This window comes from Monodon monoceros, unplaced genomic scaffold (genome assembly GCF_005190385.1).
Source record: "Monodon monoceros isolate NGI ecotype Baffin Bay Population unplaced genomic scaffold, NGI_Narwhal_1 Super_Scaffold_19, whole genome shotgun sequence".
NCBI lineage: Eukaryota > Metazoa > Chordata > Mammalia > Artiodactyla > Monodontidae > Monodon > Monodon monoceros.
This window is the reverse complement of record NW_021703775.1, coordinates 24,149,980-24,294,158: the sequence shown is the minus strand read 5'-3', so window position 1 is coordinate 24,294,158 and position 144,179 is coordinate 24,149,980. Positions and strand designations below refer to the sequence as shown.

At 37.1% G+C, this 144,179-nt stretch overlaps 2 protein-coding genes and 1 non-coding gene across 4 annotated transcripts; 1 reads left to right on the top strand and 2 right to left on the bottom strand.

Annotated features, from left to right (window-relative positions):
• The first annotated feature begins 2,543 nt into the window (after positions 1-2,543).
• On the top strand, positions 2,544-14,896 carry MRPL19 (mitochondrial ribosomal protein L19). The gene is made up of 6 exons (XM_029232633.1): positions 2,544-2,667; positions 2,860-2,977; positions 5,614-5,732; positions 5,946-6,080; positions 9,176-9,357; positions 9,485-14,896. Exons 1-6 carry the CDS (start codon positions 2,565-2,567, stop codon positions 9,704-9,706), a joined length of 879 nt encoding a protein of 292 aa, XP_029088466.1. The 5' UTR covers positions 2,544-2,564; the 3' UTR covers positions 9,707-14,896.
• Positions 14,897-32,997: 18,101 nt separating this feature from the next.
• On the bottom strand, positions 32,998-104,424 carry GCFC2 (GC-rich sequence DNA-binding factor 2). 2 transcript variants are annotated; one of them, XM_029232111.1, is made up of 17 exons: positions 104,111-104,424; positions 99,666-99,791; positions 83,083-83,304; positions 82,074-82,174; positions 68,899-69,014; positions 59,883-60,069; positions 57,352-57,475; positions 56,274-56,355; positions 55,690-55,802; positions 54,727-54,926; positions 52,886-53,036; positions 46,969-47,093; positions 40,857-40,933; positions 39,314-39,380; positions 37,221-37,367; positions 34,028-34,152; positions 32,998-33,201 (listed from the first exon to the last, which is right to left on the bottom strand). In XM_029232111.1, exons 1-17 carry the CDS (start codon positions 104,403-104,405, stop codon positions 33,084-33,086), a joined length of 2,376 nt encoding a protein of 791 aa, XP_029087944.1. In that variant the 5' UTR covers positions 104,406-104,424; the 3' UTR covers positions 32,998-33,083. The 2 variants fall into 2 exon arrangements, with proteins under 2 accessions (XP_029087944.1, XP_029087945.1); XM_029232112.1 differs by having other exon boundaries at positions 104,129-104,424.
• On the bottom strand, positions 43,199-43,302 carry LOC114901181. Its single transcript, XR_003795062.1, has one exon. It is a non-coding gene; the product is annotated as a U6 spliceosomal RNA (small nuclear RNA).
• Positions 104,425-144,179: the final 39,755 nt, after the last annotated feature.

Here is a 144,179-nt window from a genome sequence, read left to right as displayed (position 1 = left end):
CAGGAAGTTGGCCCGCTGTTCTGGCAGTGACCCTTCCCTCTAATAAATTCTATCTTCTTTTCATTCTTCCTTGGGTCTAGAAATTCTTTTCCAACCTGCATTCGGACCACGACAACTCTGAGTGTGAAATCCTTCCAGTGGCACACCATTGCTGAGAGTACAAATTTAAAATTTCTTAACAAGACTTACAATTTACCTTTTTAGTTTTGCCACCGATTGGAAGCAGATAGGGTAGGGGGTCCCCAGAGAAAAAGAACCAGTTACAGCTTTTTGACATAAGAGAAGACATTTTGGGTTTAAGCCATTTTGTGATCTTGAAACTGAGCAGGACCCTGTGGGGCCCCCTTGGATACAAAAACCTTTCTGTGTCCCTTGTTTCTTGTTTTCAGGAAATAGGCTTCATTCAGCTTCCTTGACCTTCCGTGAGTTCCAAAGGGCAGATTCAAACCATTACTAATCAGGGAAGGGAGGGAATGCAGAAAGGAGGAGCAGTCAAGAAACAAAAATGCAGCCTTGGGGCAGGGTCCTGGTTCCTCCTCAAGTAGTATACATAACAATATCTTTGAGTTCTTCTGCAGAACTGGGGCCCCCAACCAAGTGGAGGATGGTAACTTCAGGCTGAGTCCAAGATTCCTGGAGCATCACCCTGTTACCTCACCACCAGCCAATCAGAAGAAAGTCACACACCCTGCAGCCCTCACCCCAAATTTTGCCTTCCTTTTCTGGGCCCAGTGATGACAATCCTGTTTGGCCCCTGTGTGTTTCAACTGCTTACAAGGTTTATCTCCTACAGGGTCCAACAGTTTCAGGATAAATTGTTGTTACTACAAGGGTGGAAGGCGGTTTCAGACATGGGATAACTTGATTTAGATCAGGTAGAGAGAGACTTCTACTCTACTAGGCAGGACTACAGCCACTCTCAGCAGGAAGTAGTTACAGAAGAAAGAAACCACTACCCCAATTCCCAAGAAGTATCTTGAGTATGAAGTCTCTCAGTGGGGAGTTGTTAGGGGAACCACTGACCAAAACTACCCACCCTGGCCAGGCACAATAGTAACCACTTGCATACGTTATCTTACAACAGGAGGTCCTGGTAAGGAATGTGGAACTAACAAGCTACCACCAACTGGAAGGATTTGGGAAAGGTCAAAAGGAGAGAGGAGACTCCAGTCCATATGTCCTGCCAACCTCCCAGAATCCTTCTCACTGAATCCATGTTGGCTGAATGATGCATGTGCCACCAAGAAGGACCCTGAGTTACACTGATTGGCCAGAGACAACCCAGAAATTAACCCCATTACCACAAAACCTGAGACTGCAAGACATGTGGCAAAGCACTCTCCTGGGTTCCCTTACTCTGCTGCTCTCTGCCCAGGTGCCCCTTCTCAATAAAGTTTCTTGCTTTGTCAGCACCTGTCTCCTGCACAATTCATTTCTGAGTGTTAGACAAGAGCCCTGGAAGGGGTCCCCCTTCCACAACAGAAGAATGCTCACAATGGAAGGGAGTGTTAGGGAGTGTTTCAAAGGAGGAAAAATACCAGGTGCACGATATAACACTAACTAATAAGTAATCATTTGTAAAAGCAATTAACTAGGAAAAGAAATCACTTGTGGGAGGCAAGTGAAAGAAAGTGAGTAGAGCATAAAATAATGGAGACTAAAACTGCTTTAGCTAGCTTTCAGCTGCAACATTCTATGCTGGATTCTCCTTTTCAAGCCCCTTCCTGAATATGCATATATGGCCCAACCCCTTCATGAATATGCATGTACCCTTAGCTTAAGATTTCTTCAAATTTGCTGTGCAGGGAGACACTGCTTTGGGAAAGATCCCAGGTGTTCCCCTTACTTGCTGTAAGTAATACATCCTTCCTTCTGATATTGGCTTGGTTGTGTCTCTTGTCTCAACACCCAACAAAAGGTGAACCCAGTTTTCAGCGTAATATAATCCCTACCTACAGTTGCTCAGCCCAAACTCAAGTTTAGCTCCTCAAGGGAGTAATGCTCTCTGTAGTCTCAGGGACTTTGCCACCCCTTCTGTCAGGAACCATTTTCTTTTCCTTTTTTTGCATTCAACAAAGAGTGAGGACCAGCTAGATGCTGAGAGAAAATGGTGAGCAAAAGACAAACTCCATGCTTACAGTATAATGGCGGAGTTAGACGCTAATCCAATAATTACACAAGTAATTAAAAATTAAGTTAAACTAAAAAATTAAAATTGCAGATGACATCAGAGCTGCTAATGGCAGAATGAGAGCCTATAATGAGAATTTTGACATACTTAAGTCTTGCCTGAGAAATTGAAGGTAGAGTTGATTCAAAGAGGGAGGAAATCTTTCTAGGCTGAGAGAACACTCCCGTAGAGTGATATAACTTGGCACATGAGGAGAACTAGAGAAATGCAGTGCACTTTCCCTAAGATATCCGGGCCCTTGTGGGGAGTGGGGGTGGGGTGGGTGGAGAAAGACTTGGCTATTTTGTCCCTTAGCAGGCGCCATCTGGCTCAGGTGACCGCGACCTTGTCGCACTGATTACTGGGAGTTGTAGTCTCGACTGAGGGAGCAAGCATGGCGGCCTCTATTGCCAGGGGCTGCCGGGCTGCAATGGCCCTGGGCTGGACCTTTCGATGCGCCTGGGCTCTGCGCCCTGCGCTGGCCTCTGTCGCCTGCCGTAAGTGCAGCGGGGCTTGCTAGCCGCGGACAGAAGGAGCTTAGGGTCAGGCTAGGGGGAGGCGATTCTGGAAGTCAGGGGCGACATGGGAGGAGGCCTCTCGTGGGACCGCGCATTGGGGGCGATTGCAAGGTTTCGCGGGAGCTCTGGGCTGGCGCGAGCAGTCTTGACCTCTGTGGTGCGCTTCTGCAGAGGCCCTCGCGGGGCCGAGCCGGCGGCAGATCACTGGACCTTCTGAGCCCGGCGCGTTCCAGCCACCGCCGAAACCGATTATCGTGGCCAAGCGCGGTCCCGAGCGCCGGGAAAGCAGGTGAGAGCCCCGACCTGGACGCGATTCGTGCCTTTTGGGTCTGTGCGCTCTAGAACCTGTAGTTGCTTCCGAGGTCTGAAACGGGTCTTATCCTGGGGTCTGGAACTCCCAGATAAGAGCTTGTGTGCAGGATTCATGAATGCGTGAAGCGCACCCAACTCAGGTTTGACTTCCTCGCTTCTCCCAAGCCGGCATTGAACTTTCTCTGCAGTCATATTAGATCAGAATTTCAAGTAGGGATTCCCCAGATTTGAAGCTCTTTGGCCCGTATCGAGAATTTTTCTGTGAAATACATTGTATTTTACCTGTTGACGTTAAGGAACGGATCTTTTCTCCCTAGGTGAAATGGATTGGCCAGAACTCACCCTGTTTTAGTTTCCTAACTAACTGTGTTTTAGTGTCCCTGTAAAAGCGATACGGTGGTAAAAATTTCTACCAATTTGTTTCTTAAATTTGCTCTTCAAAACAGTGTGCTTAAAAGCCTGGTTCACTTAAGCAGGCAGTGGTAACTTTGTAGGTACGTGTAAATTTAGATGATCTAGGATTTGCAGAAACTGTTTCTGTAGAATTGTATAACAACCTTATTAAAAAGCGAATTTTAGGGGGGAAAATTGGTGTGATTTAGGCTTTATGAAAGGGCTCTATATTGTCGATTCGATTATCTCTGCATATGTATTTGTGTTTAATATTTAAAATATCCTGTGGTTCTAAGTTGAAATAAACTTGAATTTATGGAACCTAGAGATTCAGAAAAGATTTCTCAGTACAACTTTTTTTTTTAAGGTGGAAAAGGAATATTTCTCTTAAATGGCAACACAATATAATTCAGTTAAATGGGAGTAACTACTTTGGGAAACAATTTGACAAAATTTAGTAAGTTTGAGGTTGTCTGTACCTTCCCACCCAGACAGTATACAACTTAAGGAAAGTAATATGTACAAGGAGACATGTACAAAAATGAACACAAAAGTAATGTTTGTAATAAAAGTTTAGAAGCAGCCTAGATATCCTTCAGTAGGTGAATGAGCAAATACATTCTCATAATGGACTATTATACAGCAGTGAAACATGAATGAACTAGAGTTAACATGGATGAACTTCAACTATGATGTGTGAAAAAAGCAACCTGCAGAAGAATTGACAAGTATGGTAGCATTTTTGTATTGCCCAGACATACATACATATGTAAAGTATAAAAAAATATACAGGGGAAATTCTCTACTTTCACAGAGCAATCAAACCTAGTTTTCCCAATAGCCGTTCAAGCTGACATTATGTGTCTCCTGATGTGATGGAATAAGAAGATCACATCATCACCTCTGTAATATTTTTACCAAAAATGTATATCCTTGGTCTAGGTATGTGGAAACAGTAAACAAATTCAGATCCAGGGATGGTTTATAAGATGATCAGCTTTGACTCTTCAAAAAAGTCAATGTTACAAAAATGCAGATATGGGGAAGAGTACTAGTTTAAGAGACTAACAACCAGATATAATATGTGAAGCTTGATTGTAGCTTGGATTGAGCAACAAACAGCTATAAAAGACCTTTTCCAGGACCAATTAGGTACGTTTAAATATGAACTGTATTAGATACTACTGAATTAATGCTGAAGTTCTTAGGTGCCATAAACGTATTGTGATAAATGCAAGAGAAAGTCCTTATTCTTAGCAGAAGCCTTCTAAAGTTTGAGGGATGAAATGGCTTGCTGTTTGACATTTTCAAATGGTTCTGGAAAAAAATTATATGTACATGTAAAGCAAATACGGCAAAATGTTGGCAGTAGGTGAAATTAGGTGAAGTATATATGGGTGTTCATTGTATTACTATTTCATCTTTTTGGTAGGTTTGAAACATTTTAAAGTAGGAAATTGAGGAAAAGGAAGAAATTCATAGGAATAATCATCACACAAAATTTAGTTAATTACCCCACAGTAATTAACTATGGGGGTAGGGAGGGGTGCACAGGGGCTTCAACTACATTGTTAATTTATTCCTTGAGATGGGTGACAGGGACATATATTTTCATTGTAATGTCATTTATACTTTTCTACAGATTAGATATTTCATAATGACTTTAAAATCAGTTGGCTAATAAGGAGATTATTTTTAAAGCTAGTTTACAATTGATGATTTATATGTTTATATCTTTTCCAACATAATTTACTATAACATGTACAACTCAGCGTGAGGCCTGTGGGTCACAGGCTTTGGAATCTGACAGACATGATAAGTTTATAGCTAATGTAGTAATAAGTCTGTTAATCTTGACTTGATAAGTTTATAGTTAATGTAGTAGTAGGTCTGTTGTTTACTGTCTCCAAGCTTCATTTTCTTCATCTGTAATAAGGAGATGATGACACCAAACTCACCTTGTTGTTGTAGGGATTAAGTTATGCTATAGATGTTTATAAAGCTTTTAACAGAATGCCGGGTGAGTACTCAGAAGTTGTTAGCTATTTTCATGAGAATTGACAACAATTTTAGAAATAAGATGGACTTTTCTTATTTAGAGAAGGAAGAATAAAACATGTCAGCATCCTAACCTTTCACTTTTTTTGGTAAAGCAGTGGTTTCTTTTTTAGTGGTCTTTTAAGTTTGCTTTTAATTTATTTTACTCTATATTTTTCACAGGTTCTTGAGTCCTGAATTCATTCCTCCAAGGGGAAGGACAAATCCTCTGAAATTTCAAATAGAAAGAAAAGATATGTTAGAAAGGAGAAAAATACTGCACATTCCAGAGTTCTATGTTGGTCAGTAAGAGCTGGATGCTTTATTATTAGTGGTTGGAGGGTTAGTTTTCTCGACAAAGAGAAAATTGTTTTTCACCTATCTGTGTTTTGCCCATATGAGGTACTTATTCCTAATATTATATTAAAATATTTAGGAAGTTTGAAGTTACCTGGAAATGCTATTGTTTGATTCTGCGTCTCATGTAAAAGTTCACTTTTCTTTTGAATTTGGAGGAAGCATTCTTCGTGTTACTACTGCTGACCCATATGCCAATGGAAAAACCAGCCAGTTTCTGGGAATTTGCATCCAGAGATCAGGAACAGGACTTGGAGCTACTTTTATCCTTAGGAATACTATTGAAGGACAAGGTAGGTTTCATTTCATTATTTTGATTTTCTGGAAAATGTTATCTTAGGAGTCTTTTTTATTTTCTGCATCCTGGGTGAAGACATCTGGAACTTGAAAGTGAAAGGGAGCTCGGAGGGATGACATGGAGCCTGTGGCCTAAGAATGGTATGAGAATTGAGGTTGCTGAGTAAATATAGTTGGTGCTTTGCTTTCTCCTGAAGGCTTCTTTTGTTACAGGGACAACAACCATTAGAAGTAGACTTTCCAAATCATGGCAACATCAAAGGAGGAGACAAGTGACTATAAAGCAGTATGGGGGCATTCATTTTAGGAGCAAATAACCCTTGAAAACATTAAGATAAGCATAATGATGTCCTTGCAAGTTAACTTTCTCCTAAAATGAATGGCCCCCATTTTGCTTTATATTACAACAGTCACCACAATTATTAGTTTTATAAGAATTGGAGGAATTTTTTAAAACGCAAAATTACATTTGCTATGTCAATAAGATAGGGGAACAAGTGGTAAAATTCTAGAAAAATTATGAATCAAAATGGCAGGAACATGGATGGACTTGGAGGGTATTATGCTAAGTGAAATAAGTCAGATGGAGAAAGACCAGTACTGTATGTTATCACTTCTATGTGGAACCTAAGAATACAACAAACTAGTGAATATAACAAAAAAGAAGCAGACTCACAGGTATAGAGAACAAACCAGTGGTTGCCAGTGGGGAGTGGGAAGAGGAGAGTGGTGATATAGGGATAGGGGATTAAGAGGTACAAACTGTTATGTATAAAATAAGCTACAAGGATATATTGTACAGCATGGGGAATATAGCCAATATTTTATAGTAACTATAAATGGAGTATAACTTTTAAAAACTGTGAATCACTGTATTATATACTGGTAACATATAATATTGTATAGCAACTATACTTCAATAAAATAAATAAAATAAACATGAATAAAACTAAAAAAAACTTTTTTTAAGAAATAAAGACAAAAAAATTGGCAGGAACAGTACATTTTTCATACTTAAAGTTGTGTGCTTCATGGTCCCCAACAGTGAAGTAGTATATTGAAAGAAATTGAACATGTGAGAATCATTGCTGTCTTCCTTATCCTATAATGACCTGTGGTGCTGTGCATGTAGGAACTCAGCAGAGCTTGATTACAGAAACTTGGGCCAACAATCAGGTTGTGTACTTGGAGAAATCTTATAATAGAAAGGCAGGAGCAAAGTTGTGATAGACCTGAGATGATTTTTTTTCTTTAAAATTGAGATAATAGTTTCTACCTCCCAGGGTTATGGTCAGTTTATTGTGATGTTCTATATGAAGTACTGGACACAGAATACTCAAAAGTATTAGTTCTCTCTTGCTATTTTCTACCATTAACATTTTGACTGTTTGTGACCTGCCTGTACCTTTCCCATTGATACTTCCTACTTTGATGATTCTTTCTAGTCCATTGGCTTTAAATACCATCCATGTGGTATTAACTTCCCAGATTTATGTGTCAAGGACTGACCCTTTCCTTGTTCCAAATTTGCACATACAACTACCTATTTGACATCTCCATTTGGGCATCTTATAAGCATAAAACAAGTTCAAAACAGAACTCTTTGTTTCCTTCACAATGTGTTCTTTTAACAGTTTTTTCTATTTCCATAAGCTGTACCACTCCACACCCATTTATTTAAACCCAAAACTTAGGAGCTATTTTTAGTTATTCTCTTTCACACATCCAGTCAATCAGCAAGTTTTCATGGCTTAATTTCCAAAACTTTTATCCCAGTTTTGCCCGTTTCTCCATCTCCATTGCTACCACTCTTGTCCATGCCACCATCATCTCCTGCCTGCAGCTGTGCAGTATCTCTGGCTTACTTTCCTGGCCCACCAAGTTACTATGCTCCAGCCAAATGGACCTTTTTCTAGTTTTTCCAACATGGCAGGTTTGTTAAGACCCCAGAGCCTCTGCACTTGCTGTTCTTTCTGACTGGAGCATTCTTGGCTCTTTATAGTATCAACTTAAATGTTATCTTTTCAGAGAGGCTTTCCCTGACTATACTATTTAAAGTTGCCCCTGGGAATTCCCTGGTGGTCCACTGGTTAGGACTCAGTGCTGTCACTGCCAGGGGCCCAAGTTCGATTCCTGGTCAGGGAACTAAGATCCCGCAAGCCATGCGGTGTGGCATGCATGCATACATACATACATACATAAATTTGCCCCCTCCCCAGTCACAGTGTCATCACCTTGTATTGTCTTCACTATATGAAAATACCTTGTTGGTTTATTTATCATTTGTCATCCACTAGAATGTAGGGTTTATGAGAAGAGAAGGATTTTACCTATTTTGATTTTGCTATAGGCACAGCTCCTAAATCAATGCCTATAACAGAATAGATTTACAGTGGATACTGGATTAAATCCTGATATTAAACACTTGATGTTAACGTTGATCATATGTTTTACTATTTATATTTCTCTTGGGATTATTCCAGGAAACCTCAGAATACACTCTTCCTTTTAAATGTTTGATGATACAGATGATATATATTAACCTTTTATGTCAGCATCTTGGAAACACTCAAAGCTGTTTCTCCTATGGAGGGCTCCAGAGTGTTAACAAACCTAGGCCATCTTAAGAGGACTTCTAAATCAAAGTTAGAATTTAAAAATGTACTTACTCTTTTTGCATCATTAATTCTGTTGCTCAAAATGTAGAAGATAAGAGTCAAAATGTAGAAGATAGAGTTTTATTTAAGTAATTGGGAAATAAACAAGAACATAGCAAAGTGAAGAATTGTTCAAACTTCCAACTAATTTAATACTATCAAAATCGAGGAGATAAATGGCTCAATATATTTATAGAAGACAGTTTTCTTTAGACTTTATCATTCTAATTCAGGTTTTCTCATGTTTTAATCTACATGGATTTGTTCATTTCTATTTCTTTCAATAATCTTCATTTTAAAGATTACAAATTTATATCACATTTCCTACATGCAAAACCCTGAGCTAATTCCTTCATGAAATAGCTTTTTTATAGTATGAGGTGTATGCAGGAATCTGAATTTAGATTATAAGAATATGTTTTCTTCTCTTTTAGGTGTTGAGATTTGCTTTGAACTTTATAATCCTCGAATCCAGGAGATCCAGGTAGTCAAATTACAGAAACGGCTGGATGATAGCTTGCTATACTTGCGAGACGCCCTTCCTGAATACAGCACTTTTGATATGAATATGCAGCCAATAGCACAAGAACCTAGCCAAGAAGTTCCTGTTAATCAGGTATAAGTTGTACATTTGGAACTGGAAGTTCAAGTATAAACTAAGAATCATCTTAAAGAAAACTTTTAGAAGAATTTTTGCTTGCAACTGTCAGCCTAATTTGTTCCTTTCCTTATATCTTCCTTAGCTGAAAGTAAAAATGAAGCCCAAGCCGTGGTCCAAACGCTGGGAACGTCCAAAATTTAATATTAAGGGGATCAGATTTGACCTTTGTTTAACTGAAGAGCAAATGAAGGAAGCCCAGAAGTGGAGTCAGCCATGGCTTGAGTTTGATATGATGAGGGAATATGACACTTCAAAAATTGAAGCTGCAATATGGGATGAAATTGAAGCATCGAAAAATTCATGATCTGAGAATGAGTTTGGTTACTTGCAGAGGATATACTGACTCTCAGAGGATTTATTTAGAAACCAATTTAATCTCATATATAAGGACATAGTCATTAAATCAACCAAACATTCATTATTTTATGAATATTATTTTAAAAATTAGCACACCAGTTTATTACTTTAAAAAGAAAAATGTACATGCCAGGTGGTCTGATGTCCATTCTCTTAATGGAGGCAAAGCTACAATAGAGTCAAACTGTTACCAGAATGGTCTTCATTGAGCTTGGAATCTGAGCAAGGAAGTGGATAGGATGATTTTTTAAATTTGTGAAGTAAATTATAAACTCAAAAAGTGTATGATTTAAAGAGTAATAATAAAATGAGCCTTCATATACCCACCATCAGGTTAAGAAGTGAAACATTTGTAATATCTAAGAAGGTCAAGAAATAGAGCATTTACTAGAATCTAAGAAGACTCTTGGGTGTTGTGATTGCATCCCTCCCCTCTTACAGATGTAGGCACTATCCTGACTTTGTGTTAATCATTCCTTTGCGTTTCTTTTATTTTGTTACATACACATACACTCTTAAACAATATATTTACTTCTGAAAAATCTGTTGGCAGGTATAAAAGGACAACATTGTCATTATTACATGAAAGCTTCAGGGAGAGCGTAACGAAGTCTTTGGGTCATAGTCTGGCTTCAGCTTCCATGAGAGTTTACAAAAGTCACTTTTGAGGAAGTTCATGGCTAAGGTCGTGAGTGAGCCCTGCTAAATAGAAGGCTCACCAGAGGGTATCTGGAAGGGCCTATAGTGTGGACTGCCTAATTGATGGTCTGACAAAAATGTGGTCAGAGGGAGTAGACTTCTTTGTATTTACTGGTTCTCAGTCCATGAGGAATTAAATTCTAGCTCAAAGGAGTAGGTCAAGACAGTACTTCCATAGGGTGATGTGAGTGTCTTTGCTGATCCTTGTAGCTGAGATGGAATGGAAAGCTGGCATGTAATCATACATGGTAAAGACCAACCTACAGATAATTAGGACCAGTTTCACCTGGGCATGCTGTTCCTCAAGTTTAAGAGTACAGTACTAGCACTGATCTTGATGAGTGTAACCATTAACCTGTCTCTTGAATCATTCTGCTTAAATCTATGTTCTTGTGCCTAAGCTTTTGGGATTTGCATTTACTCTTCTCCCGTGCTGATCTGTTTTCTGGATTTTTTATTTTCCATTTTATTGGCTTTATTGTTTTCCATTTTGGTGAAGCACACCCTTTGTTAGCTTCTAGAGAAAGTATCAATATATAGGTAAATTTTTTGACCTTGCATATCTATCATATTTGATTGATATTTTATAAAATTCTGGGTGGGAGATAATTTTCCTTCAGAATTTTGAAGGTATTGCTTCATTGTCTTATTTCCAGTTGTGTTGAGAAATCCAAAACCATTTTGATTTCTGCTCTTTGAATGTGACTTGAAAGCTTTGTAGAATACCTTGGTTCTCAGGGTAGTGCAATTTCGCAGCGATGTGCCTTGGTGTGGGTCTATTTTTATTCATTATCTTAGGTGTTTGATGAACTCTTTCCATGCGGTAGCTCATATCTTTCAGTTCTGGGAAACTTTCAGTGTTCATTGATTTCCTCTCCTCTGCTTCTCTCTTTCTGGAACTGATATTTTGATGTTGGATTGGATCTCTGTTTTCCTACCCTCTCTCCATCTCTTCTTTAGCTCTTTGATTCAGTCTTCCAACTCTTTGCTATATTTTTAGATCTCAAGATCCCTTTATGATTTCTGAAAGTTCCTTTTCTTATATAGTACTCAGTTCTTATTTTATATTCTTGTCTATGGATTTGTTCTGTTACCATTGAGGATGTTCGTGATAGTGTTTGTGTTTGTTTTTAATATTTATTTATCTTTATTTTTTTTGGCTGTGTTGGGTCTTAGCTGTAGCACACAGGATCTTCGTTGAGACATGCGGATCTTTCGTTGGCAGTGTGCGGGCTTCTCTCTAGTTGTGGCACAGGGTCCAGGGCCTGTGGACTCCGTAGTTGTGGTGCGTGGCCTCTGTAGTTTGTGGCACGTGGACTCTCTCATTAAGGCACACGAGCTCAGTAGTTGTGGAGCACGGGCTTAGTTGCCCCATGGCATGTGGGATCTTAGTTCCCTGAGCAGGGATTGAACCCACGTCCCCTGCATTGGAAGGTGGATTCTTTACCACTGGACCACCAGGGAAGTCCCTGTGTTCTTTCTTTTGAAATTGTTTTTCTGTAGAATCTGTTAACTCCAAATTTCTTCTCATGTATTTATTTCTTTTTCTATGTTTTAGGCTTTTCTAGGACATCTGGCAATCCTTGGCTGTCTACTTATGGTAGACATATAGTGGACTATAAAGCTGATTAGAAGCCTTGGACTTGTGGAAGGGGTTTGCTTTAGGGTTATCTGGGTGGGCTTTTTTGGGGTGGGCTCCTCCACATGAATATCTTGCTTTGGTCAGATTCTCCAGAGTAGAGGTTTCCAGTTTCCTTCCTGGAGGCTAAGGGTCTGTCTGCTAGTGTTCCAGTTGCCATATTGGAGAAGAACAGGATTTCTGGCACTCTACATTTTTATGGCCATCCTGTCCATCCCCTCCCACACATACACTTTTGGCTTAGTACCCAGTGCCTGCAGTCCAGAAAACTGCTTTAACTGCTCTAGAGAATAAACCTCTGGACTTTAGCTGGTGTGGGGGAGGGCCAGACAAGCAGTGGTGGGGAGTTGGGAAAGGGATATCAGGAATATAACCTCCAAATAGTTTTCATCAGGTCCTCATTATTTTAGCCACTGTCCAGTACGCCCTGAGGTACTGCATCTGCCGACTGGCAATTGTGAGAGGTGAATTGGGTTGATTTTCATCTTTCTCCACTGCTGGCTTGATTTGCCTTTCTTGAGTCTGCCAGTCCATGCGTATGCTTTTTCAGCTTTCAAAATTTTGTTCTGCTTGTTTCTTGTTCTGTTCTCTCTTGTGGTTTTATATCTCATCCATATGTTTCTCAACATTTTGTACTACTTGCATCTTGTCCTGTTTTCTCCTTCCTTGAGGGTTTGTCTTCTTCCCTGTGGTATATTCTAGTGGTTATTTGAATAATTCATCTGACAAATTAACCTATTTAGCCACTTTCCCCAGTAATAGATTTCTTTTGAGAGAAATATTCAGATATTAACGCTTGGGATTCTTAACATTCAGTGCTACCTTGCTCTTTCACTAAAAATTACGCAGCCATCTAACTATTTTCCAAAAGCAAGGAATATACCATCATACACTTATTTAGATTACTTTCTGAGATAGCCTCTCAAAGTAAAATTTTAGCAGCCTATATCCTATATTTTTCTTCTGTTTAACTTGTCAGAAGAGAATCATTAAAGCTTGTTCATTTCTTTACCTTGATAAACACTCTGCAGTCTTCTTGGTAGAAGGGCAGATGAATGGTACATTTCGAGATCTAAAGCTGCAAATGTATGATTGGCTCATAAGTACATGTGCTCATAACAACAAAGCAAGTCATGTTTTTACTCTGTAAGATTCTCTTTAAAATTCTTGTGAATTTTCCCTCAGAAAAAACAAATCTTAATACATTACATTTTTTATTGTGGTAATATATATGTATATTTTACCATAATAAAATTGTTATTAAAAATGTTTAAATAATATATATAACATAAAATTTATCGTTTTAACCATTTTTAAATGTACAGCTTCAGTGGCATTAATTACATTCATGTTGCGCAGCCATCACCATTATCTTCAAAACTTTTTCATCACTCCAGAGAGGAACTCTAACCGGTAAGTGATAACTCCCTATTCCTCTCTCCCCATCAGCTCCTGGTAAGCTCTCATCTACTCACTTTCTGTATGAATTTACCTATTCTGCTTCTTATAAGTGGAATCATACAATATTTGTTCTTTTGTGCCTGGCTTATTTTGTTAAAATATGTTTTCAGGATTCATCCATGTTATAGCATGTATCAGAATTTCATTCCTTTTTATGTCTAAATAATATTCTATTGTATATGTATGCCATATTTTTGTTATCCATTCATCTGTGGATGCACACTTGGGCTATTTCCACCTTTTGGTTATTATGAATATGCTGCAATAAACACTGATATACAAGTTTCTCTTTGAGTTGCTTTTTTAATATTTTGAAAATATATACTCCAGATATATACATACCTTGGAGTAGAATTGTTGGATCATATATTTTGAAATTTTCCTTATACTTTATTCTTTGACCTATTGGTTTTTAAAGAGTGTGTTGTTTAATTGCCACATTTAATATGCCACAAGTGAATTTTCCACTTTTCCTTTTGTTATTGATTTCTAGCTTCATTCCATTGTGGTCAGAGAAGATACTTAGTATGATTTCAGTCTTTTAAAATGTACTGAAAATTGTTTTGTGGCCTAACATATGGTCTATCCTGGAGAATGTGCCTTGCACCCTTGAGAAACATATATTTTATTGTTGTTGGGTGGAGTGTTTTATATATGTCCATGAGGTCTAGTTTGTTTATAGTGTTATTCAAGTCTTCTGTTTCCTCATTGATCTTCTGTCTAAAGGTTTTATCCATTTTTTGACAGTGAAATATTGAAGTTTCTAACAATTCTTATAGATCTATCCAGTTTTCTCTTTAATTCTGTAAATGTTTGCTTCATATATTTTGGGGGGGCTCTGTTGGTGCATAAATTATATCTTCTTGATGAAGTGACTTTTTTATCAATATGTAATATACATTTTTGTTTCTTAAAACAATTTTTGGCTTACAGTCTATTTTATCTAATACTAATCTAATACCCACTCCAATTCTCTTTTGCTTACTATTTGCACAGAATGTCTTTTTCTTTCCTTTTACTTTCAACATATCTGTGTCTTTGGAGCTAAAGTGAGTCTTTTATAGATAGCATATAGCTGGATCATTTATTTTTATTTCTCTTTTATCCATTTTGCCAATCTTTGCCTTCTGTTCAGAGAGTTTAATCCATCTACGTTTAAAGTAATTAGTATGGGACTTCCCTGGAAGTCCAGTGGTTAATAATTCACTTTCCAATGCAGAGGGTGTGGGTTCAATTCCTGGCTGGGGAGCTAGGATCCAACATGCCTTGTGGCCGAAAAACCAAAACATAAAACAGAAGCAATATTGTAACCAATTCAATAAAGACTTAAAAAAAAAATTGTCCACGTCAAAAAAAATCTTAAAAAAAATAATTAGTATAAGGAAGAACTTCTGCCATTTTATTTGTTGTCTTTATGTCTTATGCCTTTTTTGTTTCTCATTTTTTCCATTACTGTTTCCTTCTGTGTTGATTTTTTGTGGTGAACGATTATGATTCCCTTTCCATTTCCTTTTATGTGTAATTGTTAAATGTTCTCTTTGTGGTTACTGTGGGGATTATAGTCAACATTATACAGTCTAATTTGAATTGATACCAATTTGAATTCAATAGCATACAAAATTGCTACTCCTATAAAGTTTTGTTCTCCCTTTATTGATGTCACAAATTATATCTTCACATATTGTGTGCCTGACAATATAGATTTATAATTATTTTGTATGCATTATAGATTTATAATTGTTTTGTATGCATTTGTCTTTTAAGTCTTGTAGGAGATAAAAAGTAGAGTTACAAAACAAAATTACAACAATAATAGCTATATTTTCCCATGTATTTACCTTTACTGGAGGTCTTTATTTCATCACAAAATAGATGTAGATTCAAGTTACTTCCTAGAGTCCTTTCACTTCTGCCTGAAGGACTCCCTTTAGCATTTCTTGTAGGACAGTCTAATAGCAATGAACTGCCTCAGGTTTAGTTTATCTGGGAATGTCTTTATTCCTCCCTAATTTTTGAAGCCCAGTTTTGCTAATAGGGAATTCTTGGTTGACATTACTTTTCTTTCAGCAAGTTAAATATCTCATCCTGCTGCTTTCTGGCCTCCATGGTTTCTGAAGAGAATTGTCTGTTAAATTTTTTGAGAATCTTTTGATCATGAGGGGTTTCTCCTCCTTTGCTGCTTTCAGGATTCTCTCTGACCTTGTCTTTTGCCAGTTTGATTATAATATGTTTTGGTGTGCACCTCTGAGTTTATCCTGCTTGGACATTGAGATTCTTGGATTTTCAGATTCATGTCTTTCATCAAATTTTGCATGTGTTTGGCCATTCTTTCTTCAAATATTCTTTCTGCTCCTTTCTTTCTTCTTCTGGGACATTCATAATGCACATGTTGGTCTTTTGGATGGTGTCCCATCAGTTTTGTAGACAGTGTTCACTTTTCTTCATTCTTTTTTTCTTTTTGCTCCACAGGCATGATCATTGTAATTGTCTTGGTTTCAAGTTTGCTGATTCTTTTTTCTGCCTGCTTATACAGGTTGTTGAACTCCTCTAGTGCTTTCTTTTAATGTCAGTTATTGTACTTTTCATCCTCAGAATTTGTTTCCCTTTTATAATTTCTATGTCTTTATTGATATTCTCATTTTGTTCATATATCCCTTTTCAAATTTCCTTTTGTTCTTTGTCCATGTTTTCCTTTAGCTCTTTGAGTATGTTCAAGACAGTTATTTAAAGTCTTTGTTAATTCTGATGTTTCTACTTCTGCAGCAATTGTTTCTATTTAATTCGTTCCTTTGGATGGCCATGCATTTCTGTGTCTTTGAATGTATTGTGATTATTTTTGTTGAAAATTGGACATTTAAATATTCTAATATGATTCTGGAAGTCAGATTTGCCCTCCTTCCCTAGGGTTTTCTTCATTTTGATTATTGGACTGTAGTAGTCCATTTGGTTAATGATGTTTTCAAATTATTTTTGCAAAGAACATATTCCTGTGTGTGATCACTGAAATCTTACCTTGTCTTTAGATAGTGTTTTGATAGGTTTCCTTAAAATTCAGGAGCTAAAACAAACACCCCTCTCCCAGTTTTTGCAGGTTGTCACTTTTCTAGGGTACTCCCTCAACACTAAACCAGGCTTGCACTAAGCCTAACAGTTAGCCTGAATTGAAGGCTTAGGGTCTTTTGGGTCTTTTTAAAGCATGCTTCTTGCCCTGTACATTTGTGGCTTTCTAAATTTCCCTATATATGCTTTTGAATATCCTAATTGCCCAAAGTAACTCCCCACCCCCAGCTTTTTCTCCTAGTCCTTAGATGGTCTATCATGTATCTCAACTGTAATCTTTTGACCCAGGCATTTGTGGATTTTTGGTTTGCCTTACATTCTGGCCTGAGTTTCGAGTTAGGCAAAACAGAAATGAGTGCTTTGCTTCAGTCCTTAAGGAACCCCCAGAGAGGCTAGAATATAGACATATACAATAATTTGTGAATGAGGTCTGCTCTGCACCATCCAGAGACAGGGACTGAGGTTCAACACTGAGAATGAAGCTGTCATTTTCAAGACAGCTGCCACATGAAGGAGTGGTGGAGGAAGGGCAAGTAAAAATGTCACAAAGTTTTCCTAACATTTGTTTTTGTTAATTTTTTTTCTACTTTTATTGAGATATCATTGAGCACTGTGTAAGTTTAAGGTATATAGCTTAATGGTTTTAATTTCATATATTATGAAATGATCATCACAATAAATTTAGTTAATATCAATCATCTCATATTTATACAAAAAGAAAAAAATGCTTTTCCTTGTGATGAGAACTTAGAACTAGTCTCTTAACAACTTTATAGTATACTATACAGCAGTGTTAACTACAGTCATCGAGTTGTATATTTCATCCCCAGTACTTATTTATCTTATAACTGGAAGGTTGTACTTTTTGGTCACCTTCATCCAGTTCCTCTACCTCCTGCCCCCTGCCTATAGCAGCCATGAATCTGATCTTTTTTTGAGTGTTTGTTTCAGTTTTACATATAAGTGAGATCATACAGTATTTATCTTTCTCTGACTTATTTCACTTAGCATAATGCTCTTCAAATCCATTCTTGTTGTTGCGAATGGCAGGATTTCCTTCTTTTTTATGGCAGAATAATATACCATAACTTATCTATTTATCTGGCAATGGACACTTAGGTTGTTTCCATGCCTTGGCTATTGTAAATAATGCTAGTATGAACTTGAGGGTGTAGATAATTCTTTGACATAGTGTTCTCGTTTCTTTGGCTATATACCCAGGAGTAGAAGTTCTGGATCATATGGCAGTTATATTTTTAATTTTTTGAGAAATCTGCATACTATTTTCCATAGTGGCTGCACCAACTTATATTCCCACAAACACTGCACAAGTGTTCACTTTTCTCCACATCCTCCTCAGCATTTGTTACCACATGTCTTTTTGATGGTAGTCATTCTAGTAAGTGTGAGGTGATATCTCATTGTGATTTTGATTTGCATTTCCCTAATGATTAGTGATATTGAGCACATTTTCATGCACCTGTTGGCATATATCTCCTTTGGAAAAATGTCAGTTCAGGTGCTTTGCCCATTTTAAATTGGATTATTTGTTTTGCTGTTGCATTGTATGAGTTCTTTATATATTTTGGATATTAACCCCTTATCAGACTAGTGGTTTGCAAATATTCTTTCCCATTGCATAGACTTTTTTCATATGTTGATCACTTTTTTTGCTCTGTAGAATTTTTTTAGTTTGATGTCTCAGTTGTTTATTTTTTATTTTGTTGCTTGAGCTTTAGGTGTCATATCCAAAAATTCATCACCACAACTCATATAAAGGAGCATTTTTTCTGTTTTAAGGTTTCCAGTCTTACATTTAAGTCTTTAATCCATTTCATGTTAATTTTTGTGAGTGGTGAAATACAAGGGTCTAATTTCATTCTTTTACATGTGAATATCCAGTTTTCCCAGCACTATTTACTGAAGAGACTGTCTTTTCTCCGTTGAGTGTTCTTGGCTGCCTTGTCAAATATTAGTTGACATATATGCATGGATTTATTTCTGGGTTCTCAGTTCTGTTGCATTAGTCTTTGTGTTTGTTTTTATGCCAGGACCATATCATTTTGGTTACTAAGCTTTTTAATATAGCTTGAAATCAGGAAGTGTGATGCTTCCTGCTTCTCCTTTCTCAGGATTGCTTTCCCTCCTGTAAAAAATGCCATTGGAAGCTTAATATGTATTACATTGAATTGATAGGTGGCTTTGGGTAGTATGGGCATTTTAACAGTATTCATTCTTCCAATCCATGAACATGGGATACCTTTCCATTTACTTACGTCTTCTCCAGTTTCTTTCATCAGCATCTAAAGTGAGAGATCTTTTACCTCCTTAAGTTTATTCTAATAAACTTAAGATTTTCTAATTGTGTTTTTTTTTTTTTGCAGTATGTGGGCCTCTCACTGTTGTGGCCTCTCCCGTTGTGGAGCGCAGGCTCTGGACACGCAGGCTCAGCAGCCATGGCTCACGGGCCCAGCCGCTCTGCAGCACGTGGGATCTTCCTGGACCGGGGCACAAACCCATGTCCCCTGCATCAGCAGGCGGACTCCCAACCACTGCGCCACCAGGGAAGCCCTCTAATTGTTTTTGATGCTATTGTAAAGGGGATTGTTTTCTTTAGTTCTTTTTCAGATAATAGTTGTTAGTGTACAAAAACACCACAGATTTTTGTTTGTTAATTTTGTATCCTGCAACTTCACTAAATTTATTGATTAGATCTAATACATATTTTTTTGGGGGGAGGGCATCTTTAGGATTATAAAATCACGTCATCTGCAAATATAGTCAATTTTACTTCTTTCTTTCCAATTCTGATGCCTTTTATTTCTTTTGCTTGCCTGATTCCTCTGGCTAGGACTTTCGGTACTTTGTTGAAGAGGAATGATGAGAGTGGGCAACGTTGCCTTGTTCCTGGTCTTAGAGGAAAAGCTTTCCATCTTTCACCACTGAGTATGATGTTAGCTGTGGTCTTGTCCTATATGGCCTATATTATGTTGCTATTTGGTTCTTCTGTACTTAATTTCCTAAAAGTTTTTATCATCAACAAATGTTGAATTTTCTCAAATGCTTCTTCTGTGTCTCTTTAGATGATTTTTTTCCTTTAATTCTATTAATGTGATATATCACATTTATCCCTTTGTGGATGTTGAGCCATCCTTACAGGGATAAAGCCCACTTGATCATGGTGAATGATCCTTATAATGTGCTATTGAATTCAGTTTGCTAGTATTTTATTGAGAATTTTTGCATCCATATTCATCAGGGATATTGGCCTGTAGTTTACTTGCAGTGTCCTTTCCTGGCTTTGGTATCAGGGTAATGCTGGCCTCATAAAATAAGCTTGAGAGTATTGCCTCCTCTTCAATTTTGGGAAGAACTTGAGAAGGATTAGTATTAATTCCTGTTTAAATGCCTGGTAAAATTCATGAGGGAAGCCATCTGGTCCTGGGCTTTTCTTCTTTTGGAGATTTTTGATTATTAATTCAATCTCCTTACTAATAATTGGTCTGTTCAGATTTTCTATTTCTTCCCGATTCAGTCTTGTTAGGCTGCATGTTTCTAAGAATTTTTCCATTTCAAGGTTTTTCAGTTTGTTGGCATATAATTGTTCATAGTAGCTTCTTATGATCCTTTGTATTTCTGTTATATCAGTTTTAAATGTCTCCTTTTTCATTGATAATTTTGTTGTTTGAGTCCTCTCTCTTTTTTCCTTGGTTGGCTAGCTAAAGTTTTGTCAATTTTGTTTATCTTTTCAAAGAACCAACTCTTTTGTTAATATTTTCTGTTGTTTTTCTGTTCTCTATTTCATTTATTTCTGCTCTGATCTTATTATTTCATTCCTTCTGCTAATTTTGGGCTCAGTTTGTTCTTCCTTGTCTAGTTCCTTGAGGTGTAGAGTTAGGTTGTGTATTTGAGATCTTGTTTCTCAATGTAGGTGTTTTTTTCTATGAACTTCCCTCTTATAACTTCTTTTGTTGCATCCCATAACTTTTGGCATATTGTGTTTCCATTTTCATTTGTCCGAAGATAATTTTTTTATTTCTCCTTTAATTTCTTTGATCCATTGGTTGTTCAGGAGAGTGTTATTTAACTTCCCTGTATTTGTGAGTTTTCCAGTTTGCTCCTGTTATTTCTAGTTTCATACCACTGTGGTCAGAGAAGGTACTTGGTATGACTTCCATCTTCTTGAATTTGCTTAGACTTGTTTTGTGGCCTAATATATGGCCTATCCTAGAGAATGTTCCTGTGTGCTTGAGAAGAATATGTTGTTTTGGATAGAATGTTCTATATATGTCTGTTAGGTTCATTTGGTCTCTGTTGTTCAAATTCACTCTTTTCTCTTTGATTCTTTGTTTGGATGATCTATCTATTATTGAGTCAGGTATTAAAATTCCCAAATATTATTGTATTGCTGTTTACTTCTCCTTTTAGCTCTGTTAGTTTTTATTTTATATATTTAGTTGCTCTGATGTTAGGTGCATAAATATGTAGAATTGTTATATATCTTGATGGATTGACCTCTTTATAATTATATAAATGACCTTCTTTGTCTCTTTTACCATTTTTAGTTTAAAATCTATTTGGTCTGAAATAAGTATAGCAGCTACTGCCTTTTTTTTTTTTTTCTTATTATGTACTTGAAATATCCTTTTCCATCCCATCATACTCAATCCATGTGTATCTTGTAGGCGGCATATCAATGGGTCTTTTTGTTTATCCTTCCAGCCATTCATTGTCTTTTGACAGAAGAAGTAATCTATTTTTGTTTAAAGTAATTATTGAGACCACCTGGAGGGGTGGGATAGGGAGGGTGGGAGGGAGGGAGACGCAAGAGGGAAGAGATATGGGAACATATGTATATGTATAACTGATTCACTTTGTTATAAAGCAGAAACTAACACACCATTGTAAAGCAAATATACCCCAATAAAGATGTTAAAAAATAAAAAACACACTCAAGAAGAAATGGATAATCTAACAGTCCTGTATCTATTAAAGAATTTTTAAATAAAAAAGTCTTCCCATGGAAAAAAAAAAAGAAAAGTAATTATTGATAGGTGGGAATTACAATGGACTTTTCATTGTTTGTGTTCTGGCTGTCTGGCTGTTTTGTAGATACATTGTTCCTTGCTTCTTTTCCTGTTTTTTTTTTTGTTTTGTGTTGTTTGTTTGTTTTTCTTGTTTTGAGGTCTTTTGGTATCAGAGTATTTGACTTCTTTATCTTGTTCTTTTGTGTAATCATTACAGGTTTTCCCCCTTGTAGTTATCATGAGGCCTACATAAAAATCTTAAAATTATAACACCCTATTTTAAACTGATAACAACTTTGATAGTGTCCCTACAATTTACACTATGACTTTTCCCCCTCATAGTTTAGGTTATTGATGTTATAGTTTCTATATATTTTTTTATATTGAACAGCCAACAACAGGTTATTGTAGTTATGGTTATTTTCACTATGTTTATTTTTTAACTTTTAAACTAGAGCTGTAAGTGAATTACATACCGCCATACCATATTACAGAATCTAACTATATATCATCACCAGTGAGTTTTACACTACCTTGTTTTGTGTCCTTTTAGTTCTATTCAAAGTACTCCCTTTAGCTTCTCTTGTAAGGCAGGGTAATGCTGATGAAGTCCTTAAGCTTTTGTTTGAGAAAGTTATCTCTCCTTCATTTCTGAAGGACAGCTTTTCCAGGTGTAGCATTCCTGGTTGACAGTTTTTTTGTTTGATATTTTAAAAATATTATCTCATTCTCTCCTGGCTTGATAACGTTTCTGTGAGAAATCCACCGATACTATTACGGTGTTCCCTTGTATGTTATTTTTTTTTTTTCTACTTTCAAAATTCTTTGTCTTTCATTTGACAATTTAATTACAATTTATCTCAGTGTTGTTGTCCTTTGGGGCTTATGGCTCTGAATAGATATGAATCTCATTTCTCTCCCAAGGTTATGAAAGTTTTCAGCCATTGTTGCTTTAAATATACTTTTCCCCTTTCTCTTTTCCTTCTGGAGTTCCTATAATGCAGGTATTGTTTCTTTTGATTGTGTACATAAGTCCCATAGGTTTTTTTTTTCACTTTTTTTTCTTTCTGTTCCTCTGATTAGATAATTTCAAGTGTCTTATAAGTCATTGATTCTTCTGCATGGTTGAGTTAGCTTTTGAAGCTCTCTGTTGACTTCTTCAGTCATTGTATTTTTCAGCTCTAGGATTTCTGGGGATTTTCTTTGGCTTTGTTTTTTGATGGTTTCTGTTTCTTTCTTATACTTCTTTTTCATGTATTTTTCCCCCTAATTTCCTTTAGTTCCTGTAGTCCACTAAATTAAGTGCATTATTCTGAATTTTTTTTTTTCTGACAGTTTATAGATCGCCATTTCTTTAGGGTCAGTTATTAGAACTTTATTAGTTCCTTTGGTGCTGTCCTGTTTACCTGATTGTGATCCTGGACTCCTTACATTGGTATCTGTGCATCTGAGTTAGCAATCTCCTGTTCCAGACTTTTTAGGTTTGCCTTGGCAGTCAGCTCAGTTTGGGTTTTTGGACCTGTCAACTGGTAACATCTTAGGGCAGGTGGGTCTTGCTATCAGGGTCTATTTTGTGGTGAGGTCACAGCCTGAGATCTGAGGTTGGGGGAATGCTGTTGGCTGAGAACAGCTGGAAAGGACTGCTGGCTTAGTTCCCTGCCCAAGCAAGGCTGTATGGGTTCTCTGGTTAGGGTTACTAGATGATCAGGACTGGGTACTATACTCAGCAGTTAGCTTGCCTGAACTGGCAGGGCCATAGAACAGGTCCCAGGTCTTGCATGGTTTATTGTTTGGGGACCTGAATCAGGCAAGACTGTAAACTGAATTCCCTGGCCAGATGGGGCCACTCCTTTTGTTCTGCAGACAGGGAAACCACAGGCTGGCTCTGTGTTCAAGTGCCACTGTAAGCAGAGCTGTTGGATAAGCTATGCAGCTTCCCAAGTTCCCTGGTTGGGTAGGCAAGGCTACAAATTAATTTTCCTGTCAGGCAGAGTGGAATAATCAGATCCAAGGTTGGCAAGGATATCTGTGGTCTTGACTCAGGCCTACCCATGTGCCAAGTTCCCTGGCCAAATGGGGCCACTGGATTTGCACATGATCATCTGTGCCTGTCACAGTCTATTGCTGGGCTACAGTTTTCCAGGTGTTCCAGCCAGGATTTGTGGTTCAGAGGGGCTGGGAGCTATACTCAGCAGTGGGTGAGGCTATGAATTGGCTCCTCTGCCTAGGCAGAGAGAGGGAACCAGCTCCGACTCTGGAAAAGCTCTGTTTGTGGTCTTGAATCAAGGTAACCCTCACTCACAATTGCCTGGCTGAGTGGTGTCCCTGGCTTTGCTCTGTGGATGATCAGCTCTGCCTACTGTAATCTCTGCTCGAGCATTGTTGGGTTACACAGCTTTCCAGGTGTTCCAACCATGCTTTCCCTGTGAGGTGAGGCCGGAGTGGAACTCCCAAGAAGCAGCCAACAATGCTGGGGGAGCTGGATGTCCACCCTGCGCTCTTTGTTCCCATTGGAGGAATTGTAGGCTCAGTGGAACCCTCTTGGTGTGGTGTTGCCCTTGCCTGGGGGAGGGGCAATGTGCTCTGAATGCAGTTGCTTCTCTTACCCTTCATATGCAGTCTGTCTCAGCCTCTGTGGTGCTTCAGAGATAGAAGCTTCAGTACTTCAGCCTCACCTCCATGTTCTAAGATTTTCTCAGTGGTGTCTGGTCTATGAATAGCTGTTAGTTTAACTTGTGAAGAGGAGTGAAGTCAGGAGCAAAGCCTGGCATGTCCTATGTTGCTATCTTGATGACTTCCTACCATTTAAAAGTTGTCTTTTTTTTTTTTGGATTCAGTGTTTACTTGGCTGCTATAAAGTTTTGACTGTTTTCCAGAGTTCTGGAAAAGCTGGTTGTGAATGCTTCTCATTTTCTCAATGTTTCTCTGGGACATCAAGATGTTGGATGTGCCCAGTCCATCATTTTTCTCAAGTGTGTGCTATTTTTAAACCTCCCTTTAGCACTGTGGTAGGACAATTATTATCTTAAAAGAAATAATTCCCTGAGTCTTTTGTATAACTCGGAGTTCAAAAAGTTAGGTTTTCCTATTATACATAGAAAAATGATTTATAAATTCAGTGTTCAAGGACAGGCTAGTCTGTGTCCCAGTAGAAGGGTTCCTATGTTTCAGACACTGTGCAAGGCATTTCCTGTCTCTAACATTCACAAAACCCTGGTGAGATAGGTGTCTATTTTTACAAATGAGGTAGCTTGGGAGAGGAAAGTAGCTTGTCTAAAGTGGTTCAGGAGATAGGTGATGAGGCTAATGTTAAAACACAGAAATGTCTGAGTTTTCAAAACTGTTTTAAACTCAATTAAAAGAAAAATATCTCCAGACTATATTAGATTATGATGGGGAAGGTGAGGGATGGATATTCATTTTTTAAAAATCTCTCATTGTGACTCTAATGTACAGCTAGTTTTGAGAACCACTGCACTTAACGTCTTGCTCCTAAGGAGCAGCAGAATGCAGGTGAAATTCAAGGCAGGTCATTTTGTTCTAAATTAGGCAGCTAACCAAAATGTCCACATACTATTTTCAGTGAAGGGAGTAGAGTGACTAACTTGTCCTCGTTTGCTGGGGACTCCCCAATTTTAGTATTGAAGGTCCTGCATCTTGGGAAACGTCTTAGTCCCAGCAAACCAAGATGGCTGATCATCCTACCAGCCACATATTTATGGAATTTAATTATCTGTAATAGCCTTTTTTTTTTGGCTGCTCCATGCAGCATGCAGGATCTCAGTTTCCCGACCAGGTTTCAAACCTTTGCCCCCTGCACTGGAAGCATGCAGTCTTAACCACTGGACTGCCAGGGAAGTCCCTGTAATAGCCTTTTATAATTTAAAAATCCTAGATGTGTTCCTGAAAATTAAAGCACAGTAGGGAGGTGGTATTCCTATGTATTCCTTTATGATTTTGCATAAGAAACCCAAATATGTCCAGGAACATTATTTGCTTTCCAATGAACAAGGTATCAGTGTTCTCACATTCTCACTTCACAGAGCCCTTAGTTTTGCAGAAATTTTAAAAAGGTGCCCCATCCCTTATCTCTCCCCACACCCCCTGCCAAAAGATACTTAGTGCACCTTTTTAACCATTTAGATCCAAATATTTTCTTTTTTTAAAACATGTAAATTAATTTTATTGCATCCTTAAATCATAATTACTAATTGGGGTTGTGTTCATCTGCTGGCCACTATGTAACCTGCCAAATCTTGGAATCATATTGAACACTACCAACTCATTTCCACATAGAATTTCAGGTGGTATTTGCTTTTTATCACAGCAACTTCTGAAAACCAGCTTCATAAATACATATCATCTTCTAAAGTAATGTCACATGATCTAATGTTGAAACTGAACAACCTTGGGCTATAACCTCCAGTGGTTCTGACAGGTACTGCTGTTTTCCTTGAAAATTTAAAATGTCCCACAGGGGCTTCCCTGGTGGTGCAGTGGTTAGGAATCCACCTGACAATGCAGGGGACATGGGTTTGATCCCTGGTCTGGGAAGATCCCACATGCTGCGGAGCAACTAAGCCTGTGCACCACAACTACTGAGCCCACGTGCTGCAACTACTGAAGTTCACATGCCTAGAGCCCATGCTCCACAAGAGAAGCCACTGCAATGAGAAGCCCACACACCACAACTAGAGAAAGCCCACACACAGCAACGAAGACCCAACACAGCCAAAATAAATAAATAAATAAAAATTAAAAATAAATGTCCCACAATGCCTCTTGAGTTCACAGTGGTGCCACAGGGCATCTCAGATGACAGTTTGGGAACTGTGGGTCCATAGATATTTAATTCTGTCATGCAACCACTACAGGAAAATATTCAAATGAATAGTCAACCTTAATGCTCTTTCGACATTTTGTAAGAAGCCTGTAAAACCTGTGTTAACAAACGTTAATTCACATTTCTCTGGACTAACTCCATGAAACTTATTCAAGTTTAAGAGAATATCATCAAAAATGTTGTGTTTATGACTATCTTACAGAATCTTCCTGGGGCACTTCTGGTTAGCAGATCATACTGAAATATCCAGGGCAGTGATCCTAAAGCACTATTTTTGATGGAAACTTGTTAGGTTTAGGTTTGGGCAGAAAAGAGGTTAAGAACCACTGGTCAAATGGACTGTGTCATGTTAAAAGCAAAAATGTCTCTGAATATCACTATCAGTTTTCCTCCATTAACTTCCACTGATGACCTTTGAAAACAGTCTCATGAAGTAAGGTCTTCAATGGTGCTCAGCCCATCTGTAACACTACCAGAGATAGTTCACTATTCCAGACACTTGTCTGACTTAACAAGGTATTTAAAAAATTGATGCATAATTAATGTACAATGAAATACACAGATCTTGGGTTTTCTCTCTGAATTTTTAACAACTGAGTATACCCATGTATCCATCATGCAAATCAAGACATAGAGCACTTCCATCACTACTGAAAGTTACCTTGTCTTTTTTCATTCTTCCATCATTTTAATTATGGCTGTTCTTATATTTAACATACATTGAGTCATAATGTATTCTTACCTAACTGCTTTCATTTAATGATGCTTTTGAGGTTTACTTATTGTATACATTAGTTTATTTCTAATGTTGAGTAGTTTTCCATTGTATGAATCCACCACTTTATCAATTTTGGTTACAGTTTTGGGCTATTTTTAATAAGGCTCCTAACAACACTCTTGTACAAGCTTTTGTTGTGAACATATTTTTATTTTCTTAGGTAAATATGTAGGAGTGGTATTGCTGAGTTGTATGGTTAGTAAATGTTTAACGTTAATAAGAAACTGATCAACAGTTTTCCAAAGTGGTTGTTCCATTTTACACTTCCATCAGCAAACTAGGAGTGTTCCAATGGCTTCATATTCTTAGCAGCATTTGTTGATATTAGTCTTTTTCAGTCATTCTAGTGGATGTGAACTGGTGTATCGTTGTGCTTTTATTTTGTACTTCCCAGCTGACCTAAGATATAGAATACTTTTGAATAAATTTAAAATTTTGATAAAGTCCAACTTATCCTTTTTTTCTTTCTTTGTTGGTACCTTCTGTGTCCTACCCCAAAAAAATCTTTACCTACTCCGGGGTCAAACACAGTCTATGTTTCTCCCTGCAAGCTTTTGTTTCTGGGCTTTACATTTAGATCTATGATTCACCTGTGTGTGTGTGTGTGGAAAGTTAAGGGTTGAGGCTCATCTTATTTAATAGTTATTCAGTTGTTCCACCAATAACTGTTATACTCTCCTTTTCCCACTGTATTAACTTGACACTGGTCAAAGATTGATTATATATGTTTAGGTCTATTTCTGGACTTTTGATTCTGTTCCATTGATGTATTAATTTATTCTTATCCTAACATCATAGTCTTGATTACTGTAGCTTTATAGTAAGTCGTGAAACTAGAACGAGCAAGTCTTCCAACTTGTTCTTCCATTTCAAGATCGGTTTGGCTATTTTAAGGTCACTGTACATCTACATAAACTTTATTTTATTTTGAATTTTTTGGTTGCTATGCACAGGCTTCCTCTAGTTGCGGCAAGCGGGGACTACTCTTTGTTGCGATGCGTGGGCTTCTCATTGTGGTCGCTTCTGTTGTTGCAGAGCATGGGCTATAGGCACGTGGGCTCAGTAGTTGTGGCTCGCAGGCTCTAGAGTGAAGGCTCAGTAGTTGTGGTGCATGGGCTTAGTTGCTCCATGGCATGTGGGATCTTCCTGGACCAGGGCTCGAACCCGTGTCCCCTGCATTGTCAGGCGGATTCTTAACCACTGTGCCACCAGGGAAGTCCCAGCATGTGGGCTCAGTAGTTGCAGCATGCAGGCCCTAGAGTGTGTGGGCTTCAGTAGTTGCAGCTCGCTGGCTCTAGAGGGTAGGCTCAGTAGTTGTGGTGCACGGGCTTAGTTGCTCTGTGGCATGTGGGATCTTCCCGGACCAGGGATCGATCCCATGTCCCCTGCATTGGCAGGCAGATTCTTAACCACTGAGCCACGAGGCAAGTCCCATAAACTTTAATATATTTTAATCAACCAGTCTTTGTTCTTATTTTTTTTTTGTAAAGCCTGATAGAATTTTGGCAGGGACTGCATAACTATTAATCAATATGGGGAGAAGATACCTTAAACAATAACTGAGTTTTCCAATTCATGAGTATACGTTTTTATTTAGGTTTAATTATTTTTGGCTGCGTTGGGTCTTCATTGCTGTGTGTGGGCTTTCTCTAGTTGCGGTGAGTGGGGGCTACTCTTCATTGCGGTGTGCAGGCTTCTCACTGCGGTGGCTTCTTGCTGCAGAGCACGGGCTCTAGGTATGCGGACTTCAGTAGTTGTGGCACATGGGCTCAGTAGTCATGGCTTGCGGGCTCTAGAGCTCAGGCTTAGTAGTTGTGGTGCACGGGCTTAATTGTTCCACGGCATGTGGGATCTTTCCAGACCAGGGTTTGAATCCGTGTCCCCTGCATTGGCAGGTGGATTCTTAACCACTGTGCCACAAGGAAAGCCTTTATTTACGTTAAACATTTTTTTTTTCCTCAGCAATTTTTGTACTCCTCAGTGCCAAGTCTTTCTATAGATTTGTTCCTAGAATTTGATGTTTTTCACTGCTACTGAAGTGTTGTTTTAAAAATTTGTTTCCAGTTAAATCACTAGCATGCCCCTGGACTTTGATATTTGTAAGATCTTGGTAAATTCACTTATTTGTTCTGATTGAATTTGTTTTTTTTTTTTGTAGAGTGCATAAGGCTTTCTACGTAAACAATCTTGTCATTTGTGAATGTCGACTCTTTTGTTTTAATCTTTATGCCTTTTTCTTGACTGACTGCATGGTTAGGACCTACAGAACAAGGATGAACAGAAATGGTGAGAGCAGACATCCTTGCTTTAATATTTTACCATTAAGTATGATGTTAAGTATGGATGCTCTTTATTAAAGAATTTATATTCCTGTTTTTGTACTGTGGGAGGGTGTTGAATTTTGTCCAGTGCTTTTTCTGTAATCATTAAGATGATTGTATGGTTTTCCTCTTTTATTCTGTTCATAGGTGAATTATACTGATTAAATTTTTAATGTTGACCCAAACTTGCCTTCCTGGAATAAACCCTATTTGGTCATGATGTATTAGTATTTTCCTTTTTATACGTTGCCGGGTTCAATTTGCTAATATTTTAAGGATTTTTATTTCTATATTCATGAGGAATATTGGTCTATTTTCTTTTCTTGTAATACCTTTTTCAGGTTTTGTACCACATACGGTATTTCTTAGAAGTCATCTATATAAATATTTCGTCACAAGCCTAACAAATCCAAAACTCAATTGTTCTGAGGTATGTTTTCATGGCCATTGAAAGGTTCCTAAAAGCCATATGAAAGAAGTAAAAACAAAAAGGTCATCTGATTCTGTAAAAATTTTACATCCTTTAAGTGAAAAGCTGAAAAAATCCAGGGAGAGAATTGAGATGTGAGATAAACTGCTAACTCAAAGATTTGTTTTTGCTAGTTGTTTTCTCTCCTTCATTCCATCCATTTCACAGTAACAGGAAAAAAGTGTGGGGGGGGGTGTTGGAAAAGGGAACTCTGCACTGAGGATTAGGCAAGCTTCACAAATGTTTTTGAATATCCTCAGATATGGTATATGATGGATAAAAATACTGAGATTCAAACTCCAAGCATAATGAAATTTAGTTGAAAACTATTGGGAATTTAAATCAATTTAGTTTTAAAAGCAGTTCTAATATTTTCCACTCTACAAAAAGCAAGAGAAATCTCTCTGCCCAAGTTAAAAATGTAAGGGATCATCTAACACACCTTTAATTACAAATGCAAAAATTATAGGGAAATTTCAAATGTACACTTTAACAATTAAAAAGTTACAAATTTCATATACAATAAAGTGCCATTTATATAAAAAACAAAGGTCTTTGTGTGTGTATACACACATACGTACTTTTTAAGTAAAGAAAAGGTCTGAAAGGATAACAAAATGAAAACAGCAGTTACCTCTGGGAACATAATTGTGTAAGAATGCTAAATCCTTTTTAGCAATGGCTTGAATTTTCTAGATGAGATTCTACTCTTCATAATTTGTGTAACCAAAATAAACTTTAAAAAACTGTTCATACCAGTGAATCATGAGTCTTCACTGTAGTAGAAATCACACACCAATCTGCTAAAATAAATTACATGCAGCTTCAAAACTAGGGGTGATAATGTCAGAGGCCACATGCTCAAATCCTACACATAATCAATTTTTTCCTGATTGTCTTTTGGGCAACAATTTGCATAATACATTTAGGATGGCCCTCAAGTTATTTAAACAAATAGATTTAACAAAAATTATTTTAGTAAACTCTTTGAAAAATGTTGTTTTTAAAAATTAATTCTCATACACATAGCATGTTTCAAAGTTTTTATTTTATAGTTATTGAGAGTCCCACAAAGATTTTTTTTTTTTTTTGGCTGCGCTGGGTCTTCATTGCAGTGCGCGGGGCTCTTTGTTTAGGGGCTCTCACTAGTTGCCGCATGCAGGCCTAGTTGCCCCACAGCATGTGGGATCTTAGTTCCCCAGCCAGGATCGAACCCGAGTCCCCCGCATTGGAAGGTGGATTCTTAACCACTGGACCACCAGGGAAGTCCCTCAATTTCTTTTTGATTCAATGACCTTGCCTCACTTTCTTAATCGCACAAATTTTTTATTAGAAAATGAATCACATGTGCTGAATATTTATTTATAATAAATTAATTTTATTTTTATTTTTGGCTGCATTGGGTCTTCGTTGCTGCACGCAGGCTTTCTCTAGTTGCGGTGAGCAGGGACTACTCTTCATTGTGGTGCGTGGGGGCTTCTCATTGTGGTGGCTTCTCTTGTTGTGGAGCACAGGCTCTAGGTGTGCAGGCTTAAGTAGTTGCGGCACACAGGCTTAGTTGCTCTGTGGCATGTGGGATCTTCCCAGACCAGGGATTGAACCCGTGTCCCCGGCACTGGCAGGTGGATTCTTAACCACTGCGCCACCAGGGAAGTCCCTGTGCTGAATATTTAAAATATTTGTTTCCTAAAGCGAGAGAGAGGCATGGACATATATACACTACCAAACGTAAGGTAGACAGCTAGTGGGAAGCAGCCGCATAGCACAGGGAGATCAGCTCGGTGCTTTGTGACCACCTAGAGGGGTGGGATAGGGAGGGTGGGAGGGAGGGAGATGCAAGAGGGAAGAGATATGGGAACATATGTATACGTATAACTGATTCACTTTGTTATAAAGCAGAAACTAACACACCATTGTAAAGCAATTATACCCCAATAAAGATGTCAAAAATAAAATTTGTTTCCTGTCTAGGCCTACCACCAATGACAAAAAAACCGCAACAAAAAACAGTAACTACGTAACAAGCGATAACTTAGTACACCAAAAACATACACAAATTTAAAGAAAATGGCAAATGAGGGAAACTATAACATAGCACATTCAAAACATGGGTGTCTTTGTTTTGTTTTTGTTTTTATTTTTGGCCGTGCTGCGTGGCTTGCGGGATCTTAGTTCCCCGACCAGGGATCGAACCTGTGATCTCGGCAGTGAAAGTGCAGAGTCCTAACTACTGGATGCCAGGGAATTCCCAGAACATCAGTATCTTTAAAATATAAAGCTCTTACAAATCCATAAGAAAAAGATGAATAGATATTTCAAAAAGAATTACAAATGGCCAAAAAACAAGTAGTCACTCTCTAATAGCCAAAACAAATCATTAAAATAAGATTTTTTTCACCTATTAAGTGCAAATGAGTTAAAAAAAAAATGATAATACCTATTGCTGGTAGAGATTCATTGACCTTTCTTAGAGTTCTGTTGGTACAATACATTGGTACACATTTCTGAAGAACAATTTGACAAGCATTAGTTATCAAAAGCCCTAAAATGCCTTAATCAGAATACTTAACAAGTAATTCATCCCGATTAAGATTTTCATTTAAACTCATCTGTAAACAGAGATAGTTAAAATGAAGAGAACTAAAAGAGGTTTTTATGGTTCAGGACAGAAGACCAACCAAGGCCAAAACAGCTATAACAAGCTTCCTTCAACTCCTTTCTTAAGCTGGAAAAGTCGATGGAAAAATCAAATGGAAATGGAAATATGTTAAACTCTTACTGTTACTGTGTGTCTAATTCCTGCAAACACTGCAAAAAAAAGGGGCAGCCTTTCATGATACCAGAAGGTAGAAGGTGGAAGGAATGGAAAGACAGAGTCCTGCTTTTTGGGTGTTGCAAATCCTCCCCTCCATTACTGGGAATAAAGAAGTGGCAACATTTTTTTTTTTTTTTCCTTCTTTCTCCAAGCAAAAGAGCCAAGTGTGCCTATATTAAAACCTCATTTTAGTAGTTTCCTATAAAGTTCACTCAAACTTCTTTAATTACTGATTTAAGATGGTCTAGGTGATATTCTTCTATGAAGGATTCTGCTTGATTCAAAGCTTTTATTTTCACCAGAATAAGAATTATTTCTTTGACTTCATCCCTGAAAAAAAAACAAAAAAGCATTTTCCCTTTTAGAAATGCAATGTATAAGGGCACAGTGAATCATGAGTAGTTAATCTGAAACAAAAACTTTACCTTATGCCAATATCTAAGATAGCATAAAATATTTAGATGCTACCTTCTCCACATAATCATGAAGTTCCAATACAGACTATTAGTGGATGTATTCTGGCAAATTTTAATGTGAATGACTATAAAAAAGGAGAAAAGCATAGATCAAATCTATCAGAAATCTGACTTGTGGTTTGCTGCTACCAGCAGCTTATATGGGCTATCCTGGCAGCAGTATTTATCCACAGATATCATCAAATGCTACAATTTGAGGTTTTAACTTTTTTTCTTTTTGTAGAGGTGGTTTACCAGAATACCACTGTATTTAAGTCCTTAAACATCTAGTGCTGTGAATGAGATATCCAAAACAGAGATCTAGCTACTGCTGGGTAAATGCCACGTTGCAGACCTGTACATAACAAATGTTGAGATTTTGAAATGGCTAGGAAAATTAAGAAGACATTTAAAACATGCTTGATAAGAGGCTTTTGATTTATAGTTTTAATTTTAAATTCCCCTGTGATACAGTTTTCTGGAAGTGCTTATTTTGGAAGAGATTTACATTTAAAAATATGAATATGCATGAGGTGTGAATATAAAATATTGAGTGATTCTAAAGATCATACAGGAAAATATCTCCTAACTCTTCAGTGACAGTCTTAGATTTTTAAAAGTAAAGTACAAATCTTTCTAAAAATTGATGAGAATGGAACCCTAAACTATGCTTATGGAGGTACAAATAAAATATGCATTACCTGATTTCACTTGTAGATAATTTACATGCAGACTGCAGTAAAAACTGGATGAAGTTTTCTAGCTGGGGAATAGATGTTCTCATGGCAGAATTTTGGAACCATTTTTCTGGTAAACATGCTGCTATCTGATAATCAAAACACATTATTTTTAATAATGACAGTTATTATCTAAGGACTTTAGCTAACATAATTTCATTTAATCCTCATAGTACTCATGTTGCTTGAGTATTATTCTTCCATTTTATAGTTCATGGTTAAATAACTTTTAAGAATTTCCACGTTTTCTGTCAAGGTTTTATACTTAAAAAAAAATCATATTTTGATACTGAGAGCTTAAAATAGACTACTCTTTATAAATACTTCCTAGTACTTGTAATACTTTCAATACTCTGTATTTCTGAGCAGTTAAATTGTACAAAACATTTATAACTAAACACCAGAAATGTGTAGACACAAAACACATTTAGTTAACATACCTACATTTGACCCTTAAACAATGCAGGGGGTTACGGGCAGTGACCCATTCGCAGTCGAAAATCAGTGTATTAACTTTACAGTCGGCCCTCCATATCTGTGGTTCGGCATCCAAGGATTCAACCAACTGTGGATTGTGTAGTACTCTAGTATGTATTTATTGAAACAATCCATGTAGAAGTGGACCCATGCAGTTCAAACCTGTGTTGTTCAAGGGTCAACTGTATAAAATAGGTACATTTTTTTTTTTCTGTGGTACGTGGGCCTCTCACTTCTGTGGCCTCTCCCATTGCGGAGCACAGGCTCCGGACGTGCAGGCTCAGCGGCCATGGCTCACGGACCCAGCCGCTTCGCGGCATGTGGGATCTTCACGGACGGGGGCACAAACCCGTGTCCCCTGCCTCGGCAGGCGGACTCTCAACCACTGTGCCACCAGGGAAGCCCAAAATAGGTACATTTAATATGATTTCACAGTAAGAAATTGGGTGAGTTTGTGTATAATCTACATGAAGAAATAAATCAAGGTCATTCTAAGATACACTGAGTGAAAAAAATTAATTATGGTTTTGATTTTCTTGTAATTTAATACATTTCTTTAAATGTCCATGGCAGCATAAAGAGTCAATGTATGTGCATTCATTTTTTTTCTTTTGGGGGGAAAATAACCCCAAACAACACTTATCATCATCATGTTAAAGGTAATACATGATTTGGGGAAAAGTTTTGGAAGAAAAGAAAAATGTTAACAAAATAAAAAAGAAAAGAAAAACGTCCTCATAGCAGAAGGAAGAATTTTTTTAAAAAAGGAGAGAGAATGGGAGCAAGGAAAAATCTGAGATCATACTATTTAAAGAAATTCTTGGTTTTGCTATAGTTGGTAAGATCAAGATCAGTACGTACTTCTAGAAAGTAGAAAGTTGCACCATATATATATTATAAAATATGTTAAATGAAAGTTCTGGAATGCACTCTTTCTAAAATAAATCTGACTGGTCAACACTGAAAACACAGTTGAGGAAAATGATTTATCCTATTTTTTAATCACCTTTTTCAATTATCCAGAAAAAATACAGACACACTGATTGCCTAAGGCAGAAAGTCCTATAAGTCTTATCATGCAAACTGTATCTTTTTAAAGTTTAAAAACCAGCCCTTACTGGCTTGGAATTTAATGTCATTTGCCCTTGCTTTCCCCTTGTTTTGTACCACAAGTCTCAATAAAATTCTGAAGGAACTATCTAGCTTTTCCATAAATGATCCTGGGACTTATAAACACATTGTCTTGGCCTGGTTTTCTGGCCACAAGCTGTGGAGAGAATGTCATATATCCTCTTCCTTACTTCTGCATAGTAGAGCCTATGGTCAAAGAGGACTAAACTGAAACCTGAAACACACATAGGATGGATGATGATTGAAATTTCTGGTAGATAATGTAGTTTAAAACTACATGAAATAAAAACCACAGCTAGAAAAATGGAGGTTGTCTAGGAACTGCTATCTAATATTACATATATATTTATATTTTTAAAAATTTTATTTAAGAATGTAAATATTTTCCCACATTCTTAGAAAGTTTTCCTCATGACTTTTATCTTATGGATAGACACTAATGTTTTTAGACATTTAGGTTCTTTCCAACTGTCATCTATTATAAATAATGCTACAATAATATTCTTTGTACGTAGAAACCTTTATGCACATCTGATTTTTTAACATAGGATAATTTCCTAGAAGTAAAACTGCTAAGTAAAAGGGTATAAACTTTAAAGGTTTTATAGCAATCATGCCAAAATAGTTTCCAGAATTGTATTCCTCTTTCCATAGTGCAGAAACTATTTCCCAGAATTGCCACTCCATATGTTCTAGATGAATGGTATCCCTGGAATGATGTGGGGCTGTTGTTTCCCTGTGCTTATGACAATACTGGAAATTATAATGGAAATAACAGCAAAACATTTGCCAGCATAACAGGTAAAAACAATATCCTTACTGTATTATTTGCAATTCTCTGATTATTAGTACTGTTAATATTTTCCACATGTTTAGAAGTTATCTTTGCATATTCTTGTTTTGGTGAATTAGGCAATTCACCATGTTGCATGTCTTTTGGTCATTTTCAATAAGAATATTTGAATTGTTTACTGCTTTTTAAAAATGTGGGTATTTATCCTCGTTATGCATTGTAACTTATTTTTCTGTTTTTCAACTTTCTTTTTAACTTTCCATTATAGAAAATTTCAAACATAAACAACAGGAGAAAGAATAAGTATAGTGAGCCCAATGAACCCATCTTCCAGTTTTAACAATAATCAAATAATCCTGATACATTTTTGGTTTACTGAAGTTTTACATTTTTGTCAAATCTATTATTTTTTCTCACCATTTTTGCTTTTAAGTTCAGAAAGGACTCCCTTAACATCAGGTATAGTCATTTATCTTCTTAGTACAATATTTTATAGTTTCATTTTTTTACACTTAATTCTTTACTTCACCTGTAATTTACATTGGTATGTAGTGAGAGGTGAGGATCTAACATTCATTTTGTAAACAGTTAACCAGTATACTTTTTTAAAATACTGGGTTCTTCTGGGTTTCTAGTCTGTTAAATTAATTTGTTGTTAATGTGAGTACCATACTTTTAATTATTTTGCTACAAAATTGATTTTAATAACTAAATTTTAAAAATGATAAAATTAGAATCAGTTTCTACACAACTTACCTGGTTGCACTTTTTAACAACATCTGGCCCAGGTATGGCATTGAGAAGAGCTATAATAAGATAACGATTCAGCAGCTTCCCTAGTCCTAGCTCTTGCAAGGTGTCTTCTGGGAGGAGTTCATTCCAAAGAAGAATATTGCGGAAGAGCTAAAACACAATAAAATATCAAGTGACTATGTACCTTTTCTCCAAAGGAAAACTGTAATAGTATCCAACAAACATAAAAAGTTGGTCAAACTCTTTTAAACTCTCACTACAATTGGCACTGTTGGAACCGTAAATTTTAGAATCAACAGAAAACATTTCTGAATAAACACTTGATTCTTTCCAACCTCCATATATTTGTTCATCCTATTTTCATTTTTTTAGGACAACCGCTCAAAATCTATTTCAAATTACCTTGCTGGAGCCTTTCCTGATCAATAGTCTTCCTTCTCAATCCGTACTCTCCTGGAGGCTCGGGCCATCAGATACAAGACCACAGGACCTCAGGATTCATAAAAGCACTGCTGTTAAAGCCAGTGCTACTGTTACCAATGTGTGACCTTGAGAAATCAATCAAACCTGAGAACCTCACTGCTCTAATATAGAAAATAAGATTAATAATAACCTGTGACTTTGGAGATACCTTGGGTAAAATACTTTTAAGAAAATCTAATAAAAGTAACATGGGTTGCATTTCCCTCCTCTAAATGCGATCTTTCTGTGAATTTTATGGTATCTTCCACTTTCTTTCCAGTAATATATGTATCACGCTAGGTGCTAAACTACATCCAATTGTACTAATATGCAATGCCTTTTCACAATGTCATTTTTGATGTTGCTTCCTCTTCTTGAAAAGCCTTTTCCCTGACTCAACCACATGACAAGTATTGATTCACCCTATCAAAATTGTTCTTGCTGAGGTCACCCATTACCTTATCATCATCAAATCCAGTAAAAAAATTTGTCTTCTAATTCTCTTCAGTGGCATTAACACTCTGTCTTCGTTCTTGAAGGCCCTTCACTTAGTTTCCCTGATGCCACTCTCTTATGACCATTCTTAGTTTCACAACTCATTCTTAAGGCCTCCCTGAAGACTCCACTTTCTCTGCCCACCTCTTATCTCAGTATCTCCTAAGGGTCTATCCTTAGCCTTCTTCTCATGCTTCATGCAATCTCCTCAGAGGCTGTCATTCATGACCATGCCTCCAAATACTGCCTATATGTGGTTGACTCCCAAATCTCCAGCTCAGATCTGTCCCCTGCAATTCAGAATCATATATCCAATTGCCTCCATTTGTCCCATAGATATTAAATTCACTATGTCCAAAACAAATCTTATCTCTCCTCCCAAACCTTTTCTTCTTCCTGTAACCCCTCCAATGCCCTCAAAGAATGTCATCATAAGTTACCAGGTTGCCAAATTCAAAAACTTGACTAACACCCTACATTCTTCATACGTAATTAATATCTTTTGAATCCATCTTTTCCTTACCTTCCTTTGCCACTGACTTAGCACCGACTTCATCCTGTATCATTTAGACCAGGGGTGAGACAACTATGGCTTGTGAGTTAAATACAGCTTATTGCCTGTTTTCGTAGAGTTGGTGAACTAAGAATGTTTATTTATTTATGTATGTATGTATTAAAATATTTATTTGGCTGTGTCAGGTCTTAGTTGCGGCATGAAGGATCTTCATTGCAGCATGCGGGACTGTGGCACGTGGGCTCTTTTAGTTGTGGCATGCGGACTCTTAGTTGCGGCATGGGAGATCTAGTTCCCTGACCAGGGATCAAACCCCCAGGCCCCTGCATTGGGAGCGTGGAGTCTTAACCACTGGACTGCCAGGGAAGTCCCAAGAATGGTTTTTGTAATTTTAAATGATAGTAAAGCTTACTGAACCAAAGACATGCGCTCATTTGTTTACATATTGTCTATGACTGCTTGTACTACAGTGGCGGAGCTGAACAGTTCAACAGAGACCATATGACCTACAAAGCCTAAAATATTTACTGTCTGGTCCTTTACAGAATTTTGCTGATCTTCACTCTATAGTAAACTTTTTAAAAAATAAAAACAGTTATTTTTATTTCTGCCATTTTCTGCTTACCTTTAGACCTGACCAGAACTGTCTTTCTTGGAACTTTGAATGTGGTGACATTCTGTTTTCTACAGCACTAATTTGAAGCAAAAGAAAGAGAAAGAAGAAAATGCAAATGACTGTTCATCTTTCAGAAACAGAGTTTAAAAACCTGAATGGTTTTGTTTTTTTAAAATCAACCAAACTAAGCCTTAACAGAATATAAAAGGAGGTGCTCTGGTGATATCTACTAAAATTACAAATGCATGCACACTTTTGACTCAATAAATCCATGTCTGAGAATGCCTTCTGTAGATACATTTCCACATGTACAGAATAATATGTCCATAAAATTATTCCCAACATTGTTAGTAATGGTTTACTGCTTACATGCTCGTCAATTACAGTACATCTATATAATGGCATATTGTGCAGCTTAAAAAAGACTGAGGAAACAACTTATGTGATGTCATAAAAAGATCTCAAAGATGTACTAAGTCAAAAAAGTAAGGTACAAAACAATGGTTATGACTACAATATACTTACTTTATAAGTAGATATATAAAAAAGGAGAGGAAAATAAGATTAATTCTAATTGCATTATAAGTATTAAAATTCTGTAAGTATTTAATTCTAATTGCATAAAGAAATTCTGAAAAGGTAAAAAAAATTACCAACATTGAGCATTCTTGCATGCATGTATGTGTCCAGAGAAGGAAGGGCAAAAACTGGGTGGATGGAGGTCAGGAATGGGAGGGAGTAAGACTTTTCATTTTAAACATAAACAAAGTTTAAAAATACACATTCATACTTTTTAACCATGGGACTATATTACTTATGTAAAATATTACAAACCTTACTGGGGGGGAATTTTTACATGCAGGCATCTCTTCAGGATTCACATTAACTAGCAAGCTTAGAAGTTCCTTTCTTTTCTTTCCATACAGCTCTTCCATCCTGTAAGTACTCTACAGCTTCAGTTCATGATCCATTACTATAAATGATGCCTTCTTAACAAATGTAAGAATATGCATCAAATACTACTTGTCTGATCATTTAAAGGTAAATATAGAATTCAAAGGTGCAGTTTCTGGCCCCTCAGTGATGTTCCAGGCCTTATGCTGGGCTTTCCATGTCAGGCATTGTTCTGAGCACTCTCTTCATCTTCACAATGTCCTGTGAGGTAGGCATTAATTTAATGCCCAATTTTATATACAAGGACACTGATGCACAGAAAGGCCCAAGGTCAAATATCTAGTAATGGTGAATCTGGGCTCCAGAATCTGTGGTCCTAAGCACTCTGCCATGCCAACTGTCATGTTCTTAGGAATATCATTAACCACCACCCCCAACCAAATAACCCCCCTAAAACCTATGTCTAAGTGCCAGACATCATACACGGCAATATAAAAGGTGACTGAAAAATATTTGTTGAAATCTCAATTTGCATCTTAATACGTATGTGTGTTTTGTAAACACTTAATACATTTAGTTTCTTCTACATTACACTCTTAAATGAATCTGTATTGCAGGAGTAACTATTTCATAAAATCTAGAAATTAGCAACTCTTACCTCTCTGGATATAGAGGAATAAAAACATCATCATCTATTGCCTTCTTCATTCTTGAAACAATGGGTTTAAGTAAATCCTATTTTTAAAAAATTTAAAAGCATCACTGATAGTTATAGGTAGAAATGTGTTTACCAAAAGAAGCAATTTTAACAGAATAGTGCAAATTTGTACACACTCACAGACTTAGCTGTTAAAATAACTATCAATTAGGTACAAGAGAACTGCATTCATCCATGTTGTTGCACGTTGCAGTAGTTGGTGCCTTTTCACTGCAGCACAATATTCCATTGCATGATGGAACATTTATTTAGATGGTCTTCAGTTTAGGGGTTACTATGAATCATGTTGCTATAAAAGTTCTTGTAGAACATGTCTTTTAGTATGCATGGGCATACAATTCTAATGGGCATATGTAGAGATAGAACTGCTGGAATACAGTTCATGTTTATACGTTCAACTTTGTACAGAATGCCAAATTGTTTTCTGAAATAGCCGTATGCCATTTATATTCCCACTAGCCATGTATGAGAAATCCTGTTTCTCTACACCCTTACTAAATCCTGGTATTTTTAGAGTTTTTAAATACTTGCAGTTCTGGTGAGTATGTAGTCATATTTTAATTTTTATTTTCCTATTGAGTAATCTGATGTTGAGCATCTTCCCATATTCTTATTTACCATTTGGATATGCCCCTTTGCAAAGTATCCAATTAAGATGCTTGCCTACATATTTTTTTTTTAATTTAAATTAGGTTCTATCTCTTATTGATTTGTAGATGCTTTATAAATATGGTTTCTTCCCTGGTTTGTCAATATCCTTTGACATAGTATATTCACTTTGGCAAATTCATTTTATTGTTTGTATATCAAAAATTGAAAATAACCAAAACATTGAATCATGGGAACTTTTAAGGACATCATGTTATGTCCATCCAGTGCACGAAATATTTAGCTAAAGTTTATGAAGACTGTAGTAACATGAAAATTTAAATGTTTAATATTTAAGTGGAAGAAGTAGGATACGAGTGTACATGTCCATTAGTATTAAAATTCTGAAATAAAAGGTAGGCTGAAAATATCCTACAATGGTATCAGTCTTTGTACTAGGATAAAAATTTCTATAATAAGATACTGGTCTTACACTTAAAAAAGGAATCCATATTTGAAAAATGGAAAGGGAATACTACATACTAGAGGGAAAGTTATTTTTTTAAGTCAGTGACAATGTGTGTAGCACAAATTAAGCTGTCATATACCCTATACTAAGCAAGTTACTCATAAATGTAGAATTCAACCAAATATATTTTTTCATAAAAGGTGTATCTAACTGAAGTCCTGTTTCTCTTTTCACTTAAATATCTGTAACATATTCCTCAAATGGCTGCATATGAATATTAACATTAAAAACAAAAACTCAATTTTCTTTTACTTTCTCAAACATTTTGAATTCTTTTTTTTTTTTTTTTTGCGGTACGTGGGCCTCTCACTGTTGTGGCCTCTTCCGCTGTGGAGCACAGGCTCCTGACGCGCAGGCTCAGTGGCCATGGTTCACGGGCCCAACCGCTCCGCGGCATGTGGGATCTTCCCGGACTGGGGCACGAACCTGTGTCCCCTGCATCGGCAGGCAGACTCTCAACCACTGCGCCACCAGGGAAGCCCTCTTGAATTCTTTTAAAATACAATTATGCTTTGATTTTTTTCCACTTAATGTAAATGATTTTGAATCTCAGCCTTGATAAATATTTCCATATTAATTTTTGTTTCTTAAAAATAGTTCTCTAAAAAATGCTATAAAGGACTTTATTGAGTCAAATGACAGAAGTAGAATATGGATGGTAGATTAAGTACTGTTAAATTTACTGAAATTGCTAACTGTACTATGGTTATGTAACAGACTATCCTTAGCAAATACGCAACTTACTCTCAAAAAGTGTTCAGGAGAAAAAAAATCGTGTGTGTGTGTGTGTGTGTGTGTATATCTAATGGGAGAGCAAACACTAATGCAAATGGGGCAAAACATTAACGACAAGTCAATCTGGGTAAAAGGTCTATGAATATGCTATTTTTATTCATGAGAGTTTTCTGTAAGTTTGCCATTATTTCCAAATAATTGTTTAAAACAAAAGAAAACTTAAATTCACATATTTTGTAACTCGGAGCTCATTAACTTTTCCAAGTAGTAAAATACCTTTGGTGGAAAAACAAAGTTCTCTAAAGCGTAAAGTTTTAACAACTACACACACTTCTGTACACAGACTTTATTTTTATTTTATTATTTTCCTATTGAAAGGTTCTTTAAATTCTACAATGCTTTACAATTTTCAAAGTTTCACACACATGATAAAAATATGGAATGCTTCACGAATCTGTGTGTCATCCTTGCACAGGGGCCATCCTAATCTGTGTATCATTCCAATTTTAGTATGTGTGTTGCCGAAGTGAGCACTGTATAGAGACTCTAAAACAGCTCTGAAAAGGCACTTAAAAGCTCTGGCTAGTAGTTTTTATGATGCTCTGCATATCCATAGTGATAATCCTGGGTGGCATGGGCAGATGTTGAGGCCCTCGGGAGAATGAGAGTAGGTGCTCACCACAGCAAGAGCAGCATTACTTTTGTGTGTGTCTGTGTACAGGGGTGTGTAAGACTTTATTTGAAAAAGTTTCTGTGGATAGAAAAAGAAATTTGAAAACTACCAATCTATCTAAGCATTCATCTGATGTCACTTTCACATTTCCACTAACCGGTCACCCAACCTATGCACTATCCCCTGAGGCTGTGCATAACTTCGGGCATCTTTTGACTATTAGATTTCAGTTAATGAGAAACAAACTTCTCTCCCCTACACCTTCCATACGTTGGTCCCGGTTACTTCTCAGGATCATGCAGAGCAAATCTAATCATCCTTCCCTATGAAAACTCTTCAGGTTTAAGATTGATATCTCACTTTTCTACATTTTCTCTTTCCCATACCATCTTAGACACTCTCCATTTAATATACTTTAACCTAAAATTAAATGCAAAATACCCAGGGAAGTCTTACTTGTGAGGAAAGCACATACAACATTTTTACTCAAAAGAGCAGACACCTAGTAGGATGAACTCCCATTAGTCTTTCTGCTACTCAAGTGACACTGTTGACTCATATTGGGTTTACGGTTGATTATAATCCCTCTCTGTGTTACCTATGGTTGCTTCAAAGCTGTGCCTCTCCCATCTTGTATTTATGCAGTTGAATTTTTGAACACAATGGTAGGACATATGTATATTCCTTTTACATTTTATGTTTTGAGAGTCACTCCATTTTCTCAGTATTTTGAAATTCTTTTGGATTCTAATTCTTTTATCCATAGATCTATGACAGAATTCCTAGCTTTCTGCCATTGAGAAATTTTATTAGCATGTATTTTACATCTTCATCCAGTTCAATAAAGATACTGAACAGGACAAAGCTGAGAAGATTCTGGCCCTATGGGTCAGTATTCTTTAGGTATACTCTACCAGTTTTCTGTATATCTGACTATACCATATCTTTTCCCATTTGATCCGTAAGAAAATCTTAACATATTTAAATACATTATCTACTGTACCTGTACAGTACCTTATTTATCAGTGAAAGTAACTGAGATAATATGGAAGAATATGCTTTGATAAACAGTTGTTTGTATTTAGGAACCCCATCAATGAAAGATTACAGTAAACACTGCTTTCTTATTTTAAGTGCTCGTAATCCATCTCTGTAATAATCTATTTTAGAACATTAACCAGAATCAAAACTATTCTCACCAGACATTAGTTTACAGAATCATTTGCTTTTCACTTCAAAATCAGGAACTATGCTGACTTGTTCTTCTGGAACCTTTCTCATTCTCTTCAATTCTTAAATATCACTGAAAAAAATCACTGGCAAACTGTGTTACTAACCTGGAATATTACGTAGTACACTGATTCTCAAGTAGGGATAATTTTGCCATGCCTCAGAATAGTTTATAAGTCTAGAGATATTTTTGGTTGTCAAGATGGGGAAGTGCTACTGGCATCTAGTGAGTAGAGACCAGGGGATCTTAATGCATAGGACAGCCTCCCACAAAGAACTATCTGTTCCAAATGTCAAGAGTGCCAAAGTTGAAAGTCCTGATGTAGTTCTAGTCTCCTACGAATGCAAAGACCCCATTTTCAACATTCAGAGTGGGAGGGCTTCCAGAATTAAAATTACCAGTATAAAGACTTCATGAGTGAATCCATAACACCACTGAAAGACTTCAGTGGTTACAAAGTGCTGGGCCTGCTACTTTAATCTTTTAAAAGTGACTTGGAACTCTGGGCCCCAGCTCCTTCACCTGTAAAATGCAATTAAAGTCCACACATTTTACAAGGTTGCGAGGATCAAATGAGAAAATGTGAAAGTGTTTAAAAAATGGCAAAGCACTATTTACATTTGGGCTATAGTTAAATAATCCCACATGGAGAGCAAATACAGGACTATATAGCTGCTTCCTTGTAGCTCTAACCTACTAATCTTGGTTCTATGCTTTATAACAACACAGAATAAATCTATTCCTTCTTCAAATATAAACACTATCTCTATGCACATCTTCTTTTTAGTTGAATCTCTCTAATTCCTGCATGATTTTCACATGCTTTTATCCTGTTGGGGGTAAGTGGAAAATGCCCTTTCTCCATCAGTTGCTACTGTTCAAATCCTATTCCTTCCTTCAGGTCCCTGCTCAAATGCCACATCTAACAAAAATTCTTTCACTGCAGAAAGTAAATTCTCTCTCCTGCCTCTCTTTTGAGGTTCATAGCCCTTTATCTGGGCCACTCATGGGGAGGCAATGTGGTCAGTGAGATGAGCCTGGGCTTTAAAGTAAGACTAATAACCAAGGTACAAATCCTAGTTCTGACTCAAGGCTTTACTGTGAACAACCTTTCAAGATTCAGATTCTTCAACTGTAAGATTAAGCTCTCACCGTGGTTAACAGGATTGCTGGGACTAAGTGGGATGATACAGGAATAAGACCTAACAGAGTGCCTAGTACACAGCAGGAGTTAGATAAACAAGTGCTCCTTGTCACTCCCACTTACTTCCTGTTTGAAATAACAGTTTATGTACATCTTGTTTCCTCTAAGATAACATGCTTCTTAAAGGCAGAATCATGCTGGTATCCCCATTCTCCCTCTTATTTCTTACAGCTTCCCTCCTTCATGACAGCAATTCCAAGTGCTAAAACTTACTGGTGTTCAGAATATGAATATGACATGTCTCCTTGCTTTTTCAACCACCTTGGTTATTCCACTCTGGGTACACTCCAGTCTGTCAATCTCTCTCTTAATTCTCTTAAAACTCAACGTAAAATTGGTTTACTTATTTTAACTGCATGCATATAAAATATTATCAACAAACAGAATGATAAAAAAGAGTACTACAATAAGAGTAAGATTCAACACTCTCAAAAGAGCCTCTAAAAAGTTCCTTCCTCTTTATGTCTTATGTTCAGTGAAACTCAATTCTAAATTATGCTAAGATGAGAATCTATCCTATTGAAGCTTGAATCCTCAAAGAGATTACTGTTCTCAACTTTGGCAGATTATAGAAAACTAGTTAGTATAATGAATGTTAGCCTAGTTTTAAAATCATTGTTAAAGTAAGGTCATAACACTACTACACTTTTGCCAAAAAACAAAGGTAATTAGTATTTTTTTCTTTTAGAAGGAATGAATTTGCACTAATATATTTATGCCTTTTCGTCTCTGCAGGGCCAATGTATATTCACAAACCTGAAAGACAGCTGGCTGGGCCATGAGAACACAAATCAGACCACTAAACAGAGAGAAATAAGCTAATAAGAATGAAAGTAATAATCTGGATCTTATTGAATGTATGTGTATCCTTCTATAAGCATTACCATTCCTGTAAGAGTGTTCAGAAATATCAAGGTGTATTCTTTCATCTTATTAATTACAAAAAGAGCAAAAAATGGTCAATCCTAAATATTTTTCCCTAAATAGTTTTCTGATAATTACTTCTTCTGCATCTTCCGTAAACAAAGATTTATAATAAATTATATTGATTTACAAATATATCAAGAAATTCATAATTCTAGAAATTATTACCTGTTTGCCTTTATTAATAACTTCATTTTCACAAGTGGAATGTTCTTCAAAAATCATTCTGCTCTGTGTTATTAAATTTGTTGTCTGTGAGGTTGACAAGGGATCCCAAATGAATTCTACAAAGTCTGAAACAAAAATTTTTGGTGGTGCACAATTTAGTTACTAGGCTGAGCTTTGCTTGTCACATATAAACAACTGAGGCCTTTAGCAAACACTACTTCCCTCCTTATGTGGTTTAAAATCCATGACAATCAGTACCATTATGTATTTGCATACACTCTCTGTTGCTGCAGTCTGGCTCAACTGCAACCCTAGTTAATTCACCTTGTCACAGCATCTGTGCCTGCAGCCATGCGGCTAAAACATGGCTGGAAAAAAATACACTTCAAATTGATCACCATGAAACTCCAGTGAGACCTTAATGCTGCCCAGCAATCACATTCTGTTTCCCTGGCCCATTCTCCTTCCCTCTGGCCTAGACAATTATTTCCTGCCTTATCCTTCCTCCTTGCTCTCAGTTAGTGGACTTTACTCTTCCAGATGACTATTTCTTACGTTTTCTTTTCCCCACACTTGCTCTCACTCTCAGCTGATTTCTTCCCCATTTGATGAGAAAAATAGAATCAATCCGAAGAGAAGCTCCACAAGGTCCTCCTACAGCATGTACACAACTACCAGCACCTGTGCTCATAAACTCTAACTTGTCTCCCATTCCTATGGACGAAGCACTACACTCCTTGCCAAGGCCAACCCTTTATTTGTACAAAAGACCCCAACCCCTTTGGCTTTCTTGAAGATCCTGTTCCCGGAATTCTGCCCTTTCACTTCCACTGGATCTTTTCTATCACTCTACAATTATTTCTCTTGTATTAAAAATAATCCCTCTCTTGACCCTACTTTCCCCTCCAGTGCTGCCTTATTTCTTTCCTTCATTTTATAACAAAATTACTCAAAAAACTTCCTATCTCCAATTCCTCTCCTCAAACTCCTGAATTCACTTCAGTTAGGCCTTACCTCCAACTATTCTCCTAAACTACTCTTACCAAGTCACAGATAACCTTCACATTTGTAAAATCTAATGGTTGATTCTACTCCCCATCTGATTTATCAGCAACAATTGCAACACTTTTCTTTACTTGGCTTCCAGGATACTACTCCTGTTTCCCACCTACCTCTCTGGTCTCCTTTACTGTCTGCTTGTCGTCTTGTTGACTTTCTAAATGCTGGAGTACCTCAGGACTCTGGTCACTTGCCTTCTCTTTCCTATTTATATTTATACTTTATACAGAATTCAACCACTTTCCAGCCACCTCCACTTTTAACACTCAAGCCTAAGCTACTATCATCTGTTGCCTGGATTACTGCAAAAGCTTCCTAACTGGTCTGCCTACAGTTCATTCTCAACACAATAACCAGAGTAATTCTGCTAAAATGTTAAGGCAGATCTCGTCACTTCTCTGCTCTAAACTCTCCAACTGCTTCTCACTCTTTCACTTAAGTAAAAGTCCTTACAAATGATTATAAGGCCCCATATGACACAGCCAGTCATCCTGCTCACCTCTTCTTAGTCTCCCCCTTGCTCACTCTACTAAAGTTACCCTGGCTTATGTGCTGTTTTTCAAGCAAATCAGGCTAGCTCCTGCCTCAGGGCCTTTGTACTTGCTGTTTCTGCTGCCTTGGATGCTGTTACCTCAGATATTCACATGGCCCACTTCTTTACTTCCTTTTGGAATCTGCTCATTTGTGACCTTCCCAGGAAAGCTTTCCCTGGCCAACCTATTTTAAATTGCACTACTCTTTCATAATTTGTATCTCTTTCCCTTACTTTATTTTTCTCCTTGGCCCTTTTAACCAACATACGCTAGATTTTATTTATTTATCTTGTTTATCCTTTGTCTTCTTCATGGAATGTAAGCTCCATGAGAGCAGGGATTATTATTTTGTTCATTGTTGTATACACTGAAGTAACAACTGTGCTTGACCCTTGTAAAATACATGTTAAATAACTTTTAAAATTTTTCTTTGCAGTACGCGGGCCTCTCACTGTTGTGGCCTCTCCTGTTGCAGAGCACAGGCTCCAGACGCGCAGGCTCAACGGCCATGGCTCACGGGCCCAGCTGCTCCGCGGCATGTGGGATCTTTCCCAGACCGGGGCACGAACCCATGTCCCCTGCATCGGCAGGCGGACTCTCAACCACTGCGCCACCAGGGAAGCCCTTAAATAACTTTTAAAACTGTAAATAGGTTAAAAAGAAACATCCCAAGTCAAATATAAAACAGTGATTTCTCAGGCATCTAGAAGGTTAGGCTTGTAATAATCTTAGAAATATTTGGTCAACTAATACTGAGAGCCTACTATGCGCCTAACATTAACGACAGGAAACAAAGCAATAAGTAAGACTAGGTAACTGCCTCTGAACAATTCTGTCTAATGGCAAATACAAACATTTAGGTAAGCAATTATAATTTAACGTGTAGATGCCACCTTAAGTATGAGTTCAGAGTGCTACAGGAACCCTGAAAGGTATGCCTAATCCAGTTCCTAGAAGCAATGTCCATACTGAGTTCTGAAAGATGAGGAGAAGTTAGCTAGATGAAAGAGGTAGAGTTAGGGGATTTGTCAAGTGGATGGACGGCAGAAGGTATAAAGGCCAAGGAGAATATAGCTTAAGTCCAGTAGAGGTGGAAATGAGGGGAAGAAGGAACCGAGCATGGCAGGAGATGGGGCTAAAGCACTACTAAACAGAGACAAAATCCTGAAAGGCCTGGAAAGCATGTTAAAGAGTTTAGACTTCATCCTAAAGACAGTTAAGAATAATTAAAGTGTTTTACGTGAGGTATGACAGAATCAGACATATTTTAGATAGATCACCATGGTTTTTGTATAGAAAATGGGTTAGAAAAAGGAAAAAAAAAACAGACTTGGCAATTGCTTATATAAGGAGGTAAGAAAAAGGGAGGAGTGGATGACTTGAAAGTTCTGGTTTGAATATGTGGGTAGATGGAGGTACCATTTTCCAAACAAGGAATATAAGAGGAGCAGGTCTGCAGCAAAGATGGCAAGTATGATTTTGCATGTGGAGTTTAAGTTGTCAAGTAGATGTACTCAGAAGATGCTTTGATAAGAGAGATCTGGTGCTCTAAGAAGACATCTGGACTTGTTCTTCCAGTTCTTTTTGATTTAAAATGAAGCAGAATAGTACCATCCAAAAGAACTTTCTGTGATGATGGAAAAAAACATCTTACATCTGCACTATTTAATATGATAGCCATGAGTGATATATGGCTACTGAAGATTTAAAATGTGTCTAGTGTGACTGAGAACTGAATTTTAATTTTACTAATTTGAAATTTATATTTTAATAGCTACATATTGCTAGTGGTTACCATACTGAGCAACACAGGTATAGATGGCACTAGAGGAGAGTATGCCAGGGATTACCCAGGGAGCTCATGAAGAAGGTCCAGGATAGGACTTGAGAATAAATATACAGTATTAATTTCTCATAATGCTACTTACCTGAGGAACTGTTTAATTGTAAGTGAAATATCTGGAGTTTCCAGATGAGTACTTAAATGAGGCACATATATTCTATGCTATCATTAATAGTGCTTAATAGCTAAAAGTAAATAGTTAAAAGTACTATCTTTCTAAGATACCCATGATTGCACTACAAGTTATATGAAAAAAAATCTTTAAAGTATAGTCAAGTTGGCTGAGAAGCACTATAAAGTAAGTTGCTTCATCTTTTAAGAGTTCTGCAGACTTTGTAGTCAGAATTCATTCTCAGTGACATGGTAGAACAGATCCTTACCAAGTACAATTTCAGATAAAACAAGTCTTCAAGCATCAATGCCCAAGGGCTTCTGAGTGCTGGTGGCAGATGTGAGGGAAATGTAGTAATGTTTTTTAAAGAAAGAAAAAACACACCATACACAAAAATAAACTCAAAATGGATTAAAGACCTAAATGTAAGGCCAGCCACTATAAAACTCTTAGAGGAAAACATAGGCAGAACAGTCTCTAACATAAATTTCAGCAAGATCTTTTCTGATCCACCTCCCAGTGAAAATAAAAACAAAAATAAACAAATGGGATCTAATTAAACTTAAAATCTTTTTTTGGGCCACGCCACATGGCTTGTGGGATTTCAGTTCCCCAACCAGGGATCAAACCCAGGACATCAGAAGTGAGAACATGGAGTCCTAACCACTGGACTGCCAGGGAATTCCCTAAACTTGAAATCTTTTGTACAGCAAAGGAAACCATAAACAACACAAAGAGACAGGCCTCAGAATGGGAGAAAATATTTGCAAATGAAGGAACCAACAAGGGATTAATCTCCAAAACATACAAACAGCTCATGCAGCTCAATATCAAAAAAACAAATAACCCAATCAAAAAATGGGCAGAAGATCTGCATAGGCATTTCTCCGAAGAAGAAGACATACAGATGGCCAAAAAGCACATGAAAAGCTGCTCAACATCACTAATTATTAGAGAAATGCAAATCAAAACTACAATGAGGTATAACCTCACACCGGTCAGAATGGCAATCATCAAAAAGTCCACAAACAGTAAGTGCTGGAGGGGGTGTGGAGAAAAGGGAACCCTCCTACACTGTTGATGGGGATGTGAATTGGTACAGCCACTATGGAGAACAGTATGGGAGGTCCCTTAAAAAACTAAAAATAGAACTACCATATGACCCAGCAATCTCACTCCTGGGCAAATACCTGGAGAAAACCATAATTCAAAATGATACATGCACCCCAATGTTCACTGCAGCACTGTTTACAATAGCCAGGACATGGAAGCAACCTAAATGTCCATCAACAGAGGAATGTATAAAGAAGATGTGGTACATATATACAATGGAGTATTACTCAGCCATAAAAAAGAACAAATAATGCCATCTGCAGCAACATGGATGGACCTAGAGATTGCCATACTGGGTGAGGTAAGTCAGACAAAGACAAATATCACATGTTATCGCTTATATGTGGAATCTAAAAATAAGGGTACAAATGAATTTATTTACAAAATAGAAGTAGAGTCATGGATATGGAAAACAAACTTATGGTTACCAGGGGATGGGGGGTAGGGGTAAATCAAGAGATTGGGATTGACATGTACATACTACTATATATAAAATTGATAACTAATAAGGACCTGCTGTAGCACAGGGAACTCTACTCAATACTCTGTAATGGCCTATATCGGAAAAGAATCCAAAAAGAGAGTGGATATGTATAACTGATTCACTTTGCTGTACATCTGAAACTAACACAACATTGTACATCAACCATACTCCAATAAAAATTAAAAAAAGAAAAAGAAACATAAGGGGAGAAGTTAAGGGAAAGAAAGAAATACATGTAGTAGAGATGAAAGTGTGCCCCTAATAAATGACTTATAAAAAAGTAACTAATGAAAGTAATGCTAGGGCTTCCCTGGTGGTGCAGTGGTTAAGAATCCACCTGCCAACGCAGGGGACATGGGTTTGAGCCCTGGTCCGGGAACATCCCACATGCCGCAGAGCAACTAAGCCCGTGTGCCACAACTACTGAGTCTGCACTCTAGAGCCCGCTCGCCGCCAACTAGAGAAAAGCCTGCACGCAGCAATGAAGACCCAACGCAGCCTAAAATAAAATTAATTAATTAAAAAAAATAAAAGTAACACTAATGTCACAAATACTAAAGATCCAAAAGTATCAGGAGTTTGATAGCCAATCACTTGCACAAACAAGCATTTTTTAATCAGCTTAAATTATAACATCTATTGCTTTTTACTGCATATTACAGTTGTTGTGTTCAAAAACGTCCAAAAAAATTTGTGACTGTTAACAGAAATTAATGATCTCACACTTTGCCAAAGAACAATTTAATTTTATCAAGATAATTACAAAACAGTACCTGTAAGTCGAGGAATAATTGTTTTGCTGATGACAGTAGACAAGATTTTCTTATCAGAACTATCTTCCTTCTTTGAATCTTCCATACTGCCATCTATAAATTCTTCTATAGCTGTGAACCATGGCATCTGTTTTAAACCTATGGAATCAAACTTATAAATAAAATTATCTAAGTTATAAATAAATTCTTAAACGTTAGTTTATTTTTAAATAGTTAACTTTTTCAGTAATTACCAGAGCTTCTCTAAGGATCAAAGGAGAATAATTCCGTATTTTAACCCAATGTATACAGTACTAGACCACCAAGGCTAGGCAGGATGACATGACTAAGACATGATGTCTAGGCAGTAGGACAGAACACTGCGTTTCATGCACTCATTCATATCCAGAAATGTCCACTATGTGTTCAGAGCCTACTACATGGCAGGTACTGTTAGGAGCAAAGTATACATTTATAACAACAGCAGTTAAAATAGCCACGGAATTTATTTATAAAAATACACTTACCTCACGCAAAATTCACTTCTGGCTCTCTCGAGTCTCACTGGCACAAATATATACTTTGCATGTGGTTTAGCTTATTATTAAATAAACAGCAGATGGCCAATTATTATTTGTTGAATAACTGAATGAACAGATCTTTGCTAGATGTAACAGAGTACTCAGTTCAGCTGGAGTGGTCAACAACTAGGCTGCTTTCCGACCAACTTTCTACCACTTTCTTAGGGATAAGCTTGGCTCCTAAACTATGAACACTGCATGGCCCTAACACAGAGCCTAAAGGCATGCATGACTAGAGCAGAGGAAGATAAAACGACAAGGATCCATCCTTTACTTTGTTAAATCTTTATTTTCAGCTCTCCTTTCTTCCTAAAGTTTCATTTTCTCATTTCTGTTTGCTTAACAGGCATATCCACATGGATGTCCCATCATCATTTCATTGTCTATAAAGTAAAACTTCCATCAAAACCGTTTTCCTCTCTGAAAAGTCACCATTTTTATGAATGGAACTACCATTGTACTAATAACTCAGACTCCAAATCTTGAGGTCATCTTTCTGATATGTTGTGTTAGGTTTATTCTCAGTATTTTACTGATTCTTACTTCATAACGCCACTTGTAATCAACACTTTCTTTCTCTTCCCTTTGTCACTATCACCCCACGTGAGGAATTCTTCACCCTGCACTTGGGCTACAGCAATAGCCTTTCAGTATATACCTTCAACTCTTTCTCCCTAGCCTCCAAGTTAGCCTGTTGCTCAGGGCTTCCTAAAACATTACCTTCATCATGTCACGCCTCCCATTATCTATCAAAACAAGTTCATATCTCTTAATTTAGGATCTACGCAGTCTCTGCTAAACTAATATTTCTCCCTATGTACCTTCATAAAATACCTTTTCCTTCCTCTGTCTTCCTGTTTAAATTCTATATATCCTTCAAATCCTCATTTAAATTCCTCACCTTCATTGTAGCTTTCCTAGCCAAGAATTCCCATTATGTCATCTCCAACTTCAGAACTCTTGGTACCTATTTTGAATTTCACTCAAACAGACTGTAAAATAATTAAGGTCTAATACTACCTTTACTTTTTTGGGTGATCTTAAACTTATCATAGAAGAAGATTTAAAAGAAAAAGTGTTTCCTTTACTGATGTTAAGTGTCACTCAGCCTTAAAAACAGAGTGAGAACCAAGGAAAGATGAGTGCAGACTATTACTCCAAAGCACAAATTATCAATTCCAACTCTAAAGGAATGGTACTTTATAGTTAACCTGATAACTAGAGGATTTAAGTAACTAAATGTGATCAGGATTATTTTTTTCACATGTTAAGCTTATGTACCTTAAGAGGATTCCAATCAATCAACTGAAATCGTATTAGGGGATTTAAAAGCTTCGGAATGCATAAACTAATGAAAGCTTCATAATAAGAATCAGGAAACTTTTCTCGCCATTGTTGAAATTTCAATAAAATATTCTGGATATTACAAAAATCATCGTGTACATCTTCAAAAATCTTCTTATGATCCTGTAAAATGTCACCTGTGAAGAAAATGAGTCTCTGTATATTATGCATTTTAAGTTTGTGATCTTGAAGTTTGCTTCCTATAAACATAGTTATGTATAACTTATGTAATCAACTGAGCTGAAAACTATCCTTTGACGTTAACATATAAATTAGGTTTTATTAAAAAAACACTTTAGTAACAATTGACACTAATAAAGTCTGCCGTTTATTGAGCCCCTGCTATATGCCAAAACATTATAAATACATTACCTCATTTCATCATCATAACTATGTTCCCTATAAGGTAGGTGTTTCTAGCCTACCTATTTACAGACAAAGAACAAGCAAACAAACAACAATATCAGATATAGTGAAGTCAAGGAATCTGCCAATGATCACACAGACTAGATCCCCTCTTTGAACTCATCTGGTTGACTGTAAAGTCCACACTCAACTATACATATTTTACCTTCTTATAATGCTAAAACTGGGCTTTACTAAATTCAATTATTTTAAATTAAAAATTATAATATAGAAAGTATGCAGTAGAGAAATGAAGCCAAAAATGTTCATGGTTCCTTTATAACAGGAGATGAAAAAGAAATACTCATCATGCTCCTCCATTTTATCCATTTTTTCAGAGGAAAGGACAGGTCTTATATGGAAAAAAAAATGTATTCCTTTTTTTCCTGAGTTTTACCAACTATTTTACATAGCTTAAATAATTAAGGGCAATCACAGCAAAGCATTTTCCATCATTTCAATACTTCAAGACACATTAGAAACTGGATAACTGACCTTGGCTTTTTTGGAAGTCCATCATGTCTGCTGAGGATAGTTCATCATCACTAGATGTTCCTTCCTGTTGAGTACAATTCCCAGAAAGAACCCTTGCTTGTCTTCTTTGTGCCCTGTATTTTGCAATAAACCAAAAATAAATAAAAAAACAAATAGCTCCTGCTGAAAAGAAATGCTTTAAAACAAAAAGTCATCATTTACTTAAAATACCCAGAAATAAACGATCACATTTGCATGCGATTTTATGTTAATATTTTTGACATTTTAGCTTCATTAATCTGAATTGGTTCTCCCTCTTTTTTCCTGTAAGACATTCCCATAGCCTACCCAGATTTGGAAGAGCAGGTAACAATGTAATTAGGACCGGCTTCTTAGGTATGAGCCATTCCCAGCCTGATAAATGCCATTTTACCCATTCCTTCTGACTGATCCAAATATACCAGTGCATCTTTAAACCATAAATTTTGGTTTTATATCATTCTCACAAATTAATATGCTAGGTTATGGTTATTTATACTATATGGTTAATTGTATTTAAGTAGTAAAAAATACTTGCTCGATGCTTTAAGCCTTTATATAATTACCTTCGAGATTCAATCTCTTCTAAAATCCATTGAGTTTTTTCATCTATAGCCAAGCTTGTATTTGTTGACGTCTCAGCTTTGCCTGTTAATGAATAAAATTGATTTCATACTGCAAATTCTCAAAAGAAATACAGTGAAACACTTTGAAAACAAGTTATATCTTAGGTATATATACATATCTGTATATATAAACACACACAAATAGAATATGCTTAAATTGCATATTTCATCATGCAATGAAATTGCAATGTTACCCTATCACAATATTAACAGTCATTGAGTTTGCTAGTCTAAGAAAATGTACCTTGTCTGGTGAATATAGTTCAGCACCTGAGAACAGTTAACAAAATTTAATATAAAGTTTCTTTCCCTAGTATTCTTTTTCAGCAGTTTTCACCAGTTTTTTTCTGTCCCTATAGTCAAATGTTAGAAATATTTGCATTACCAATACATCATTCATATTATTTCCTATTTTAGCATGTACCGTAATTTATGACCAACTGAATGTCATGTATTTGAGTCATTCTGATTTTGCTTTTATCATCTACTTGATGCTATGGTCCCATTTCTTTCACTATACCCTGACAGCACCTTAATCAATGGAAGACATCTCTGAAAATACAAAACCAGTGTGAGAACTAAAGGGAAGCATCCAAATCTTTTATTAATATAATGAGATCTTACAGATGATTCTATGCTGAACCCACCAGAATTTCTTTAACCTCCACAAACAATCTGTGGACGGGCTATGGAAAATTTATAAAGTTATATTTCTGACACAGTCTATATATTTATTTCAAGTCATCTCCAAACAGTCATTAAATGGTCCTATAAATATTTTGTTTCAAATACTAAGTGATTAGAAGTTATAATTTTCATTTTTTAGTTTTAGACTGCATTTAAGACGTTTTGAAGCCCTAGCTTAAATGGTTTGGGATTTTTGGAAGGGGGTAGGTGAAAGGTTAGTGGGAAAATACTCAAAAAACATTTTTTATACAGGAATAAAAATATTTTTATCTTTTAGCTGATAATTTAGCTTAATGAATAAAAAATCACATTGAACATGAAAAACACTAACGTGATAACTGTTGTAAATACGCTGATTCATGTTTTAATTCATCTTGCCTGCGTTTCATAAAGATCATGGCTTGTTTTACAAGGAGTGCATGCATGGCTGATTCTATTTCTTGGATGTTGATAATCTGAAATACATATATAAGTAACATTTTGTGGGTCATCCTTAATGAATTATAAAAAATAATATTTATATATAAGCACATTACATGCTCAATTCTCATATACAGAAACATTTTTTATACCATCTCATCTCAATTAAAAGAACACTGTGAGGAACAGACCTAGCTTCCAATACTTTTAATACTAATAAAATTAGAAAATCAACGTACTGTATTAAAACAGCTATAAATATCATAAATAATAAAACCTAATGGGCTGGAGTCAGGAACATGGTAACAGTGGATAGATAAGAAGAAGGATTCTTTTTTGAGCTAAAAGAGGAGAAAATGATGACTGCAGCTATTTTTCACAGACTGAGCGGGGGCAGACCGTAGGGAACACTTGAGGAAACTGGTAAAATTTGAAAAAAATAGAGAACGGAAGAGACCTAACCAGACAAGTAAGAAAGATGTCAAGCAAAATTGAGTGATTAGTTGAAATCGGCATTTTTACGTTTCTTGGGCAACAATCCCCCCCACTCCAATGATGTTCCATAGCTAATGCTATGGAATACATTGATAGTGTAATTCTTCAAGGATGAATGAAGAAAGTTACATTGTAATAAGATATTTCAGAAAAGTAACTACCAAGTGATATTAAAGGTAGTCAACTTAAAACAATAGGGGAGAAAATATAATTACTTGGTAATATTTTAAAAGTAAATTAAAAGTAATGCAGAAAGTAGAGTATATTTTTAAAATGATTAGTCTACTTTAAAAAAAGGACAACTTAAGACCCCAGTGTAAGGACTTAGTATGTATAAAACAAAATCAGAAATTATAATGGAAAAGAATGATTCATAAATCTGATTAACACAAAAATTTCAAAACATCTGATGTTATTGCTAATTACTAGAGAAATGCAAATCAAAACTACAATGAGGTATCACCTCACAATGGCCAACACCAAAAAGTCTACATGTAACAAATGCTGGAGAGGGTGTGGAGAAAAGGGAACCCTGCTACACTGTTGGTGGGAATGTAAACTGGTGCAGCCATTATGGAAAACAGTATGCGGGTTCCTTAAAAAACTAAAAATAGAGTTGCTGTATGATCTTGCAATCCCACTCCTGGGTATGTATCTGGAGAAAACTCTAATTCGAAAAGATACATGCATACCAATGTTCACAGCAGCATTATTTACAATAGCCAAGACATGGAAACAACCTAAATGTCCACTGACAGATGAATGGATAAGGAAGATGTGGTGCACACACGCGCGTGCACACACACACACACACACGCACACACACACAATGGAATACTACTCAGCCATAAAAAAGAATGAAATAATGCCATTTGCAGCAACATGGATGAACCTAGAGATTATCACACTAAATAAATCAGAAAGAGAAAGACAAATACCAAATGATATCACTTATATGCAGAATCTAAACTATGACACAAATGTACTTATTTACAAAACAGAAACACAGAAAACGTATTTCTGTGTCATAGACACAGAAAACAAATTTATGGTTACCAAAGGAGAAAGGGGGTGGGGGAGGGATAAATTAGGAGTTTGGGATTAGTGGATACAAACTACTATATATAAAATAAACAACCAGGTCCTACTGTACATCACGGGGAACTATATTCAATATCCTGTAATAAACAATAATGGAAAATAATATGAAAAAGAACATACATATATATAACCGAATCACTTTGCCGTATACCAGAAACTAACGTTGTAAATCAACTATACTTCAATAAAAAAAATTAAAAACAAAAAACACATCTAATGTGAAAAAACCATTGCAAACAAAACCAAACAAGGCAAATTGGAATGTTTACCAACATCAAATAGGATAAAGCACTAAAATTTTTAAGCAATAAAGAACTGTTCACCATATACTGGAAAAAGAAAAAAAGGAAAAAAAAAAACACAAAAAACCTCCATATAAACCAAGAAGATAGCAGTGCAAAGGACACAAATAATTCAAAAGAAGAAAAACTACATTAACAAAACAAAGGGTTTGTTTGAGATCAAAATAAATATGTAAAACCAAAAACCATTTTTTAATGTAGTAAACTAGAAACTGATACAACCTTTCTGGAGGATAATTTAGCAATGTTTCGTAAGCCTTAAAAATATTTAGACCCTTTCACTTAATAATTTACTTTCTAGGAACTTTTCTTAAACAGATGGAATTTAAAAAGTTTATACTGCTATTTATAAGTTGCAAAATGATTACAAAATACACCTAATTGTCCAACATTGAGGGAATACTTAATACGCCAGTATGTCAAAAATGTGTAGGAAGAGTCCTAGATGAAATATTTATTTATGGGATTTAGACTTTAAAAAAAATCACATTGTAAGGGAATTTCTCCATAAAAAGGAAATGATTACATATTTATAGACATGTACCTTTTTATCAAGACAGTCAATTAAATTCTCCACATAAACTTTCATGCTTTTATAGAATTTAAAATTTAGAACTTGATTTGATGAATTCTCTAGGTTCTGGATGGTACTCTTTGAGCTCTTGACATCTTGTATGTATTTTTCATATTCCCTCAGGTGTGAGCGGTGAGTATCCTGTAGTAATGTTAATCTAAATAAATATAAAATAAAAATAAATAAAAATCGCTTTATATTACAAACTTTTATTTCTATTATAGTAAGTAGAGGTCTAATGAAAAACTTTTTCAAATCTACCTTACAAAGACCACCAAGGAAACTGACAATCACATAAACCTGGGTTTATAAGACTTGTAGAGCAAAGGAAAACACCAGGATAAAAGAGGTTTCAAAGGGAAAGGTAGGAAAGGACACTTAAAGATTTTTAGGTGCTGGAGCTAATCATAAGTTAGTCTTAGAGGAGAAGTTAGCAAGTGTGGATTGATCAGATTTTATAAACAAGGTGAGTTCCTGCAATAATCAGTGGTTTTATATTTGAAACACAGGAGTCCATGTGGAGTTACTGTTAAATCAGTCTGTGGTCTTCCTTGCAATATGGGTATCTGAGCTGGTATTAAAACCATTTGAGGGCTTCCCTGGTGGCGCAGTGGTTGAGAATCTGCCTGCTAATGCAGGAGACACGGGTTTGAGTCCTGGTCTGGGAAGATCCCACATGCCACAGAGCAACTAGGCCCGTGAGCCACAACTACTGAGCTTCCGCTTCTGGAGCCTGTGCTCCGCAACAAGAGAGGCTGCGGTAGTGAGAGGCCCGAGCACTGAGATGAAGAGTGGCCCCTGCTTGCCACAACTAGAGAAAGCCCTCGCACAGAAACAAAGACCCAACACAGCTAAAAATAAATAAATAAGCCAAGCATTAAAAAAAAAAAAAAAAACTTTTTTGGTAAAGGGCCAGATAGTAAACATTTTAGGCTTTGGAAGCTCGATGGTTGCTGTTGTAACTCCTCAATTTTATGTTGTAGCACAAAAGCAGCTATAGATAATACACTGCACAAGCGTGGCTATGTTTCGATAAAACCTTATATACAAAAATGGGCAGTAGGATGGTAGTTTGCCAACCTCCTAGAAAACAGAGATAACCTGAAATCTAAAAAATGGTACATCTAAAATTTTCATATATTTCACAATAAAATGTTACAAAAGGTCCTTTTCTGCATCAAACTATTTAAATAAACCATGACCAACATATTTTAGTTGCAATGTGATCAAGGAATGAAGCTACTGTAAACCTGATTTATACAAAAGATACAGGGGGAGAAAATTCTGAACCTATTCCAAGGTATTAGAAAAAAATTCCCAGGTATTAAAAAAAAAAAAAGCAATGAAAATGTTCTTTAAGAATACTTGCTTTGGTGGCAGGAGAACCAAGCTCTCTCCTTGTATTAAATGTTGTAAGGACTAATTAGACTTTTACTGTCATACTTATTCTTTCATATATCTAAAGATGCACGCTAGATCCTAAGTAGTAAAACAGAAAATATATAAATATTTAAAACAAAACAACCTATTACGGGGTTTGCCTTGTTTTTGACAAAAAATACCATTTATAAACGTGAGATTAATACTATTTAAGAGATAACTATTAATAGCAATAGATAATGAATGGTTAGCTGTGCTTTAGAAATGTATTTGTATCAAGAACCATAAAAATATGCCTAACTTTTGCTGCAGTTAACTTTCCCTGGAAACTTATCTTAAGAAATAATATAACCATTTTGGGACTTCCCTGGTGGCACAGTGGTTAAGAATCGCCTGTCAATGCAGGGGCCATGGGTTTGAGCCCTGGTTAGGGAAGATCCCACATACCGCGGAGCAACTAAGCCTGTGCACCAGAACTATTGAGCCTGCACTCTGGAGCCCGTGAGCCACAACTACTGAGCCTATGCGCCTAGAGTCTGTGCTCCGCAACAAGAGAAGCCACCACAATGAGAAGCCCGTGCACCACAATGAAGACCCAACACAGACAAAAGTAAATAAATAAATTTATAAAAAAAAAAGAAAATAACAGTTTAAGTGACTTATAGGAACAAAACGTTCATAATGAACATCTGTAGCATTATTTATAAGACACATTTAGAAATCAAAATGTCAATGTCCAACACAGAAATACTTAAATAAATCATGATATACTAACTGTATCGATGAACAAAATATTACTAATATACTTATTTTTTATTGTAGTCAAAAACATAACAAAATTTACACTTAACCATTAAAGTATATATTACAGTAGTATTAACGATATGCATTGTTGTATAACAGATCTTTAGAACTTTTTCATCTTGCAGAACTGAAATTCTATACCCACTGATCAACAACTCCCCATCTCCCCCCACCGTTGGCAACCACCATTCTACTTTCAGTTCCTAAGAGTATGACTACTTTAGATACCTCATATAAGTAGAATCATGCAGTATTTATCTTTTTGTAACTGGTTTATTTCACTTAGTCCACAAGGTTCATCCATGTTGTGGCATGACAGAATTTCTTTTTTTTTTACCACTGATAATAAATACTCCACTGCGTGTAAATACCACATTTTCTTTACCCATTCATCTGCTGATGGACATTTAAGTTGCTTCTACCTCCAAGCTATTGTAAATAAGGCTGTAATGTGCAAATATCTCTTGAACTGTTTTCTTTTGAATTCTTTTGGCTATATATCCAAAAGTTGGATTGCTGGATCATATGGTAATTCTATTTTTAACTTTTTCAGAAATTGTTCTCCATAGCAGCTGACCATTTTACATTCCCACCAACAGTGTATAAGAGTTCCCTTTTCTCTATATCTTTGACAATACTAGTCAATTTCTGTATTTTTCATAGTGGCCACCTTAATGGGTATGAGGTGATAGCTCAGTGTTGTTGAGTTACATGAGCTACTTATATATTTTGGGTATTAACCACTTATCATATATATGGTTTACAAATATTTTCTCCTATTCTGTTGGTTGCCTGTTCACTCTGTTGATTATTTCCTTTGTTAGGCAGAAACATTTTAGTTTGATGTAGTCCCACTTGTCTATTTTTGCTTTTGTTGCCTGTGCATTTTCTTTCTTGGGTCCTTTGAGATTCCCTATGAATTTCAGGATTTCTTCTATCTCTGCAAAAAATGCCATTGGGATTTTGATAGAGAATGCACTGCATCTATAGATTGTTTTGGGTAATATTGACATTTTTTTTTTTTTGCTGTATGCAGGCCTCTGGCTGTTGTGGCCTCTCCTGTTGCGGAGCACAGGCTCCAGACGCACAGGCTCAGCGGCCGTGGCTCACGGGCCCAGCCACTCCGTGGCATGTGGGATCTTCCCGGACCGGGGCATGAACCCGTGTCCCCTGCATCAGCAGGCAGACACTCTCAACCACTGCACCACCAGGGAAGCCCAATATGGACATTTTAACAGTATTGTTTTCTAATCCATGAACATGGGATGTCTTTCCATTTATTTATGTCTTCAATTTCTTTCAGCAATGTTTTGTAATTTTTGATGTACAAATCTTTTGCCTCCTTGACTAATTCCTAAATTTTATTCTTTTTAATTCTATTGTAAATTAGTGTTTTCTAAATATATAGTTTTGGACTTTTCATTGTTAGTGCATAGAAACAACGGATTTTTGTGTGTTGATATTTCACTCTGCAATTTGCCAGATTTATTAGCTCTAACAGGGTGTGTGTGTGTGTATGTGTGTGTGTAAGCATAGTCTTCAGGCTTTCCTACATAAGAGATCATATCATCTGTGAACAGAGATAATTTTACTTCTTCCTTTCCTATTTGGATGTCGTTTATTTATTTATTTATCAATTTATTTTTCTTGCGTGAATTCTCTGGCTAGGACTCCCAATACTTTGAATAGAAGGCACAAGAATAGGCATCCTGGGCTTCCCTGGTGGCGCAGTGGTTGAGAGTCCGCCTGCCGATGCAGGGGACATGGGTTCGTGCCCCGGTCCGGGAGGATCCCACATGCCGCGCAGTGGCTGGGCCCGTGAGCCATAGCCGCTGAGCCTGCGCGTCCGGAGCCTGTGCTCCACAATGGGAGAGGCCACAACAGTGAGAGGCCTGCGTACCACAAAAAAAAAAAAAAAAAAAGAATAGGCATCCTTGCCTTGTTCCTGAACTTACAGGGAAAAGCTTTTGGTTTTCCACCACTGAATATGATGTTAGCTGTGGACTACTCATATATGGTCTTTATTATGTTCAAGTAATTTCTTCCTATTCCTAGTTGGGTGAGGGTTTTTATCATGAAAGTGTGCTTAATTTTGTCAGAGGTGTCTTCTGTATCAATTGAGATGATCATGTGGTTTTTGCCCTTCATTCTGTTAATGTAGTATACCACACTGATTTTCTTATGACTCATTCTTGTATTCCAGGAATAAATCCCACTTGGTCATGTGTGTAATCCTCTTAATGTATTGTTAATTACATTTGCTAGTATTTTATTGCGGGTTTTTACATCAATATTCATCAGGGATATTGGCTTATTAACTTTCTTTTCTTGTACTATCTTTGTCTCAGATTTTGGGATCAGGGTAATGCTGACCTCATAGAATGAGTTTGGGAATGTTATCACCTCTTCAGTTTTTTGGAAGGGTTTGAGAAGGAATGGTGTTAATTTACCTTTAAATGTTTGGTAGAATTATCCAGTGAGGTTATCTGTCCTGGGCTTTTCTTTGTTGGTAGGTTTTTGACTACTAATTCAATCTCCTTACTAGTAACAGATTTGTTCAAATTTTTCATCTCTTTATAAATCAGTCTTGGTAGGTTGTATGTTTCTTGAAATTGATCCATTCTTCTTGGTTATCTAGTTTGTTGGTGTATAATTGTTTATAGTATCTTATGATCCTTTTTGTTTCTGTGGCATTAGCTGTAACGTTTCTCTTTCTTATTTTTGTTATTTGAAGCTATTCTCTTTTTCACTTAGCCTGGCTAAGGGTCTGTCAAATTTTTTTGATCTTAAAAAAAAAAATTCAGTTTTGATTTTTCTTCAGTTGTTTTTCTATGCTCTATTATGTTTATTTCTGCTCTAATCTTTACTATTTCCTTCCTTCTGATAACTGGGCTCAGTTTGTTCTTTTTGAAGTTTTTTGAGGTACAGTTAGGTTGTTGATTTGATATCTTTCTTCTTTTTTAATGTGTTCATTGCTATAAACTTCCCTCTTAGTACTGCTTTTGCTGCATCCCATAACTTTTGGTGTTTTTGTTTCCGTTTGCCTCAAGATACTTTATAGTTTCCATTTTGATTTCTTCTTTGGTACATTGGCTGTTCAAGAGTGTGTTTAGTTTCCACACATTTGTGAATTTTCCCTTTCCCTTTCTGTTACCGATTTCTAGTCTCACTGCACTGTGCTTGGAAAAGGTATGATTTCAACCTTAAATCTGTTAAGACTTGTTTGTGACCTAATGTGGGATCTATCCTGCAGAGTATGGTCTGTGTGGTTGAAAAGAAAGTCTATTCTGCTGCTGTTGGGTGGAACATTCCATATATTTGTTAGGTTCATTTAGCTTTGTTCAAGATCACTGTTTCCTTAAGATTCTCTGTCTATTTCATCAATTATTTGAAAGTGTGGTATTGAGGTCTCATACTATTATTATATTGCTATTTCTCCCTTCAGCTCTGTCAATATTTGCTTTATACAGTTAGGTGCTCTACTGTTGCGTACATATATATATATATAAATAGTTGCTATATTGTCCCAATAAATTGACCCTTTTATATTACATAATATCCTTATCTCTTGTAGTTTTAAACTTAAAATTCTTTTCTCTAAGTAATGCCACCCCTGCTCTCTTTTGTTTACTGTTTTCATGGAATCTTTTTGCAATCCTATCACTTTCATCCTATATGCATCCTTAAACCTAAGTGAGCCTCTTGCAGATAGTATATAGTTGGCTCTTGCTTTTTAAAATTTTTTGGCTGTGCAGCTTGTGGGACCTTAGTTCCCTGACCAGGGATCAAACCCAGGTGCTAGGCAGTGAAAGCACAGAATCCTAACCACTGGACCACCAGGGAATTCCCAGATCTTGCTTCTTTTATTTTTCCCAACCTATTCAGCCACTATATGTCTTTTGATTATAGAATATAATCCATTCACATCTGAAGTAATTACTGATATGGAAGGACTTACCACTGTTATTTTTAAATTGTTTTTTGTCTGTCTTGTAGTTATTTTGTCCCTCTCTCTTTTTTTTAACATCTTTATTGGAGTATAATTGCTTTACAATGGTGTGTTAGTTTCTGCTTTATAACAAAGTGAATCAGTTATACATATACATATGTTCCCATATCTCTTCCCTCTTGTGTCTCCCTCCCCTCCGCCCTCCCTATCCCATCCCTCTAGGTGGTCACAAACCACCGAGCTGATCTCCCTGTGCTATGCGGCTGCTTCCCACTAGCTAACTATTTTACGTTTGGTAGTGTATATATGTCCACGCCACTCTCTCACTTTGTTGCTGCCTTGTGTTTTATTGATTTTTTTGTAGTGATGTGCTCTAGGCCGTTTTCATTTTCCTCTGCATATCTTCTATAGGTATTTTCTTTATGTTTACCATGGGGATTACAAAAAAAATCTTATAATTCTAGTAATCTATTTTAAACTGACACCATCTTAACTTCAATCACATACAAAAACTCTACTTCTTTATATCTCCCCCTCCACCTCTTGTTATTGATATCACAAATTACACTTAAAAATTTTGTATCCACTAACATGTTATTTTTGTGCTTTTACCTTTAAAATTCTATATTAAAAGTGGTTTTTACACCACTCTTACAGTATTACAGGATTCTATATTTATATATATATTTACCTTTACCAGAGAACTTTGTATTTTTGTATGGTTCATGCTACTGTCTAGTGTCCTTTCATTTCAACTTGAAGGATATCTTTCAGCAATTTTTGTTAAGGCAGGTCTAGTGTGACGAACTCCCTCAGCTTTGTTTACCTGAGTTTTTTATTTCTCCTTCATCCTACTCCCTTCTGGCCCCTGTAATGTTTCATCCTACTCCCTTCTGGCCCCTGTAATGTTTCTGTTGAGAAGTCTCCTGTTAATCTTATGGGGCCCTCTTGTACATGATGAGGTGCTTTTGTCTTGCGGCTTTTTAAATTCTTTGTATCTAGAAAGTTTGATTATAATCGTCTCAGTGTAAGCCTCCTTGTGTTCATCCTTGTTGGAGTCCTTTTAACTTTTTGAATTTGAACGCCCATTTCCTTCCTCAGGCTGGTAAGTCTTTGGCCATTATATCTTCAGATAAGTTCTCTGTCCCATTCTGCTACTCTTTTCCTTCTTGGATTCCCATAATGTATATGTTGTTCTGCTTGATAGCATCATATAAATCCCTTAGGCTTTCTTCACTTTTCTTTTTTCTTTTTGTTACTCTGACTTGGTAATTTCAAATGATCACTCTTTGAGGTCTCATTTGTTTCTTCTGCTTGATATAGTCTGCTACCTTCAGTAAATTTCTTTTTTTTTTTTTTTTGGTACATGGGCCTCTCACTGTTGTGGCCTCTCCCATTGCGGAGCACAGGCTCCGGACACGCAGGCTCAGCGGCCATGGCTCATGGGCCCAGACGCTCCGTGGCATGTGGGATATTCCCGGACCGGGGCACGATCTCGTGTCCCCTGCATCGGCAGGTGGACTCTCACCACTGTGCCACCAGGGAAGCCCCCTTCAGTAAAGTTTTTAGTTCAGTTATTACACTTTCAGCTCTAGAACCTCTGGTTCTTTCTTAGTTTCCATCTCTGTTGGTATTCCAACCTTGTTCATGTATCATTTCCCTGATTTCTTTAGTTGTCTGTGATTTCTTATGGCACATTAAGCTTCTTTAAGAAGACATTAAGCTTCTTTAAGAAGATTATTCTGAATTCTCTGTCAGGTAATTCATAGACCTCTGTTTCTTTTAGTTCTGGAATTAATTTTGGCCCTTTGATTGGGCCATGTTTCCTTGTTTCTTCATGTATCTGGTTATCTTTTTGTTGTGTTTTGTGTATTTGAAAATGCACTTAAGGGGAGTTTCTCCCCCATATGCAGCTGTTTCCCTTAAGTGCATTTCAATCAGCCTGACTGGAGATTCCCAGTGGTGGTGTGTGGGGAAGAGTGTCTTCTCAAACCTTTCCTGGGGGATGTACCTTCTCTGGGCTTCTATACGAAATTTCCTAATTATAGAGATTTGTGGGTTTCTTTTTCAGGATTCTGTAGTCTCTTGTTCCCTCTGGTGTTTGTAGTACTGCAGACTTTCTGGCTCTGCAACAGGCTGCTTAGCTCTTTCTTGTCCTCTGTGGCCCTCAGGCATCTAACGTATGATGGTTCCCCATCAGTGCTCTGAGACAGACAAGACAGAAACAAGTCCCTTGGGCAGTACCTCCAAAAGACAGTGTTCCACTCTTCTTTCTCCTTCCCAATGGAAAAACTATGACTTGGGTTTTTTCTCTCCATCAAAAGCAGTGCTGGCTCGTGAGAGGGGCTAGATGCAGTTGGAATGAAATGGTTTTTCTAGCCCATTACAATGTGGCTATTTTGGGCTTTGAGCTTGCCTGGGGTACTACAACTTCCTGATTTCTGGAGTACTCATAAAGGCTTTTTGGACAGTATGTTGTTGTTAAGTTGGTATCTCTGTGAGGCAACGAGGTCTAGGGCTTCTTATTCTGGCATCTTGCTGCCATCACTCCCGGCATATTATTTTTAAAAATTAAAGGCTATTTAACAATGCAGATAAGTGCTAACAAAAATAGTAAGTGAAAAAATAAGAACTTGATTTTATTGATTGTAATTATACGATATATATTATAAACACTAAAAGACATATAAAAAAGGAAATCAGTTATATTAATGTGCTAATACAGGTGATGCTAATTTTTTCCTATAAATCTGTTTAGTACTAATATTTAATAGTTAAAAAGATTATAGTGCTAATTTTTTTCACTATTAAATGTCTATCACAAATGTAAATTTTAAAATTAATATTACTTACCTAGTATTTAGTTGCTTCTTTATAATTTCTAAATTTACTGGTGGAAATGAAATGGAAGCATCAAACTTCTTCACTGTTTGAGATTCAGTGCTATGACAAAGATCTATGTCTTGTCCCTAAAAATAATATGAAAGTTTATATTGTTTTCAACATTCATTAGTCTTACAAATATTAATAGCATGAAAGCAGACTGGATACACCAAGGTCTCACCAGCTCAAAATTCCATGCCTCTGACATTTTTTATGGTTGTAATAAAATGTTTTTAAAATTTGCACACAGTTTTAAAATTTAGAACTTTAAATTCACGTGCAAGAGGCAAATTACAAAATCTTATTTTTCACGAAAGCTTTGTTCTCAGGGTTTATATAGCTAGTTCTGTTTATGATCTAATATACTCTCAAAAAAACCACATACTGGAGGCTCCAATCAAGGTGGCAGAATAGAAGGACATGGAGGTCACCTCCACCCACAAATACATGACAAATACATCTCTGTGGAACAATTCTCACAGAATACCTACTGAACCTGGCAGATCTCAGAACCTAAAAGTGCAAGAAAGATCTCCATGTAATCGGGTAGGATGAAAGAAAAAGAAGGGAAGCGGGATGGGACCTGTGTCCCTGGGAGGGAGTCATGAAAGAGGAAAAGGTTCCCATACCTTGGAAGCCCCCTCAGGTGGGACAGAAAGGGAGCTTCAGAGGCTCAGAGGAGACAGCAGTAGCCAGTTTGTACAGAGAGGCCAGAACAGATGGTCTGGGCCACTGCCCTGCACTCCCCAGCCTGAGATGCACATTGGCTGGTGCACACGAGGGCTGGGTGCTGATACTCCAGCTTTAGAGGACAGACCCAAGGGGAGGACTGGGGTTGGCTGTGTGGAGACAGCAGGAAGGGGCTGGAGTGTGGTACAGCGACAACCGGTAGGTATACATGGAAGAAGCCTGGGCCCGCCATAGAAGCAAAGTGTCATTGTTAAGGGGGTGTGAGAAGGGAGGGGCGGTGCCTGCCATTAGCAGCCTCACACTTGGCATGCTCACAGAGGGAGTGGAGCTGCCACTGAAACCCCACTGTTAATGTGCATGTGAGTGAAGGGAGGGGCGGGGCCGCCATAGCAGCCTCTTTCTCTGCACACTCTCAGCTGGCTTGGGACCACCTCCACAAGCTCTGGGAGCACGCAAGTGCCATGGGGTTGCCCACAAGTGGAGGCGGGGCTGAAATCCAAGTTGATTACCAGGGGTCACACAACTTAGGAAGCAGGGCTGAAATCTAAGCCATCTCCCCACGACTGTGTGATCTGCAGATTTATGCCACGGCCACTGGCTTTGTAAAAACTCAGCGACTTCATGATATCTGAATGGACAATGGGTGCTCCTGCAGCTCTGATGGGTCTGGCCTTAGCATCTGTGGGCTCTGTGGGCGCATGCACATGCAGGCTGGGGCAGGGTCTGGGTTGCTTCCATAGCTCCCATGGAGGGTCCAGGTGTGCAACTACTGCAGTCGTGGTACCTGACTTCAGTGGATCTGCACTGGTTGATTTGCGCTGGTGGCTTTGTAAACAGGGCCTGAGGGACACCAGGGACTACTGCCTGCATTCCCAAAGTTGAGGTGGGGCCAAGGGCATGCCACCAACAGTACACTTTGTGAGCTTGCACAGTGGGTTTCAGGTGACACCATGGAGCGCACTTCACAGTGGATAGCTCTGGTAGAGGAACACTCAGTGGCTCCTCTCTCAGTGGGAGTGCTCCAATTCCACCTGTCTCACACCGCACATCAGAAACAGATCTGAGGATTTCTACTCCAACAACTAGGGAGTAGACGCTGCCGCCAGCAGGGCTGTGACAACCACAGAGCAAAGAGGAGGCTCTGCTCAACATTCAGTTCAGGCTCGGGTCACCACGACACCAGTCACACCCCCTTTTAAAGGTGATAACAGCCAGCACACACTGAGGAAAGAGGCAGCCATACTGAAAACAGCCCTCCCACCAAATATATTAAACCCATGCAGGCTACACATGGATACTCCCACATAAAAATAGCCCTCCAAGACCACAGTAGTTAACTGTTTCTCCTAAACTCATAGAGTAAGAGAAATATAAGTAAAATGAAGAAACAGAACAACCACTCCCAATTAAAAGATCAAGGGAATTGCCCTGAAAGAACAAACAGTGAAACAGACATCTTCATCTAATAGATACTGATTTATTTCAAAAAGAAGATAGTGAAAATACTGAAGGAATTAAGAAAGGCTATAATTGAAATACATATTACTGTAAAAAGGAACTAGAAACTATATAGAGGAGCCAAGAAAAATTAGAAAACTCAGTTGCCCAGATGAAAGCTGAGCTAAAGGCAATAAATAGCAGACTGAATAATGCAGAATGAATGTGTTCTGAAAGACAAAATAATGTAAATCACCCAATCAGAACAGCAGACAGAAAGCCAATATAAAAGAAATGAAAAAAATGGAAGCAATATAAAAGATCTATGGGATAATATAAAGCTTGCCAGTGGTTAGAGGTCCCGCTCTGCCAACAATCAGCCTGGCAGTGGTCCTCGCTGCAGACAGTGCAGTGAGAAGAGGATCGCAGCCTTCTCCCTGGGGCCCTCCAGGCCCTCTGGCCTCAGGCTGGAGGGTGAGCTGGGGGCTCAGGGACAGGCTGAGGGCTGTGTCCTGCAGAGCTCCAGAGCCCTCGCCAGGGCCACCCACTGGTGGGACCCAGGCCTTGAAGCAGCCCCGAACCTCTCCCCCATCCCCACCTCTGGGACTTAACGGCAGTAGCAGTCTCCACGGGTCACAGTCCATGGAGGCCCCAGCAACTGGAGTACATGGACACTGCCGTTAAGGTAGGATACTTCCGCACTCCCGTGAAGCCGAGCACAGCCACATGCCTCCTTGCAGCTAAGGAAGTCTGAGCAGAAGTGACGTGTATAGCACCCAGGCCAAAGCACTGAGCTGCAGTACTTGACTCAAAGGCTTCTCTTCCCTGCCGCAAGGACCTCGGATGTTCTGACTCCAGTCATGCTTGTGGAAAGTTCTACGCTCTCCTTCCTGCTCCTGCTGCCTCAACAACGTTGCTTCAATTAAAGTTACTGTTCCTTGAAGAGTGGGTTCTGTCTCCTCCAGGCCCACAAGGGCCAGGGCAGGATACAGGCTCCTCCCCAGCCCACAGCCCCACCCACACTTTGGGCAAAGATGACTTGCGCTACGGTTGCTTTTATGTACCAAGAGTGGTGATTTTTAGTATGGTCTGCTGTCTTCTCAACTTTACAATTTTCAATTAGTTCCAAGGGCTTTCTTTTTTATCACTTCACTGGTTCCTGGACTAAAGATTTAGAAGGCAGTTTAGATTTAGTCCAGACATTTATGGTCTTAGGGATAATCGACTCTATAAACTGTGGAATAAACAACTTATGCTCATAGAACTGTACAACACAAAGAGTGAACTGTAATATAAGCTATAGACTTTGGTTAATAATAATGTCTCAGTATTGGTTCATCAATTGTAACAAATGTACCACACTACTGCAAGATGTTAATAATGGGAGAAACTGGGTGAAGAGGGAGAGGTGGGAATGCTGCATATTATCTGCTTAATTTTTTGTGAACCTAAAACTTCTCTAAAAAAAAAAAGTCTATTAGCTAAAAAATAATAATACGGGCAGGGTGAGTACATGAGGGCATTGATGAAACAAAATTAGCCAATAGTTGGCAATTTTTGAAGCTGAATGATGGTCCACAGAGGGGGATTCATTATATTATTATATGTCCACAATAAAAGTTTTAAAAATCTTAAATATAAAGCGTGCCAATCTATGCATAATAGGAATTTCAGAAGGGGAAGAAAGAGACAAGGGGATTGAAAATGTATTTGAAGAAATTATGGCTGAAAACTTCCCAAACCTAAAGAAGGAAACAGATATCTAGGCACAGGAAGCACAAAGGGTCCCAAACAAGATGAACCCAAGCAGACCTACACCAAGACATATTATGATTAAAGTGGCAAAAGTTAAAGATAAAGAGAGGATTCTAAAGGCACCAAGAGAAAAAGGATTAATTACAAGGGAACCCACATAAGGCTATTACCTGATTTCCCTATAGAAAACATTGCAGGACAGAAGGGAGTGGCAAGATATAGTCAAAGTTCTGAAAGGAAAAAATATGCAACCTAGGATACTCTACTCAGCAAGATTATCATTTGGAATAGAAGGAGAGAGACAGAATTTCTCAGAAGAGCAAAAACTAAAAGAATAACAGCAATACTAAACCTATACTAAAAGAAGTAATTAAAGGCCTTCTCTAAATAGAAAAGCAGTAATCTGTATAAAAGAGAAAATCAAAAATGGAAAGTAAATCACTTAAGCCAGTATACAGATTAAAGTAAAAAACAAACATTTTTGTGAAAGGGATGATAAGCAAAATGAACAGAAAAAGGATAAACATGAAGATGTAAAAGAGGGTATCAAAATCATAAAATGTCAGGTAGGAGAGTAAAAAAATGTAGATTTTTAAATTTTAGAATGTGTTCGAGCCTATATGACTATCAGTCTAAAGCAAGTAGATATAGTAATGGGTTAACATATTTGAAAACCATATGGGTTACCACAAATCAAAAAACATACAACAGATTCACAAAAACCAAAAAGAAGAGAACAAGCATAATACAAAAGAAAATCACCAAACCACAAAAGGAAAAAGAAAGGAACAAAGAAAAAATACAAAATCAACTGGAAAACAAGGTTAAAAATGGCAATAAATACATATCTATCAATAATTACCTTAAATGTCAATGGACTAAATGCTGCAACCAAAAAATACAGAGTGGCAGATTGGATTAAAAAACAAGAGCCTACCATATGCTGTCTACAAGAGACCCACTTAAGAGTGAAGGACACAGACCGAAAGTGAGGGGATGGAAAAAGATAACTCATGCAAACAGAAATGACAAGAAAGCAGGGGTAGCACTACTCATATCAGGCAAAATGGACTTTAAAACAAAGGCCATAAAGAAAAAGAACACTATATAATGATGAAAGGATCAATACAAGAGGAGGATATTACATTCGTCAACATATATGCACCCAATATAGGAGCACCCAAAAACATAAAACAAATACTAACAGACATAAAGGGAAAAAGGGATGGGAGTACAATAATAGTAGGAGACTTAAACACCCTACTCATATCAATGGACAAATCTTCTAGACAGAAAATCAATAACGCAGCAGAGATCCTAAATGATACACTAGAGCATTTAGACTTAATTGATATTTTCAGGACATTATATCCAAAAAACCTAATACACAGTCTTTTCAAGTACACATGGAACATTCTCTAGGGTTGACCACATACTGAGGCACAAAACAAGCCTCAACAAATTTAAGAGCACAGAAATTTTTTCAAGAAGGTTTTCTAACCACAGCAGCATGAAACTGAAATCAACCACAAAAAAAGAAACGAGAAAAAAAAAAGATTACCTGGAGACTAAACAACATGCTACCAAAAAACCCAATGGGTCAATGATGAAATCAAAGAGGAAATTAAAAAATACCTTGAGACAAATGACAATGAAAATACAATCATACAAAAATCCATGGGCTACAGCAGAGCAGTTCTTAGAGGGCAGTTCATTGTGATACAGGCCTCCCTCAAAGAACAAGAAACATCTCAAATAAAAACCTACCCTAACACCTAAAAGAATTAGAAAAAGAAGAACAAACAAAACCCAAAGTAAGCAGAAGGAAGGAAATAATAAGGACCAGAGAGGAAATAAATGAAATAGGGATTAAAAAAACAATAGAAAGGAATCAATAAAACCAAGAGCTGGTTCTTTGAAAGGATAAACAAGACAAACCTCTAGACAGGCTCACCAAGAAGAAAAGAGAGGGGAATCAAATAAACAAAATGAGAAATGAAAGAGGAGAAATCACAACTGATACTGCAGAAATACAAAAACCCATAAGCGAATACTATGAACAATCATATGTCAACAAATTGAACAACCTAGAAGAAATGGACAAGTTTCTAGAAACATCCCATCAAAATTGAATCAAGAAGAAATAGATACTTTGGACAGACCAATCATTGGAAGTGAAATAGAATCTGTAATAAAAAAACTCTGTACAAACAAAAGTCCAGGGCCTGACGGCTTCACAGGCGAATCCTACCAAGCACACAAAAAAGGACTCATATTTATTGATTCTTCTCAAATTCTTCCAAAAGAGCGAAGAGGAGGGAAAACTCCCAAAGACATTCTATGAAGCCGTCATCACCCTGATACCAAAACCAGACAAAGACACTACAAAAGAAGAAAATTACAGGCCAGTATCTTTGATGATTACAGATGCAAAAATTCTCAATAAAATACTAGCAAACTGAATCCAACAACACATAAGAAAGATCATACACTATGACCAAGTTGGATTCATCCCAGGGTCACAAGGATGGTTCAAAATATGCAAATCAATCAATGTGATACACCACATTGACACAGAAAAGACAAAAACTACATGATCATCTCAACAGATACAGAAAAAGCATTTGACAAAATTCAAAATTAATTTATGATAAAAACTCATACCAAACTGGGTATAGAGAGAACATATTTTCACACAATAAAAACTATGACAAACCTACAGCCAATATAATACTCAGTGGTGAAAAACTGAAAGCCTTCACGCTAAAATCTAGATCAACACAAGGATGCTCACTCTCACCTCTTCTATTCAACATAGTACTGGAAGTCCTAGCCACAGCAATCAGACAAGAAAAAGAAATAAAAGGGATCCAAATTGGAAGGGAAGAGGTAAAATTGTCATTATATGACATATGTAGAAAACCCTAATGACCTACAGAAAAACTATCAGAACTGATAAACGAATTCACAAGGTAGCCAGGATACAAGATTAACACATGGAAATTGGTTGCATTTCTTTACACTAATAATGAAATACCAGAAAGGGAAAGAAAAAAAACAATCCCTTTTAAAATTGTATCAAAAAAGAAAATACTTAGGAATAAACCTCACCAAGGAGGTGAAAGATATATGCTGAGAAATATAAAACATGAATAAAGGAAATTGAAAATGATTTAAAAAATGGGAGATATCCCATGCTCTTGGATTGGAATAATTAATATTGTTAAAAAGGCCATGCTACCCAAAGCAATCTACAGATTTAATCTGATCCCTATCAAATTACCCATACCATTTTTCACCAAACTACAACAAACAATCATAAAATTTATATAGAACCATAAAATACCCAGAATTGCCAAAGCAATCCTGAAGAAAATGAACAAAGCTGGAGGTATAACCCTCCCAAACTTCAGACAATCCTAGAAAGCCACAGTAATAAAAACAGCATGGTACCGGTACAAAAACAGACATATGGATCAATGGAAAAGAAGAGAGAGACCAGAAATAAACCCACACACCTATGGTCAATTAATCTTCAACAAAGGAGGCAAGAATATACAATGGAGAAAAGACAGTCTCTTCAGGAAGTGGTGTTGGGAAAGTTGGACAGCCACATGTAAATCAATGAAGTTTGAACATACCCTTACTCCATACACAAAAAAATAAACTGAAAATGGCTTACAAACTTAAATATAAGACATGACACCATAAAACTCTTAGAAGAGAACATAGGCAAAACATTCTCTGAAATAAATCATACCAATGTTTTCTTAGGTCAGTCTCCCAAGGCAACAGAAATAGAAGCAAAAATAAACAAGTTGGACCTAATCAAACGTATAAGCTTTTGCACAGCAAAGGAAACCATAAACAAAATGAAAAGACAACCTACAGGCTGGAAGAAAATATTTGCAAATGATGTAACCGACAGGGGTTTAATTTCCAAAATCTACAAACAGCTCACACAACTCAGTAACAAAAAAAACCAACCCAACAGAAAAATGGGCAGAAGACCTAAATAGAAATTTCTCTAAAAAGACATACAGATGTCCAACAGGCACAAGAAAAGATGCTGAATACTGATAATTATTAGAAAAATGCAAAACAAAATTACAATGAGGTATCACCTCACACCAGTCAGAATGGCCACCATTAAAAAGTATACAAATAACAAATGCTGGAGAGGGTATGGAGAAAAGGGAACCCTCCTACACTGTTGTTGGGAAGGCTAATTGGTGCAGCCACTGTGGAAAACAGTATGGAGGTTCCTCAAAAAACTAAAAATAGAGTTGCCATATGATCTTGCAATCCCACTCCTGGGCATACATCCGGAGAAAACTATAATTCAAAAAGATACATGCACCCCAATGTTCATTGCAACACTATTTACAATAGCCAAGACGTGGAAACAACCTAAATGTCCACTGAAGATGAATGGATAAAGATGATGTGGTGCATATATACAATGGAATACTACTCAGCCATAAAAAGGAATGAAATAATGCCATTTGCAGCAACATGGATGGCCCTAGATATTATCATACTAAGTGAAGTAAGTCAGAAAGAGAAAGACAAATACCATATGATATCACTTATATGTGGAGTCTAAAATATGACAGAAATGAACGTATCTACAAAACAGAAACACACTCACAGACATAGAGAACAGACTTGTGGTTGCCAAGGGGGAGTGGGGGAGGGGTACACTGGGAGTTTGGGATTAGCAGATGGAAACTATTATATACAGAATGGATAATCAACAAGGTCCTACTCTATAGCCCAGGGAACTCTATTCAATATCCTGTGATAAATCATAATGGAAAAGAATATGAAAAAGAATGTATATATATGTATAACTGAATCACTTTCCTGTACAGTAGAAATTAACACAATATTGTAAATAAACTATACTTCAGTAAAATAAATTAAAACAACAAGCCAAATACTGGTTTTTCATGATAGATGTTGCCACCTAACTCCAGTCTAATGAAAGGAAAGCAAATGGAAGTCTGCTGGTGGGTTTCTAGGTAAAGCTTTTAATTTTCTTTAAGCCACCATTATTTGGGTTTTCTGTTAATTGCAGAGGAATGTATTCCTAGCTAATACATGTTGTAACTCAGTACATTTCATATTACTGTCCTCTGGCTCATCGTAACTCACTCATCACCATCATGCTTAGAATGTTGAAAAGGTTCTGAAGAACCTGTTTTAGAAAAGGATATGTGAAGAAGTGGACCAGATAATTAGTCAACTCAATGGCTAAACTATACTTTTTATATTTTCCACGAGACTCCATCATTTCTCATATCAATTCTTACCAAGTCTCCTATCCAGTTCGAATCATACCTACAAATTCCCAAATTAACCAGACCTTTTCAAACTTCATGTCTTCACCCCTGATATCCTCTTTTGCTTCAAATCCCTTACATCATAAACATCTTTCAAAGACTCATTCAAATTTGACCATTTACTTACAGGCTTTTCCCATCCACCCTCTCGCCTACAAAACTGACCACTCACTTGTTCCTTTGTGCTATTTCAGAACCCTGTACAGAATTCTGTCACAGAACCTTGTAAGATTTTACTATAATTATTTTGTTTAGCTGTCTCTCCCGTGCAAAGATTGTACATGCTTTTGTCTACCACTGTTAAGTAGTTATAGAGGCTACACGGTGATCCCCAAAAGATATGCCCAGGTTCTAAAATCCCAAACCTGTGAATGAATATTACCTTATATGGCAAAAGATGTGATTAAGTTCAGGTTCTGGAGAATAGGAGCTTAGCCTGGATTATCTAAATGAGTCCTAACTGTAATTACATGTAGCCTCATAGAAAAGAAGGAGAGAGAGTTTGGGATGCAAAAAGAGGAGGTGACGTGAAGATGGAGTAGAGAGATACAGCTATATGCCAAGGAACGCCAACAGCCAACAGAAGCTAAAATAGTCAAGGAATAGATTATCCTCTAGAGCTTTTTGGAAGGAGTGTAGCCATATCAACACCTTGATTTTGGATTTCTGGCCTCCAAAAGTGTGAGAAAATAGAATTTGGTTGTTTCAAGTCATTCAGTTTGTAGTAATTTGTTAGAGCAGTCACAGGAAATGAGTACAGTGGCATGCAGTAAATCTTTAATAAAGAAATCAGTAAATGCACCCACATCAGTAATAAAAATGCAAATCAAATAAACTTGAGATTCCATTTTCACCAAGTGAACTTATACCTAAAGCTGGCAAGATTATGGTAAAACATTCCCATAATAACAGTGGTGTTACAGAGTGATCTAAATTTTCTCTAGAAGACAACAGAGAAAAATGTAGTAAGTGCCATAAAAATGTTCATCTTCTTTATTAGTAATACCATGCTTGGCCATTACCTTAAGAGAAAAGTTCAAAAAAACACACATCTGAACAAAAGAAAGAAAAAAAAAGGAAGGAAAAAAACCAAGCAAATATTTACCAGTTCTTACTAATAGCAAAAAAATTCAGATTGCAAATAACTAACAAAAAAAATGGCTCAAAGACTTCTAAATTGTAACTGAAGGCTTACTTTTACTTAGCTTTTTAGTTTTAATAACATGAAGATCGTACAATACTTTCTTGCTTAAAAGAACAAAAAATCTTTCAAAGCACTCCTATTAAAAAGATTAAAAATAAAACTTGCATTTGTTATACAATTTATAAGCACTTTGACTTAGATTAGACCATTATAACTTTGAGCCTTACAGCCACCTACTCAGGTAGGTAACATTATCATTCCCACTTTATTATTCCCAATTTATTGATGAGAAAACTGAGATTTAGAAAAATGAAATTATTTTCTCAAAGTCATACAAATAATTATTGAGCTCTCACAATATTAGGCACTATGGGATATAACACTGAAAAACATAGTTAATAATTCTTGACTTCAGGGAGAGTGTATTTTAGTGGTAAAGCCACAACCCAAATCTAGGACTTTCCACCCCAAGTATAATACTTTTTTTTGTTTGTTAGTTTTGTTTTAACCCTCACTATTTATTTGTTTGAACTTCACATTTAGGCATCTACCATATAACTGTAAAATTAAAAGTAAAAAAGATGGTTCCCTCAAGGGACTTGCAATATGTAGAAAGTATTTATAATCTAGTGGGAAAAGAACATAATGTACATGGTATAGTGGGTTGAATGATGGCCTCCCAAGATAGGTCTATATCCTAACCCCTGGAACCTCTGAATATGACCTTATTTGGAAAAAGGGTCTTTGTGGTTATATTTAAGTGAAGAATCTCAAGATGAGATCATCCTGGATTATCCAAGAAGACCCTAAATCCAATGACAAGTATCCTCATAAGAGACACACAAAGTAGAGGCATAGAGAAGGCCATGTGGAGAAGGAGGTAGAGATAGAAGTTATGTAGTCACAAAGCAAGGAATACCTGGAGCTACCAGAACTTACAAAAAGCAAGAAAGAATTCTCTGCTGGGAGATTCAATGCAATCCCTACCAAAATACCAATGAAATATTTCATGGAACTAGAACAAATAATTTTGACATTTATATGGAACTATAAAAGACCCTGAAACAGCCAAAGCAATCTTGAGAAAGAACAAAGCTAGAGATATCAAGCTCCCTGGTTTCACACTATATATTTCAAACTATATTGTAATCAAAACAGTATGTTACTGTCACAAAAACAGACACATAGATCAATGGAACAGAATAGAGAGCCCAGATATAAACCCATACTTATATGGTCCATTAATCTACAACAAAGGTGACAAGGATATACAATGCTGGGAAAACTGGACAGCTACATGCAAAAGAATGAAACTGGACCACTTTCTTATACCATATACAAAACTCATTTTTGAAACCATAAAACTGAAGAAAACATAGGTAGTATGCTCTTCAACATGAGTCTCAGCAATATTTTTTGGATATGTCTTCTCAGACAAGGGCAATAAAAGCAAAGATAATCACATCAGACCACAAATTGAAAACCTTCTGCACAAGCAAAGGAAACCATCAATAAAACAAAAAGGCACTCTACTGAATGGCAGGAGGTAGCTGCAAATGATATATCTGATAAATTGTTAATATTCAAATTAGAAAAAGAACTCATATACCTCAATATCAAAAAAAAATCTGATCAAAAAATACACAGAGGATCTGAAAAGACATTTCTTCAAAGAAGATTTACAAATGGCCAACAGAAACATGAAAAGGTGCTCAACATCACTAAACATCAGGGAAATGCAAATCAACACCAAAATAAGATACCTCACACCTATTAGAATGGTTATTATCAAAAACACAACAAACAAGAAGGGTTGGCAAGGATGTGGAGAAAAGGGAACCCTTGTGCATTGTTGGTGGGAATGTAAATTGGTGCAGCCACCACAGAAAACAGCATGGAGATTCCTCAAAATATTAAAAATAGAACTACCATATGATCCTGCAATTCCACTCTGGGTAATTACCTGAAGAAAACAAAAATGTTAATTTGAAAAGTTATATGCAACCCTATGCTCATTGCAGCATTATTCACAATTGCCAAGATATGGAAGCAACTTAAGTGTCCATTGATATACAAATAGATAAAGAATATGTGGTATATATACACAACTGAATATTATTCAGCCATAAAAAAGAATGAAATCATGCCATTTGCAACAACATGGATGGACATAGAGGGTATTATGCTAAGTGTAACAAGACAGAGAAGGACAATCTCTTTGATCTCACTTATATGTGGAATCTAAAAAATGAAACAAACAAAACAGAAACAGACAATATGGACACAAAGAGCAAACTGGTGGTTGCCTGAGGGGAGGTGGATGGGGGTAGGGTGAAATAAATGAAGGGGATTAAGAGGTACAAACTTCCAGTTATAAAATAAGTCACAGGGATATGATATACAGCATAAAGAACATAGTCAATTACACTGTAATAATTTTGCATGGTGAAAGATTGTTACTAGACTTATCATGGTGATTTATTTCATAATGTATTTAAAAGTCAATCACTGTCTTGTACACCTGAAACTAACATAATACTGTTATGTCAACTCTACTTCAATTAAAAAAAGAAAAAGGGGAAAAAAAGGAAAAAAAAAAAGAATTCTTTCCTAGGGCCTTCAAAAGGAGCACAGCCCTGTCAACACCTTGAATTGAGACTTCTAGCCTCAACAACTGTGAGAGAATAAATGTCTGTTGTTTTAGCCATCAAGTTTGTGGTAATTTGTTACAGTAGCCACAGGAAACTAATACATATGGCATAAAAGATTATTACCTTTGTGATTTTAACTGCTCTTCTCATCTGCTGCTGTTCCCAAATATCTTGATATTTTTTATCTTCTTCACTATCTTCACTTGTTTCTTCATTTCTGGTTGCTTGAAAAAAAAGTTCATGTATAAATATTCCATATTTTTCCATTCTAATAGCAGCAGCAATTAGCAATTGGGGAGCTTATAAATGGCTTAGCAGCTCTTTATATGTGTTAACCTTTTCTTCACAATTCATAATTCACTCTCTCTTTATAAATAAAGAAACTAAGATATCAGGATGTTACATAACACAGTCCTCTATCTAAGGACTGTGTTGAACCTAGGACCGGAATCTAGCAATCTGACTTCAGAATCTGCATTTATCACCAAACTGTCTCACTCAAAACATGATGGTCTCACATATGAAAAAGCTTGGAAAAAATGCAATATTTGGTTTTATCAGAGATTCTCAATTCTACCTGAGAATCTAAACATGCAAAAATAATTTCTGGGTTAATAGGAACCAAAAGTCTCATTCTGAAATAGTATTATTTGAAATGACAAAAACTTGGTAAAACATTATTGTTTATAAATGAGAAACGTGAAAATAGTTCTTTGATACCTAAGGATTATTGGCTGAGGAAAACTTTTTACTAGAGCAGGGAAGATTTTAACACACGACACCAAAATCCTACCGATGTTCCCATGTTAAAAAAAAATCTTATAAAGGTGACAACAAAAGTTTTCAATATCAAAAATAGGAAACTCTACAAATTTTTTAACCTGTCAAGAAAGATCAAGTGGAGATCAGATAACAGTAAACATTATTATTGCATGTACCCTTTGATAACATTTTGATACAGACATGTATTTTAGAAGCCATGATGTCAGTAAATTGGTATTTAAAAAGTAACTTAAACAACCTTTAGAATAGGAGATACTACATTATGTTTTTATGGATATTTTTATCATAAATTATATTCTAATGAAAAATGCCTTAATTTTCATTTATTATAAATAAATTAAATATGTACCTGTTGTTTCAGCCATCTTTTGTCTAAGCGTTTGAGGCTTTGGGGTAAATGGTATTATATTTTCATGACCATCAGGCTCACTCTCAGGATATTCAGTGTTTTTCTTCATACCAGAGATGGTGAAGGCATGTTTTACATCCAAAGAAATATAGTCCTCTTGGGCCCTGGCCAATTCACGTTTTCGGTAGGTTGCCTGAATAAAAGCTGCATCAGGGATATTTACTGAAAGAAACAAAGAGGAGGACATTGAAAACAAAATACTAACAGAGAGAAATATTCCTCATATTTAAAGGAAAAGAGCACCGTTTTTCCAATTTTTTCACTATTTTGATATAATGACTCAAAATCTGTTTCAATAGAAGATAATTATTTTGATAGAGATTAAATATAAATTAAAGAAATGAAACAAATCTAGAAGTATCAGAAAATATTGAAACGACTCCAATTTATCTTTTTTCTACCTTCTTCATCAGGTGTTTTTGCTGACTTTTTGTTGAGGGCTACTTCTCATTTCCAGAAGCTCTGAAATTATCAGGGTAGGGATGTGGAGAGGGCTGAGCATGGAGTTACTCTTGGAGCATGGAGGGTAGAATGATAAGTGGTAGAGCAGTCTGCCTTATAAAGTAACAGGGACATTCTACTATGACCTGCCCCTCGCCTTTGGGCATCCAGGCACATAGGGAGTGAGAAACAGACTAAAACCCAGCACACATTCAAATCAGCCTCCAAGGTCCTGTGGCGATTCTCACATGAATAAACATAAGTTAAAAAGTATAAAAGAAATAATCAGGTAATTTACCAGGTTTAAAATACTTAAGGGACAACATCTTTTAATAGAGGATTGTTTTATTTTTTCTTCATTTTATTCAGTACAAACTTCATTAATATAGGCTCTTCTAACTCAAAACAAGTTTCTTCATGCATGACCTAAGCTGAAATTTATCTTTACATTCTGGAAACAAATGGTTTCTTAAGCAAAATACTAAGGTAAACAAAATAGCATGAGAAATCATTGTTTCAAGCACTTCAAGATATTAATTAGGGATACCAAGCCACTGAGTAAAATTTTCTAACCTTTCCCACAAATTGGTCCAAATCCTTTGAGAAATAAATAGAAAAGACGCCATATGCCAGGAGATACACAAATACTCTGATTTTTGAAAGAGATAGAGAGATTTCAGAAATTATAGATCAATATACTTGACACCAGAACTAAGGAAAACAAGTAGTGCTTGAATTAATTATGAAGCAGTAAGTGATGAACACTAGAAAGCAACATAAGCTCATTAAAAACAAGGAATATTAAATAAGTGATTTACTTTTTATAGACTAGAATTTCTTGTAGAATAGTACCAGGAAAATGATGCAGGTAAGGTGTCTCTTCATCCTCCCAAAACACTCAGGATAATGGCAGCATTTCTTGACCCTGGCTATATGCATTAGAATCACCTGGGAAGGTTGATAATCTGATAACTAGTCTCCCATCCAAAACACGGGATCTAAATGCAGTTGATCTGAGGTGGAGTTGAGCAGCAGTATGTTTTTATAGCCCCCTAGGGGATTTTTTTTTTTTTTTTTTTTGCGGTACGCGGGACTCTCACTGCTGTGGCCTCTCCGGTTGCGGAGCACAGGCTCCGGACGCACAGGCTCAGCAGCCATGGCTCACGGGCCCAGCCGCTCCGTGGCATGTGGGATCTTCCCAGACCGGGGCACGAACCCGTGTCCCCTGCATCGGCAGGCGGACTCTCAACCACTGCGCCACCAGGGAAGCCCCCTAGGGGATTTTAATGGGTCACCAGAGTTAAGATGATACACTTAGGTTCAAATATTCAAGTGTATAAATACAGAAACAGAAATACTTGAAGCAATTCACCAGCAAGCGATTTGGTGGGGTTTAATTAATAAATCACAAGCAATGGACTCACTAGTGAGATACTAGTGTTACATAAAGCTAATCCTCTCTCAAATTACAATAAAGAAATATAAGTTCAAGGAAGAGAATTCTATCCTGTCCTGTCTATATCTAACACCTAGCTCAAGGGTTCCCACATAGCAGATGTTGGTCAGACATGAGATGAATTAATGTCAGCATATTGCTTTATAATAATAAAAACATCACGTTTTTGTAGATTTATAACTCGAAAATAATTTTCACATAGATCATCCTATCTGAAGAGTAGAGGTTACGAGGGGGATCAAGATGGCAGAGTAGGAGCTCACCTCTTCCCACGAACACATAAAAAATACATCTACATGTGGAACAATTCTCATAGAAAACCAACTGGAAACAGGCAGATCTCCCACATAACCAAAGCTGCAAGAAGGATCTCCATGTAACTGGGTAGGACAGGAAAAAAAAAAAAAGCGACAGGACCTGTGCCCCGGGAGAGATCTGTAAAGGAGAGAAGGTCCACACGGGCAGACCCTTGCCTGGGGAGCCCCCTGCCAGCTGGGAAATCTGCTGGGACAGACAGAGGGGCTGCGGAAGCCTAGACTATACTTGTGAGGAGTGCAGGCATGCTGGCTTCCTAACAATCAGGATGGAAAGGGACCAGTGCTGGTGGCTGATGCCTTGCTGCACTTCCCAAGCCTCACCTCACTTACCAATCCGAACCATGTGCCAAGTGGGACCACAAACACGTTAAGTGCTGAATTTTGGGCAGACAGGATGTGGGAGAGGACTCCATTTACCTGTGTGGAGACAGTAGAGACAGCCCTGACGGCCTGGGGTGTGGTCCAGGCTGAAACATGGAGCCCACTGTCAATGTACACAGGGAGGGGTGAGTCCAGCTGTGGCACACTTTGTCAGTGAGCACACCAGGTGGTATCACAGAAATGCACAGTGGCTGGGCATTGAGGTTCGGTGGAAAGGCCCTGGGCAGCAGCATGCAGTGGTTCATTTCCCGGTGAGAATGCTCCAGCCCTGCCCACTCCACACCTCAGCTTGGAGCTGGAATTGGGGTGGACAGGTCCTGGGAGAGGTGTGCCACAGAGGCAGCCCAGGTCCCAGGCAGCAGCACAACAACCTTGATCCTGCAGCCACAGCACCCCAGCCTCCAGCCACAGCCCATGCCACAAAAGAGCCTACCACTAGGTCTGGAGTGAAACACAACAGAGAAAGGGACACAACATTGCACTGAGTCTGAGAGGAACTGCAGATGCCTGCCTAGGCAGTGCATGGGCTCAATGTGACCATACAGGCCCCACTTGCACCAACAGTCGCCTCCTTTGGGGCAGGGCATGCACTCAATGGCAATGAAATCTCATCAAACACAAACTTCAGGGCTTCTACTCCAACAGTTGTGGAGCAGACCCCACTCCCAATAGAGCTGTGATAGCCTCAGAGCAAAGAGGAGTTCCTGCCCACCATAGAGCCCAGGTTCTAGACGCTTCAACACCAATCACACCCCCTATCAAGGGGTTAATGGCCAGCAAATGCTAAGGAAAGACATGGCTGGCACCCACACCAAAACCAGCCCACACACCAAAAATATCTGACTCACAGAGTCTACACAGGGATGCTCCCACATAAAAACACCCCTTCAAGACCACAGTAGATAAATGTTTCTCCTAAATTCATAGAGAGAAAGTTAAGTAAAATGAAAAAGCAGAGGAACTACTCTTAATTAAAAGAACAAGAGAAATCCCCTGAAAGAACAAATAATTTCTGAAACAAACCTCACCAGTCTACTAGACCTTGAGTCCAAAAAGAAGGTAATAAAAATGCTAAAGGAATTAAGAAAGATTATCAATAGAAATGCAGAGCACCGTAACAAGGAACTAGAAACTATGAAGATGAACCAAATCAAAATTAGACAACTCAACTGCTGAAATAAAAACCAATCTAGAAGCAATGAATAGCAGACTAAATAACACAGAACGTGTAAGTGATCTGGAAGACAGAATAATGGAAATCACTCAATCAGAACAGCAGACAGAAAGACAAATGAACAGAATATGAAGGTAACATGTAAGAACTATGCGATAATATAAAGCATGCCAAACTATGCATAATAGAGGTTCCATAAGGAGAAGAGAGAGAAAAGGGGATTTAAAATATATTTGAAGAAATTATGGCTGAAAACATCCCAAACCTTGAAGAAGGAAACAGATATCCAGGCACAGGAAGCACAGAGGGTCCCAAACAAGATGAACCCAAAGTGACCCACACCAAGATACATCATAATTAAAATGGCAAAAGTTAAAGAGAGGATTCTAAAGGTAGCAAGAGAAAAACAAAGAGTTAATTACAAGGGAACCACCATAAGGCTATCAATTGATTTCTCTGCAGAAACTCTGCAGGCCAGAAGGGAGTGGCATGATATATTCAAAGTCCTGAAAGGGAAAACCCTGCAACCTAGGATATTCTACCCAGCAAGATTATCATTTAGAATAGAAGGAGAGAGAAAGAATTTCTCAGACAAGCAAAAACTAAAAAAATTCAGTATTACTAAACCTACCCTAGAAGAAATATTGAAAGGTCTTCTCTAAATAAAAGAGAAACAAGAATCTATAGGTAAGGGAAAATCACAATGGGAAAGCCAATATATAAAAGGATTGAAGACCACTTAAATAAGCTAGTACATAGATTAAAAAATAATTACAAATATTTTTGTAAAAGCAATTATAACTACAATGAACAGGAAAAGAATAAGCATGAAGATGTAAAATATGACATCAAAATAAAAAAATGTGAGAGGGGGGACTCTAAAGATGTAGATTTTTTTTACAATGTGTTTGAACTTGTATGACTATCACTTTAAAGCAAGTATAGTTATGGGTCAACATACTTGAACCCCATGGTAACCACAAATTTAAAACATACAATCGATTCACAAAAACCAAAAAGAAAGGAACTCAAGCATAATATAAAAGAAAACCATCAAACTACAAAAGGAAAAACAAAAAGAACCAGAAAAGAACTACAAAAATAACTAGAAAACAAGGTTTAAGATGGCAACAAATACATACCTATCAATAATTACTTTCAATGTCAATGGACTAAATGCTCTGATTAAAAGACACAGAGAGGCAGGTTGCATAAGAAAACAAGAACCCATAATATGATGCCTACCGGAGACTCACATCAGGGTGGAAGACACACACAGACAGAAAATGAGGGGATGGAAAAAGATATTCCATGCAAATGGAAACGACGAGAAAGTGGTAGTAGCAATACTCATATAAGACAAAACAGACTTTAAAACAAAGGCCATAAAGACAAAGAAGGACATTATATAATGATAAAGGGATCAATACAAGAAGAGGGTATTACACCCATTAACATATATGTACCCAATATAGGAGCACCTAAGTATATAAAGCAAATACTAACAGGCACAAAGGGAGAAATTGACAGGAATACAATAATAGTGGGAGACTTTAATACCCCACTGACATCAATGGACAGACGTTCCAGACAGCAAATCAATAAGGCAACAGAGGACCTAAATGACACAACAGACCAGTTGGAGTTAATTGATGTCTACAGGATACTACAGCCAAACAAAGCAGAATACACATTGTTTTCAAGTGAACATGGAACATTCAGTAGGGTTAACCACATACTGGGGCACAAAACAAGCCTCAAAAAATTTAAGAGTATAGAAAGTATTTTAAGCATTTCTGACCATACTGGTATGAAAGCAGAAATCAACCACAGACAGAAAAATGGGAAAAGAACAAACACATGGAGACTAAACAACACACTAATAAAAAACCAATGCATCAACAATGAAATAAAAGAAGTCAGAAAATACCTCAAGACAAATGACAATGAAAACACAACCATATAAAATCTATGGGATACAGCAAAGCAGTTCTAGGAGGGAAGTTGATAGTGATACAATCCTTCCTCAAGAAACAAGAAATTTCTCAAACAACCTAACCTACCACTTAAAAGAATCTGAAAAAGAACAAACAAAACCCAAAGTCAGCAGAAGGAAGGAAATAATAAAGATCGGAGAGGACATAAATAAAATAGAGATCAAAAAAACAATAGAAAAGATCAATAAAATCAAGAGCCCTTTTTTTGAAAAGATAAACAAAATCGACAAACCTCTAGCCAGGCTCACCAAGAAGAAAAGAGAGAGGAACCAAATAAATAAAATAAGAAATGGAAGAGGAGAAATAACACTGATACCACAGAAATATGAAAAATCATAAGAGAATACTATGAACAATTATATGCCAACAAATTGGACAACCAAGAAGGAATGAACAAGTTTCTAGAAACATACAGTCTGCCGAAACTGAATCAAGAAGATACAGATACTTTGAACAGACTGATCACTAGAAGTGAAATAGAACTGGTAATAAAAAAGCTCCCTATAAACAAAAGCCCAGGACCTGACGGCTTCACAGGGGAATTCTACCAAACATACAATGAGGAACTTATACTTATTCTTCTCAAACTCTTCCAAAAGACTGAAGACGAGGGAACACTCCCAAATTCATTCTATGAAGCCACCATCACCCTGCTACCAAAATCAGAGAAAGACACTACAAAAAAAAAAGAAAATTATAGGCCAATATCTTTGATAAACATCGATGCAAAAATCCTCAACAAAATACTAGCAAATCAAATCCAACAATACATAAAAAAGATTATATACCATGATCAGGCTGGATTCATCCCAGGGTCACAAGGATGGTTCAACATACACAAATCAATCAATGTGATACACCACATTGACAAAAGGAAAGCCCAAAATCACATGACTATCCAATAGATGCATAAAAAAGCATCTGACAAACCTCAACATCCATTCATTATAAAAACTCTCACCAAAGTGGGTATAGAGGGAACATATCTCAACATAATAAAAGCTATTTATGACAAACCCACAGCCTATATAATACTCAATGGTGAAAAGCTGAATGCCTTCCCACTAAATTCTGAACAAGGATGTCACTCTTACCATTTTTTTTTCTTAGTCAGTACACATTCCAGAATTTATTCCAATACATTACCAAGTACATGGGTCAAAGGAGAAAAATATATTACCATCTCATAAAATAATCATGAAAGATTTAATTCTGCTTACATTTTAAAGAAATGTAATGATTCTAGGCAGCAGTGCTATGTGTACTTGATTTTTCTACAAGGAATGCAAATAAGAATTGTGTCTCTATTTATTTATTATTTTATACTGGAGTATAGTTGATTAACAATGTTGTGTTAATTTCAGGTATACAACAAAATAATTCACTTATACATATACATGTATCTATTTTTTTTCAAATTTTTTTCCCATTTAGGTTATTACAGAGCATTGAGCAGAGTTCCCTGTGCTATTCAGTAGGTCTTTGTTGGTTATCTATTTTAAATATAGCAGTGTGTACATGTCAATCCCAAACTCCCAATCTATCCCTCCCTCTCACCTTTCCCCCCTGGTAACCATATAAGTTCATTCTCTAAGTCTGTGACTCTGTTTTGTAAATAAGTTCATTTGTATCATTTTTTTCGATTCTGCATATAAGTGATATCATATGATATTTGTGACATTTATTGAAAAGAATGAAATAATGCCATTTGCAGCAACATGGATGGACCTGGAGATTATCATACTAAGTGAAGTCAGTCACACAGAGAAAGACAAATATCTTACCATTTCTATTCAACATAGTTTTGGCTGTCCTAGCCACAGCAATTGGACAAGAAATAAAATGTATCCAAACTGGAACATAAGAGATAAAACTATCATTATACATAGATGACATGATACTCTATACAGAAAACCATAAAGCTTCCACATAAAAACTATTAGAATAAATAAATTCAGCAAGATAGCTAGGATACAAGATTAATATACAGAAATCTGTTCCACTTCTTTAACAATGAAATATCAGAATGAGAAAGTAAAAAAACAAACCCATTTAAAATCACATCAAAAAAAAAAACTCCAAAAAAAAAAATATCCTAGGAAGAAACCTAAGGAGGTGAAAGACCTATATGCTAAGAACTGTATATAAAACAGTGATACAGGAAATTGATGATGATTCAAAGAAATGGAAAGATATCACCTGCTCTTGGATTGGAATAATTAATATTGTTAAAATGGCCATACAAGGCAATCTACAGATTTAATGCAATCCCTATCAAATTGCCCATGACATTTTTCACAGAACTAGAACAAATAATCCTAAAATTTATAAGGAACCACAAAATACCCAGAATTGCCAAAGCAATCCTGAGGAGAAAGAAGAAAGCTGGAAGCACAACTCTCCCAGACTTCAGACAGTCCTACAGAGCTACAGTAATCAAAACAGCATGGTATTGGCACAAAAGAAGATATATAGATCAGTGGAAAACAACAGAGGGCCTAGAAATAAATACATACAACTACTGTCAATTAATCTATGACAAAGGAGGCAAGAACAGAACAAAAAAAGACTCACAGACATAGGAAAAAACTTACGTTTACCAGAGGGGAAAGGGTGTGGGGGAGGGATAAATTAGGAGTATGGGATTAATAAACACAAACTACTATACATAAAATAGATAAACAACAAGGACCTACTGTAGAGCACAGGGAACTATATTCAAAATCTTATAATAACCTATAATGGAAAATAATCTGAAAAGTATATATATAACTGAATCAGTTTGCTATACACCTGAAACTAATACAATATTGTAAATCAACTATACTTCAATTAAAAAAAAAGAATAAAGGTTAATATCATGCCCAATTGGTAAGCAGTCTCTGCAACAGTGCACATCTCAAGGCCGATATTCCAGTACTGGATCATTCTAATAGTTCTATCATCTGAACAAAAAAATAAATGCACTCCATCTTCTACATACCAGTCCTTACACTTATCTCATTCCTTCTTCCTCTTTTCCTCTCCAGAAAAAAAGAAAAAAACAAAACAAAACACGAAGTGTTCCTTACAGGACAAGTTTTCATCTTTCAATCAGTGTTTCTCAAAGGGGCATCAGAGGAGGGACAATTCTTCACCTTGGTAAACTGTCCCACATTCTTTATCTTTATCATCTCTTGCCTTCAGGGCACTACATGCCAGCAACACCTCAGGCACTATGATAATTTAAAACTATCCTACATATTTCCAAACACTGCATTTTCTCCTTAGGTTCCCAATGCTACCAACACTTTACAATTACTGCCTTACACTGTCTAATCTGCCATCTTCTACAGCACCACTGTTCAGTACTGTAACCACCAGCCATATGTGACTATTTAAATTTAAGTAAATTAAAAGTCCAGTTCCTTAGTCACACTAGCCACATTTCAAGAACTCTATAGATACATGTGGCTAGTGGCTAATGTACTGGACTGTGAAGATACAGAACCTTCACAGAAAGTTTTATTGGACAGCACTGTACCTAGAGTCTAGACAAAGCTTCACTTGTCTACTAGGCTTCAATTCTTAATACTGGCTTCATCACTAATTACTTTAGTAGCTTATGAACTTGTTTTAGAAAAAAAATTAGAAGAGCTTCTGGTTCCTGTTATTTCACATGTTAATAAAGCACTTACTACTATACTACAAATCTTTAAAAAAATATTTTAACAATTATATTTCAAATTAATGTTTCCTTTATAAAGCTATACATTTTACTTTGTTTTCTTCAGAAGGGGTCTTAGGCTTCATGAGACTGAAAAGAGTCCACAGCACAAGACAAGTTAAGAACCCCTGAGCTAGGTAGAAGGCCAATAAATATTTCTGGCTTTCTGGGCCATAAAGTCTCTGTTACAACTTCTCAGCTCTGCCATTGTAGTGCAAAAGCAGCCAAAGACAATACATAATTGAATGAGCATGGCTTTAATAAAATTTCATTCACAAAAGCAAATAGTGGGCCACATTTGGCCCACAGGTGGTAATCTGCCAACCCCTGAACTGGATTTATCTTTCTAAAACGAAAAAATGGTCATGTCATCTATTTGCATAAAATTTTCAGTAGTTCCCTTAAAACCCTGTATTATTTGACTCCAGTCAGTCCCTCTGCTTTCTTTTTGTTCTTCTTTATTAAACTTAAACCAAGTATTTTCAGTCCAACAACTACTTTTTAGTTCTTTGCACATGCTATGTTATCTTCCCTAGAGTGTTTTTTTTTTTTTTTTTTTGCGGTACGCAGGCCTCTCACTGCTGTGGACTCTCGTTGCGGAGCACAGGCTCCGGATGCACAGGCTCCGGACACGCAGGCTCAGCGGCCATGGCCCACGGGCCCAGCTGCTCTGTGGCACGTGGGATCCTCCCGGACCGGGGCACAAACCCGTGTCCCCTGCATCGGCAGGCGGACCCTCAACCACTGTGCCACCAGGGAAGCCCTTCCCTAGAGTTTTATATATGCTACATCCTATACCTGAAACATCCTCACAGACAAATTCTTACCATGTTTAGATACTGTCATGAATCACCCATTATAGCACAGTGGTTAAGAACCTAGGCTCTGGAGCAGGTTCCCTGGGTTGGAATCCTAGCTCTGCCTCTTATAAGCCATCTGACCGTGGGCATGTTATGTAATGGAACCGAGCAGCCAATTCTGGTCCCCTGACAATCATTAGTAATGACTTATTTGCCCCACACTTCGCTAGAGTTTATTAATAATAAGTATCACTGGTATAGGAGATTGGTTCAAGATGGTGGAGTACAAGGACGTGCGCTCACTCCCTCTTATGAGAGCACTGGAATCACAACTAACTGCTGAACAATCATTGGCAGGAAGACACTGGAACTCACCAAAAATGATAAACTACATCAAAAGACAAAGGAAAAGCCACAATGAGACAGGAGGTGGGGCGCAATCACAATAAAATCAAATCCCATGACCACTGGGTGGGTGATTCACAAACTGGAGAACAATTATACCACAAAAGTCTACCTACTGGAGTGAAGGTTCTGAGCCCCACGTCAGGCTTCCCAACCTGGGGGTCCGGCAACGGGAGGAGGAATTCCTAGGGAATCAGACTTTGAAGGCTAGCAGGATTTGACTGCAGGACTTCAACAGGACTGGGGGAAACAGAGACCCACTCTTGGAGGGCACACACAAAGTAGTGAGCACATCAGGACCCAGGGGGAAGGAGCAGTGACCCCATAGGAGACTGAACCAGACCTACCTGCTAGTGTTGGAGGGTCTCCTGCAGAGGTGGGGGGTGGCTGTGGCTCACCACGGGGACAAGGACACTGGCAGCAGAAGTTCTGGGAAGTACTCCTTGGCATGAGCCCTTCCGGAGTCTGCCATTAGCCCCACCAAAGAGACTGTAGCCTCCAGTGCTGGGTCACCTCAGGTCAAACAACTAACAGGGAGGGAACTCAGCCCCACCCATCAGCAGACAAGCAGATTAAAGTTTTACTGAGCTCTGCCCACCAGAGCAACACCCAGCTCTACCCACCACCAGTCCCTCCCATCAGGAAGCTTGCACAAGCCTCTTAGATAGCCTCATCCACCAGAGGACAGACAGCAGAAGCAAGAAGAACTACAATCCTCCCTGTGGAACGAAAACCACATTCACAGAGAGACAAAATGAAAAGGAAGAGGACTATGTACCAGATGAAGGATCAAGATAAAACCACAGAAAAACAACTAAATGAAGTGGAGATAGGCAACCTTCCAGAAAAAGAATTCAGAATAATGATAGTGAAGATGATCCAGGGCCTCAGAAAATGAAGACAAAGATCAAGAACATGCAAAAAATGTTTAACAAAGACCTAGAAGAACTGAAAGAACAAACACCTAGAAGAATTAAAGAAAAAACAGACATGAACAATACACTAACTGAAATAAAAAATACACTAGAAGGAATCAATAGCAGAATAACTGAGGCAGAAGAATGGGTAAGTTACCTGGAAGACAGAATGGTGGAATTCACTGCCATGGAACAGACTAAAGAAAAATGAATGAAAAGAAATGAAGACAACCTAAGAGACCTCTGGGACAACATTAAATGCACCAACATTTGCCTTATAGGGGTCCCAGAAGGAGAAGAGAGAGAGAAAGGACCTGAGAAAATATTTGAAGAGATAATAGTAGAAAACTTCCCTAACATGGGAAATGAAACAGCCACTGAAGTCCAGGAAGTGCAGAGAGTCCCAGGCAGGATAAACCCAAGGAGAAACATGCCGAGACACATAGTAATCAAATTGAAAAAAATTAAAGACAAAGAAAAATTATTAAAAGCAACAAGGCAAAAATGACAAATAACATACAAGGGAGCTCCCGTAAGGTTAACAGCTGATTTCTCAGCAGAAACTGTAAATAGCCTCATCCAGGGGGAAGGAGCAGTGACAATGGACAACCTGAAATACAAAGTATGCCAATAAAATGGACAACCCTCCCAGAAGGGAGGGGCACGATATATTTAAAAGTGATGAGAGGGAAGAACCTACAACCAAGACTACTCTACCTGCAAAGATCTCATTCAGATTCAACAGAGAAATCAAAAGCTTTACAGACAAGCAAAAGCTAAAAGAATTCAGCACCACCAAACCAGCTCTACAACAAATGCTAAAGGAACTTCTCTTCTCTAAGTGGGAAACACAAGAGAAGAAAAGGACCTATGAAAACAAACCCAAAACAAGTAAGAAAATGGTAATAGTAACATACATATCGATAATTACCTTAAATGTGAATGGATTAAATGCTCCTACCAAAAGACACAGGCTTGCTGCATGGATACAAAAACAAGATCCAAATATATGCTGTCCACAAGAGACCTCCTTCAGTCCTTGGGACACATACAGACTGAAAGTGAAGGGATGGAAAAAGATCTTCCATGTGAATGGAAAAAAAAAGAAGCTGGAGTAGCAATACTCATTTCAAATAAAATAGACTTTAAAATAAAGAATGTTACGAGACACAAGGAAGGACACTACATAATGATCAAGGGATCAATCCAAGAAGACATAACAATTATAAACATATATGCACCCACATGGGAGCACCTCAATACATAATGCAAAAGCTAACAGCTATAAAAGAGGAAATCAACAGCAACACAATAATAGTGGGGGACTTTTAACACCTCATGTACACCAATGGACAGATCATCCAGACAGAAAATTAATGAGGAAACACAAGCTTTAAATGATACAATAGACCAAACAGATTTAATTGATATTTATAGAACATTCCATTCAAAAACAGCAGATTACACTTTCTTCTCAAGTGCGCATGGAACATTCTCCAGGATAGATCACATCTTCGGTCACAAATCAAGCCTCAGTAAATTTAAGAAAACGGAAATCATATCAAGCATCTTTTCTGACCTCAACGCTATGAGATAAGAAATAAATTACAGGAAAAAAAACACAAAAAACACAAACACATGGAGGCTAAACAATACGTTATTAAATAACCAAGGGATCACTGAAGGAATGAAAAGAGGAAATCAAAAATACCTAGAGATGAATGACAATGAAAACATGACGATCCAAAACCTCTGGAATGCAGCAAAAGCAGTTCTAGGAGGGAAGTTTATAGCAATATAATCCTACCTTAAGAAAAAAAAAATCCCAAGCAATCTAACTTTACACTTAAAAGAACTAGAGAAAGAAGAACAAAATCCAAAGTTAGCAGAAGGAAAGAAATCATAAAGATCAGAGCAGAAATAAATGAAATAGAAACAAAAAAACAATAGCAAAGATCAATAAAACTAAAAGGTGGTTCTTTGAGAAGATAAAATTGATAAACCTTTAGCTAGACTCATCAAGAAAAAGAGGGAGAGGACTCAAATCAATAAAAATAGAAATGAAAAAGAAGAAGTTACAATGGACACCACAGAAATACAAAGTATGCCAATAAAATGGACAACCTGAAAGAAATGGACAAATTCTTAGAAAGGTATAACCTTCCAAGACTGAACCAGGAAGAAATAGAAAATATGAACACACCAATCACAAGTAATGAAATGGAAACCGAGACTAAAAATCTTCCAACAAATGAAAGTCCAGGACCAGGTGGCTTCACAGGTGAATTCTATCAAACATTTAGAGAAGAACTAACACTCATCCTCCTCAAACTCTTCCAAAAAATTGTAGAGGAATGAATACTCCCAAACTCATTCTACAAGGCCACAATCACCCTGATACGAAAACCAGACAAAGATACTACAAAAAAAGAAAATTACAGACCAGTATCACTGATGAATACAGATGCAAATCTCCTCAACAAAATACTAGCAAACAGAATCCAAAACACATTAAAAGGATCATACACCATGACCAAGTGGGATTTATCCCAGGGATGCAAGGATTCTTCAATACATGCAAATCAACCAATGTGATACACCACATTAACAAACTGAAGAATGAAAACCATATGATCATCTTAATAGCTGCAGAAAAAGCTTCTGACAAAATTCAACACCCATTTATGATAAAAACTCTCCAGAAAGTGGGCATAGAGGGAACCTACCTCAACATAATAAAGGCCATATACGACAAACCCACAGCAATCATCATTCTCAATGGTGAAAAACTGAAAGCATTTCCTCTAAGATCAGGAACAAGACAAGGATGTCCACTCTCACAAATATTATTCAACATAGTTTTGGAAATCCTAGCCATGGCAATCAGAAAAGAATAAGAAATAAAAGGAATCCAAATTGGAAAAGAAGTAGTAAAACTGTCACTGTTTGCAGATGACATGATACTATACATAGAGGATCCTAAAGATGCCACCAGAAAACTACTAGAGCTAATCAATGAATTTGGTAAAGTTGCAGGATACGAAATGAATGCAGAGAAATCGCTTGCATTTCTATAAACTAACAACAAAAGATCAGAAAGAGAAATTAAGGAAATAATCCCATTCACCACTGCAACAAAAAGAATAGAATACCTAGGAATAAATCTACCTAAGGAGGTAAAAGGCCTGTACTCAGAAGACTATAAGACACTGATGAAAGAAATCAAAGATGACACAAACAGATGGAGAGATACACCATGTTCTTGGATTGGAAGAACGAATATCGTGAAAATGACTATACTACCCAAAGCAATCTACAGATTCAATGCAAGCCCCATCAAATTACCAATAGCATTTTTTATAGAACTAGAACAAAAAAATCTGAAAATTTGTATGGCGACACAAAAGACCCCAAATAGCCAAAGCAATCTTGAGGGAAAAAAACGGAGCTGGAGGAATCAGACTCACTGACTTCAGATTATACTACAAAGCTACACTAATCAGGACAATATGGTTCTGGCACAAAAACAGAAATACAGAATAATGGAACAGGATAGAAAGCCCAGAGATAAACTCACACACCTATGGTCAACTAATCTATGACAAAGGAGGCAAGGATATGCAATGGAGAAAAGACAGTCTCTTTAATGAGTGGTGCTGGGAAAACTGGACAGCTACATGTAGGAGAATGAAACTAGAACACTCTCTAACATCACACACACAAAAAAACTCAAAACGGATTAAAGACCTAATGTAAGACGGGAAACTCTTAGAGGAAAACATAAGGAAGAACACTCTTTGACATAAATCACAGCAAGTTCTTTTTTGATCCACCTCCTAGAGTAATGGAAATAAAAACAAAAATAAACAAAGGGGACCTAATGAAACTTAAAAGCTTTTGCATAGCAAAAGAAACTGTAAACAAGATGAAAAGACAGCCCTCAGAACGGGAGAAAATATTTGCAGATGAATCAATGGACAAAGGATTAATCTTCAAAATATATAAACAGCTCATGCAGCTCAATATTAAAAAAAAAGGAACCCAATCAAAAAATGGTAGAAGACATAAACAGACATTTCTCCAAAGAAGACATACAGGTGGCCAAGAGGCACATGAAAAGCTGCTCAACATCACTAATTATTAGAGAAATGCAAATCAAAACTACAATGAGGTATCACCTCACGCCAGTTACAATGGGCATCATCAGAAAATCTACAAACAACACATGCTGGAGAGGGTGTGGAGAAAAGGGAACGCTCTTGTACTGTTGGTGGGAATGTAACTTGATACAGCCACTATGGAAAACAATATGGAGGTTCCTTCAAAAACTAAATATAGAATTACCATATGACCCAGCAATCCCACTACTGGGCATATATATACCCAGAGAAAACCATAATTCAAAAAGACACATGCACCCCAGTGTTCACTGCAGCACTATTTACAATAGCCAGGTCATGGAAGCAACCTAAATGCCCATCGACAGACGAATGGATAAAGAAGATGTGGTACATATATACAATGGAATATTAGCTATAAAAAGGAACGAAACTGGGTCATTTGTAGAGACGTGGATGGACCTAGAGACTGTCATACAGAACGACGTAAGTCAGAAAGAGAAAAACAAATATCGTATATTAACGCATATATGTGGAATCTAGAAAAATGGTACAGATGAACCGGTTTGCAAGGAAAACAGTGACACAGATGTAGAGAACAAACACAAGGGCACCAAGGGGGAAAAGTGGGGTGGTGGAGGGGTGGGATGAATTGGGAGATTGGGATCGACATATATACACTAATATGTATAAAACAGATAACTAATAAGAACCTGCAGTATAAAAAAATAAAAATTAAAAAAAATCACTGCTATAGAAAAATACTAATATTAGAAATAAAGTTCTTAAACAATATTCAAAAGTTACCAACCTAGTGATGTAAACTCTTCTTCCAGAGAGCTAGAGCTATTGGAAGATGAACTCTGATCATCTTTACTTTCTGAAGAACGATGTGTTCCATCCTCTTCGTCTGTTGAAAGATCAACCGCTCTGGATTCTAACAGGACGTTTTTTGAATATAACAAGAAAGAGTCAAGATGTTGGAATCAGTAATTGAAATTATGAACAACACATGGCATATGTAAAATATGGTGTTTTAATTTTACTCCACATATTTAAAGTAGATATGCAGATCTTTCCTAATTTCCATTCTTTCTGAAATCAATGGATGGTCTAATAAATGTACAACGACGTATCCTATTTGTGTTATCTACTTAACTAGTAAAATACTCTCTTCATTAAAGAATGAAACGAAAAGAGGAAAGGGAACATAAGAGAAAAAAGAAAATGACAAAAAGTGAAAGGATATTTAAATGAAAAAAGAAAAACAGTGATAGTGAATAACTAGAAAAAGAAAAGAAAACGTACATTTCCCATATGCTAGACATACCGAAGTCTGGTTTACGAGATTTATTTCATTTAACATTCACAACGCTATAAAGTAAATGCTATTACTGATGAGAATATTAAGGATTGGAAAGGCTAAATAACATGTCCAATGTCACAAAGTTACTAAATGGAGAAGCTGGGCTTTCAATCAAATTTCATCCAATTCTGGAATTTAGGCTCTTGTAATATAAATACTAAGTTACATTTCAATGGCTGGTGGTAAGAAGTACTATAATGAGTACTGTAGCCTCAAACCAAATCATGGATCTATTTCCATTGTGTGATTCTGGAAAGGACACAGTCAATTAATCTATTAAACAAAGACAGCATTAAGAGAGAACACCCACAGAGGGATTGTGAGAATCAAATGAGCAAAGTGTAAAGGACTTTATGGTATTATTGACAAAAAAGGACTTGTTAGTTCACAAATATTTTGTAATAGTTGTGAATAACCTTAAGATTTAAGATTACATAAATAAATACTCTTATATTAAGAACGTTCCTTAATTAGAAAACCTATATAAATTTCAAAAAAGCTGGAGTAAAATCAAGAATTAAAAGACAAAGTAATATATCGCTTCTTGGCCATTTGGCTAAGATCAAGTGTAAAAGACAACAAGGAATATAGCTGTAGCTTCCATCTTTCTTAGCTACTGCTATTTATAACAACTCCTACATCTTCTTAAAGTGAAGTAAAGTTACACCAGGGCAGTGGTTCTCAGAGTATGATCCATCAACCCTTGGAGGTCCCTCAGACCCTTTCAGCGGGTCTGAGGGAAAAGCCAAACTACTTTCGTCACAACATTAACTTGTTACTTGCCCTTTCTACTCCGTTGGTGGGTAAAACTGCAAATCTTTTAGTATGAATCATAACAGTGATACCAATCTGCAGAAGCATCCACTGTATTCTTTTCCACCTTGTACTAGCAAGAAAAATAGTTTCACTTATTGTCCTTAATGAAACAATAAAAAATTAATTTTATTAAATTTTGGCCCTGAGTACACATCTTTTTAATATTCTGTGGATCAAAATGGAAGCATGCATAAAGCACTTCTGGCGCATACTGAAATGCAATGGTTGCCTCAAGGAAAAGCACTTGTGTGATGAGCTGCAAGTTGAACTTAACCACTGTCTTTGAGAAGGAAAACCTTTCTACTTGAAAGAATGACAGACAAACTCTAGTTATTCAGACACGGGTATCTGACAAACATTTTCTTAAAAATGAGCAAAGTTGTGCCTATCACTTCAAGAATTAGAAATTTCAAGTGAAGTCTATAATTTTGGGAAAACATACCCTCTACTGTGAACTTGATAAACTTCCAATACTTAAAGACTGATGATGTCAGTAGTAGCATTAAGAGAGTTTTTCTTTTGACATTGTAATAAATTGTACCAACACTTGCAAGAACTGCAACTCGGTGAACCACTACTTTCCAAAGAGTCAATGCATGATGTTACCAGTCATGCATGGGTAAAAGCCATTCAAAGTGCAAAACACACCAACAGATTTTAATCTAGTGGAGTACAAAAAAACTGACTGATGTAGTTTCAGCTTCCTCGTGCCAACTAAAAATTGGCACTTGCCTTCTGCATCTACAAGGATTAAGTCACAAACTGCTGTAGCTGCTGATTTTCAATACACCCTGAAAGGAGTTCAGGGCAGAGATGAGGAATGAGGTACTCTGTGCTTTGGGAAAAACTGGCAGAACAGGCCTTCAGACAGATATTTTCAGAAGATTTTATGAGCCCAATCCTTACATCTCCTCATATCTGGAAAAGCACTAAAATCATTAATGGTGATGTCTGCTCCTCATGACTAGCAGCAAGCCTCTGCCAAAATGTGTGTTTGACCGCACAAACCCCTCTTCACTAATATCATATGTAATACTGACCTCTCCCCTACCTCTGTGGAGCAGTTTCTCAAAGCTACCTGAAACGCTGTCTCCTGGGCTATAGTTCTCATTTTGCCCCAAATAAAACTTAACTCACAAACTTTCACGTTGTGCATTTTCTTCAGTCGACACACATTGCAAACTAACCTTTAAGAACCTATTACTTTTTGAGCTTCATTGTAATATTAAAGCAGAACACCTTCAATGAACTAAAAAGGCTCTTAAGTACTCCTAATCATCTATCTGTGGTTTTCTTCATACATTCAAACAAAACAACATATTTCAATAGACTGAATGCAGAAATATCTGTGAGAATTCAGCTGTCTTCCATTAAGCCAGACATTAACGAGATTTGCAAATTGAAAACGTCACTCTTGCTATTTTTCAGAAAAGTTATTTTTCATTAAAAAGGTTTATCTGTACATATAATGAGTTAATTTTTAAAAAGAATTAATAAAAATTTATCTTAATTCCTAAGATGGTAAATATTATAGATATAATCCACAGAATTATTATAGATATAATCCACAGAAACAAAAGCTCTTTGGGATCCTTAATTATTCTTAAGAGTATAATGGGTATGTATACCTTTAAGACCAAAAGGGTACTCTTAAGACCAAAAAGTTTGAGAACCACTGTTTCACTGTTTTAGAAGGCAAGAGAAGAGGCAACTCCTGGGACCCCCCCCCATTAAAGTTTAACCAGATGACTCTTACATAAAGCAAAAAATATTTTAAAATTCATCAGAACTTCAGATAAACAGGTGATTATAACAATGACTAAGAAATCACCAAAATCACTTGGACTAAAAATGGGAGAAAATTTTTTTTACCTCAAGACTAACCAAAAACTATATATTTTTTTACAGATACTTTTTTATTTATTGAAATTATACCATGTATACTGTCTTCAAAATAACAATAAATTATGTAACATATCATTAGCAACATAGGTTTGTTTTCTACATGGTTATTTCATCCTGTGACAAGCCAGAAATGCTGAATCATCATTCTATTGGTGGCATCATCCACAGGTGACAAACTGGAGATTCTACTCATGTCAACAGACCAGGGGTTACCTCAGTTCATTAAACCTGAGTGTTAGGTATCCTGGAGAAACATGGTTTGCAGACAAAAGTAGGTAAAAAGTGCCATTTATCTGGAGAAGCTGGTTGCTTTTAGGGCCTTTACTACGAGCTTCACTACTGAATTTTTCTAGAAGTTCCTTTTAGAATGAAACATAATCTCAAATATTTTTATGTGTGTCTGAGTCAGAAGTTAATGTATTTAAACTTCAAGACCCTATTTATACAAGTTCCTTCCAAGTCCTTGTTCCTGTGTTTTTATTTCTAACTTTTCCTAACTATATAGTTTTATTTTAATTATATTATTATTAAACTCCAATTCAAACTAGAACACATCTTATGTAAACAAGTTTATGCTGCTTGAATTCTATTTTTAAGAACGCAAAGGTACTTCAAAATTACTACAATGTATTTAACACCATTATTGGTACTCTACAGGGTCACCAATCTGTTGTTAGTGGCATATATTGCTATTTTTATCTTTTCTTTAAATAACCGCTTAAAAAACAAAACGCAAAAGAAAATGTCCCAAAGCCTGTCACCTAAATTTTTCTAGTGTATCGTTTTGCTTGTTTTCGAGGAAAAGAATTGGGGACAGAAAGTACCTTCACCTACCTAGGAGTATTAGGAATTTTTAAACTCTTCTGTGACGATTTAGGTTCTTCATAAGCATAAAGTGCAGCACTAAAGCTATATATAATTAGTGAGGGTTTATCTGACAGTGCAAACACGGACAAGCCCAAACCTTGCAGTAGTCTTTCTACTCCCCCAAGGGGCCCAATACGGAGATGCAGGCAGTAGGCCAGTGTTCGCAGGCAGGTATCTCCGCGATTCATCGTTGTTCGTGGTTGGCAAAGGGTTGTAGAAACCTCTAGAAAATCCCGCGGCCTCTTTCCCCATCCTCCCCACACCCCGCCCCGGGCACCCACCCTGCTGCCCCGGGTACCCACCCTGCTGCCCCGCGTCACCTAGGACGTCCGAGCCTCCGTCCAAACGCGGAGCCGCTCTCGCGGCGTGCCGGGAACTGGCCCAGACCCGGCCGCGGCCCCGGCCCCGACCCCGGGCCCGGCGGGGTAGTTCCGCCGCTTCCGCGCGGACTCCTCCAGACGGCAGCCCTTCCTCCGCAGGGCCCAGGTCTGCCTGCTCCCCCGGCGCCCCGGGTTCAGCAAATGGCTCCTGGGTGCTGTCGCTGTCACTAGAGTCCGCTCGGCGCTGCCGGAAAGTCCTTTTCGGCCTGTGAGCCATAGCAGGTTCACTTCCTGCTCTGGCTAACCCAGGCCTACAGCAGTCACCCAGGCGCGCGCTCCCGCCTCCCGCCTTTCCGCCGCATGCGTGTGCCCTACCGGCGCGTCTTCGACTCCAGCTTCGCCATGCGCATGCGTGCTTTGTTCCCTTCGATCTGTTCGACCGAGTTCGGTTCCCAGGGCTGAGGCATGTAGAGCGTTCTTACTTTGCAAGGCCAGATTGTGCAGATGGTCGCAGAGAATCTCGCTGACTTCCGGAGGTGAGTTCCACGGAAAGCTGCACTCACAGGCTCTTCTTGTGCAAACCCTATCTGGGAATCAGGCGTTATGCCCACATTCTGGACTGGGACTGGATCTGCTCTTCTACTTTCTGGAGAGAGTGAAGTTCTCTCCAACCAAGAATTAAAACAGAAAAAAAAAAAAAAAAAAACAAGCAAAAAAACCGCAGGTGTGTGTGTGTGTTTGAGATTGTCTCTGAAAGCGAAACAGTAAAATCTACACAGTAAAATCTGCACATAAATGATAGGTGCACAGGTAAGCAAAAATCAAATGATTGCTTCCAAGTATCAAGGCTTCAGTCGAACCTGGTTAAATACGTTGGTCCATAAGAAAAAAAAATGTATTTGAAAAATAGGGATGTTATTTAAAAAGAAGCACAGAGATAACAAGGACAGCCCCACAGAATTACCTTTAGAAACAGGTAAAGAGCAACAAGAGAGCAAGAAGCCTTTTTAGGTACCCATAATCATCACTACTTTATATTATTTGCTCTTTCTCATGAATACGAGGAATTTCTTCCCCCAAGATGACATGAATAATGCCATATATCTTATTTGCACCCACTATACTAATTTACAATACTAGCTTATTAAATTAATCAACTGGTTATTAGGAAACTTTGCATTATTCATATTTTATATAATTTAAAATTACAGAGGTTAAAAATTGAAAGAAAATTGGCATATGAAATATTCCCAGCTTTTGGAAATCGTTTATCCCCTAGTGAAGTGACATTTTATTCTGCTTCTCTAGCCATTGATCAGTGGGTTCTGAGCTCCCTCTAGTGAGAAATGTGCTACTTACAGAAGGATTGTGTCAATCTTGGAAATTGCCTCCTTTCTCATAATAGAGCTACTTTTCATTCTCTGTTGTTATAAGTAATAGATATATTTTCATTTTTAAGCCAAACCTACATCAGATTTTCTCAGAGAACAAATATTGAGAAGTCGTATTAATAAGTTATCACTCTCTCCTTTGGGAATTAAAAACACTTATTGTGGAAATAGATCCACAAAAGTATGGACCTAATTTTGTTTTCATTTTTTCAGTATCTATTTTTGAGCACTTACTATGACGGTCTCTTGTCCTGGGCCCAAAGGGTCATGATATACATGGGGGTCATGCTCCCGGTGGTCAGGTGCTATTAGCCAAACTATCCCTACAGTTTGGCTTGTTGGAAATTACTTAAAAAAAAATGATGCTCAAAATACTTAACGTAAGATCTACACTCTTAACAAATTTTTAAGTGTACAGTACAGTATTGTTAATTATAAACACAATGTTGTACAGCAGATCTCTAGAACTTTTTCCTTTTAACCAAAGCTTTTTACCTGTTATACTTTAACTCCCCATTCCTCCTCCTCCCTGGCCCTGGCAATCACCATTCTCCTTTTTGCTTCTATGAGTTTGGCTATTTTAGGTACCTCATGTAAGTGGAATCATGCAGTATTTACCCTTCTGTGACTTAGCATAATGTCCTCAAAGCTCATCCATTTTGTCACATATAGTGGGATTTCCTTCCTTTTTAATGATGAATGATATTCCATTGTCTCTATATACCACATTTTCTTTATCCATTCATTGGACAATAGACATTTAGGTGGTTTCCATACCTTGGCTATTGTGAAGAGTGTTGCAATAAATGTGGGAGTGCAAATATGTCTTCAAGATCCTGATTTCAATTCTTGTGGATAAATACCCAGAAGTGGGACGGCTGGATCATATGGTAGTTTTATTTTTAATTTTTTGAGGAACTTCCCTACTGTTTTCCATAACAACTGCACATTTCACATTCCCACCAACTGTGTGCAAACATTCCAGTTTCTCCACAACCTTGCCAACACTTGTTGACTATTGATTGATTGACTGATTGATACCGGCCATCCTAGCAGATGTGAAGTGATATCTCATTGTGGTTTTGATTGGCATTTCCCTGATTAGTGATGTTCAGCATCTTTCACATAGCTGTTGGCTTCTTTGGAGAAAGTCTATTCAAATCCTTTGCCCATTTTAAAATTGGGTTATTTGGTTTTGTTGTTGGTTTTGTTTTGTCATTGAGTTGTAGTACTACCTTATATATTTTGGATATTAATCTCTTATCATATATATGGTTTGTCAATATTTTTCTCCCTTTCCATAGTTTGCCTTTTCAGTCTGTTGATCATTTCCTTTGCTGGGAAGAAGCTTTTTAGTTTGATGTAATCCTACTTGTCTATTTTTGATTCTGTTGCCAGTGCTTTTGGCATCATATCCAATAAATCATTGCCAAGACCAATGTCATGAAGATTTTCCCTTAAATTTTCTTTTAAGAATTTTACAGTTTAAGATTTTATGTTTAAGTGTTTAATATATTTTGAAATGATTTTTGTATATGGTGTAAGATAAGCATACAATTTTGTTCTTTTGCATGTGGATATCCAGTTTCCCCAACACCATCTGTTGAAGGGACTATTCTTTCCCATTGTGTGTTCTTGGTACTTCTGTCAAAGATTAGTTGACCATATATGTGTGGGTTTATTTCTGGGTTCTCTATTCTGTATCATTGTTCTACATGTCTGTCTTTATGGCAGTACCATACTCTTTTTTTTTTTTTTTATCTTACTTGAAACTTCTGTGTGTTCTTTTTTTTTTAACCTCTTTATTGGGGTATAATTGCTTTACAATGGTGTGTTAGTTTCTGCTTTATAACAAAGTGAATCAGTTATACATATACATATGTTCCCATATCTCTTCCCTCTTGCGTCTCCCTCCCTCCAACCCTCCCTATCCCACCCCTCCAGGTGGTCACAAAGCACCGAGCTGATCTCCCTGTGCTATGCGGCTGCTTCCCACTAGCTATCTACCTTACGTTTGGTAGTGTATATATGTCCATGCCTCTCTCTCGCTTTGTCACAGCTCACCCTTCCCCCTCCCCATATCCTCAAGTCCGTTCTCTAGTAGGTCTGTGTCTTTATTCCTGTCTTACCCCTAGGTTCCTCATGACATTTTTTTTTCTTAAATTCCATATATATGTGTTAGCAAACGGTATTTGTCTTTCTCTTTCTAACTTACTTCACTCTGTATGACAGACTCTAGGTCTATCCACCTCATTACAAATAGCTCAATTTCGTTTCCTTTTATGGCTGAGTAACATTCCATTGTATATATGTGCCACATATTCTTTATCCATTCATCCGATGATGGACACTTAGGTTGTTTCCATCTCCAGGCTATTGTAAATAGAGCTGCAATGAACATTTTGGTACCAGACTCTTTTTGAATTATGGTTTCCTCAGGGTATATGCCCAGTAGGGGGATTGCTGGGTCATATAGTAGTTCTATTTGTAGTTTTTTAAGGAACCTCCATACTGTTCTCCATAGTGGCTGTACCAATTCACATTCCCACCAGCAGTGCAAGAGTGTTCCCTTTTCTCCACACCCTCTCCAGCATTTATTGTTTCTAGATTTTTTGATGACGGCCATTCTGACTGGTGTGGGATGATATCTCACTGTAGTTTTGATTTGCATTTCTCTAATGATTAATGACGTTGAGTACTCCTTCATGTGTTTGTTGGCAGTCTGTATATCTTCTTTGGAGAAATGTCTATTTAGATCTTCTGCCCATTTTTGGATTGGGTTGTTTGTTTTTTTGTTACTGAGCTGCATGAACTGCTTATAACTTTTGGAGATTAATCCTTTGTCAGTTGCTTCATTTGCAAATATTTTCTCCCATTCTGAGTGTTGTCTTTTGGTCTTGTTTATGGTTTCCTTTGCTGTGCAAAAGCTTTGAAGTTTCATTAGGTCCCATTTGCTTATTTTTGTTTTTATTTCCATTTCTTTAGGAGGTGGGTCAAAAAGGATCTTGCTGTGATTTATGTCATAGAGTGTTCTGCCTATGTTTTCCTCTAAGAGTTTGATAGTTTCTGCCCTTACATTTAGGTCTTTAATCCATTTTGAGCTTGTTTTGGTGTATGGTGTTAGGGAGTGATCTAATCTCATACTTTTACATGTACCTGACCAGTTTTCACAGCACCACTCATTGAAGAGGCTCTCCTTTCTCCACTGTACATTCCTTCCTCCTTTATCAAAGATAAGGTGACCATATGTGCGTGGGTTTATCTCTGGGCTTTCTACCTGTTCTATTGATCTATCTTTCTGTTTTTGTGCCAGTACCATACTGTCTTGATTACTGTAGCTTTGTAGTATAGCCTGAAGTCAGGGAGCCTGATTCCTCCAGCTCCGTTTTTCGTTCTCAAGATTGCTTTGGCTATTCGGGGTCTTTTGTGTCACCATACAAATTGTGAAATTTTTTGTTCTAGTTCTGTGAAAAATGCCAGTGGTAGTTTGATAGGGATTGCATTGAATCTGTAGATTGCTTTGGGTAGTAGAATCATTTTCACAATGTTGATTCTTCCAATCCAAGAACATGGTATGTCTCTCCATCTATTTGTATCATCTTTAATTTCTTTCATCAGTGTCTTATAATTTTCTGCATACAAGTCTTTTGTCTCCTTAGGTAGATTTATTCCTAGATATTTTATTCTTTTTGTTGCAATGGTAAATGGGAGTGTTTTCTTGATTTCACTTTCAGATTTTTCATCATTAGTGTGTAGGAATGCAAGAGATTTCTGTGCATTAATTTTGTATCCTGCTACTTTACCAAATTCATTGATTAGCTCTAGTAGTTTCCTGGTAGCATATTTAGGATTCTCTATGTATAGTATCATGTTGTCTGCAAACAGTGACAGCTTTACTTCTTCTTTTCCGATTTGGATTCCTTTTATTTCCTTTGCTTCTCTGATTGCTGTGGCTAAAACTTCCAAAACTTTGTTGAATAAGAGTGGTGAGAGTGGGCAACCTTGTCTTGTTCCTGATCTTAGTGGAAATGCTTTCAGTTTTTCAACATTGAGGATGATGTTGGCTGTGGGTTTTTCATATATGACCTTTATTATGTTTAGGAAAATTCCCTCTATGCCTACTTTCTGCAGTGTTTTTATCATAAATGGGTGTTGAATTTTGTCGAAAGCTTTCTCTGCATCTATTGAGATGATCATATGGTTTTTCTCCTTCAATTTGTTAATATGGTGTAACACATTGATTGATTTGCGTATATTGAAGAATCTTTGCATTCCTGGAATAAACCCCACTTGATCATGGTGTATGATCCTTTTAATGTTCTGTTTGATTCTGTTTGCTAGTATTTTGTTGAGGATTTTTGCATCTATGTTCATCAGTCATATTGGCCTGTAGTTTTCTTTCTTTGTGACATCCTTGTCTGGCTTTGGTATCAAGGTGATGGTGGCCTCATAGAATGAATTTGGGAGTGTTCCTCCCTCTGCTATATTTTGGAAGAGTTTGAGAAGGATAGGTGTTAGCTCTTCTCTAAATGTTTGATAGAATTCACCTGTGAAGCCATCTGGTCCTGGGCTTTTGTTTGTTGGAAGATTTTTAATCACAGTTTCAGTTTCAGTGCTTGTGAATGTTCTGTTCATATTTTCTATTTCTTCCTGATTAAGTCTTGGCAGGGTGTGCATTTCTAAGAATTTGTCCACTTCTTCCAGGTTGTCCATTTTATTGGCATAGAGTTGCTTGTAGTAATCTCCCATGATCTTTAGTATTTCTACAGTGTCAGTTGTTACTTCTCCTTTTTCATTTCTAATTCTATTGATTTGAGTCTTCTCCCTTATTTTATTGATGAGTCTGGCTAATGGTTTATTAATTTTGTTTATCTTCTCAAAGAACCAGCTTTTAATTTTATTTATCATTGCTATCGTTTCCTTCATTTCTTTTTCATTTATTTCTGATTTGATTTTTATGATTTCTTTACTTCTGCTAACTTTGGGGTTTTTTTGTTCTTCTTTCTCTAATTGCTTTAGGTGTAAGGTTAGGTTGTTTATTCGAGATGTTTCCTGTTTCTTAAGGTGGGCTTGTATTGCTGTACAATTCCCTCTTAGAACTGCTTCGCTGCATCCCATAAGTTTTGGGTCGTCGTGTCTCCATTGTCATTTGTTTCTAGGTATTTTTTTATTTCCTCTTTGATTTCTTCAGTGATCACTTTGTTATTAAGTAGTGTATTGTTTAGCCTCCATGTGTTTGTATTTTTTACAGATCTTTTCCTGTAATTGATATCTAGTCTCATGGCGTTGTGGTCGGAAAAGATATTTGATACAATTTCAATTTTCTTAAATTTACCAAGGCTTGATTTGTGACCCAAGATATAATCTATCCTGGAGAATGTTCCATGAGCACTTGAGAAAAATGTGTATTCTGTTGTTTTTGGGTGGAGTGTCCTATAAATATCAATTAAGTCCATCTTGTTTAATGTATCATTTAAAGCTTGTGTTTCCTTATTTATTTTCATTTTGGATGAACTGTCCATTGGTGAAAGAGTGGTGTTAACGTCCCCTACTATGAATGTGTTACTGTCGATTTCCCCTTTTATGGCTGTTAGAATTTGCCTTATGTATTGAGGTGCTCCTATGTTGGGTGCATAAATATTTACAATTGTTATATCTTCTTCTTGGATCGATCGCTTGGTCATTATGTAGTGTCCTTCTTTGTACCTTTGAATAGTCTTTATTTTAAAGTCTATTTTGTCTGATATGAGAATTGCTACTCCAGCTTTCTTTTGGTTTTCATTTGCATGAAATATCTTTTTCCATCCACTTACTTTCAGTCTGTATGTGTCTCTAGGTCTGAAGTGGGTCTCTTGTAGACAGCATATATATGGGTCTTGTTTTTGTGTCCATTCAGCCAGTCTGTGTCTTTTGGTGGGAGCATTTAGTCCATTTATATTTAAGGTAATTATCCATATGTATGTTCCTATTCCCATTTTCTAAATTGTTTTGGGTTCACTATTGTAGGTCTTTTCCTTCTCTTTTGTTTCTTGCCTAGAGAAGTTCCTTTAGCATTTGTTGTAAAGCTGTTTTGGTGGTGCTGAACTCTGTCAGCTTTTGCTTGTCTGTAAAGGTTTTAATTTCTCCATCAAATCTGAATGAGATCCTTGCTGGGTAGAGTAATCTTGGTTGCAGGTTTTTCTCCTTCATCACTTTCAATATGTCCTGCCACTCCCTTCTGGCTTGCAGAGTTTCTGCTGAAAGATCAGCTGTTAACCTTATGGGGATTCCCTTGTGTGTTATTTGTTGTTTTTCCCTTGCTGCTTTTAATATGCTTTCTTTGTATCTAATTTTTGACAGTTTAATTAATATGTGTCTTGTCATATTTCTCCTTGGATTTATCCTGTATGGGACTCTCTGTCCTTCCTGGACTTGATTAACTATTTCCTTTCCCATATTAGGGAAATTTTCAACTATAATCTTTTCAATTATTTTCTCAGTCCCTTTCTTTTTCTCTTCTTTTTCTGGAACCCCTATAATTCTAATGTTGGTGTGTTAAATGTTGTCCCAGAGGTCTCTGAGACTGTTCTCAGTTCTTTTCATTCTTTTTTCTTTATTCTGCTCTGCAGTAGTTATTTCCACTATTTTATCTTCCAGGTCACTTATCCGTTCTTCTGCCTCAGTTATTCTGCTATTGATCCCATCTAGAGTATTTTTCATTTCATTTATTGTGTTGTTCATCGTTGTTTGTTTCATCTTTAGTTCTTCTAGGTCCTTGTTAAATGTTTCTTGCATTTTGTCCATTCTGTTTCCAAGATGTTGGATCATCTTTACTATCATTATTCTGAATTCTTTTTCAGGTAGACTGCCTATTTCCCCTTAATTTGTTAGGCCTGGTGGGTTTTTATCTTGCTTCTTCATCTGCGGTGTGTTTTTCTGACTTCTCATTTTGTTTATCTTACTGTGTTTGGGGTCTCCTTTTTGAAGGCTGCAGGTTCATGGTTCCCATTGTTTTTGGTGTCTGTCCCCAGTGGCTAAGGTGGTTCAGTGGGTTGTGTAGGCTTATGGTGGAGGGGATTAGTGCCTGTGTTCTGGTGGATGAGGCTGGATCTTGTCTTTCTGGTGGGCAGGTCCACGTCTGGTTGTGTGTTTTGGGGTGTCTGTGGACTTATTATGATTTTAGGCAGCCTCTCTGCTAATGGGTGGGGTTGTGTTCCTGTTTTGCTAGTTGTTTGGCATAGGTTGTCCAGCACTGTAGCTTGCTGGTCGTTGAGTGAAGCTGGGTGCTGGTGTTGAGATGGAGATCTCTGGGAGATTTTCGCCATTTGATATTATGTGGAGCTGGGAGGTCTCTTGTTGACCAGTGTCCTGTAGTTGGCTCTCCCACCTCAGAGGCACAGCACTGACTCCTGCCTGCAGCACCAAGTGCCTTTCATCCACACGGCTCAGAATAAAAGGGAGCAAAAGTAGAGAGAAAGAATTAGTAGAATTAGGAAGAAAGAAAGAAAGAAAGAAAGAAAGAAAGAAAGAAAGAAAGGAGGGGGGGAGGGAGGGAGGGACGGAGGGAGGAAGGAAGGAAGTAGGGAAGGAAGGAAAAAAGAAAGAAAGAAAGAAGATAAAGTAAAATAAAATAAAGTAAAATATAATAAAGTTATTAAATTAAAAAATAATTATTAAGAAAAAAATTAATAAAAAAAACAACGGGTGGATAGAACCTTAGGACAAATGGTGGAAACAAAGCTGTACAGACAAAATCTCATACAGAAGCATACACATACATACTTACAAAAAGAGGAAGAGGGGAAAAAATCATAAATCTTGCTCTCAAAGTCCACCTCCTTAATTTGGGATGATTCGTTGTCTAAAGGAGGGAAGGAAGGAAAGAAAGAAAGAAGATAAAGTAAAATAAAATAAAGTTATTAAAATAAAAAGTAATTATTGAGAAGAAAAAAAAGAAAAAATGGACGGTAAGAACCCTAGGCCAAATGGTGGAAACAAAGCTATACAAACAAAATCTCACACAGAAGCATACACATACACACTCACAAAAAGAGGAAAAGGGGAAAAAATCATAATCTTGCTCTCAAAGTCCACCTCCTCAATTTGGGATGATTTGTTGTCTATTAATGTATTCCACAGATGCAGGGTACATCAAGTTGATTGTGGAGCTTTAATCCGCTGCTTCTGAGGCTGCTGGGAGAGATTTCCCTTTCTCTTCTTTGTTCTCACAGCTCCCAGGGGCTCAGCTTTGGATTTGGCCCCGCCTCTGAGTGTAGGTCGCCAGAGGGCGCCTGTTTTTCGCTCAGACAGGACGGGATTAAAGGAGCTGCTGATTCGGGGACTCTGGCTCACTCAGGCCGGGGGGAACCAGGGGCACGGAGTGCGGGGTGAGCCTGCGGCGGCAGAGGCCAGCATGACGTTGCACCAGCCTGAGGCTCACCATGCGTTCTCCCGGGGAAGTTGTGCCTGGATCCTGGCAACCTGGCAGTGGCGGGCTGCACAGGCTCCCCGGAAGGGAGGTGTGGATAGTGACCTGTGCTCGCACACAGGCTTCTTGGTGGCAGCAGCAGCAGCCTTAGCGTCTCCTGCCCGTCTCTTGGGTCCGCGCTTTTAGCCGCGGCTCATGCCTGTCTCTGGAGCTCCTCCAAGCAGTGCTCTTAATCCCCTCTCCTTGCGCACCAGGAAACAAAGAGGGAAGAAAAAGTCTCTTGCCTCTTCGGCAGGTCCAGACTTTTCCCTGGACTCCCTCCCGGCCAGCCGTGGCGCAATAACACCCTTCAGGCTGTGTTCACGCTGCCAGCCCCAGTTCTTTCCCTGCGCTCCGACCAAAGCCCGAGCTTCAGCCCGCAGCCCCGCCTGCCCCAGCGGGTGAGCAGACAAGCCTCTTGGGCTGGTGGGTGCCAGTTGACACCGATTCTCTGTGCGGGAATCTCCCACTTTGCCCTCCGCATCCCTGTGGCTGCGCTCTTCTCTGCGGCTCCGAAGCTCCCCCCCTCCGCCACCTGCAGTCTCCGCCCGCGAAAGGGCTTCCTAGTGTGTTGAAACCTTTCCTCCTTCACAGCTCCCTCCCACTGGTGCAGGTCCCGTCCCTATTCTTTTGTCTCTGTTTTTTCTTTTTTTCTTTTGCCCTACCCAGGTACGTGGGGAGTTTCTTGCCTTTTGGGAGGTCTGAGGTCTTCTGCCAGTGTTCAGTAGGTGTTCTGTAGGAGTTGTTCCACGTGTAGATGTATTTCTGGTGTATCTGTGGGGAGGAAGGTGATCTCCACGTCTTACTCTTCCGCCATCTTCCCCTCATCCAGTACCATAGTCTTTTGATCGTTGTAGTTTTGCAATAGGTTTAAAAATCAGGAGATGTGATGCCTTCAACTTTGTTTTCTTTCATAGAGTTGTTTTGGCTATTCAGGGTGTTTTGTGTTTCCAGATGAATTTTAGGATTTTTTTCCTATTTCTGTAAAAATTGAGACTTTAATAGGGATTGCTTTGAATATGTAGACTCTTTGGAGGTAGTATGGACATTGTAACAATATTGTCTTCCAATTCATAAACACAGGATGTCTTTCCCTTTATGGTATTTTCTTTAATTTCTTTCATCAATGTTTTGTGGTTTTCAGTGTAGAAGTCTTTACCTCCTTGGTTGAATTTATTCCAAAGTATTTTTTCCTGTTTGATGCTATTGTAAATGGGATTGTTCTCCAAATTTCCATTTTTGATTGTTCATTGTTAGAGTGTATAAATGCAGCTGATTTTTGTGTGTTGATTCTGTATTCTGCAATTTTGTTGAGTTTACGTATTCTTTCTAATAATTTGTGTGTGTTTGTATGTGTGTGCATGTATAATTTTTAGGGTTTCCTATATATAAGGTCAAATAATGACAATTTTACTTCTTCCTTTCTGATTTGGATACCTTTTATTTCTTTATCTTGTCTAATTGCTCTAACTAGGAATTTCACTACTGTTTTGAATAAGAGGTGAGAGTGGGCATCTGTCTTGTTTGTGATCTTAGAGAATAAGCTTTCACTCTTTCACCATTGAGTATGATGTTAGCTGTGGGTTTGTTGTACATGGCCTTTATTATGTTGAAGTATGTTCCTTCTATACCTAATTTGTTGAGGGCTTTTTTATCATGAAAGGATGTTGTATTTTGTCAAATGCTTTTTCTGCATCTACTGAGAGGATCCTATTGTTTTCACCTTTTATTCTATTTAATATGGTGTGTCACATTTTTGATTTGCATATGTTGAATCATCCTTGCATCCTGGGGATAAATCCCACTTGATCATGGTGCATGATCTCTTTAATATGTTGTTGAATTCAGTTTGCTAATATTTTGTTGAGAATTTTTGTATCTATATCCATCAGGGATATTGGTCTATAGTTTTCTTGTAGCGACCTTAGCTGGCTTTGGTATTAGGGCCTCTTAAAATGAGTTTGGGATGGTTCCCTCTTCTTCATTTTTTTTTGAAATAGTTTGAGAAGGATTGGCTTTAATTCGTCTCTAAGTGTTTGATAGAATTCATTAATGAAACCATCTCATCCTGGACACTTCTGTGTTGGAAGGTTTTTGATTACTGATTCAATCTGCTCACTTATTATTGGTCTGTTCATATTTTCTATTTCTTCATGATTCAGTCTTGGTAAGGTATATTTTTCTAGGAATTTATCCATTTATTCTAGGTTATCCAATTTGCTGGTGTATAATTGTTCATAGTAGTCTTTTATGATCTTATGTATTTTTGTGGTACCTTTTGTAATGTCTCCTCTTTCATTTCTGATTTTATTTATTTGAGTCTTCTTTCCCCCACCCTGTGGTTAGTCTAGCTAAAAGTTTGTCAATTTTGTTTATCTTTTCAAAACAACAGCTCTTAGTTTTGTTAGTATTTTCTATTTTTTCCTGTCTCTATTTCATTTACTCTGATTTTTGTTATTTCCTTCCTTCTGCTTATTTTGGGGCTTAGTTTGTCCTTTTTTTTAGTTCCTTGATATGTAGTTTATTTGGGATCTCTCTATTTTCTTAATATATTCATTTATAACAATAAAATTTCTTCTATTAACTGCTTTTGCAGCATGCTGTAGGTTTTGGTGTGTTGTAATTCCATTTCCATTTGTTTTGAGATTTTTTAAAATTTTTATTTCTTATTTCAACTATTGGTTGTTTAGGAGTGTATTGTTTAGTTTCCACTTATAAATTTTCCAGCTTTCCTCTTGTTGGTTTCTAGTTTCATACCACTGTGGCCAGAAAAGATACTTTATATGATTTCAATCTTCTTGAGCCAGCTGTTAATCTTGACAAGTAAGCTGTTTTTAGTTGGCTCACAGTCTTAACTTCCAGGAGCGGGTGCTTCTGGTAACAAATATCTTTGTTCAGCCCAGTATTATTTAGCATGAAAAACAGGAAAATATAATTCTTTCAGAATTGTTTAACTTAGGGACCAGAAAGCATATTTGATCTCAGTAGGGAATTGTTTTAGTTTCACTTCTTATAAGAGTGAGATCTTAAAAGCACTAATTTTTGGTAGGCAATAAAATAATAATAGCAGCCAAAATTTATTGAGCAACTACTATGTGTCAGGTATTATGACAAGCACTTAACATATATTATTTCATTTTATACTCATAGCATCCTTACTAGTTGGAGCATTATCCCTGCTTTCTTGGATGAGGAAACAGAGGAACAAAGAGAAAAATTAAGAAAAGCTCCCTAGGACAGATGTCAGCGTCATGGTAGTGTGAGATGCTCTTTTAATCTTCCCCCTTTAATCTACAACAATAAAACATCCCTGACTCAACAAATGTTTCTTTTCCCAACACACCAAGATGCTGGAGAGTTCCACACATCTGTACATCTAAAGGTGGGTGGACTGGAACACATAGAAGAGACAGAACCAGGGAAAAGTAGAGGTGGTGCTTGTAATCCTGGCCCTCTGGCCATGGAGACTGAGCCCCAGAGAGCCTGGTAGCAGCAGGGGAGGTAGCATATGTGACTCCAGCATCCTGACCACAGTGACATCTGTGGCCACAGGGAACCAAGCAAAAGCAGCAGTGGGGCCTGTGACCTTGTCCTTCCAGCTGTGGAGGTGCCCACAATTCTGGCTCCCTGCCCACAGCATTGGTGCCCCCAAACCTAAAAACCCTGGATATGGCAGAGGTGCCTGTGACCATGGCTCTACCTGCCACGCTTCATCTCCCTCTGTGTGACCCAGGCAAACTTGGATGTGATGGAGGCATCTGCCATCCCAGTGCCCTAGGTGGTGATACCATTGACAGCAGCAACACTGGCAGCAGCAAGGCACCAGTGACCCTGGAGACACAAACAGTGACAATGAGGCCATTGGCAACACCTCTGGAAGAGGAGGTGGAGGGTAGAAAGAAGGTGGATTCTCAAATATAGCCGGAGGCAGCTCAGGTAAGAGATATCAAAAGCTTGTGCTCTAGTGCCACTTACTGAAAAGGAGAATAAAGACCTCTAATTACTAACTTGTTGAGTTGTTAGAATCCAGTAGAAAATACTTTACCTAAAGAAGAAAAGTGTTCACTACTTCAAATGCTCTGGCAGAGGAACAACTCATCAAACACCATGAAAAAACACAATAACAGAGTATTGCAAAAGAAAATGACAATTCTCCAGAATTCTGATCTAATTAATAACATGAAGAAACTCAATGAGGTCTAAGAAAACTCAGAAAGGCAGTTCAATGGGCTCAAGAATAAAATTAATGAACAAAAGAATACTTTATCAAAGAGACTGAAACTCTGAAAAAGAACCAAACAGAAATTCTGGAGATGAAGAACTCAAAAAATGAGATTAAGAATGCATTAGACAGCACTGAAAATCAAACAGACCATATGGAAGACAGAATTTGCAAGAACAAAGATAGATATCTAGAAATGATACAGGTAGAAAAGGAGAGAGAGCTAAGATCAAAAAAATGAAGAAATTCTACAATAACTATCTGACTCCATTAGGAAGGACAACATAATGATAATAGGTATCTCAGAAGGAGATGAGAGTGAGAAGGGAGCAGTGAGTTGATTTAAAGATGTAATAGCTGAAAAATTCCCAAACCTGGGGAAGGAAATGGGTATATAAGTCAATGAAACTAAAAGAACACTTAATTGCCTTAATGCAAAAATACCTTCTCCAAGACACATATTCAAACTGTCAGAAGTCAATGACAAAGAAAGAATTTTAAAGGCAGCCGGGTGGGGTGGGGATAACCTACAAAGGAACCCTCATTAGGCTATCAGCAGATTTCTCAACAGAAACTCAACAGGCTAGGAGAATGGAATGACATACTCAAAATATTGAGAGATAAAAACTGTTAGCCAAGAATACTCTATCCAGCAATGTTATCCTTCAGATATGAAAGACAAATAAAGGCTTTCCCAAACAAATAAAAGCTGAGGGAGTTCATCACAACTAGATCTGCCTTGCATGAAATGTTGAAAGGAGCTCTTCTACCTGAAATGAAAAGGCAAAAATGTACACAAAACTTTGAGTAGGGTGATAAATAGACAGAATCAGAAACTTGCAACTCTGTATCCAAATAGGTTGTTAAACAATTATAGGATAAAGGGAGAAAGCAGGAAAAAATAACTATAGCTACTTCAATTTGGTAATGAACTCACAACATAAAAAGGGATAATTTGAAACAACAAAAACATAAAAGAGGCAGAAGAAAAGGACAGAACCAGTAAAGGCAAATGAAGATAAGATGCCATCAGCAGAAAAATGACTATTTTATCTATGAGAAATTTTATACAAACCTCATGGTAATCACAAAACATAAATCTGAAGCAGTGACATGCAATATAAAAAGAGAGGAAACAGAAATGTCACCAAACCAAAATGGCAGACAAAAACACAAGGAAAAAGAAACAACAGAGATATAGAGTAACCAGAAGACAAAAGATAAAATGGCAATACTAAGTCCCCATTTATCAATAATCACCCTAAATACTAATGAGTTGAATTCATTAATCAAGAGACACAGAGCTGATAGATGGATTAAAAAACAAGCTCCAACTATGTGCTGCCTCCAGGAGACTCATCTCAGCTCTAAAAGCAAACATAAGTGCAAAGTAGAAGGATGAAACATGATACTCGAAGCAAATGGCAGCCAAAAGAAAGTGAGTATAGCCATACTCATATCAGATAAAATAAACTGCAAGCCAAAAAATGTAGCGAGAGACAAAGGTAGACATTATATTATGATAAAGGGGACAATTCATCAAGAAGACATAACAGTTATTAATATATATGCATCTAACACAGCAGCACCATAATATATAAAGCAATTATTAACAGACTTAAAGGGTGAAATTGACAGCAACACAATAATAGTAGGGGATTTTAAAACCCCACTTCCATCAATGGATAGACCATCCAGACAGAGAGTCAACAAGAAAACAATGGCCTTAAATATAGAACATTCCATCCAAATACAGCAAATACAAATTCTTCTCAATGGAACCTTGAGAATCAAGGTGAGACCATATGTTAGGACATAAAACAAGTCTCAATAAATTTAAGAAGACTGAAATAATATCAGCATCTTTTACAATCACAATGGTAGGAAACTACATATCAACTACAAAAAGAAAGCTGGGAGAATCACAAATATGTGAAGACTAAACAACAGCCTATTGGGTCAATGAAGATATCAAAGGAGAAATTGAAAAATACCTGAAGACAAATGAAAATGAAAATACAACATACCAAAATCTGTGGGAGGCAACAAAAACAGTTCTAAGAGGGAAGTTCATAGTGATAAAGGCCTACCTCAAGAAATAAGAAAAATCTCAAATAAACAATCTAATTTTACACCTAAAGGAACTAGAAAAAGAAGAACAAATGAAGCCCAAAGTCATCAGAAGGAAAGTAATAATAAAGATCAGAGTGAAAATAAATGAAATAGACACTACAAAAACAATAGAAAAGATCAATATAACTAAGAGCTAGTTCTCTGAAAAGGTAAACAAAATTGACAAACCTTTAGCTACACTCACTAAGAAAAAAGGAGAGAAGTTTCAGATAAATAAAATCAGAAACAAAAGAGGAGAAATTACAATGGATACTGCAGAAATACAAAGGGTTATAAGAGAATACTATGAATAGCTACACAACAACAAATTGGACAACCTAGGAGAAATAGCTAAATTCATACAACCTTCCAAGACTAAATCATGAAGAAATAGCAAATTTGAATATACCAATCACTAGTAAGAGTAAGTAAGTAAGGAGATTGAAACAGTAATCAAAAACCACCCCCAAAACAAAAGTTCAGGATCAGGCAGCTTCACAGGTAAATTATGCCAAACATTCAAAGATTTAATGTCTATCCTTCTCAAATTCTTCCAAAAAATTGAAGAAGGGGGAATGCTTTCTAACTCATTTTATGAATCCAACACTTCCCTGATACCAAAACTACCAAGGACAACACACAGAAAAAAAATTACAGGCCAACGTCTCTAATGAACATGGGTGCAAAAATCCCCAATAAAATATTAGCAAACCAAATACAACAATGCATTAAAAGGATCATACACCATGATCAAGCGGGATTTATTCCAGGGATGCAAGGATATTTCAACATCTGCAAATCAATCAACATGATATACCACATTAACAAAATGAAAGGTAAAAACCACATGATTATCTTAATAGTTGCATAAAAAGCATTGACAAAATTCAACACACATTTATGATAAAAACTCTCAATAAGATGGGTATAGAAGGAATGTACCCCAACATAATAAAGGCCATATATGTTAAGCCCACAGCTTACATCATACTCAATTGTGAAACTGAAAGCTATCCCTCTACAATCAGGAACAAGTCAAGGGTGCCCACTCTCACCACTCTTATTCAACATAGTATTGGAAGTCCTCATCAGAGCAGTTAGACAAGAAACAGCAATAAAAGGCATCTACATCAGAAAGGAAGAAGTAAAACTATCACTATTTGTGGATGACATGGTTTTATATGTAGAAAACCCTAAAAACTCCACCAAAACACCATTAGAAATAATAAAGAAATATTGTAAAATTACAGGGTACAAAATCAATATACAAAATATGTTGTATTTCTATACACTAACAACAAACTGAAAGTAAAAGAAATCAAAACAATCCCATTTTCAACTACATAAAAAAATAAAATACCTAGGAATAAATTTGACCAAGGAGGTGAAAGATCCATACACTGAAAATTATAAAACATTGTTGAAAGAAATTGAAAAAAAACACTAAGAAATGAAAAGATATTCCATGCACATGGATTGAAAGAATTAACATTGTTAAAATGCCTATAACTATCTAAAGCAAACTACAGATTCAATACAATTCCTGTCAAAATCCCAATGACATTTTTCACAGAAATAGAACAAAAAATCCTAAAATCTATGTGGAACCATAAAAGACCCTAAATAATGAAATCAATCTGAAAGAAAAAGAACAAAGTTGGGGGTATCATGCTCCCTGATTTCAAATTATACTACAAAGCTATAGTAATCAACACAGCATGGTATTGGCAGAAAAACAGATACATATATTAATGGAGAATTGAAAGCCCAGAAATAAATTCATACATATATTTTCAGTGAATTTAGCACAAAGGAGTAAAGAACATACGATGGAAAAAGGATAGTCTCTTCAAATGGTATTGGGAAAACTGGACAGAGTGAAAAAGAATGAAACTAGACCACTATCTTACAGCATACGCAAACATCAATTCAAAATGGATTAAATGCTTGAATGTAAGACTTGAAACCACAAAACTCCTAGAAGAAAGCATGGTCAGTATACTCTTTGACACTGGTCTTAGCAATGTCTTTCTGGATATGTCTCCTTAGGAAAGGGAAACAAAAGCAAAAATAAACACATGGGATTACATCAAACTGAAAAACTGCTGCCCAGAAAAGGAAACCATTAACAAAATGAAAAGCAACTTACCAAAAGGGATAAAATTTTGCAAATCACATAACCAGTAAGGAGTTAATATCATATATATTTATATAATATATATCATATATAATATAGCTATTTAGAAATAACCTAAGTGCCCATCCATGGATAGTGGATAAGGATGGACAGTGAAATACTACTCAGCCATAAAAAGATAAAATCTTGCCATTCACAGCAACATGTGTGGACCTTGAAGGTATTATGTTAAGTGAAATAGGTCAGACAGAGAAAGACAAATACCATATGATTTCACTCATATATGGACTGTAAAAAAAGAAAAGAAAATCAATGAATAAACCAAAACAAACAAATAACCCCCCCCCCATACAGATACAGAGAACAGAATAGTAGTCACCAGGGGGCAAGAGAGGTAGGAGGAAGGAGAAATTGGTAAAGGGGTCAACTGTATTCTGATGAATGGAAAAACTTTTTTTGGTAAGCATGCTGTAGTGTATACAGAAGTTGAAATATAATGTTGTACACATGAAACTTATGTAGTGTTACAAACCAGTGTTACCTCAATAAAAGACTTACATTAAAAAAGAAAAGTTCCCAAGTTAAAGTACTAGCTAGAAAGTCATGGGACAGTGATTTAAATCCAGGCAGCATAATCTGAAGCCTTTTGTTTCAGCTACTACATGACACATCACAAGGGCAACTTTCCTCAAGAAAATGCAGCAATGTGAAATAGCTCATGCTGTGGTGACCACAGCCTGTTCATGCATTGCAATCAATTTAAGATCAATATACATGGCAATTTAGTAAGATGAAAAGATATAACAAAGAACAGTGTCAAGGGTGATCATGAGTGACTTTCTTCATTTTGAATCTTTTGCCCCTTAATTCTAGACAAAAAAATTCTAGAGCTTTGCTTCTATTCCAACAATCAGTTTTCTAAGTCCAAGCTTCTTTTCAGTGCCTCAACTGGAGTTTTTTTAAATTGAGTTTTTATTTCCTACAATGAGCTGTGAAATACGTCCATAAAAATACACAAAACAAAAATGTACAGGTCATGGACTTATTGCAGAGCAAATCCCTCTGTAACCACCATCAAATTAAAGAGACAAAACATTGCTAGCACTCTAGCAATCTCTTTTATGGCCCCCCTTTCAGTCCCCATTTCCCTCTCACTGCTTCTCAAAGTAATCATTATTATTATTTTATAGTAATCACTTTCTTGCTTAAAAAACATTTTACCACCTAAGCATGCGTCTTTAAACACTATGGTGTAGTTTTGTCTGTGTTTTTGAACTTTACATAAATGGAATCACCATGTGTTTATTGTTTTGGGCCTGGACTTTTTCTCTTTTTTGCTTAATAGTGTTTGTATTATATTTCCACATTTCTCTGTGTAACTGTAAACCCAAAATGGTTTTTATTGCTGTGCAGTACTTCATTGTATGAGCATACCACAGTTTATCTATTATAATGTTGATGCTTGGTAGTTTTTAGGTTTTTACCACTGTTTTAAGGAAAAGAGCCCAGTCCTTCCCTCCTGTGTAAGGAAGAACACAGTTATCCTCCTGTATTTCCCTTTACTCTCACATTACTACCACACTTACAATGCTCTGACACTGTTTGGGAGTTTCTCCCACCAAACAATTTTGTGATACCAGTTGGATATTCTACAATTAAACCAAATTTTGACACTGTTTACCTGGGGATAGCATCAGATCCACTGGTTAAGGGCCCAGTCCCATGAGACTATCCCCCACTTCAGATGCCAATCTCAAGTAGTAGGTCTCCAGGTTACCCACAACTTCTGTATGACCTGGCTTAAGATCAAAGTTTCTCATGGATTTCTCCCTATTGGATTCAATTATTTGCTAGAACAGCTTACAGGGAAAAATTTACCAGTTTGCTAAAGGATATGATAAAGGATACAGATGAACAGCCAGATGAAGAGATATGTAGGGAAAGGTCTGGCAGTGTTTTGAGTACAGGAACTTCTGTCCCCTTGGAGTTGGGGTGTGTCTCTCTCCTGGTACTTGGATGTGTTCACTAACCTGGAAACTCTCTCAACCCCATATAACTGGGATTTTTATGGGGGCTTCATCACATAGGCACAATGGATTATTAACTCCATTTTCAGCCATTCTCCTTTCTCAAGAGAATGAGGAGAGCAGGGCTAAAAATTTCAAACTTCTAATCATGGCTTGGTCTTCCCTGTGACTGACCCTGATCCAGCAGCCCATCCAGAGTCACCTCACTAGAACAAAAGACACTCCTATAACCCAGGAAATTACAAGGTTTTCAGGAGCCCTGTGTAAGGAACTGGGGTCAAAGACCAAATATTAGAACAAAAGATGCTCCTCATGCTCTTATCACTTATGAAAGTACAAGGATTTCAGGAGCTCTGTGCCAGGAACCAGGAGTAGAGACTGTTACTGAACCAAAGTTGAGTCCACTCGCCCAACACCCAGCAAAGCCTGTTTACCAACACTGGGTTGTAGTGAAGGAAAGTACAGCATTTACTGCAGGGCCAAGAAAGGAGAATGGGAGGCACATACACAGAAGACCCAAAATCCCTGTTGGCTTTCAGGGAAAGGTTTTAAAATACAAGGTGAGGAAGAGGGTTGCAGGGTGCTTGATCAGCTCATGGATATTCTGATTTGTTGGTGGTGAGGTAACTGAGTGGTGTTTCAGAGTCAACATCATCAACCTTCTAGTTCCAGCTGGTCTGGGGTCTACATGCTGGTGGTCAGCAGTTAACTTCTTTCACCTGTTGGGGGTTTTAGTATCTGAAAAACAACTCAAGGATATGGCTCAGGATATTATCTATAACCTTTAAGAAGGAACTAGAAGTGCTTGACTTTGTCTTATGGCTAAACTACTATTATTGTTTCTTGCTTGACTGTTTTCCTTAGTTTCTGCGTTTCTCTGATTAAATTTGCTCATTGGCATTCAGGGAAGGTTTTAGGAGGCTAAAGCTCTCCTAAAAACAAGAGGCAGGGGACATGGGGATCTGTTCCTGGGAAGGCTCCATAGGGACCTATAATAGAAATATATATCTATCATCTCACAGCCATATTGCAAATAATATAGTCATTTAAACTTATACCTGTCTCGGGGTAATGTTCACACAGTTCTGTTGGGTATTGTACTATGAGTGAAATGTTGGGATCATGGATTATGCATATCTTTAATTTCAGTGGAAAATGCCAGCTTTCCAAGGTAGTAGCCACCTAAATTTATACTTCCATAAATTTATATGTATAAAAGTTTTCATGATTCTTTATCCTTGCTAACACTTGGTATTGTCAATTGTCTTACTTTTAGTCCTCTGGGTCCTAATGGCTTTAATTAGAATTTCCTTGATTACTAATGAATAAGAGCCCTTATTAATATATACATATAAATAATATATATAATATATATGTATGTATTACACATACACACACACACATACATCCTACCTAAAGTTCCTCTTTTGTGACTTTCCTATTCAAGTCTCATCCATTTTCTATTGCTTGTTTTTTTCTTAATGGCACATAGCTATTTGTTATGTACTATGTATATGAGCCCTTTGACTGTTATACATATTGCAAATATGTTCTACCACCTTGTGTTTGGCTTTTTCACTCTCTTAATGGTTTTTGGTTTTTTGTGTGTGTGAAGAGAAATTCTTAAATTTTTAATGTTAATGTAAAGCAATTTAATTATCATTTCCTTTATCTTTTGTGCTTTTTGTGTCTTACTTTACAAATCTTTCTATATACCCCAAGGTCAAAAATATAGTCTCTGATAGTATATTATGGATATAGATCTATAATGTACCTGGAGTTGATATTTTTTGGGTATGGAGTGAGATGACAGTCAAATTAATTTTTATATGGCTATCCAATTGACCTAATTTAATTAAAAATTATATAATGGAAAATTTCCAAACATATATAATAAGTACACAGAAGAATTTAATGAACTCTCATTATTCAGCTTTGATAATTTTCAACTCATGAACAACTTGTTTCATCTCTACTCCCATCTAGTCTTTTTACACATTATTTCAAAATATGTCACACACATGGTGTTTCATCCAAAATATTTCAGGTATGTCTAAAACATAAAGACTATATTATTAAAAAAATAGTCACAATAAAATTATCACACTTACAGTTGGTAATACTTTAAATTTTTTTATTGAACTATAGTGGATTTACAATGTTGTCGTAGTTTCAGGTGTACAGCAAAGTGAATCAGTTATACATATACATATATCCACTCTTTTTAATATACTTTTCCCATAGAGACCGTTGCAGAGTATTGAGTAGAGTTCCCTGTGCTATACAGTAGGCCTTTATTAGTTATCTATTTTACATATAGTACTGTCTATATGTCAGTCCCAATCTTCCAATTTATGCTTCCCCCTCTTACATCCTGTAACCATAAGTTTGTTTTCTATATCTGTAATTCTATTTCTGTTTCATAGATAAGTTCATTTGTACATTATTTAGATTCCACTTATAAGCGATATCACATCATATTTGTCTTTGTCTGACTTACTTCACTCAGTATGACAATCTCTAGGTTTATCCACGTTGCTGCAAATGGCATTATTTCATTCTTTTTTATGACTAATATTCCATTGTATATATGTACCACATCTTCTTTATCCATTCCTCTGTTGATGGACATTTAGGTTGCTTCAATGTCCTGGCTATTGTAAATAGTGCTGCAATGAACATTGTGGTACATGTCTCTTTTTGAATTATGTTTTTTTCAGGGTATATGCCCAGTAGTGGGATTGCTGGGTCATACAGTAGTTCTATTTTTAGTTTTTTAAGGAAACTCCATACTGTTCTCTATAGTGGCTGTATCAATTTACATTCCCACCAACAGTGCAAGAGGGTTTCCTTTTCTCCACACCCTCTCCAGCATTTATTGTTTGTAGAGTTTTTGATAGTGGTCATTCTTACCAGTGTGAGGTGATACCTCATTGTAGATTTGATTAACATTTCTCTAATGATTAGTGATGTTGAGCATCCTTTCATGTGTTCATTGGCAATCTATATTTCTTCTTTCGAGTACTGTCTATTTAGGTCTTCTGCCCATTTCTGGATTGGGTTGTTTGTTTTTTGGATATTGAGCTGCATGAGCTGCTTGTATATTTTGGAGATTAATCCTTTGTCAGTTGCTTCATTGGCAAATATTGTCTCCCATTCTGAGTGTTTTCTTCTTGTCTTGTTTATAGTTTCCTTTGCTGTGCAAAAGCTCTTAAACTTCATTAGGTCCCATTTGTTTATTTTTGTTTTTATTTCCATTTTCCTAGGAGGTGGGTCCAATAGTGATTTATGTCCTAGAATTTTCTGCCTATGTTTTCCTCTAAGAGTTTTATAGTGTCTGGCTTACATTTAGGTCTTTAATCCATTTTGAGTTTACTTTTGTATATGATGTTAGGGAGTGTTCTAATTTCATTCTTTTACATGTAGTTGTCCAGTTTTCCCAGGACCACTTATTGAAGAGACTGTCTTTTCTCCATTGTATATTCTTGCCTCCACTGTCATAGATTATGTGACCATATGTGTGTGGGTTTATCTCTGGGCTTTCTATCCTGTTCCACTGATCTATCTTTCTGTTTTTGTGGCAGTACCATACTGTTTTGATTAATGTAGCTTTGTAGTATAGTCTGAAGTCAGGGAGACTGATTTTTCTTTCTCAAGATTGACTTGGCTATTTGGCATCTTTTGTGTTTTCATATAAATTGTGAAAATTTTTGTACTAGTTCTGTGAAAAATGCCATTGGTAGTTTGATAGGGATTGCATTGAATCTGTAGATTGCTTCGGGCAGTATAGGCATTTTCAGAATGTTGATTCTTCTTATCCAAGAACATGGTATATCTCTCCATCTGTTTGTATCATCTTTAATTTCTTTCATCAGTGTCTTATAGTTTTCTGCATACAGGTCTTTTGTCTCCTTAGGTAGGTTTATTCCTAGGTATTTTATTCTTTTTGTTGCAGTGGTAAATGGGAGTGTTTCCTTAATTTCTCTTTCAGGACTTTCATCATTAGTGTGTAGGAATGCAAGAGATTTCTGTGCATTAATTTTGTATCCTGCAACTTTACCAAATTCATTGATTAGCTCTAGTAGCTTTCTGGTAGCATCTTTAGGATTCTCTATGTATAGTATCTTGTCATCTGCAAAAAGTGACAGTTTTACTTCTTCTTTTCTGATTTGGATTCCTTTTATTTCTTTTTGTTCTCTGAGTTCTGTGGCTAAAACTTCCAAAACTATGTTGAATAAGAGTGGCACAAGTGGACATCCTCATCTTTTTCCTGATCTTAGAGGAAATGTTTTCAGTTCTTCACCATTGAGAATGATGTTTGCTGTGGGTTTGTCATATATGGCCTTTATTATGTTGAGGTAGGTTCTCTCTATGCCCCACTTTCTGGAGCGTTTTTATCATAAATCAGTGTTGAATTTTGTTAAAAGCTTTTTCTGCATCTATTGAGATTATCATCTGGTTTTTATTCTTCAGTTTGTTGTTGTAGTGTATCACGTTGATTGATTTGCAGATATTGAAAAATCCCTGCATCCCTGGGTTAAATCCCTCCTGATCACATTGTATGATCCTTTTAGTGTGTTTTTGGATTCAGTTTGCTAGTATTTTGTTGAGGATTTTTGTGTCTATGCTCATCAGTGACATTGGCCTATAATTTTTTTGTGTGATATCTTTTTCTAGTTTTGGTATCAGGATGATGGTGGCCTCGTAGAATGAGCTTGGGTGTCTTCTTTCCTCTGCAGTTTTCTAGCAGAGTTTCAGAAAGGTAGGTGTTAACTCTTCTCTAAATGTTTGATATAATTCACCTGTGAATCCATCTGGTCATGGACTTTTGTATGTTGGAAGATTTTTATCACAGTTTCAATTTCAGTACTTATGATTGGTCTGTTCATATTTTCTATTTCTTCCTACTTCAGTCTTGGAAGGTTGTGCCTTTCTAAGAATTTGTCCATTTCTTCTAGGTTGTCTATTTTATTAACGCATAGTTGCTTGTAGTAGTCTCTTATGATCCTTTGTATTTCTGTGGTTTCCACTGTAACTTCTCCTTTTTCTTTTCTAATTTTATTGATGTGAGCTCTCTCCCTTTTTTTTCTTGATGATTCTGGCTAAAGGTTTATCAGTTTTGTGTTCTCAATGAACCAGCTTTTATATTCATTGATCTTTGCTATTATTTTCTTTGTCTCTATTTCATTTATTTCTCCTCTAATCTTTATGATTTCTTTCTACTAACTTAGGGTTTTGTTTGTTTTTCTTTCTCTAGTTCCTTTGGTGTAAGGTTAGGTTGTTTATTTGAGATTTTTCTTGTTTCTTGAGGTAAGATTGTATTGCTATAAACTTCCCTCATACCTCCTTTTGCTGCATCCCATATGTTTTGGATCATTATGTTTTCATTGTTATTTGTCTCTAGGTATTTTTTGATTTCCTCTTTGATTTCTTCAGTGATCCACTGGCTGTTTAGTAACATATTGTTTAGTCTCCATGTTCTTGTGTTTTTTACAGTGTTTTTTTTTTTTCCTATAATTGATTTCTAATCTCATAGAGTTGTGGTCAGAAAAGATGCTTGATATGATTTCAATTTTCTTAAATTTACCAAGGCTTAATTTGTGACCCAGGATGTGATCTATCTTGGAGAATGTTCCATGTGCACTTGACAAGAGTGTATTCTGCTGCTTTCAGATAGAATGTCCTATAAACATCAATTGAGTCTATCTGGTCTAATGTGTCATTTAAGACTTGTGTTTCTTTATTGGTTTTCTGTCTTGATGATCTGTCCGTTGGTGTAAGTGTGGTGTTAAAGTCCCCCACTATTATTGTGTTACTGTTGATTTCCTCTTTCATGGCCACTAGCATTTGCCTTATATATTGTAGTACTCCTATGTTGGGTGCATATATATTTACAACTGTTATGTCTTCTTCTTGGATTTAGCCTTTGATCATTATGTCATGCCGTTCCTTGTGTCTTGTTAACAGTCTTTATTTTAAAGTCTATTTTTTCTGATATGTGTATTGCTACTTCAGGGTTCTTTTGATTTCCACTTGCATGGAGTATCTTTTTCCATCCCTTCACTTTCCATCGTGTAGTGAGTTGTCTTGTAGACAGCATATATATGGGTCCTGTTTTTGTATCCATTCAGCCAGTCCATGTCTTTTGGTTGGAGCATTTAATCCATTTACATTTAAGGTAATTATTGACATGTATATTCCTATTGCCATTTTCTTGTTTTGGGTTTGTTTTTGTAGGTCTATTTCCTTCCCTTCATCTTTTGTTCTCTTCTCTTGTGTGTCCCACCTAGACAAGTTCCTTTAGCATTTGTTGTAAGCTGGTTTGGTGGTGCTGATTTCTCTTAGCCTTTGCTTTTCTGTAAAGCTTTTGCTTTCTCTTTTGAATCTGAATGAAAGCCTTGCTGGGTAGAGTATTCTTCATTGTAGGTTTTTCCCTTTCATCACTTTAGATATATCATGCCACTGCCTTCTGGCCTGCAGAGTTTCTGCTGAAAAATCAGCTGATAACCTTATGGAGATCCCTTTTTTGTTATTTGTTGCTTTTCCCTTGTTGATTTTAATATTTTTTCTTTGTATTCCTGGACTTTATTAACTATTTTCTTTCCCATGTTAGGTAAGTTTTTGACTATAATCTCTTCAAATATTTTCTCAGACGGTTTCTTGTTTTCTTCTTTGGGACCCCTATATTTTGAATGTTGGTGCATTTAATGTTGTCCCAGAGGTCTCTGAGGCTGTCCTCATTTCATTTCATTCTTTTTCTTTATTCTGTTTCATGGCAGAGATTTCCACCATTCTGTCCTTCAGGTCTTATTCATTTTTCTGCCTCAGTTATTCTGCTATTGATTTCTTCTAGTGTATTTTTTATTTCAGCTATTGTATTGTTCACCTCTGTTTCTTGTTTAGTTCTTCTAGGTCTTTGTTAAACATTTCTTGTATCTTCTCTATCCATGCCTCCATTCTTTTTCCAAGATCTTGGATCATCTTAACTATCATTACTTTGAATTATTTTTTGGGTAGATTGCCTACCTTCTCTTCATTTAGTTGTTCTTGTAGGTTTTTATCTTGCTCCTTTATCTGCAACATATTTCTTTGTCTTCTCATTTCGTCAAACTTACTGTGTTTCTGATCTCCTTTCCTTTTACTGCTGGTGTCTGCACCCTGGTGAGCAAGGTTGGTCCAGAGGCTTGTGTCTTTATCCCCTTGATAGGGGGTTTGATTTGTGTTGTGGTGACCAGATCCTGCCGTAGATATTGAGTGGGGCCTCCCATTTGTTCTGTGGTTGTCACTGCCCTCTCAGGGGTGGAGTCTGCTCCCGAGTTGTTGGAGTAGAGGCCACCAGATCTGTTTCTTTGCTGTGATTCTGATCTGTGGTGTGAGGTAGGCGGGATTGGAGCATTTCTACTGGGAGAGAAGCCATTGAGTATTCCTCCTCTGGAGCTGTGCACCTCTGAATATTCTGTGTTGTGTCCCCTCTGCTTGCTGTACAGGCTCACAAAATACACTGTGCTGGCACTGCTCTTGATCCCATCTTAACAGTGGGTATGCCAGCAATTGGCACTGGTGACTCTCAGGTATTGTTTTCACAAGGCCACCAGTGCAGATCCACTGAGGTCAGGTCCCAGGACTGCAGTGGTTGTGCACCTGGACCTGCTGTGGGAACTATGGAGGCAGCTCAGACTTTGGCCTGGCCCAATTCCCGTGCGTACATGCCCACAAAGCCCATAGCTGCTAAAGCCAGACCCTGACCAAAAGGGCAGGAGCAATTGCCCTTTTGGATGTTTTGCAGGTGCTGAATTTAGAAAGCCCTAAATTCAGTGGAGGTGTAACTTTGTGGTTTGTGCAGCTGTGAGGAGTGACTTCAGTTCTTCTTCCTTAGTCACATGGCCCCTGGGTCTCAGTTGTGGTTTCATCCCCACCTCAGAGGGGATGCATGTGCTCCTCTCTCTAGAGTCTGTTCCAGAGGTTGCCAGGGCACATGAGCCAGTCAGGCAGGAAGGAGCTGAGGAGGCGATTGGAGTGAGCAGGCTGCCCAGGGAGGAGGGTGCTGGTGTAACGATTGGAATGCACAAGCCCTTCAGGCAGCCACTGGGGCAAGTGAGCAGCCCGGGAGGGAGAGTGTGGGAGTAGGGATTGGAATGCATGCGCCCGTTAGATAGTGATAAGGGCGAGCGTGTTGCCCAGGCTGGGGATTGGGGGAGAGGAGGAGGCAATGGCAGGTGTGTGTGAGCTGCCTTTGGTGGGAACCCTCCCTAATGCCCATAGAGGAAGGGGCTGGTGCATGAAGAGAGAGGCTGCAATGGCGGCTCTGCCCTTTGTATGTCACTCAACAGTGGTGCTTTGCTTCTGTGGTGATCTGGGATTCCTCCACAAGCATTCCTGGTTGTGGAGCTCCTCACTCCCATCCCCTCAGGTTGCATCCTCACAGCCAACAGCAGTCACCTCCCTGGGTCTGCTCTCCAAACCCCACGTTCCAGCACCTAGTCTTAGTGCACACTGGCAGACACCATCTCAGCCTGGGGTGCACAGGGCTGTGGCATGGACCATCTGTGTAGGTCTCACTCTATCATGCCTGCCACAGACCAGTTGCTGGGCTATCCTCCAAGCCCCTGAGGCTCCCCTTCTGTCCCAGCTGATCTCTCCGCCAGTGAGGATGCTTCCTCAGATGTGGGAACTGTCCTCACCTTCAGCTCCCTGCAGGTCTCATCTTGCTTCCTATCCTCTTCCTTTTCCCTTCTTGTTTCTTCTGTCCTACCTTGTTACGTGGGGATCTTTCTTGTCCTTTTAGGTGTCCGAGGTTCTCTGCTAGTGTTCAACAGGTGTTCTGTGAGAATTGTTCCATTTGTTCATGTATTCTTGTTGTGTTTGTGGGGAGAGATGAACTCCACATCCTCCTAATCCTCCACCATCTTGGAAAGTTCTCACTATCACACTGATTGATGTGCAGATATTGAACCAGCTTTACATCTCTGGGAGAAATTCCACTTGATCATGATGGATGATCCTTTTAATGTGTTATTGAAATCGTTTTGCTAATATTTTATTGAGGATTTTTGCATCTATGTCCATCAGTGGTATTGGCCTATAAATATTCCTTCTGAGATATGTTTGAGGATGGAGGGAACAGAAAGTGCCCACCAAACTCAGAAGGCATCTTGAGACCAAAAAATGAGTCATGCAGCTCCATATAATCAATGGATCAGTTTATTATAGGATAATTTACTCACAGGGTGGATTAGGAATTAGGCAGACAATGATCTGGAAGCATTTGCAGCTGTTCTCCACACTGTTGAGAGGTCACTGGGACAATTTTTTAGTTAACCTAGGGAATGTGGGTAGGTTCTTTCATATAGAGTGTGTTGTCCTAAGACAAGATTTATGAATAGGTAACTAGTTTCGTAGGGGCTGGTGATACATAACGGAAGGTTTTCATCATTGCTTGGGGACAAACAGAACATAGAGGCTACCTGGTCCTAATGATTATTGAACAATATCTATTAACTACAAAGCTCTTGGTGACAGAGAAGTGATTTACCACACAGCACAGTCCTGGATAGGGTTCACAAAAGGACAGGAGAAACAGTAAGGGCCCAAAAAGGCATCAGTTATGCTGATAGCCATAGAAGGTATCTTTGTCCGGTCTTTGTGTCAGGCTGATCCTGGCCTCATATAATTAGTTTGAAGGCATTCCTTTCTCACTTGTTTTTAGTTTTTTTCTTTTTTTGGAATAGTTTGAGAAGAATAAGTGTTAACTCTTCTTTAAATGTTTGTTAGAGTTCACCTTCTGAAGGTGTCCTGTCTTGGCCTTTTGGATAGGAATTTATCCATATCTTCTTTGTTGTCCAATTTTCTGGCATATAACTATGGCTCTTATGTTTTTTTTTTTTTTTTTGTATTTCTGTGGTGTTGTTTGTACTTTCTCCTCTTTCATTTCTGATTTTATTACTTGGACCCTTTCTTTTTTTTTCTTGATGAGCCTGGCTAAAGTTTTATCAATTTATTTTTTTCAAAGAAAAGTTTCATAGTTTCATTGATCTTTTCTAGTGTTTTTTTAGTCTGTATTTTATTAATTTCTAATAAGGTTAGATTCTTTATATGAGATATTTACTTCCGGAGGTAGGTGTGTATTCCTATAATCTTCTATCTTAGAACTGCTTTTGCTGTGCCCCATAGATTTTGGATTGTTGTGTTTGTTTTTTTATTTGTCTTCAGGTATTTTTTGATTTCTCCTTTAATTTGTTCAGTTACCTATTGCTTGTTTAGTGGCACATTATTTAGCCTTCACTTGTGGTGTTTTCTTGTAGTTTTTTTCATTGTAGTTGATTTCTAATCTCATAGTGTGTGACTGGAAAAGATGCCTTGTATGATTTCAATCTTCTTACATTTATTGAGACTTGTTCTGTGGCATAACATCTGATCTACCCTGGAGAATATCCCATGTACAATTGAAAAGAATGTGTATTCTGCTGCTTTTGGATGGAATGTTCTATGTATATTTACTAATCCACCTGGTTTAATGTATCATTCAAGGCCAGTGTTTCCCTGTTAATTTTCTGTCTGGATGATCTGTCCATTGATGTAATTGAGCTGTTAAAATCTCCTACTATTATTGTGTTACTGTCAATTTCTCCCCAAATATTTGCTAATATTTGCTTTATATTATTAGTTTTGCCTATGTTGGTTGCACACATATTTAGAATTGTTATACCTCCTTGAATGGTTGATCCTTTTATCATTTTGTAATGTCCTTTGTCTCTTATTATAGTCTTTGCATTAAAGTCTAATTTGTCTGATATAGATACTGCAACTCCAGCTTTCTTGTTGTTTCTATTTGTATGGAGTAACTTTTTCTATCCCTTCACTTTCAGTCTGTGTGTGTCTTTAGATCTGAAGTGAGTGACTTACAGGCAACATATAAATTAAAAAAAAAAAAAAAAACCATTCAGCCAATCTTTCATTTGGTTGTAGAATTTAGTCCATTTACATTTAAAGTAATTATTAATAGATTGTACTTATTGCCATTTTGTAAATTGTTTTCCAGCTGTTTTTGTAGTTCTTTTCTCCCCTTTCTTCATTTTCTTCCTTCCCTCGTGATTTGATGACTATTTTTATTGTTATTTTGCATTTCTTTCTCTTTACTGTGTGTGTATCTATTATAGATTTTTGGTTTGTGGGTACCATGAGGTTTATATATAGCAATCTATATATATGTGGTTATTTCAAGTTACTGATCTCTTAATTTCAAAAGCATTTTAACAATCCTGCTTTTTTACTCCTCTCCCCCACATTTATTGTGTTTTACATCATATTTTGCATCTTTTTGTTTTGTGTATTCTTTAACTGTGTATTATGGATATAGATGATTTTACTACTTTTGCCTTTTTACCTTAGTACTTGGATTATATGTAGCTGAGTTACTATCTCTATTTGCCTTTACCAGTGAGATTTGTCCTTTTGTAATTTTCATGCTTCCACTTGTGGCCTTTTCTTTATCGTTTGGAAAAGTCCCTTCATGATTTCTTATAAAGCTAGTTTTGTATGCTGAACCCTTTTAACTTTATTTGTCTGTATAAGTTTTGATCTCTCCATCAAATTTGAATAAAAGCCTTGCAGATAGAGTATTCTTGGTTGTAAATTTTTTCCTCTCATCACTTTGAATATATTGTTCCACTCCCTTTTGCCTGCAATGTTTCTGCTGAAAAGTCACTAATAGTGTCACGTGAGCACTCTTTTCCTTTTCTTTTCTCCTGCTGCTTTTAAGATTCTCTTTATTTTTATCATTTTAATTATAATGTGTCTTGGTGTGTACGTCTTTGGGTTCATCTTGTTTGGAAATGTCTGTGCTTCCTGGACTCTGATGTCTGTTTCCTTTCCCAGGTTAGGGAAGTTGTCAGCTATTAATTTTTTCAAATAAGTTCTCTGCCCTCTTCTTGCTCTATTCTCCTTTGGGGACCCCTATCATGCAAATGTTAGTGTGCTTGATATAGTCCCAGAGATCTCAAACTATCCTTTAAGAAAATCCTCTTTTTTTTTTCTGCTCAGCTTAGGTAATTTTCACTATTTTGTCTTCCAGTTCACTGATCTATTTATCTGTACCATCTAATATGCTGTTGGTTCCTTCTATAGTATTTTTAATTTCAGTTTAATTTAGATCTGTTTGGTTCTTTTCTAACTCTGTGTTAAACTTCTCACTGTGGCACCTGTTTTTCTTCCAAATTCATTAAACACTTTATGATTATTACCTTAATCCCTTTATTGAGTAGATTGCTTATTCTCCTTCACATAGTTCTTCTGGGATTTATATCTTGTTCCTTCATTTGGAACATGCTACTCTTTCTTCTGATTTTGCTTAATTCTCTGTATTTATTTCTATTAATTAGATAGTTTGGTTATATTTAACAATCTTGTAGAAGTGACCTTGTGTAGGAGATGTCCTATGCAGTCCGACAGCACACTTACCTCCGTTCACCAGAGATATATGTTCTAGGTATTCCCCCTATGTGGGCTCCATAGGCTGGCCCTTCTGTTGTTTCATTTTTTAGATTCCACATATAAGTGAAAACATACAGTATTTATCTTTCTCTGTCTGACTTATTTCACTAAGTGTAATACACTCCATGTCCATCTGTGTTGTTGCAACAGGCAAAATTTCACTCCTTATTATGGGCAATATTCTATTTCATATCCATGTATCTATATATCTATATCTCCATCTATGTTTATATCTCTACCCTACATCTTCTTTATCCATTGATGTGTTGATGGACATTTCAATTGCTTCCATATATCGGCTATTGTAAATAATGCTGTTATGAACACTGGGGTGCAAATGTATCTTTCTAATTAGTGTTTCCATTTTCTTTGGATATTATCCAGGTGTGGAGTTTCTCTATCATATGGTAGCTCTATTTTTAGTTTTTTGAGGAATCTCCATACTGTTTTCCATAGTGGCTGCACTAATTTACATTCCCACCAACAGTGTACAAGGGTTTCCTTTTCTCTGCATCCACATCAACACTTGTTATTTCTTGTCGTTTTGGTGATAGCCGTTCTGACAGGTATGTGGTGATATCTCACTGTGTGTGTTTTTTTTTTTTTAATTTAGTTTTGGCTGCTTTGGGTCTTCATTGCAGCATGCGGGCTTTCTCTAGTTGTGGCAAGTGAGGACTACTCTTTGTTTCAGTGTGTGGGCTTCTCATTGCAGTGGCTTCTCTTATTGTAGAGCACAGGCTCTAGGCACATGGGCTTCAGTAGTTGCGGTGGCTCACAGACTCTAGAGCACAGGATTAGTAGTTGTGGCACATTGGCTTAGTTGCTCCATGGCATGTGGGATCTTCTTGGAACAGGGCTCAAACCCATGTCCCCTGCATTGGCAGGCCAATTCTTAACAACCAGGGAAGTCCCTCACTGTGGTTTTGATTCACATTTCCCTGATGAAATGTTGTGGAGGATCGTTTAATGTGCCTGGTGACCATCTGCATGTCTTCTTTGGAAAAAATGCTTATTCAGGTCTTCTGCCCAATTTTTAATTGCGTTATTTGATTTTTTGATATTGAGTTGTATGAGTTCTTCATATAATTTGAATATTAACCCCTTATCAGACACATCATTCAGTAGGTTGCATCTCTGTTTTGTTTCCAGGTTCCTTTGCTGTGTAAAAGCTTCTAAGTTTGATCAGGTCCCATTTGTTTATTTTTGCTCTTTTTTCCCTTGCCTGATGAGATAGATCCAAAACAATATTGCTAAGACCTATGTGAAAGAGTGTACTATCTATGTTTTTTTTTCCCAGAAGTTTTATGGTTTCATAATACATTTATGTCTTTAATCCATTTGGAGTTTAGTTTTGTATATGCTGTGAGAAAATATTCTAATTTCATTCTTTTACATATAGCTGTCCAGTTTTCCCAACACCACTTATTGAAGAGACTGTGTTTCTTTGTTTTATATTCTTGCCTCCTTTGTCATACATTAATTAAACGTATGTGTATGGGTTTGTTTCTGAGCTCTCAATTCTAAACCTTTGGTCTATGTGTCTGTTTTTGTGCCAATACCATACTGTTTTGATTAATGTGAATTTGTAGTATAATCTAAACCCAGGAGGTAGGAAACCTCCAGCTTTGGTCTTTTTTCCCAAGTTTCCTTTGGCTATTCTGGGTATTTTGTGGTTCAGTACAAATTTTAGAATTATTTGTTCTAGTTCTGTGAAAAATGTGATGTTTATTTTTTTCTTAACATCGTATGGGAGTAGAATTGCTTTCCAATGGTGTGTTAATATCTGCTTTATAACAAAGTGAATCAGTTATACATATACATATATCAACATATCTCCTTCCTCTTGCATCTCCCTCCCACCCTCCCTATCCCACCCCTCTAGATGGTCACAAAGCACTGAACTGATCTCTCTATGCTATGCAGCTTCTTCCCACTAGCTATCTATTTTAAATTTGGTAGGATATATAAGTCCATGACACTCTCTCAATTCATCCCAGCTTACCCTTCCCCCTCCCTGTGTCCTTAAGTCCATTGCCTAGGTCTACGTCTTTATTCCTCTAAGTTCTTCATAACCATTTTTTTCTAGATTCCATATATATGTGTTAGCATATGGTATTTGCTCTTTCTGACTTACTTCACTCCGTATGACAGACTCTAAGTCCATCCACCTCACTAAAAATAACTCAATTTCATTTCTTTTTATTGTTGATTAATATTCCATTGTATATATGTGCCACATCTTCTTTATCCATTCTTCTGTTGATGGACACTTAGGTTGCTTCCATATCTTGGCTATTGTATTTTATTATTATTATTTTATTTATTTATTTATTTATTTATTTATTTATTTTTTATTTTTTTGTGGTACGCGGGCCTCTCACAGTTGTGGCCTCTCCCATTGTGGAGCACAGGCTCCAGACGCACAGGTTCAGCGGCCATGGCTCACGGGCCCAGCTGCTCTGTGGCATGTGAGATCTTCCCGGACCAGGGCACGAACACGTGTCCCCTGCATTGGCAGGCAGACTCTCAACCACTGCACCACCAGGGAAGCCCCTGGCTATTGTAAATAGAGCTGCAATGAACATTTTGGAACATGACTCTTTTTGAATTTTGGTTTTCTCAGAGTATAGGCCCAGTAATGGGAGTGCAGGGTCATATCGTAGTTCTACTTTTAGTTTTTTAAAGAACCTCCATTCTGTTCTCCATAGTGGCTGCATCAGTTTACATTCCCACCAACAGTGCAAGAGGGTTCCATTTTCTCCACACCATCTCCAGCATTTATTTTTTCTAGATTTTTTGATGATGGCCATTCTGTCTGGTGTGAGGTGATACCTCATAGTAGTTTTGATTTGCATTTCTCTAATGACTAGTGATGTTGAGCATCTTTTCATGTTTTTGTTGGCAGTCTGTATATCTTCTTTGGAGAAATGTCAATTTAGGTCTTCTGCCCACTTTTGTATTGGGTTGTTTGTTTTTTTGATATTGAACTGCATGAGCTGCTTGTAAATTTTGGAGATTAATCCTTTGTCATTTCATTTGCAAATATTTTCTCCCATTCTGAGGGTTGTCTTTTGGTCTTGTTTATGGTTTCCTTTGCTGTGCAAAAGCTTTGAAGTTTCATTAGGTCCCATTTGTTTATTTTTGTTTTTATTTCCATTACACTAGGAGGTGAGTCAGAAAGGATCTTGCTGTAATTTATGTCATAGAGTGTTCTGCCTATGTTTTCCTCTAAGAGTTTTATAGTGTCTGGCCTTACATTTAGGTCTTTAATCCATTTGTAGTTTATTTTTATGTATGGTGTTAGAGAGTATTCTATTTCATTATTTAACATGTATCTGTCCAGTTTTCTGATAACTACTTATTGAAAAGGCTGTCTTTTCTCCATTGTATATCTTGGCTTCGTTTATTAAACATAAGATGACCATATGTGCATGGGTTTATCTCTGAGCATTCTATCCTGTTCCATTGATCTATATTTCTGTGTTAGTGCCACTGCCATACTGTCTAGATTATTGTGGCTTTGTACCATAGTCTGAAGTCAGGGAGCCTGATTCCTCCAGCTCCGTTTTTCGTTCTCAAGATTGCTTTGGCTATTTGGGGTCTTTTGTGTTTCCATACAAATTGTGAGTTTTTTTGTTCTAGTTCTGTGAAGAATGCCACTGGTAGGTTGATAAAGATTTCATTGAATCTGTAGATTGCTTTGCGTAGTATAGTCATTTTCAGAATGTTGATTCTTCCAATCCAAGTACATGGTATATCTCTCCATCTGTTTGTATCATCTTTGATTTCTTTCAACAGTGTCTTATACTTTTCTGCATACAGGTCTTTTGTCTCCTTAGGTAGGTTTATACCTAGGTATTTTATTCTTCTTTTTGCAATGGTAAATGGGAGCATTTCCTTAATTTCTCTTTCAAATTTTTCATCCTTACTGTATAGGAATGGAAGAGATTTCTGTGCATTAATTTTGTATCCTGATACTTTACCAATTTCATTGATTAGCTCTAGTAGTTTTCTGGTAGCATCTTTAGGATTCTCTATGTATAGTATCATGTCATCTACAAACACTGACAACTTTACTTCTTTTCTGATTTGGGTTCCTTTTATTTCTTTTTCTTCTCTGATTGCTATGGCTAAAACTTCCAAAACTATGTGGAATAATAGTGGTGAAAGTGGACAACCTTGTCTTATTCCTGGTTTTAGTGGAAATGGTTTCAGTTTTTCACCATTGAGAATGATGTTGGCTGTGTGTTTGTCATATATGACCTTTAGTATGCTGAGGTTAGTTCTCTCTATGCCTACTTTGTGGACGGTTTTTTGGCATAAATCAGTGTGGAATTTTGTTGAAAGCTTTTTCTGCACCTATTGAGAGGACCATATGATTTTATCCTTCAATTTGTTAATATGGTGTATCACATTGATTGATTTACATCTATTGAGAATCCTTGCATTCCTGGGAAAAACCCCACTTGATCATGGTGTATTACCCTTTTAATGTGCTGTTGGATTCTGTTTGCTAGTATTTTGTTGAGGATTTTTGCATCTATTTTCATCAGTGATATTGACATGTAGTATTCTTTCTTTATGATATCTTTGTCTGGTTTTGGTATCAGGGTGATTGTGGCCTCGTAGAATGAGTTTGTGAGTGTTCCTCCCTCTGCTATATTTTGGAAGAGTTTGAGAAGGATAGGTGTTAGCTGTTCTCTAAATGTTTGATAGAATTTGCCTGTGAAGCCATCTGGTCCTGGGCTTTTGTTTGATGGAAGATTTTTCATCACAGTCTCAATTTCAGTACTTGTGATTGGTCTGTTTATATTTTCTATTTCTTCCTGGTTTAGTCTCGGAAGGTTGTGCTTTTCTAAGAAATTGTCCATTTCTTCCAGGTTGTCAATTTTATTCGTGTATAGTTGCCTGTAGTAATTTCTTGTGAACCTTTGTCTTTCTGCAGTGTCAGTTGTTACTTTTCCTTTTGCATTTCTAATTCTGTTGATTTAAGTCTTCTCCTTTTTTTCCTTGATGAATCTGGCTAATGGTTTACCACTTTTTTTTAATCTTCTCAAAAAACCAGATTTTAGTTTTATTGATCTTTGTTATTGTTTTCTTCATTTCTTTTTCATTTTCTTCTGGTCTGCTCTTTATGACTTCTTTCCTTCTGCTAAATTTGGGTGTTTTTTTTGGTTGTTGTTCTTCTTTCTCTAATTGCTTTAGGTGTAAGGTTACATTGTTTATTTGCGATGTTTCTTGTTTCTTAAGGTAGGATTATATTGCTATAAACTCCCCCCTTAGAACTGCTTTTACTGCATCCCACAGGTTTTAGTTCATGGTGTTTCCTTGTCATTTGTTTCTAGGTGTTTTTTAATTTCATCTTTTATTTCTTAAGTGATCTCTTGTTTATTAAGTAGTGTATTATTTAGCCTCCATGTATTTGTATTTCTTGCAGATTTTTCCCTGTAATTCATATCTAGTCTCATAACGTTGTGGTTGGAAAAGACACTTGATTCAATTTCAATTTTATTAAATTTACCAAAGCTTGATTTGTGACCCAAGATATGATCTATCCTGGAGAATGTTCCATGAGCACTTGAGAAGAAAGTGTATTCTTTTGTTTTTGGGTTTGTTTTTTTAATTTTTTTTTATACAACAGGTTTTTATTAGTTATCCATTTTATACATGTTAGTGTATATGTTGTTTTTGGTTGGAATGTCCTATAAGTATCAATTAAGTCACTTTTGTTCAATGTATCATTTAAAGCTTGTGTTTCCTTATTTATTTTCAAATTTGGATTATCTGCTCTTTGGTGAAAGTGGGGTGTTAAAGTCCCCTACTTTGATTGTGTTACTGTCAATGTCCCCTTTTATGGCTGTTAGCATTTGCCTGTGTATTAAGGTGCTCCTATGTTGGATGCATAAATGTTTACAATGTTATGTCTCTTCTTGGATTGATCCATTTATCATTATGGAGTGTCCTTCTATGTCTCTTGTAAGAGTCTTTATTTTAAAGTGTGTTTTGTCTGATATGAGAATTGCTACTCCAGCTTTCTTTAGATTTCCATTTGCATGGAATATCTTTTTCCATACCCCCACTTTCAGTCTGTATGTGTCCCTAGGTCTGAAGTGGGTCTCTTATACACAACATATATATGGGTCTTGTTTTTGTATCCATTCAGCCAGTCTATGTCTTTTGTTTAGAGCATTTAATCCATTTACAGTTAAGATAATTATTGATATATATGTTCTTATTCCCATTTTCTTAATTGCTTTGGGTTTGTTATTGTAGGTCTTTTCCTTCTCTTGTGTTTCATGCCCAGAGAAGTTCCTTTAGCATTTGTTGTAAAGCTGGTTTGGTGGTGTTGAATTCTCTTAGTTTTTGCTTTGTATAAAGGTTTTAATTTCTCCATCGAATCTGAATGAGATACTTGCTTGGTGGAGTAGTTTTGGTTATTGATTTTTCCCTTTCATCACATTCAGTATGTTCTGCCACTCCCTTCTGGCTTGCAGAATTTCTGCTGAAAGATCAGCTGTTAACCTTATGGGGATTCCTTTGTATGTTATTTGTTGTTTTTCCCTTACTGCTTTTAATATGTTTTCTTTGTATTTAATTTTTGATTGATTAACCTGTGTCTTGGCGAAAGTCTGGCCTGAAGTGCAGGGGATGAGGCCTTCAAATGCAGACCCATATGAGCAAGTGGAATTAGACTGAGCACAGAGGAAAAGAAAAAAAGATAATTGAATGTCTTAAAATCTGTTGTGGCTTTCTTATCTGTTAAAAGATGGCATATGTTTAAGCTGTGTGGATGAAAGGCTGTTGGTGCTGCGGCCAGGAGTCAGTGCTGTGCCTCTGAGGTGGGGGAGCCAACTTCAGGACACTGGTCCACAGGAGACCTCCCAGCTCCACATAATATCAAATGGCGAAAATCTCTCAGAGATCTCCATCTCAACACCAACACCCAGCTTCACTCAATGACCAGGAAGCTACAGTGCTGGACACCCTATGCCAAACAACTAGCAAGACAGGAACACAACCCCACCAATTAGCAGAGAGGCTGCCTAAAATCATAATAAGTCCACAGACACCCCAAAACACACAACCAGATGTGGACTTGCCCACCGGAAAGACAAGATCCAGCCTCATCCACCAGAACACAGGTGCTAGTCCCCTCCACCAGGAAGCCTACACAACCCACTGAAAAAACTTTAGCCACTGGGGACAGACACCAAAAACAACGGGAAC

Bases quoted from the DNA above. Each gene is read 5' to 3' on its own strand.
- MRPL19 (XM_029232633.1), top strand. From the start codon at position 2,565: ATGGCGGCCTCTATTGCCAGGGGCTGCCGGGCTGCAATGGCCCTGGGC. The intron at 5,733-5,945 runs GTCAGTAAGAGC...TTGAATTTGGAG, and splicing joins CATTCCAGAGTTCTATGTTG to GAAGCATTCTTCGTGTTACT. The intron at 6,081-9,175 runs GTAGGTTTCATT...CTTCTCTTTTAG, and splicing joins GAATACTATTGAAGGACAAG to GTGTTGAGATTTGCTTTGAA.
- GCFC2 (XM_029232111.1), bottom strand. From the start codon at position 104,405: ATGGCTCACAGGCCGAAAAGGACTTTCCGGCAGCGCCGAGCGGACTCT. The intron at 56,356-57,351 runs GTTAGTGTTTTT...ATTCATTAACAG, and splicing joins GTATTTACAACAGTTATCAC to GCAAAGCTGAGACGTCAACA. The intron at 37,368-39,313 runs GTAAGCAGAAAA...ATTGTGTTTTAG, and splicing joins AGTTCTGGTCAGGTCTAAAG to CTCTTCCGCAATATTCTTCT.